The 144,179-nt window shown below is 40.2% G+C and overlaps 4 protein-coding genes across 12 annotated transcripts in view; 3 read left to right on the plus strand and 1 right to left on the minus strand.

Annotated features, from left to right (window-relative positions):
* The window catches only part of LOC109636748 (CUB and sushi domain-containing protein 1-like), a 380,253-nt gene extending 343,663 nt beyond the window's left edge, over positions 1-36,590 (plus strand). Inside the window, exons 59-75 of one of the 2 annotated variants that reach the window (XM_069528917.1) lie at positions 1-133; positions 2,800-2,985; positions 6,956-7,132; positions 7,601-7,786; positions 11,742-11,915; positions 12,026-12,092; positions 12,518-12,624; positions 13,871-13,944; positions 14,819-14,930; positions 15,093-15,272; positions 15,704-15,766; positions 16,717-16,878; positions 18,587-18,699; positions 22,520-22,607; positions 22,906-23,032; positions 24,699-24,761; positions 29,014-36,590. The exon at positions 1-133 is cut by the window's left edge and continues 44 nt beyond it. In XM_069528917.1, the coding sequence (XP_069385018.1) occupies positions 1-133; positions 2,800-2,985; positions 6,956-7,132; positions 7,601-7,786; positions 11,742-11,915; positions 12,026-12,092; positions 12,518-12,624; positions 13,871-13,944; positions 14,819-14,930; positions 15,093-15,272; positions 15,704-15,766; positions 16,717-16,878; positions 18,587-18,699; positions 22,520-22,607; positions 22,906-23,032; positions 24,699-24,761; positions 29,014-29,173 (2,172 nt within the window). In that variant the 3' untranslated portion in view covers positions 29,174-36,590. The remainder of the gene's footprint in view (positions 134-2,799; positions 2,986-6,955; positions 7,133-7,600; positions 7,787-11,741; positions 11,916-12,025; positions 12,093-12,517; positions 12,625-13,870; positions 13,945-14,818; positions 14,931-15,092; positions 15,273-15,703; positions 15,767-16,716; positions 16,879-18,586; positions 18,700-22,519; positions 22,608-22,905; positions 23,033-24,698; positions 24,762-29,013) is intronic. The other variant, XM_069528922.1, reaches the window with a different exon arrangement.
* A 22,811-nt stretch (positions 36,591-59,401) lies between these two features.
* On the minus strand, positions 59,402-88,319 carry myom2b (myomesin 2b). Of its 2 annotated transcripts, XM_020098947.2 has the most exons (39): positions 88,144-88,319; positions 85,472-85,575; positions 83,144-83,201; positions 82,902-83,056; positions 82,579-82,665; positions 79,688-79,776; positions 79,460-79,510; positions 79,138-79,302; positions 78,584-78,745; positions 78,283-78,424; positions 77,605-77,804; positions 77,075-77,128; positions 76,847-76,974; positions 76,229-76,412; positions 75,950-76,124; positions 75,715-75,836; positions 75,370-75,557; positions 75,158-75,284; positions 74,785-74,963; positions 73,688-73,802; positions 73,190-73,352; positions 73,000-73,106; positions 72,136-72,180; positions 71,586-71,722; positions 71,266-71,410; positions 70,855-70,917; positions 70,071-70,138; positions 69,455-69,568; positions 68,828-68,915; positions 68,028-68,066; positions 67,140-67,245; positions 66,268-66,334; positions 65,820-65,916; positions 65,209-65,245; positions 63,740-63,762; positions 63,190-63,245; positions 63,012-63,101; positions 60,862-60,987; positions 59,402-59,944 (listed from the first exon to the last, which is right to left on the minus strand). In XM_020098947.2, the coding sequence occupies exons 2-39, from the start codon at positions 85,552-85,554 to the stop codon at positions 59,735-59,737; spliced, it is 4,245 nt and encodes a 1,414-aa protein (XP_019954506.2). In that variant the 5' UTR covers positions 85,555-85,575; positions 88,144-88,319; the 3' UTR covers positions 59,402-59,734. The 2 variants fall into 2 exon arrangements, with proteins under 2 accessions (XP_019954506.2, XP_019954507.2); XM_020098948.2 differs by lacking the exon at positions 85,472-85,575 and having other exon boundaries at positions 88,144-88,260.
* Positions 88,320-90,192: 1,873 nt separating this feature from the next.
* rnaset2 (ribonuclease T2) lies at positions 90,193-96,726 on the plus strand. 7 transcript variants are annotated; one of them, XM_069522719.1, is made up of 11 exons: positions 90,306-90,501; positions 90,685-90,820; positions 91,410-91,487; positions 91,651-91,705; positions 93,244-93,293; positions 93,982-94,039; positions 94,329-94,393; positions 94,595-94,708; positions 94,835-94,880; positions 95,045-95,119; positions 95,207-96,726. In XM_069522719.1, the coding sequence occupies exons 2-11, from the start codon at positions 90,813-90,815 to the stop codon at positions 95,375-95,377; spliced, it is 720 nt and encodes a 239-aa protein (XP_069378820.1). In that variant the 5' UTR covers positions 90,306-90,501; positions 90,685-90,812; the 3' UTR covers positions 95,378-96,726. The 7 variants fall into 7 exon arrangements, with proteins under 7 accessions (XP_019954184.1, XP_069378820.1, XP_069378840.1 ...); XM_069522729.1 differs by lacking the exon at positions 90,685-90,820 and having other exon boundaries at positions 90,320-90,401; positions 90,437-90,501; XM_020098625.2 differs by lacking the exon at positions 90,685-90,820 and having other exon boundaries at positions 90,193-90,501.
* A 1,102-nt stretch (positions 96,727-97,828) lies between these two features.
* On the plus strand, positions 97,829-115,454 carry rps6ka2 (ribosomal protein S6 kinase, polypeptide 2). The gene is made up of 22 exons (XM_020098651.2): positions 97,829-98,520; positions 101,655-101,771; positions 102,396-102,477; positions 103,652-103,732; positions 104,321-104,400; positions 104,806-104,912; positions 104,991-105,028; positions 105,125-105,267; positions 106,650-106,720; positions 107,078-107,166; positions 107,846-107,910; positions 110,204-110,306; positions 110,469-110,614; positions 110,824-110,946; positions 111,472-111,561; positions 111,716-111,874; positions 112,077-112,238; positions 112,340-112,416; positions 112,643-112,760; positions 112,884-112,940; positions 113,030-113,110; positions 113,666-115,454. Exons 1-22 carry the CDS (start codon positions 98,416-98,418, stop codon positions 113,813-113,815), a joined length of 2,244 nt encoding a protein of 747 aa, XP_019954210.1. The 5' UTR covers positions 97,829-98,415; the 3' UTR covers positions 113,816-115,454.
* The last annotated feature ends 28,725 nt before the right edge of the window (positions 115,455-144,179 follow it).

Raw genomic sequence — 144,179 nt, forward strand, 5'->3', positions numbered from 1 at the left:
TCTGGAACTCACAGTTGGACGTATAGTTCAGTGCTGCACTACTCCTGTCTGCCTGAAGGGGTGCTGGTGGGCAACGCTACTCGCCACTGTCAGGAAGACGGCACGTGGAGTGGAGCGCCACCGTACTGCACAGGTAATGGCTCACTGGTTCATGAAGCAGCATGTCTGGTGGTCTTTAGCTTCATACATGCTCTTCAGTGCTTTTTTATCTGATGTAGATGTTAACAACAAATAAATCATACTCATATGTACTTTATATCTCAAACCACTCCCACAGAAACTATTTTAGAGAAGCTAACTGAGGCCACACAAATAAAAATACATATAAAAACTAGAACTGGCACACAGAACGGCTTATACTTTTGCCAAAGCCCAACAGTCCCCTTAAATTCAATCAAGCTGAAGCAAAATTGCACACACTCATCACTTCTCTGGGAAAATTATGATATTTAGCAAAAAAATCTACAGCGTTCATGGATGGGAACCATTTAAACTCATGGATAAAGTAGAATGTCACTCAGCGGAGTGTATACATGAAACTCCTGGATGACCTGTATCGCCCCCTGATCTGGAATCGCACCAAACTTTGATGGGTTCGTCCTTGACCCATACACATCCTCCCACCATGTTTCATGGTAATCTAGCCTCTAGTGTTTGTGTAATCTTGTTTACAAACATCAGCCTTGGTGGAGGTCAATTTTAATATTCAAAATTATAACTTCAGTAAAATTGAAAAAAAAAACATTGCTCAACATAAAAACTATGAGGATAGAGTGAACTGAAGACTGTAATCTGTGTTTTTAATGAGAAAGGGATAACATTGGTTCAGCTGTCAAAGGAAAGTTTCATCCCATCTGGAATGACAAGTTTATTCATTTCAGAACAAAGATGTATTCTGTGTGTTCTTGGGCCATCATAATATACTGTATAATGTCACCTGTAGCCTGTACTGAGCTGAATGACATGAAATTGCATGGAACTATAATTTACCCTTTTTGCTCTCAACCTGGTGCCTTTAGAATTTAGATTGCAGAATTTCATTTTTCATAATGCTAGACTTGCATTTCTTTGAAAGTGTTTTCACTTTGTAGGTCAGTGGATTTAATGTACAATCAGTAGATAACAGCAGTCCTTTACTGGGAACTAAGCCACTGCATTAATGTATCCACATATGGGCCTTTGTATTGGGACTAGACACACATCACATACCAGAAGACACTGTTTTGTAATTTAATGATTCCAAAAGTTAGTTTACTTGTTTAGTAGGTGACTGTAAGCAAGTGGGTTATATATTTATAATTTGATATACTAGAATTACTGACGTTCTAGCATACTAATAACTGTTGTAGCAACCCAATGACTGTATAGCCCACAGACTGTATATAAAGATGGACCCCACCTTCTCCCACTATCCAGAAATGAAATCAAAATATCTTGGATATGAACACCTCCATCTTGTGCTTTTGGAACCAGAGTCTGAGCAGTAATTCTCCGGGGACGGAACAATGGTCACCAGGTTCCCTCAAAACACCAGTTGCGAGTCAGTTTCAGCTCTTAGTTCACCTCATTGTTATAGTGTGAGATGAACTACCTCAAATGACAGAAACTAAAAACTTATTTGACATGTATTTTCTCTTTTAAGTTTGACCACTTCCCATCTACTAACATGGAGGGGGCTTGGTTTATGACCTATATTGCAGTCAAGATGCTTTGTCTTTACTTTTTTGGGAGCTGTCATGCCGTCATCTTTATATACAGTCTATGTTACAGCATTTTACGTCCTTACTCCACAAAAAATATTTTCTGTCCCACTTACAAAAGACATTAAAAAAAAAAATTCAACTTCCTTCCTTTCAACAAATGGCTGGTAATTAGCTTGCTACTTGCTGGATCAGTGTATTAAATGTGTGTAACACTATTAGAGCAATTGAATTTTTTAGGGTACAGACAAATGGACATGATTGTATGTTACTAGTCCAACCTGAGTCAATACTGTGAATAGCCCAGATTGAGCTGCATGTATAAGAACCAGAGAGTTGGAAGAATCCTGGTTTACTTCTCAGTTTGTAAGTGCTGCGCTACAGTAGGCTTACACATATCCCACAACACCACAACCGATCATTTCCAAACTCAGCATCAACTGTCTCTACAGCTGAAATGCAATTAGCTTACTCTGCTGGCCTCAAAACAGAACACTCAGCGGGGCAGAATCCATCCTGCAGCTGAAGACCTCATTGAGATGCAAGACACTGTACCCTGTTAAACTCACAAATCCCCACCGATGGAATTTAAGCTGCTCAAATTGTGACACGCTCAGTGCGTTTAATGCTAGAACAAGTACAGTTTTACAAAGTTTGTGTGCATGTATGTCTGTGTGTCACTGTATAGGAAAAACTGAGTAGGCAAAATATTTGTGCGTTCACTGTTACAGAGGTTACCAGACGATGACATGAAAAGCATCACAAATGCTTTGTTGTGTATGTTGTTGACCTGGAGCTTGAATGCAGGAGTATATTTTTAGCATGCTGCCCTCAGTGAGAGGCCACCTTCTGACCCTTTGTTTTACCATATAGCTAAATAAAATCACTACAACCTATTAGGATGATAACAGACACCATTTGAATGCAGTTGTTTTTTTACATTAACTATATTGAGTGTATTTAGCTTTGCAGTGCATGTGTGTTTGTATGTGTCTATCCCAGGAGTTCATGACTGCGTGGGTTGCCTCAGTGGTGTGCATGTGTGCGGCTGTAGTTGTGTATCCTGTACATAAACATTATGCCTCTTTTATCACTGTAGGTGTGAGTCCAGGAATCTGTGGAGACCCAGGGGTCCCTCCCCACGGTGCCCGCCTGGGAGGGGAAGAATTTAAAACCAAGAGCTTGCTGCGTTTCAGCTGTGAGGCAGGATACAGTCTGACTGGCTCAGCTGAGAGGACCTGCCTGCACAATGGCACCTGGAGTGGCACGCAGCCTGTCTGTCAAGGTGAGGAAGTGTGGCAACAATGTTTCATATTAAAATATCAATTTTAATATGAAAAAACACTCATTAGAAACCTTTACTGACACTCACTCTTCAAACAGCCACACCAGCCTTTTCTTTATTTTTTATAGAGACTAGTGAAGTGCCCGTTCTCCCTGTTTGGAACCAGCTGTTAACTTGGCCTGTCTTAATGCTCATTAGTGAGTCGTCCTCAAACAGTTCTACAATATAATGTCACTTTTGTATTGGGGGTCTGTGTGTGTGTGTGTGTGCTGGACATTGTGTGCAGAGCTTTATAAAAACAGCCTCTGGTGCAGAGTGAAGCTTGAAGATTTTGTGTTCATCCTATCTGGTTTATCTGCAAAGGAGATTTTGTGGTAAATATTTTGTAAAAAAAAACTGTTGTTTGGTTTTTATATAAGTTTGAATGATTAAATAAAATGATGTTTTTATTTCACATATTAGATATCAGCATTTTCAGACGTTTGTTAAGCAAGCGACACAATCTTTAGGCCCCAGTTCACACCTTTTTCAAATTAAAGCTCTGTAATTCAGCTTGATAGAAAGCATGACAGCAACAAAACAAACATTGTGCACATTGCTAAAGAGGAAGTGATTCTATGAATGTGGCTGCTGTGACGAGATCAGCACTCCAGACACCGTGGATGTCTGTGTCAGATATGGTGAAATAAACCTAATCAGATTTCCCAAAATGATGTGGCAGGACAGATATTATTGGCCGCAGGCTGCCAGTTGCAAACTGCTGCTGTAGTTTATCCGAGGATGTAGAAGAAGACATGTCTGACTATCATTTTTATTTATATTAAAGGTACCACGCATCCAGATCGTTCCACATACAGTCATTTTCAGTTCCATCATAGCACTTGATTATTTATTATTTAATATCAAAGCAGTGACTTTCTCTTGGAGTTAAAATAGATATCAATAGGCTGTTATTCACTGTATTGTATTTATATGCACCATTTATTTAAAAGGCTGTTGCCTCCCCTATACAAGGGACATGCATGTGACAATAGCATAAACTGAATTGTCTGTTTAGAAAACATTAGCGTTTTGATAGCAAGCTACCTCTGTCTCCTCTGAGATTTACCTTTGGGTCCCAACCCAGATTCTATAGAACACTGTTGTAAAAGTAAACATAGCTGTAAAAGGAAGAGGTGCAGACTTTGTATAAACAGACAGTGTATTTGTGGCATATAGACTTAATTATTCACTCTTTTATGTGAAAATAAATCAGCTCAGGCTCCAAAGTTGAACAGCTTAATCTTTTCTTTGGAGAATACAGTAGCATCAAGCTACTTGGCATGCTAGTGACAGTAAGCAAATAATCCATTCCTAAATATAGCTTAAAGCACATTACACACATCGCACCCTGTACATTGTACATTACAAATATTGAGTAAGTGAAGCTTACACATTCCATATACATTAATAGGGATGAATATAATTCATAACATGAAAAGTTATATGTATGGTGAATTGCCTTGTATGTAAAATTTTATTCTAAACAACAATATGATTTGACAGTCTTTAGCTTGATCGCTGTGGCAAACAAATGCAGCACAACATCAAATAAAAAAAATATTGTAGCTGTACTTTACATGGAGATTTGATATGTAGACTGACCTCTAACTGAAGTGTTATTCAAAGAATTCAGTGTGTGTTTGTGTGTGTGTGTGTAGTTGTGCAGTCTGAAGTACTGAAGTGTGTCACTCCTGACAGACTGAGCTGGATCTTCCACAGCACAGTGGCAATAAAGTGGCTCCTATACAACAGCAGTTTTCAGAGACACGTTTTAAACCCATGAGGGTTTAGGGGAAATTAAAGTGGGTCCCCAAATCCTAAGCCGCTGCCTGTGCGCTGCCTGCTCCCTATCGCCAGCTATGTAAGGTGGGCTGAATAAAACACTGCTGACATCAACTCCATTGTTCTTTGATGCACAATCTAGCTTCAGTTAGATGGATAGACTGTTCTTGCAGTAAGTTTAGTGGATAGTGGGAGGAAGAGTGAGTCATGCAGTTTCCATGTACTCTGCTGTAATATTGTGTGGACGTGACCCAAAACATCACTAGTATACTAAATATAGAGCACTGCAAAGATCAAATGCCAAACTGACTTAAATGAGAAAAATACGCAGTGGATAATCATGCTAATAAATATATTTGGCTGATAAATTGCAGCTTCTGTTTGGCATATTTCATACCAGCATACCATATAATTTGTTCAACAATTTTATATTTAAAATCTAATTCCAATCTTAAAGACGTTGTTACTTGTTGTTATTTGTTTTTTAAATCCTCTGGATTGTTATTAGAAATCCATAATGTACTTTTTTTTTTGCCATACCAGCTATCAATATTTTCAGACTTTATCTTGATTTGGAATAAAACTCTTTACAGAGGCAACTCTCTCCCAAATCTGCAAGACACCCAACTCTAAAGCGAGATGCAGTTGAACAAACGTTGTGGACAGTGTGTGGTTGAGACAGTCTCAACAGTTAAGCAGTGACTTTTACTTTTATTTTGAGTCATGGTTTCCTGACATGCACTGAATCAATAACATCAAAACCCACTCTATTAGTCTTAGACACCCGAGCATGTGCACATAAAACACACACATACACAAACAGAACACACACACACTGTGTTTGTGTTGGTGCGCCAGTGTCTGTTTGTGTCACGCTAATTATTTATGTTGGTCTTCAGTTGTTTTTCATTAAGCTAATAGTGGTTTAAAGCTGATTCAGAAAGGATGAGGCATCTATCACCGGGACACAAACACAAAGAAATCCATAAACAACAAAATACAACTACATAGTCAAACACAAACTGATGCTCACACCATCTATATACTACACACACACACACACACACACACACACACACACAAAGCTTTGCGTGATGTGCTCCACCTACTCATCCCGTCTTGGACAGAGCTTTTAAAGGCTATAACTAATGAATCCCATCAATAGGTGTTTGATTGTTAAAGGCCATCAGCTGTCATGATCTTATTAGTGAGATGTGCTGTGGTTAGTTGTCAATTCTTGTTGGTTCTGTTAATGTGCTGCGTCAGCAAACTTCCAGACTGATGAATCATTGCTTCAGACCACAGCCACAGTCTGTGCCCTTCCTCATCCTTGCGTCCTCTCTGTCAGTTTTGTCTTACAATCTACCAGAGCAGCAGGGGCTTGAAACCAAAGAAATCCTAGGATGGATAAAGATCGAAGACTTAGACTGGTTAAGAAAAATGTTTCGCTGTGAGAACCATGCATCGTGTGGGCTTTAGTGCAAAGCCTGCTGAGGCAGCTGTGAGACCTCAGTGTGTCCTAAAGGATGTTGCAATATCCTGCATGCAGCTGTTCTCAAATTATAAATGTGTGTTCTCGGAGCTCTCATTGCTGAGACTTTGTTTTCCCGAAGATGGCTTCAGAAGGACATTGTCCACAGGCACTGACTGATAATTAGCTTCACAACCCTGCTGCATGACCAACGCTTCATCTTACATATATTTGTTTTTTTCATTCCAAAGCTGTTGGGAGTCACACCACGATGATCTTATGCAAAACACTGTCACATATCTACTCACATCATCGTGTCTTGTTTTTTAATAAGAGGCAGAACCTTGTCCTTGGAGCATTTTAAGCCTTGGTGCTTGGCTCAGTGGCACTTAAAGCGGTTGCTGCAGATGTATTACCAGCCTCCTGCCAGCTCCTTGCAGAATACTGTACATCTGCCATTCAGTCGGGGCTGGGAATCAGTCCAACAACCTTTAGTTATTAATCAGCCTCACTACCTCAGGGATATATTTTATGTGATTTCCAGCTGACTCTAGTGATAATCTCATTATTGCAGCCCACAGCTGATCAGCCTTGAGTGACAGCAAGACATTATTGTTCACACTGATATCATCAGTATCATTAATCACCGCTGTTTAATATTTCCTCGATCCTCAGCTGTATCCTGTGGTAACCCTGGCACGCCAGCACACGGCAGGATTGTCTTCAGCGACGGCATCACCTTTGGCAGCTCAGTGGCTTATGCATGCTGGGAAGGCTTCAAAACATCAGGTCTGACCACCAGACACTGCACAACAAATGGGACGTGGACAGGACAACCACCAGACTGCACTGGTAGGATTGAATAATATTGCTATATTACTGTTTTATTATCAGGTCAAACTAGCACTGCGCAATTGCAAATAATGTCAGTGTTGGTGCAACTACAGGTTTTTTTTAAGACAAGGACACAATATTAGCATTAATTCTGCATGGACTACAGCAGTGTGCTACTGTGCAGATACAGAACTTTACAAGGTTGTTGTGTTGTGGTTTAACTGAGTCAGACAGGGGTCTGGGGGTAAAACATAAAAAGACCGTGGGAGTTAGACGAAGTGAAGTGGTGATGTGCTTCAGGGGAAGTTAAGGAAGGCTTCTTTTAGAAAGTTGAGTAGGAGGGCAAGGTAAAGGGGCAAGCAGAGTCCAAAAATGTTACTGCCCTGATGCATTACTACACCACTGCAGGCTTCATCTGACAGATATATACTGCACATACTCTATTCATGATGTGCCCTATAAAATGTCTCCCTCACCTCCTTTTAGTGATCAGTTGCGGAGACCCTGGGCCAGTGGCCAATGGGATCTATCTCGGAAGAGAGTTTACCTTCAACCACACTGTGACCTACCGCTGTAACCCTGGACACCTGATGGAACCGCCTGGATCTGGACGCAGTGTTCTACGCTGCACCAAAGATGGAACCTGGAACCAAACCAAACCCAGCTGCAAAGGTGACAAGAACGACAACTCATAATAACTGCTCCCAAAGTAAAACAAGACGAGGACAGCAACTTTTGTACAAAAATATAATCGGCATCTAGGGATCTGCAGGATAGTGTGTCGGAATATGGCAGCTTGCAGGTAAATCATTTTCAACCAAGGCTAGAGTTTTTGAAGCCAAGACCAGAGTTTATTTAAAAAATATGAATAAATAAAACATTAGTACCTTAAAAACTAACAATTAGCATAAATATCATCAATCAACAAAATAAGGAGTCATGGAAATGTAAAAACTACATCCTATAAAACTTAAAATGTACTGAAATATAGAATAATTTAAGAGTGTGGTGTAGGAAAGCATGTATAATGAGCATTTCATTAAGTTGTGAGAATTCAGATTGGCACCCCCGTACCAATCTATGATTAATCTTTATGTATAAATGTATCCTTAGTGACTAAACCTGAATAGCAAGTAGATATACCAACATTAGGTTACATTCTACACTGCAGTTGAACACTATTTAGAACATTAGCTTGAAGTGAAAAACAAATCAAGTCTAAAATAATCTATAAACAATGTGAGTATTTTTACAGATCTTTATAAATCAAGTACAACAGTATTTCAGTGCAAGCTGGCAGACTGAAATAACAGATTGGGACTTTAACAGTATGTTAAAAAGAGGCCAAAGAAAGATTAACATTGCTCTTAACAATAGCAGACAGTTAAATTGGGGTTTATTTGTTGAAGCCTCTCAGTTTTTTACAAACAAAGGGGAAAATAAAAAAGAATCTATTAAAATAAAATGGGACAGCGTTTTACAGCAGCCCATATGTAGAGTTCGGACTATGATACTCAACAACAGTAAAAGGGAATGTTTCCTGAGATCCTCCCTGCCGCTTCTTCCCACAAACAGAAAATCTCCTGCTGGCTGCTGCAGTTGCAGAGGCTTTGAACTGAGATAAGAAAAAAACTGAGAAAGCAGGCGGAGAGGCTACTGAGAGGGAACTAGAGAGAGATGCAGACGGAGGGGAAAACTGAGGAGTAAAAGAAACTGTAGGTCAAAGAAAATGAGACTGGGCCGGGAAATAGAAATGTGAAAATTAGAGGGGACAAAAAAAAAAGTGAAAGAGAGGCAGAGATACAGGTGAGAAAATTCCTCCATCGTTTATGTTTCTCTCTTTCCCTTATGGTCTTTTCCTCTCTGCCCTCCTTCGCTTCTCTCGTTCCTCATCTCTTTTGGTTCTGCTGTTTTGTTTATCTCCCCCATTTTCATCCCCTTTAATTTCAACCACTTCAAACAATCCACAAGTCGTCATTTGATCCTGTTGTGGAACAACAACTTCTTCACACACACACACACACACACACACAGAAGCATATTCAATGAGGAGTTAACATTAACTCCACAACACAAGACACAGATTACTGCAGAGATTAAGAAAATGGGAGGTGAAGAGAAAGTGTGTAAATGTAAAGAGGGAAAAGAGAGAATGTGATGAGCTAAATACAGAAACAACAAAGAAGTAAGAGAGAGGAAACGAGTGATGGGAGAAACAAAGAGAGGCAAATCAATACCTGTCCCTAAACCTGTAAACACACAGTGAGGAAAGGGATTAAGCCCATAAAATGTGTTGACTGGCTGAATTGCACCAAGAGAGAGATATGCCTAAAAGATGGAGGGAGGGGGAGGCAGCAATGGTGTGAAAGGGAGACTGAGAGAGGAAAGGTTGAGATATAAAAGAGGACTGGAGCTGGGACAGAAGGATGGGGAAAAAGGTATAGGGAGGAAGTAAGAGAAGAAGGTCTGGAGGGAGAGAGAAGTGGAAGCAGAGGAAGGAGGCAGGGGACTGGAGTGTAGGAAAGAGCAGAGGGTGGAGACGTGAGAGGAAAGAACAAAGGGCAGGGGAAAGGGAAAAGAGTCAATGATCGCTGTGACAGAAGAGAAGAGGAGCAGTGGTAGAAAGCAGATGCGAGTTACTCCTGCAGACTAATATGAAGCCAAACCGGTGTATTAACAACAAAGCAAAGACACAAATAGAAAGAAAAGTTCAGAAACCTTCAATTACACACACAGGTGTTCAGAGGGGCATCAGAGACCTGCAGGTCTGAAATATGAAACTTCTGAAGTCAATAAAAAAAAAAAGAAAACATTTGATTCTATTTTAAGACAGCTGGAGTTTAATGCCTGACTACAAAGCAGTTTTTATAAAGGAGAAAACACTCATTCAATTACTAATTTTAATCCCCATCAGCTGCTGGCTAACCACCAGCTATTATTCCTGGAGTCACACAACAAATATGATGAATGGCACAATTTAAGAAACTGGGATTTGGCATTGACTTGTGAGTAGGTGTGTGGATTTCTGGCTTCTTCATGTATGAATCAGAATTAGTCAAGTTATTAGTTTGCCACATGCACACACGGTTGCCTGGAAACTGCACGTTTATAAAAAAGGTTGTTTTTTTTATAGTTGAAAAAAATATTTTTAGGAACTGCACTTTCTGCAAAAGATGAACCACAGTGCAACAGAGGCAGTGAGGACAGAGGAAACCAAAATAAGAGAAATGATTAGCAGACTAAATCAAGTATTAGAGGGATTTTTACTGCACTCTGCACATACATTTATCATTTTTGACCCTGTTAATTTCAGCATGTGTTTTATTGCTGCTTCAACTGTACATACAGCATGTATTGTTTGTGTGTGTGTGTGTGTGTGTGTATGTGTGCGTGTGCACTGCATATCATCATAGCAGAGTGAATGGTGCATGAAACCATCTGTCTCGTGGTAAGATGAGAATTACACTGACTTTATTAGATGTTTGAAACCATGCAGATGGTTATCATTATCTTAGGGACTTGGGCACACACACTCAAGCATGCACAGATGTTCATGCACATACAACATGTATGGACACACAAGTGCACACAGACGAATGTACAAAATGTTGTTTTGTAAAATATTAAAAACATGCTGTTGATTTTTTATATATAACAGATGTACTTTTAAAGCTATCTAATCAATTTGAACATTGGTTATGTTTACTAGCATCTATAAAAGCTTAAGGTTTGTGTGCGATCGTTAGCGGTACATAAACAGCAAGCCCACTAATTGAGTGTCGGTATAAGTGTGTATTTGTTCTTTAAATCCCATTGGAGAACAGCATTTCATAACAAGACAGCTGATGGAAAAGTTATCATGTGGATAATATTGTCAGCATCTAATTTAGCCAGCTGAAGGGAAACACCATCACAGATTAGTCCCAACAACCAGAGTGGAAGCAGAAATGGCACCACACGCAACACTCAACTCCAAATGTCCTTTCAGAAACTCTCCGTCCATATGGTGACCGAGCTTGGTCTTTTGGTTTAGCAACTTGAATGTGGTGACCTCAGTCATGTGTTGTTTTAAGACAGTTAATGTCCATATGGTGATCACAGCTGTCTGCTGCTTTTGCTGTTCTTTGTTTTCCCTCGATGTCACACCTCCATCTGTAGCCATCTTGTCATATAACCTGCATTGACCTTGAATATGGAAGAATCTGATTATAATGCTATTCTTATTCAAGTCATTCTGATTCTGGCTTTTCATAAGAAACTTATTGTTTCATTCGTTGATTCACATCTTCGTCATCTTGGGTCAGCACATCCTCTGAAGACATATGACTGCTTTTCTGCTTAAACTGCTTTTCACTGTAAATGTTTACAGTGTTACTTTATAATGTTACGATGGTCATTCAAACACATGGTGCAGCCAATAGCATTTAGCATAGCAATAGCATACTATATATGAAAAGATATCCAAAGCAAGACAGAAAACATGAACAGTCTTAAGAGTTTTAGAAAGTTGGATTAAGGAAAACAAACCTGGCACCACGCACACACACACACAAACACACACACATGTTTTTGTCGTCTCTTGAACTATGTTAATAGTAATCACATTACATTTATATGTGTGTTCCAGTGATCCAGTGTGGACCACCTCCTCAAATGCATCATGGGAAAGTGGAGGGGACGGACCACTCCTGGGGATCAAGTGTGAGCTACAGTTGTTTCCATGGCTACCAACTGTCCACTCCCGCTGTGTTAACCTGTGAAGGGAATGGGACATGGACAGGAGACAAACCACAGTGTCTGCGTAAGTTAGCTGTAAAATTCTGTCTAATTTAAACTGAGGCACATCACTGCTGTCGTAATTCTAACAGTAACCAAGCGAGAGTGTTGACCGTCTTTGATGTGTCTTTCAAGCTGTCCTGTGTGGAGACCCTGGCTCTCCCGGAGGAGGATTCAGAGAAGGAAACCTCTTCTCATACCGGTAATATATTAATAACTGACAGTCACTTGACAGCTACTGGCCACACCTTCATTACGGTGCTAATGATAACTATTTGCTAAATTCTTTCTATAATTAAAATACATTGTATGCGTCATCTGAAACATGTTTAATGGAGAGGAGGAGGTATGTCTGATCCAGCAAGGTCACCAGACTTTGCCTCCTTCAGTTTTTAAAAGGGGATTAGACACTTTTTGGCTTCTGTGTCTATATGTCAGTTTGAAATACTGCAAGGACAAAAGAGATTTTTGTCCGCGACCCAAAAAAAGGGCTCAGATTAGGATGTTCAGACATTTATCACACTCTACACTGTCCTATTACAGAGGTTTTGAATAAATCAAACTGTCTCTGAAATAATTTGTTCATCACTTGTATGTGTGTGATTGAATCTTTGTTTTCCTCCACAGGTCAGATGTCAGGTTCTACTGCCATGCCCCGTACATGCTGGTAGGCTCTGCCTCCAGAGCCTGTCAGGCTGATGGGATATGGAGTGGCCAACAACCGGCCTGTATAGGTAATTAAAATAATGTGAACCCTCAACTACATCGAGAGAGAACGTGCTTTTGAAAGTGAAGCGGTTTTACTGCCATGATGGTGTGGCCCCAAAATGTACACATGAATGCAAGGGAGGAACTAACCAAAGGATTAGAATGTCTCTATATATCAAACCACTAGATATATTAAGCACTCATAACATACTGAGCACGACAAAGTTATTAATAAAAAATTTTACAACCTCCATTAAGACAGGCTCATATTTTCCTGTGTGGAGCGCAGAAGCTTTAATGTAGACATAATCCACGTAATAACTCGACCTAAATATGTCAGTTCCAAAATATGTCAGCTAAACACTGCTAGTAACATGCCATATACATTTCTTGTGGGTTTATCATGTTCATTATTTCTGGGGCTTTTAGTTGTCATGGTGACTTTAAGTTTGAGATGTTTTATTGTTATCAAAGCTCTTCACATTCTTTTTCAAACTTCTATATATTTAGGAATCAACATCACCAGCATTAAGAGGATGCTCATGTAAATCTTTGAAATGTCACCTATTATTTTGTTTCCATAATGGATCTGATATTTTATGTATTGCAAAAGAAAACATCCCATCAACAAGCCATGAATACAATGATTAGAAAACAGATTATAGGTAAACCAATTGTAGATTTTACCCATATGCATATGCTGGCATTAGTATTCCTGTGCAGATGGAGCTGGAGATGTTATCTAATCAGTCACTGACACGTGTAGATTTGATATCAGCATTTTAATTCTAAAAGACGTTATCTCGGAAATCAGGCCTTTCATGTATGAAGCAAAACTGAGGTTTTTATGGTAACACTTGAGAAAACACGAAGTTGAGAACTCACAAGGTAAAAGATGACTGTGTAATAGCTGAAGAATAAGGCAGCCTTGTGGCCACACAATAGCCATTTATGTCAAGTTCCTCTGCTAAAAATAACTCAACTATGTCAAACAATACAAGACTGTACTGTACTGACAATATGCTCTGACCAGCACTGCAGTGCAGTACTTCTAACTTTTCTGTGTAAGTTGTTGCTGGGTGATGCAACTGGCCAGACTCAGACCCAAGTACACAAAATATGATTTGTCACACTACTGAGGCTCTGAATATTTTTCCATGACTGAATACTAGCTGCACTACACAAATGGAAGTCGAATTATTTAATTAACAATTAATTGTTTGTGTGTGTGTGTGTGTGTGTGTGTGTGTGTGTGTGTGTGTGTGTGTGTAGACCCAGCCTTCAACAGCTGTCGTGACCCAGGAACTCCAGCCTACGGTATCCCGGTCATGGCCCAGGGCTTTCAGGTGAGAAACACATGGGTTTACTGTAAAACTACTGCATCATCCTTAAAAGTACAAAATATTTAAATCTAGCTCATTACAACTAACTCACTTAGTTAGTCAAAAAAGACCTTTGTGACAATAGCCTACAAAATACCTGACTTATTTAGTTTGTGGAAACCTGTTTCTGAACTATTTCTTTAAGACATTATATTTCATTGGTAATTATTTTAGAAATGTCTTGTCATTGCCCTTCAAAATATCAAATAATTAATAACTTACTAATTTAGTTCATTGATTTAGAGATGAATACATTGATTATATGATCATTATATGAAATGCTTCATCCCTATTTCTGTAACCATTGTTGTCCTCCATAAGCGTGTGCCAAGCAAAGTACAAAAGGAGATGATGAATTGATGTTAGCAGGATGACTAAATGCATAAATATTAATATCCATGTGAGTTACAATAGGCCTAAGGTTTCAAAATTCAATCAAACATCAACATGAAGGTCAAAAGTAAAGGCCAGGTGAGACGTGAAGCTCAGATTGTTAAGGTTAGACTTTACGAGTGACAGGCAGTATTTTCCTTTGTCTTAGGGACTGGGCTATGTGTAGCACAAATAAAAACCTGTTGATTGAACATACTGGCCATCAAATCCTTAATGGGATTTGAGCAGGCATAATTGGACTTCATCCACATGTCATGTTTCCACTGACATCGCTACAAAGAGAGGAAGGGGTTACGAGCATGTTTAGAAAAACAGTCACAGCATGTGTGTTATTTATTCTGACAATAATCGTTCCTTTATTCAGCTGCGCCATTTTGTTGTGTGTGGCAGGTCTTAAGGCTATGTTGTTAACAATGAATAAAGACATTTTTGTGTGTGAATGTAGGTTGGCAGTAAGATTTCATTCAAGTGCCGCAAAAACTACCACATCCTTGGTTCCACCACAAGAACGTGCCTAGAAAATCTAACGTGGAGTGGAACTCAACCAGAGTGCATAGGTAAGAAAACACTATGTCTAGTTTCACTGTGTACAACCAATATTTGCCCAATATATAGTATTATATTATATTATATACCACTTAAATTTTTACTTTGAATTTATTTGACTTTATGCTAAAACATTATCAGTGTTGAATTACTTTACTTTCTCTTCCCATAAGCCCATTCCTGCAGACAGCCAGAGACTCCCACTAATGTAGATGTTCGCTCAATGGACCTGCCTACTTTGGGGTATACTCTGATCTACACCTGTCAAGATGGTTTCTATCTGGCCGGGGGATCAGAGCACAGAACCTGCAAAAGTGATGGGAGATGGTCGGGCAAGCCCCCGCTCTGTAAAGGTATTCAGCTCCTTTGTCAAAGGTTCCGACCCTAACTGTAAAACGATCTGATGTTGAGCTTCCAATCTAAACTGGATGTGATAATCCCATATGGTTTAAGATTATAGAGATTATCTCTCTGATATGATTGCTATACTTTCATGAATCAGCCTCAGGCACACCATGGAATCTGAGATGGTGTTGTTTTTTTATTCTCATGGTAGAAAGCTGATGGCTGTGAATACTGTGATGTATGACAACGCAACAATAAGTTTTATAGGAGGAGACTTTCTATCTTGTTTTAGAAATTGACAAATACTTTTCTAGGCCTTGTCTCAGTCCTGTCACATGATGAATCAGTCATCTATTCCAACCCCTGTATCTGTACCAAATATCATCAATACAGCCTTAGCTGTCAAGTGAGTTTAACCAAATGTTGTTCTGCATTTCAGTTGGAGTCAAAGTCAATCCCATAGGCAGAGGAGAGTCAGATGTCCAAAAGAACAAGATTCGTGGTATGTAGAATAAACAGTTACAACATACACACACATACACTAACACTGTAAAGGTAATACTAAATAATAAAGAAACAAGAATGTACACCATTACTAAAACTCAGAATAGGTGTGTGGAAAAACCAACATGCTTTTACCAACAAAGAGTCCCACAGGAAAACTTTCTCTGCTCAGGTTCTTATCTTTGTGAAATCCCAGTTTGTTATGGTAATGTACTGGAGGCTAATCGTATTATGGATGACAGTGAAAGCCATGCTCAAGCTATTTGACCAATCTGAATATTTAAACTATGTTTGTACAAGAATTACTTTAAAGTGTTAAATTGTTTTTTTAAATTTAATAACATTAAAATGGTAATTTGTCAAAATGAGATTTACTCCTTTGAATTAAACATATTTTCTTGCATTTACCTTATTTATCTAAGATAATCAGAGTTCTAGATTCTACTGAGTGAACACAATTATTCAGTTGAGTCAGACTAACTTGTTTTACTCAAACTGCTAAAACGCAGAAAGAAGAAATTAATTTCAGGCTGGTTTGTGTCGATTACGTGAGTCTTCTCTCCAGACAAGTAGTTTTGTTTCAGATCTTACTATCTTACTGTCAATTCTCCTGTGAACAGAGCACAGGTAGGCCCTCATTCACTTTAATAAATCAGTAAAAACGCTCCGTGTGCAATACCATTTAATACCTTGTAAGTTTGAAGTAGGATCTAATAATCAATATGCATTTAGAGGGAGCCAGTAGAGAGAGGAACACACACTAGAGAAAAAGAAAAATGTTGTGCTGTTTTCTGCAGTAGTTAGCTGCTGAGTGTTGTGACACAGGGGCATAATCTTAATCCAGACCCTTGTATGACTATCATCCCAGTTTTGACATGAAGCTGGGAAAAGTTTCCTGACATCAGTTATTTGCTGCAGTTGATTTTATTTTCCCCTCCTCACTTCCAGTTCCAGTGGACGTGTTCTCACCCAACTCTGAGTGGAGCGGTTTCTACGAGTATCTTGGGAAGAGACAGGCCACCACTCTGACAGTTACTGGCTTCAACACTACCAGTGGCAGAGTTAATGTCACGTTACTGGAGACCAGCGGAGTGTCAATCAGACTGTCAGGTAAAAACAAGGAAAACACCAATTATTGTTCGGAGTCAGTCTAATTCATTTTACTCTGAATAACTGTAACATGCCTATTATCCTGTTGTGTAAATTATACTTTACATTTTTCAGTGACCCAGATCAAGATGAGGTGTAGAAAATACTTTATTTAATATGTTACTAAAATAATAAATAGAATAAAAACTGTAAGAAAGTGTTGTAACACCATCTTTGTTTTCAGTGAGTTAAAAAGAGCAATCACATCCAAGCGGGTTAAGCTTGACAGACTTTAAATGATATGTAAATAAAAGTGTGAAGCACTGCTGTAGGTGTCAATACACAGGTTAATAAGGATCCTGCTTTCATTCATACTCATCAGAATGCCATCACTGATAGGAAATTTGCACAATTCCCCATATTGAACATATTGAAACATACAAGCTTTCATAGATGTTTACAGTCTGTAAGGCAGTAAAATGGGTTTTGCAAGAGCTGTAGATTATAAAGAGAAAGGAAACAGGTCATTAATATCTTTAAAACATGCAGGTGCAGTGGTGGGATTTATTAAATTATTAGAGTAATGTAACTTTCCTTTGCAGCACCCCAATGCTCATCCTGTCTTGACTATTGCTTATGGAAATGACTGGCAGGTTATAGCAGGGACAAATAAAAAAAGACTATGACTCTTTCACTGACACTCATGTATGTTTGACATTTCACAATGACACTTCTCATCAGCTTGAGCCTGGGGTTACAGGTAGGAGACGAGGGTTGACTGACGTCTGAATTAATTTAATTTTAAATCTGTGATATTTATTTTTACATGGACTTGTCATATAGAACAGCAAGGGTTCTATGTTAGTTAACCAAGTAGTGACGTGTAGCTGAAGGGCAAATCCCTTTTTCCCTAGTAGTGTCAGGTGGTTGTTGAAGGAAATAGAGTATAATTCAAAATGTCAAGGTATCTCTGTTTTTCTCTGTCTGTCTGTCTGTTTTTTTGTTTGTCAGTCTCATATGTTACTTTAACGTCAGTGTTTTTTTTTCTTTTTCCTGCCATCACAATGTAGAAGTTAAAGAGATAGTTCACCCAAAAATGAAAATTCACTCATTATCTATTCACCACTATGCCTATGGAGGGGTGGGGGAAGTGTTTGAGTCCACAAAACACTTTTTGAGTTTCAGGGGTAAACATCATTGGAGCCAAATCCAATACAATTGAAGTAAATGGTGACCAATTCTTCAAGTGTAAATTAAACAACAGAAAAAAACATAAACTGCTTCCATACTGCTCCTGTGGTGTCAAACAAGTGTCCGTAAGCCCAGACATTCAAATTCGTCTTGAAAAAAGGTCATCTACACCATTTATTTTACCTAAATGTCGTCTGTGATCCACGCTGGAGGGCAGCTCCAGAGGAGGAGGACAGAGGACATTTAGGCTAAGAACATGGTGTAAATGACTTTGTTTCAAGTCGAATTTGAATGTCTGGAGGCGTTTTAGAGAAGAAAAGAGTTGGTCACCATTTCATTTTATTGTATTGGATTTAACTGCAACTGTGTTTACGCTTGAAACTCAAAAAGAGTTTTGTGGAATCAAACATTTCACCCACCCCTCCATCGACATAGTGGTGAGTAGACAATGACTGAACTTTCCTTTTTCGGTGAACTATCCCTTTAATATGTTGTCCCTGATACTGTACCAGGCACTGACCTTTCTGTTTCTATCTAGGCACCTATAAGTCAGAGGAAAACCAGCTGCTGTTGAAAGTCTACCAGGTGAAGGGGCCCACAGAGCATTACTACAGCAAGTTTAAAAATGACAACTGGGCGATGGATGGATACGTAAGACAAACCTCCTCTTATTTTTTACATCAATCAAGTGAACAGAGGTTTTACTCATCTCATCATTAATCAGTATTAATGTGTATATTTCTGGGAAACAGATAAATGATCATAATGAATTACCCTTCCCTCCTCTGTATTAATGATGTAATACTGTCTCTAGCACATTTCTCAACCTGCGTCCACTAGACACTGCTTGGGCTCCAGAGAGGTGTGTTGACATTCCAGAGAAATCTTCAGTGACATTATTCAAAACAGATTTACAAACACAATGAAATCTAATTAGCATCATTTCAGAAAGGATTAATGTGGCCTACCAAAAAGCATTAGTTTCCATCACCTTAAAGGTGGAGTAAGCAGTTATCTAGAAAAACTGTTTATATTCGAACTCAACAAAACAAGTTCTGAAGCCCTGCCTCCCGAATTCATGCATGTGCACTGCCATGACAGCCACACACCCGTGGAACCAAGAGTCACATGGTTTGGGACGTGGAGGTGGACACTCTCGCATACATAAAACATAACAAACCTTATGATGATGTAAGATTGCATTAAACAAAAGAAACAAACAAAACAAACCCGCTATCCAGAAAATTAAAGAGTTAGAACCAGCCCAAGTTAGTTGATCACTATATCAGCCTTCATGCAATGTGCGTGGTAAAAAGGGAAAATTCGGGAGGCACGTATTTAAACAAAAAAATCCAACATTTTGTGTGTACACAGTTCACCTGCCACAAACAACACGAGCACAGCCAGGACATCAGGGTTAAAGTGTCTGCAACGATCTGGATTCATGATCCGACACCATCGATTAATAACTGAATTAATGTGATCGTCAGTTTGTGCTTGAAGAGCAAAAGAGACGAGCACACACACACACACACGTTTATACTTCTATCTTAGTGAGGACTCTTATTGACATTATACATTCCCTAGCCCCTTACCTTAACCATCCATACTAAATGCCTAACCCTTATCCTAACCCTGACCTAAACCTAATTCTAAACCTAAACCTAAAACCAAGTCTTAACCTTAAAACAGCCCATGGAAAAAGTGAGGAATGGTCAAAATGTCCTCACTTTCCCAAAGATGTCCTCACTCCGTAGGGTCTATGCTTAAAATGCTTCTGACAAACAGGAACACACACACACAGAGAGAGACACACAGGAGAGAAGTTCTTCCCGCAGATGATCACACAACATGGTGTTCACGTTTAACTTCCTTGTTGCAGAAGAAGTGACGCCCCGCTGATCCAGGAACATTAATATCACTTCAACAGGTCATTCTAACGATCAGGGGGAAAAAAAATGTTGGTGACTTTTAACAATGTTGCATCAGGTCAGTTTTCACATCTGCTTTGTGATAATATTGACTCTTACTCAGTGAAATCCTGCTCCTCCTCCTCAAAAGACTCTCTCACCCTGAGCCTTGGCTAGCAGCTCAGCAGGACCCGTCAAACTCTGTGTCTGAATCTTTAAAGTCTTTTTCATTGCTGGTCTCTTCGAAGTAAGTGCTGTACACTGCTTCAATTCCCTGGCTTATTGTTTGAAGCATAACTTCAAAAACTTGGTTAAGATGGCCAAAAAATATCATCAGGATGTGAGTTTCAGTGAGTCATGATGGATTTCAGAGGTTCTGCATCTTAAAAACAATGGTATCATAAAAAAACCTGCATACTCATTAGTATTTACACACAATTGTTGCACTGTGTTTTAAAGGAAATTACATGGACGGCATCCAGTCTCAATGGAATAAATTATAAATGTGTTCAAACAGTCAAATTATAATATTGTTTCTGTGTGGAGAAAGAAAGACAAAGAAAAAACATAGATAGAAAGTTCGTTTCCTGTGATGTTCCATGGAACAGATAGTAGACTTTTCAACTTGTTCGAGGTGATATTTGAAGATGGGACTTCTATACATCATTTCTACCACTAGGGAAGAGATTGAAAAAATTCTGATACTGTTTGACTTGTCCACGGAGAGGACCAGAGCAGGAGGCATGGAGGAACCAAGTGGGCAGACTGTAAAGGATGGAAGCAGGAAGCGATGTATAGAAGAGCAATGATGGAGGAAAGAAGGAATGAGACGCAGACGGCCAATCTTTCATGTTGCCAGTGACAGAAAGAGTGAAGGAGGAGAAGAGTCGGCCGATAATGCCCTGTCTGTGTGGCTCCCGAAAAACAATCTTTTCACTGTTAGAAGATGAAATTTCAATTGTCGATTTGTGGTTAAAACATCGCTGCTTCAATCTCGAGAACAAGATATGGTGGAAGGGGGAGAAGACAGAGGAGATGCCAAAGTGCAGGTGGAGGGGGGGTGCTGTTGATGAGGGGAGAGAACAATGTGAAACCTGCTGCTCAAAGGTGCACAGCACAATCAAAATGGTTTTCCCTTCAACTGCGGACTCTCAAAGATATAATATGCAACAATTCTTCATTGAAATGTCTAAAAACAAATAAACCTATGATATATGTTTTGTTTACTTCAATTATCCAAAATGTTTCCAACAATGTTCAATTATTCAAGGTCACAGAAGTTGAATTTTGGATGACTCTTTGACCGCTTTATCCATGGCTTTGTCTCTGCACTTCAGTGACAAACAATGTATGAGGAAGGAAAAACAAACTGCGAGCCAGTTAGTCAGTTTTTCCCATAATGGGTCACGATTATTCATTGTTGTTTGCTGCGTAACATGAATAGGTAAAGTACATTACCTCATGCGTAAACATGATCTGTGCCCGAGTCACCTCAGGTAGACTTTTATCGGCAATTGAGATGAAAACAACTCCCATCATCCAATGCTGCTTCACAAAATCATCATGTATTATACGTTTAAACCAGAACACAGAAGCAGAGTCAGAGGAACATTTTCAAAGATTTACTGTAAAACTTAAAACTAATACTGAATGTAATGACAGAATGAATGATCACAGAGTCCAACAAGCTGGTGAGCAGCTCTCCAGAATCCAGGTCCAAAGTTCACAGAAGTTATTCAGTGTCAAAGGCTGGCAGGAGTCCAAGGCAGAGGAACGGTAATGAGAGCTGGCTGAGCGTGGCAGGAGCAGGAGTCAGGTAGATGATCCTCAGCATGGACAAAAACACAGAGATTAATATTCAGGCACGGGGCAGGTAGATGGGCAGGTAACAGAAGTTTAAAAAAAAAGGTTTTCAGAAAAGTAGGAGAAGCCAAGCGAACGACGATCAGAGTCTTGATATACAGCAGAAGGTTTTGGCATAGATCAGGAGATGAGACACGTGCAGGGATGAATCGGTGGGCAAGAAGGAATCCACACGCCACAGACTGAGAGGACCTAACCAAGGACAGGCCTGCAGCAGCAACAGGAAAACAAGAATTCCATAATCCTACCAGTAAAATCCTAAAAGTAATAATTGTCCAAATGAATACATTTAGTGTGACATTTTGTTAAGTGTAAATAAAACCAAGCAACACATTGCTTTACAGAAAAACAACATTTGCTGGCTAAGAAGTGAACTTACTTCTTGCTAAGAACTTAGTTCCTTTAAATCTTAAGGATGACAACATTAAGCTGATTACTGTTCGCTTCATGTTGTCATCCATCTGTAGTCATCTCTACAGGAAGGTAATTACACATTCACCTGTCGGTTCTTAAAATGTTTTCACCCTCTAACCACACCTGTCTCATATTTCCTCTTTTTGATCCGTAAGCCACTTTTTGACACTTTGATTAAAATTCTGCACTGTTGTTGGAGAAATAAAATATACTCTCAGACACAGAGACAGTTTCTCCCACTGTCAGTGCTCATACTCAACTGTAGTGTATGTTTTGTTGTTCAGGTTACCGCAGAATCAGACCAGAAGACATTTGTTTACCAGGGGCATATTCACAGTAAAGACTTTGGCAAGTTCCATCTGACGAGGCAAGGTAGGTCTGTCAGTAACATCTGCATCAATGTCAACCACAACAAACAATGCACACTTTATATTCCGGTTAAACACACTAAATTATGGACATGCTAAAATAATCTGTCATTCATGGATATACTGAAATGGTTTGGTCAGTGTAGCGTAAAATACATTCCATTTCAGACTCACATAAACAACAGAGCTGACGTATACAGAATGAATGAATGCAGTAAGCATTTATTACACGTGCACAATAGGGTTTTTATATTTGTTTATTCATGCATGTGTTGGGTTGGTTTTTTTGTCTGCATCCCCAGGTCCGGTAACCATGGCAATGGACCCATCCAACCCTTACACAAACAGCAGCTCTGTGGCAGCAGCCATCTTAGTTCCTTTCTTTGCCCTCATCCTGTCGGGATTTGCCTTCTACCTCTACAAGCACAGGTAAGCTATATGCTCAACGTAAACCCACCTACAACAGAGCAGAATACAAAACAGCCAGTTTGCCTTCTAGCTTTGTCTGCAAGAAAAAAAAAACATGATGCGCTCAGCCAAAAGTAATATCAAAGCAAACAAGGTATCGCTAAAAATATAGTAATTACTTTATGAAAATAATATTGTTATTATAAATCATAAACCCCAGTTTGACTACATGATGAATATAATGTCCTCCTTGGGTTATTTGCTGATGTGCTGTTAGTGAATTTCAGTGCATTGAAGGGATTTCTTTATTCAATTAGTTTATACATTTCTCCACACACTCTAAGTCATTTAAAATAAGTTTGAATTATTGGTGGAATTATATGATGATCTGTAAATGTTAGAGGTAATGGTTGGAGCTTTTACTCTGAGGGGCTGACACCAAAAGGGGAGCCTGTAGTTATCAAGCTTCTCAAAGTAAGATATAAATTCAAACCCTTTTTTCAGTGACATATTCATATTGACAAATACCGAGGTACATGGCTGTAGATTTATTTCTTATGGTGACCAGAGATGCAGACGCAGCCCTAGGGCCTGCATGAAGTAGGAAGGATAAATTATCAGCAGGTGGAGTTGCATTGCATCTCCCAACTACGACGCCCAGGCAGTTTCTTTATGGGCCTGGAATCCAGGCCAGTTCAGTTACATTACAGGAAACCATCCAGATACAGACCAACCAATCCAATATGCAGCAGTCTTTGTATGAATATGCAGCACTCGTTCATGCTTAAATGGATGGTTATGTCCTGTAAAGATCACATTTACATGACAAAAACCTACTGTGAAGAATCACCCATTTATCTTACCTTTACAATTCTTCCTTATTGACAATAACAATTCTATTCAATAACAAATCTATACTTGAGATGTGCATAAGACGAAAATTCATTATAACAGATATTCTACTCCATACTCTGCCTTTTCCAAACTCCAAGCATCATCATGTCACTCCCCTGTTTCAAACTCAGTTGAGAAGATGGAACTAAAACAGAATGGGAAATACAATGACGAGTGAAAGGTTTATTTTTAGAAGGACAGGCGGGTTTACAGAAATGTGTTAATTATAGTTCGAAAGTACAAACACAGCCTGGAGGTTTAATCTGATTGACCTTTTTATTTGATTATTGCCCCTAGAAAGTTTACAATAGACTTCAAAAGCCGTGTGATGTGAGATAGTTCCGTACTTTATTGAGGGTAAAATGTCATCATTGATTTTTCATGTTTAAGATTCTTTATCTAAAGTATGATCTGAATTTTGCACTTCATCACTCAAAGTTTTACAAAGTCATCGTGCTTTTCTAACAATAATCATTATTCCATGTTAATCTGTTAACTTGTCATTTATGGTAGATTTTTGCTACAGCATTGTTTCTACAGAGTCTTTGTGTTTTAACCAGTCAGTAATAGATACTAATTTGTTACTAACTGTGAATGCTAGGATTATGACTTCTATGTGCAGGACCATGAATACTAGTACACAAGAAATTTAGCATATGTGCAAATATTTTATATGAGGAGGAGAGTAGACTTGTAGCTCTGTCTGTACTTTACACTTTGTTAATAGCCTGCTTAGCAGTTAGCAGTGTGCAAATGCTAGTAGATGTATATTAAAGCTGATGGTTGTATGCAGGACATTGTCTGCTGACACAGATGACAATGAAAGACCAAAAGACACCTGGGGGCCTGGCGGCAGGTAAGACTGACACTTGTCATTCACCTGGTTTCCGATGGCAACCAGACCTCCGCCCGCCGCCACATCCTCCGTCAAACTTTTCATCTCTTCTTTTTAATTTGTTTTGCTCATGCTGTTTAGTAAGGCTGCACAATTTAACAAAGTCATTTCTGAACTGAACTGAAACTTATATCACTATATCAACTTTTAAAGGATTCATATTTCACTAAAAGCAACTGTGGGGTGACATTTATACTGAGGACAAAAAGATAAGCTTGTAATTTTAGTTTTATTTTAAAGGCAGTGCAGCCCTACTGTGTTAAAACAGCATTCATTAAAACTAGACGGAGGACTGTTATTATTTCGTCTCTGAGCTCATTGTCATCTCTCTGTCAGCATGATGCCATCAAGAACAAATATTGACCTGCTTTAAACTGGCCTAATCAAAGCCAGTGATATGTTTACCTCTGTTTGCTGCCGCTTCTCATTATTATTTCCAACTGTTTTCTATAACCACAATATTAGTTGCATCTTGACTTAACAGCAGGTGTTTGATAAACCTAGTTTTGCTAATGCAACATAATGCCAGTGGAAAGAGATTTATTTCTAATTATTGCTTTATTATGTGAGATACTGAAAGTAATGTATGAGTGTGTGCGCTGCAGTGTCTTCCTATTTTGGCCTATTTGTCTGTACAGTCTCTATAATACTGTCAAAGTAATTATGTGTGCTGTTTCTCACTCTACCAATAAAACTAAACTATTGCACCTACAGCCACAAACAGAAACTAGTGCAGCCATTTGAACTACTGCCACGCAGCGAGGTCTGTGTAGTGGGGTTGGTGCAGTTTTGTAAAGTAATGGGTTGAGCATGTAGGGTAGGCTTAGTGGCTCCCCAGGGTTGGATTTCCACTATTTCGTATACACACACATATACACATACACACATACACACACGTCTTAATGAGGTCAGAGTCAAACAGCGTTTCAGCTGCAGCACTCTTCCCTACTAATAGTTCCACAGGGTTTGGGAGTAAGTGATTATATCTAACTGGATTATAAAGCCTGATTATCCAGAAATGTAATCTGCAGCAAACAGACAAATCAGGACGGGAGCAGTCCCAATTCATCATGTTTCTGTTTGAACCTGTGTGGCATGTTTCTTAAGATCCTTAGTCAGGCAACAATTTCTTTTGAACTATAACTATCGAAAAGCATTTGAAGGATGATGGCAGTTTGCATGCACGCAGAGACATGAGAGCAGCAGATGGGCACTGGGCAGCTGAATCACTGAAGCAGACAGTTGTTATGGTTCATGTCCTCTCGCCTGCCACAAATTTCATAGCAATTTGAAAAAAAAAAAAAGATTTTCTCTTTTTTTTTCTAAGCAGAAACCTGCTCTTTGAAAGTTTGCACATTGATCTCAAGGGGAAGTTGTCATCAGTATGTCTGATAAGACAAGTAACAGGACATACATGGTATTTTAAGTGAGCAATGATAAATATAGCTAATACTCATTTTCTAATATATGCTTTTACAGTTATGTACAGATTTCTCTTGCCATCCAGTAGTTCTTGATGCTCCACACCTATCATTTTCCCCCTGGGTTTTAATAATCAGTGAGGTTGAAAAGGACTTGTAAATGCCACTTATAACATATTATGTGTTTTGCCTCATTTGGAAATGTTTTAAAATTGTTCCACTTATGACCAAAAACATCATAATTTCACATTGACCTCAAATAAATCTTTTAATTTTGCAATCATCCAAAAAAAATCTCTGAAAGGTTCAGGTTTTTGAGACACAGGCTCCATAACAACCTCACAGACACACATGAAACCAACACGAGCATCCCAACAGAGTCATGTTTCCCCTGACAAATGCAATGTAATATTCCCTGGCTATTTGGCTCTCTTTTGATTCACTAACTCCTGGGAAAAGTATCTGTATCTGTTGAAGCTGACTTCTTTCATCGGTCACTGATTCATTAGAACTCTTTGCTGTTTGTGCTTGGATGGTACCATACAGCCGGTGGGCATCAGTGAGCGCTGTGAGACTCTAACGTACACTTTATGTAATGAAAGACCTACAGCTGCATAGAGCTACAGATTTCTGTGTCTCACTCGGAACAGCACTACAAGCGACAGAGGCAATTACACTTATCACTCTTTAGAAAGTCAGCAGGAGCAAGATGAAATATATATGTGTGAGGGTGCAAGGAGTAGAGGTGGCAAATGGATGAGTTTAAATACCATGGGCTAACTATTCAAAGTGATAGGGAGTGCGTAAGAGAGGTGAAGAGGAGAGTGGAGGCAGGGTGGAGATGAGTGTCAGGAGTGATTTACGACGGAAGGATGCCTGTGAGGATAAAAGGGACAGTTTACAAGTTAGTAATAAGACCAGATATGGCCCCGTTCACACCTGTGATTATCATCAGTAGTGTGATCACACGTGGTCCGCTCTAGGTACAGAACACAGCCAAGACGTATTTGAGATACAACACATTCAGAAGTGGTGTAGGATGCATTTGGCCACATTCTGCTAGCTGTATGAAAGCAAATTAGTCCTGACATCCTCTGACCCCCACATTTTCACAATAAACTGAAAATGTATTTATATCCAGTGATACATTGATCTATTTATTTGATTGGGTGGCAATGTGGAACAGTGGTTAGCACTGTCTTTCTGTGTGGAGTTTGAATGGGTTTTCTCCGAGCACCAAGAACACGCAGATTGGGATTAGGTGAGTTAGAGACTCCAAATTGCCCTTAGTTGTGATAGTGAGCATGAATGGTTGCTTGTCTGTGTACTTTGGCCCTGTGATGGACTGTTGACCTGACCATGGTAAGTCTCACCTCTCACACTATGTCAGGTGAGGTGGCTCAACCCACCCCACCCCCCCTCTGGATAAACGGTATAGATAATGGATGGGTGGACTTCATTGTAGAGCTGCACACAGCACTTATTTGCTCGGCCCCTCCTGGCCCCTTGAAAACAGACGGGCCTGTCACAGTCAAGCCGTTTTCAAACAGGGCCTGTGGGTATAATCCGGAGTGCCACGGAGTTTACCCAGAGTTTGCCTTTCGAACGTGCACAACACAGCGGGAGGTGTGTGTCGGCTCTTATCAACACAAACTCTCTTGAAATCTTGGTCGCTGTCTTCTGTGTGTGTTACCGCTTTTTCAACGGTTGTTTTCTTTTGTTTTTGAAAATTTTTGCTGTTAGCAGCCCCATGAACGGGATACCCTGTTGTGTTCTCACATGGACTTCTCCTGGATTTCTATAGACATTATACTAGGAGGCTAGGCGGAGAAAGGCCGTACACACCATGGCACGTCTCTCTCGGACATTTGCGTTCACACATGCACCTCCTCATACGTAGGAACTGCAGAGTCCAGTGCTTGTCTGAAAGCAGCTTCAGAGTGACTAGAGATCATTATTTCGTCTTTGCAAACAGAACACATGTAGAATACATGTTTTTGCATTTGGAGAAGGGAAGTGAGATCCGCTCCCAGGTGACTACTTGAAACACATGTTGAGATGCATTCTAATACCATGTGTTAACTGAGCTGTTGGCTTGTGATCAGATCACATGAACAGAGCCTGTGCGTCAAAGTTTGAATTTTTTGGCACTGACATTAAAACAGGAGGTGGTGCTGGAGGGGGCAGAGTCAGAGATGTTGAGCATTGTGTTGGGAGTGACAAACATGGACAGGACTAGAAATGAATATATTAAAGGAATGGTTCACATGGGATGGTTTGGAGACAAAGCAAGAGAAGTGAGATTGAGATTGTTTTGACAAGGAGAGATGGTGGGTATATTGGGGGAAGAAAGCTAAAGCTGGAGCTGCCAGGCGAAGGGATAAGAGCAGGGCCATGGAGGAGGTTTATAGATGTGGTGAGAGGAGACATGCAAGTAGTTAGCGTGACAGAGGAAGATGCAGAGGGCAGGAAGAGATAGAAACAGAAGATTTGCAGTGGCAACCTCTAATGGGAGCAGCCAAAAGAAGAAAACTCAATGCAGGTTTAATAGTATGCTATACTTAGTGTCACTGCAAGATAAGCGTGACTAACCTTGTCATTTTTTTCAGTGTCCTCGCTGACACTTCATGCATATTTTATATTAAAACATCAGCATATTTGGGCACTTTAACCTTGATTGCCTGAAACAAGTGTGAGTTGAACTTGTGATTTTGTGTTTCTGATGCATGTGCACTTTTTTGTTAAAACCCATACTCCATCCTTAACGCAGTTTTCTGTCCTTTTCTTTTCAGGACACGTCCCAAGGTCCAGTTCAATGGCTATGTCGGCCATGAGAGCTCCAATGGTCAGGCGTCATTTGAGAACCCGATGTATGACACCAACATGAAGCCCACTGAGGCTAAGGCGGTTCGATTCGATACCACACTCAACACAGTCTGCACTGTGGTATAGTCCGGCAAACCTGCCACTCAACAGTGGTTTAGTCCAACCTGTTGCAGTCTGCGGTGTGGTTTAACCAAACAAACAAGAAAGAGCAAACACATGTTTTGGACACGTCACCGTGAGCAGTCTGTGTTGTAGCATGCTGGTCCTCTGTCGGCATAATCTGCACAGTAATGCAGCTCTGCTCCTGCTCCTGAACAATGGTATCATCCACTTCTCCCTGTAGTCCGAAAGAGCTAAACAAGTTGGAACCAACAAATGAGGGAGTAGACAATGACGCCATCGAGTTAGATGAAGTCTGTTGTTCAGGAGATCAAAACTGGGACCAGAATTCTTCTTTAAGCACTGTTGCAGTTCAAACATCAAGAAATATGGTACGATTAGTACAACTTCCTCCATTAGCGACAACCTAATTGAACAGGACTTATTCAGCGAGTGACTGCTTAAGTTTGACCCAACCTCCTTATGGAAAGGGCTTTGTACGCCTCTCAAATCCCCTCCCTGCAACCTCAGCAGTGGTGTACCCCAACCTAACCCCATACCCCAATGCCAAATTTGCACAGTGGTATAGGCTTACTAACTCCTCCTGCTGTAGGCCAGACATGAGTTTGACCACTTTCAGGCTTTACCCTCAGGGGAAGCACACAGACTATTCCACCTCTCAGCTCCCTCCAGACATTGAATAGTAATTGGACAATTTCTATATGTCAACACAAAAACCATCACTGGTGCTGGACCAAATCCTCCCACTGGACTTCCATCACTCTAGACTTGACAGGACTGGACTCTGATGTAACGACAGCTCACACAGTCTGTTTTGGTGGAATCTGACATTAATGGCACAGGCTGCTGTAAAGCTGACAACCAAACACAGTCAATGCAGTGACAAGTTCAAACTGATCAATTCCTTTCAAAAACATGATCCTCATGTCCAGCACTGGATACTAGCCTTTAATCAGTACTGCGAGTGGTGGACTAGTGCTGAATGGGTTGAAATAACAGTTGCAGATAAGTTTGTTTTAGCCTACTTGTGGAACTGAATGGGTTCAACATAGGAGGACAATCACAGAGGACTGCAAGTTAAGTTGTTTCAATATCATTTTTTAATGTGTTCCTGTGATTGTACCTTCTGCCACTTGCTGTATTGCCTTTTATGAAAGTGTCTATTTACAGTATTTGGCAACAGTAAGGCCAAACATACCGAATCAAGCATTCGCAAATGTTGTTTTGTCCAGGTTTAGTACTAGTATGTTACAAACAAGATTTATATGAGGTTTGAATATTCTGAATATTCTACAGAGGTACTACACACTTAAAATTAGTCAAATACACAATATTCGACACTAGCACCAGATAGACCGTGCTGAACCTGAATACCTGACATTTGAGCTGCCCGACTGGTGGACACAATGGACTGGTTTCCAGTGGCCTGTCCAACACAATCAGAGTCAGATGCCTGATTCTTGTTCTTGGCCTGGATTCTCTGGAAGCTTGGAGGCAATAAGCTGTCAAGATATTCGACCGCTGCATTCAGCAACATCCAGGAAATTATTTGTCTTCTTGAAACTCTGGTCGGGATGATCAGTCAAGTGATTTTTTTTTTTCTGCAGTTTATTCTCCAGCCACAACATCAACAGATGGACACACAGACTGGTTGACCGACAGAAATTAGACAGACGGACACAGACAAATGGACAGACAGGCACATTTGTCAATTGTGCTGGGGAAAAAAAGAGACAAGGACAGGTTACTATGGAAACGGAGACAGATAGTTGTCTCCTGTTGTCTCTTCTGGCATTTTTCTTCAGTGAAGATATTGATGAACAGACTCTTGTTCAAAAACCCAGTGGCCCCATGGGACTTCCCAAACTATTGCTGCTGGGGACCCCAAAATATAAACTTTATATCAACTCTTAAACTGCACAAATTTTGCACTAGTGTGTTTTTCTGACTGGGTTATTAAAACAAACTAAGAATTTTGGGGTCTGAAATGGGTTTGAAAAATGAGTCATTCAAAAAAAGTAAATTTTATTCAAAAACTTCTATCTTTAAAAAGATGATAAAATGTCTAAATACAGGGTTACAGAGTGTTTGTATATACACATTTATATTTCAGAATCCCTGTTAGCAGAAGGTGTGACTACATGCTATAACGTTGTTTATTTCATTGCCATGACAACACGCTAGCCAAACCCAATAGTTTGGATCAGTTTACCTGTGGACCTCCGAGCTTCTAGTGTCACGTACTGGCAACACACTCCTGCCATTTATAGAGCAGTGACTGTTTCTGAAAGCTTCTACTGAATCCTGTTACTATGATATGTGGAAGAAATATCTGGAAAGCCTCACATCCATAATATGCAGTATGGTCCCACTGTGATACTATGGTACCACGCTGCTAGTTTCATTTTCAGGTATTATACCCCATCATTTTCTGATGTTCGTCTTACACACTTTAAGATAAAACAGTAACTTAATAGAAACAAATTTTTCTCAGTGAGCATCTTGTAGCAGCAGACAGTTCAAGTTTTCAGAAACATGATGTGACTGTTTCTCTACGTCTCTTTAAAAAGATGTGTTGCAGTGTTCCTCACCACTCACATTGTCATGCATCATCTGTTCACACACCCGATGTACACAATCATATTTCAACACACCTTTTTAAAGAGCACATGGCGCACGTGTGATCTGTTTGAGATCTGTTGCGTTAGAGCAGAGGACAGAGAGATACAGTCCTAAGACAACATGCACAATTATTGTTGTCGAAACGTGTCGGCCCTTCCCAACACTGAACCCCTCCATTGTTTGAGAAATACCTCGTGTGCAGACAGTAAGTTACAAACTGCTTATCAATGCTGGAACCTCACTGCAACAAATACACAAGCTTAGCGAGGGCGACCTCTTTGTGCTTATTTCCTGGTAATTTCAGTCAAAACTTTGCGCTAACACCCATAAATCTGCAGGATCCAAGATCCCTCTAAGATATTTTTATTTTTTGAAAGATGCTGCACTTGGTTTAGATCACAGATGTAACTGCTTTCAGTGTGTGTCTTTCACTCAGCGCATCACATTCTGACATTAGGTTTTTACAAAAACAGTGTTTTATTTAACCGTCATGATTTTATTGTTCAACTGAATTTTTCTTTATTGTTTTCAGTCATTCAACCTGTCCATCATGTACAATAAATCACAAATTCATTCATTCACACATTCTGTATCAAATGGTGAGTAGAACGTATGATGTCAGATAAGGGAAATCTACTACTGATATGTTTTAACTCATGAAACGCATAATTACAGTGTTATACTCAAGGCCAAGACTCAATTCAGATCAGAGAGTGGATTTTTTTGAATACTCAAATACTGAAAAAGCATTTGGCATGAGAAAGTTGTCGCATCGACCAATTTTGAAAGAATTAATTAACAGTTGTTGTTTCTATTTAAATTTTAATTGAAAACGACTCTACCCCGGCCCTGACTGCTGCAAATTAAATGTCCCGAAACAATGTGATGATGTTTGGAAGAATGTCAACAGGATATTCTTGGTATTATAACATCCATTGTCAGTCTGGGGTCAAACAGCCACAGACACAAACAGCAGTGTGAGACACAGACAGTAGAAATATGCAGATGTGTGTAGTAGCTAATTTACTGGTGAAAGTAAAAGACTGACAAGACAGAAGAGTCACATTTAAAATCTCTTCACAGGAATAAACAAGACATCTGTAAACAACAGTCGAGCGTCTGCTCATAAGCTTGTGCGCTTCCTCTCTTTTTATTGCTGGAGTGCACCCAGTGCCTTCATTTTAATTGATTTAATTAATTCAGTGAAGATTTCCTGGAGTCCTGGAGTCGAGAGTGCATAATGGAGCCTGAAAATTAGAGGCTGCATGGTTTCCAAAAAGCATAATAAAAGGTCTAATTTTTAACACGTAATGACACAGATCTGATCACCCACCGTGCCCAGAGAAAGAGAATTTAGACTCCTATAAATAATGGCGTGTAAAGATCAGAGAGGTGCGGCTGAGGTTCGATTTCAGATCTCACAGAAACTCAGCCAAATATAAAGCAAATATTTGTGCAGATCCTTTAAGGTTATGGTGTACAGGCCTTAATAACATCTGAAGCTTACAGCAGAGCTCTAAAATTATGACAGTGTTTCTGAAAGCCCACAAGGATGCCAGATGAGCTCAGTTTATGACTGCCAGCACCGAACCCCTTCATTTTAAGAGAGATTGACTTTCCCCCCAGTAGCCTTTCAATGTTTCTCTCAGTAACCAGCTGTGCAGAGGCAGATGTTTCTTTCAGGAGCTGTTTTCACTCACAGCTTTTCTAACATGAAGGGTGTGGTTTCATTATGTCAGCCTTAAGCTATTCCTGAGCCGTTCAAACAGGGATAGTGTCCCTGTCAGTTGAATTTACTTTATATTTAGACAAAGGTTTAATGGCCTGTTTGTGGAACATGTGTTGATTAAGCTCTCTAGGTAAAATTATTTATTTACATTGCTTTTTTTGTAGTATTCTATCTATTATTATGTGGATTCATGGTGGACGTGCAGATGAAGTTCAGCACAGATGGAAGTACAAACCAAATGAAATGTATATGAATATATGTCATTATATAAAGATATTTATATTCAATATATAAGAACTTCTATTTTTCAATTTTTTGAAATATACGGCATCATAAAAACAGATCCAGAATCACCTGAAAGGAAGACAGATGATTATGATTATCAATAAATAAGCAATAGATAGAAGTAGTTTTAAGAATCTTGAGACTGAGTGAAGATTGTGGTTTGGAATTCTATCGTCCAGCCGTGAGCTCTGATTAAGATCATTTCAATCAGACAACTCATGTTTGAAATGTTTATTTCAGCAGCAGAACATAGTTAGAGTTTTCTAGGCTCCAGAAAAGATTACATTCATGTAAATTGGGAGTTAAGAGCAAATATCTTTAAAACAAAGGACACTTCCTGGTGTAATGAGATAATTACTCCGTTCATTTCCATTGGAAAACTTGGCAAATACAACTGGGCAGCTGTAGCTACATACAAGCCTCTACTTTACTCTCTCACTCAACTTTCTAAAAGTGCAGTATGTGTTTTAACTAAACATGACACATCCCTGATCTGAAGATGTCCTGAAAGTTTGGACGTCTTCTTCCCTCAAACCCTCAAAGTTTTCAAACGTGTCCTTCATTTGACATCGTCAGCATTTCTCAATTAAAAAGCAACAGCTGGCTGGAGGTAAAAAAAAAATAATCAAATGAAACTACCCACTAAATTTTAAAATGTCAAGGTTGTTTCTTCTTCTTCAGCTGAGACTTTTCACAGTTTGCGGAAAAAAGTTCCACATTTCTCTCGTTTTCTTTATAGTGGTATTGTCAGCAGTCTTCATTGAATCAAAGGAGCCTGGGTTTGCTGTGAGCTTGAAAAAAAAAACAGGCTTAAATTTTAAATGTTACATTTTGCCTTTGCACACCGTGTCACATGGTACAGGCGAGTTACTCGATTACCTCTCGATGTAATCTAAATCACATCAAGATGGGCTCTGACGCATGCAGGGAGGACTGCAGAGGGATGCTGCTGAACTTTTCCAGTTTCAGTGTAGCGTGGATAGGAATCAAGTAATCCATGTGTTCAAATGTGGCTCTGTTGCCATATCGACCTGTAGATGGATTTTTATCTGTGCAGGAATTTTATTGCGAGATAGAAATCAGACCTTTCTGTTTTTTGTCTGGGTGTGTGTCTGACACACACACACACACACACACACACAAACACACACACACACACACACACACAAACACACAAACACACACACACACAAACAAACACAAACACTACATACTATATCTGGGCTGCTTAGGTTTCACTTTTCAGTGTAATCTAATTAAAATATGAAGAACTGCAGTTGGTTTGCCCTTGACAGGCCAGCACCTTCTCCTCCACAGTTTGGATAGGACAAACTTCTCATGCCTCACGTTCAGAATTGGAGCTTTGAGGAAAATCTGCACCCTGGTGATTTAACTGCAGCCCTGCTTCACTTATCAGTACGAAAAGGATGAATCATTTTCTCTTCAGTACATGAACGGAGTAGATTGCGATATTACATATTCCTGTTATATCCACACGTTACAAGGAGAGGATGCAGCAACATATATAGAAATGCAGTAAACTGCTGATTGTTGCTTGTGAATGTCTAGTGAAAAATATTGTTTTGTTTTTCCGAATGGCCACTAGATACATTGGAAAATGGAGAAGTCATCATTAAAAGTTCTTGTTTTAACCATCACATTCATTGTCATTATCATCACTGTCAGCCTCCTCCTCCTCCTCATCATCATCATCATCATGTGCTGCTGAACTTGAAGTAGGTGCAAAAGAGAAATTTTTTTTGTACAGAAATCTATTTTTTATGGAGAATTTGTAAAAAAAAAAAAGAGAAAGAAACTTATTATTAAACATGCTGTACTTTTTATGATTAATGATGTAGGTACAACAAAATCTTGTTCATTAAAGTCAATGTTTTTACTGTTACACACCATGTAAATCTACAGTTCAAACTGAGTATCAAATATCCAAATGTCATATGATCTCTTTTGTCTGATATGGCTGCTTTTACACAGGAACTTCAAACCTTTGGGGAATCTGAAATAAATCTTCTGACATTTATCTCTGGGTCACACTTGTAAAACGAATTAGCTCTAAACAATCTAAACGCATCAGTTTTATAAAATGATGTGACACTACTGCCCAGTTTCACTTTTTAAAAATCAGCATTCATTGGAAAACTGTGGTATATAATTTGATCATACAAAGAACGGTAAGAGTTATATGTGCTTTGGTGATCCCTCATAATAAAATGTTGTATAATGACTTATACAGACACAGATGATGAGTGTCATGTTATCAAAGAGAGTCATGGTGGGTTCTAAAACCACACTTCCTTTTAAAAACAGTGTTCTTGTGTAACAGCAGCTCTGTGAGACTGATCCTAATGTCTGGAACTGGGAGAGACATGACTTCCACAGGCACAGAAGATTTTGGATGACTTGACCCCTTTACGGCCCAAAGTATAACCTCGTGTCTAAACAAGGAGGAATCTGCTTCTCCCTGTTCAGACATTGTGGGTTTAGAATGGAAAATAAAGTTTAAAAGTAAATCCATACTCTCGCAGCAGCTTTGGCAAATCGGCCGCCATTTAGGAGGCCTCTGTGTCACTCAGTAAAATAAGACTGGTACTCAAGTTTTGAAGTAAAGGATGGAAAATGACACTTTTCTGTCCAGTGAGAGAGAAACAACATGGAGTGTTATAAAGGGTTCAACAACAGATACTGTATGTGAATGCAGCCTCACAGTCTGCTGCTAATGAGACTCAGTCTATCTATTTTGAAGACATTATTTGAGAATAAAGTTTTTATACAATACTTCTCGTCTTTTGTACAATTATTGTTGTTTCGTCGATTGTTTTCCTAATATATGAATCCAACGCATTGCAATGCCAAGCTCACACTACACGACCTGCTGCCTTGTGATCATGATTCTTCCAGTTGTGAGTTCACACGACACGACTGACTGGCGATAGGGGGTCACACTCTACATGATCTCTCACCGGGAGAAACCCTCGACTCATATGTATAGCTACATCTTCCTGCACTCTGATTGGCTGTAGTTTTCACAGATTCGTCCAGATATTTAGCCTGCTAGACATCTAGTCATAGTAGGTGAGGTGTTGATGAGCCTATCAAATTGTGTCTTTGAGGAGTCGACACCTAGCAAATCACAACTGCAAATCAAAACTAGATTTGGCTCCAGTTGGGGTCATTTGTCAGCAAGTTCCAAATGGAGCGTGAACTAGGCATAAGACTTTGGTTTAAATCTGAATTTCCCTGTGGAACTTTATTGAGTTTGCATGTTTTCTTAAGCCTCCTCCAGGTGCATCAGTTTCCCTACAGTCCAAAGATCTACTTAGTTGAGTTTTTTATTTTTTTTAATTTAGGTCTATTAGCTCTAACAGACTGATAGACCCCCCCCCCCCCCCCCCCCCACAGTAAAGTATGCTTCTCACTGAAATCATGTTGGGATATGTTTGGATGGTTGGTTGGTTGGTTTGATGAATGGATGAATGGTTGGTTGGTTTGATGGATGGATGAATGGATGAATGGTTGGTTGGTTTGATGGATGGATGAATGGTTGGTTGGTTTGATGGATGGATGAATGGATGAATGGTTGGTTTGATGGATGGATGAATGGGTGGTTGGTTGGTTGGTTGGTTGGTTGGTTGGTTTGATGGATGGATGGTTGGTTGGTTGGTTTGATGGATGGATGGATGGTTGGTTTGATGGATGGATGGATGAATGGTTGGTTGGTTGGTTGGTTGGTTGGTTTGATGGATGGATGAATGGTTGGTTGGTTGGTTGGTTGGTTGGTTGGTTGGTTGGTTGGTTTGATGGATGGATGAATGGTTGGTTGGTTTGATGGATGGATGGATGAATGGTTGGTTGGTTGGTTGGTTGGTTGGTTTGATGGATGGATGGTTGGTTGGTTTGATGGATGGATGGATGGTTGGTTGGTTTGATGGATGGATGGATGAATGGTTGGTTGGTTGGTTGGTTGGTTGGTACGTACACTAGACACCAGATGAACTAATTGCTTATTTGTGAATGTAAACCCTGTGCAGGCTCATCTCTTCATTGTGGATGATCTTAACTTTGACATTAATAAGTTAAAGACTCTTTTGTTTGCCTCTGTGTTGTGTGTAAAGTAGTGAGAATAATCTGCCGTGATTTATCCTCTTACTGATAGCAAACAACAGGATGGTCTATTACCATTTATTTACTGTAGGGACTGGAGTGGATTATGTCACTTACCACATTGCAATGAGTAATGGCTGCCGGTGCTTCGCAGCTTTATGCTGTTTAATAAGAAATGTTTTGCTGGACTGTCATCCTCCAACAACTGCTGCTATACCATTGTGTTATTCTACAAAAACAAACGGGCCGTTATAGATGTTCACCAACCATTCTGTTTTTAAATCAGAGCATTTTTATGGCCGGCCCATCCCAAAGGGCAGAATGATGAAACTGATTCAGCACCCAACAATATGTAATACGGTTTACAGGAGAATTCAGAATTAAACACAAAGACTTAAACCAGACACTGAATGACAGAGGGGAGGCATGGTGTAATAAATGAAATGTAAATTATCTGAAGTACAATAGAGTAAAACAGAGACGAGCAGCTGGAGCAGTGAAATAAACATTAGCTCTGATGACCACTGAAAAGAGGCCAGTCGATGTTGTCTTTGAATTCTACAGCGTCTTCAACCTCACTGATCCATCCAGTGAATGTGTCATTGTACCTAACTTTTTTGTGGACTGTCGCAGTTGCCCCATAAGATTCCATTGCTGTGTTGCTGCTGCTACCAGAGGGTCGTTTCTGAAAGGTTGTGTGAGTACTATTCATTTTCACACATTTTTAAACACAGGGCCCAGGTTAAAAAATACGAGAATTTCCCTTTAACTTTCTTTGTCCTCTTGATCCATATTTGTGAACTTGGGGAGATAATAGAATATTTGACTTCATTTTAATTCACATTAAAGTCATCATAAGTTTGTTTCTTGTCCCTACTGATTAACAAACACAGAGAACCTAAGAAGACAGTTTATTAAAGGTGATATAGTTAATCTTCATTTTCATTTGTTGTAAATTCTGATCCACTATCGACACATGATTCAGTCTTCCATTTTGTGATTGAGTTGAAAAACTGCAAGATCCTCTGGCATTGTCCTAAACAACAAGAAATAAACAGAGATGCAGTGATAATGGTAATGGAGTCCAACACGACCCAATAAGAAACCCATCAGTTTAACATGTACAGGTTGGTCAGTTGATTTCAGTAAATCAAATACCAGATCACACTTATTTTAGTTATTATAACATAAGGGAGCTAATAATCACCATTGAACAAGGCTTTGATCTACAGTCAGACCATCACTGTCTGATACCACCACTCTGTGTTGTATACTTCATATATATATAAAGAACAATATCAAAATATAAATCATCCACTAATGAAGAAAGAGCTGATAGGATCGGCTAATTAACATGAGGCATCTCTCAGGACAGTACACAGACATGTGACCACTTTGTTGGCCACTTCAGAACATTCCTAGAAATAATTCGACAACATTATCAGAGAGAGAAATCATTTCATCAGAAAAGACATGAAACGGTATCATAAATAAATCACTGTCATCCTAACATCATCAAATATTTGTTCACATGATACAGCAACAGTTGATGCTTTACATCATTGCAGGCGATTGAAGGCAATCTGTGTTTCTGTGCAGCCTAATTGAACTTTTAAGTTGTCTTATTCCATTAATATTTAAGTGGTGCATGTGTGTGTGTGTGTGTGTGTGTGTGTGTGTGTGTGTGTGTGTGTGTGTGTGTGAGAGAGAGAGAGAGATAGTGTGACAGATGGTCTTCACTGATGCTTTATTAAACGTATCTGATAACTCTGTTGGAACAGAATGAAAGAGTGAGGGAGATGGTTTTTAACATGCTCACATTTCCACATGCATGATTGCACACACATCCCTGCCTCTCTCTCTCTCTCTCTCTTACACACACACACACACACAGAGACATTTCATTTCACAGGATCATTAACACTTCTGCATTTCATATCAGGCAGTGATATTGTTAATTTAGCCTGGTTCATATTGTGGTTCCAACTTTCGCCTGAGGTTATTTTTTGTTATTACTGTTCTGCGATTTACGTCATTACTGATAGTGTACATAATATTAGAACTGTAGGTAAGTCATGTAAGTCAATTGAGACAAAGAAGTAGGATTAAAAAAGAGGAGAGACAGTGACATGAGACTCTCACATAAACTCACACTGCCATGATGATGATGAGTCAGATGGCAGATGATTTTTCTAATATCTCAGTCATTATCATCTCAATCATCTCTCATTTACTCTGTTATTCCCAATCTTCAGATCATCGGAAGTTTCTTCAATCGTGTTATCTTTTTTTAAGCAGTTCCCTCTGCTGCTATCCTTAAATTACAGTATATTGTGTCAGTACGTGTATAGTTCATAATGTCATTTTCAGGTATTACACTTCAAGTTGAACATAGTAGAACCTCAGCTACGGCACACTCATAATGCCCCCTCCAAAAAAAAGATGTAATATAATTAAATATGCGCTCATGTTGCAGAAAGCCTTGATTTTCCACAGTAACATGTAGATGATATTGTTATTTCATAATCAGGACATTCTCAGATATTGATGGTGTCATTCAGTCTGTTTTCTGCCTCATATCCAGCACTAGTACAGGATAGACTGCATTTACTGTCATCATGCTGCCCCACTCACATTGCTGTTGATCAGTGACGGAGAAGGCCACACCTCGACCTCTGTGTGTGCCTGTTTGTGTTTTCATGTTTCCCCCTTCAGATTTCAAATCTCCTTTAACTGCGTTGGACTCTGCTCAGTTATCATCATAATGCAGACGCTGCAATCTTCAGTCACCACGCAGAACAAACTCTTTGTTTGTCAGTGTGTGAATCTGGAGGAGGGGGAGTTGAACGGGAGGTCAGATTCCGCTTATCAGTTTTGTGGGAGCTGCGCCGATTTGTCTCGACAACTATTCTAATTTCCATCATCACTACTTCCACAAAGTGGAAAATAATATTTCCTCCTATTCTTAGAGTTGAGAGCAGTTGATATAAATACAGACAGTACATGGATTTTTCATGTATCATTTTTACCAACTGCTTTACCATTAGATAAACTATTATTAACATTATACCAAGTTTATTTATGGGGCACATTCAAAAACAGCAAATCCTGATGCACAAAAAAATGTAATGAAAATGAAAATCGACAGGTATATAGATGTAATAGACACTGAATTCAGAAATGCTGATTGAGGGACAAGACTTGACAGTGAAGGCTAAACTTTTCCGCACACCTGACAAACTGAAGCAGAACTGCCAACTTTTAGAGCAGAGTCAGCTTTCTGTACTGTTATTCATCAATAGCACAATGTTCCACAAATCAAACCTGAGCCCACATTTGTCTCAGAGGCTCAAAGGTTGAAAGATAGATAGTCTGGTTTTTATTTATGTCCCATAGGATGCGTCAATTTGTCTTCTACTCTTGTCACCCAACGTGGGACAAATCCAAGTGGCAGCAAACCATGACGACACTTTTGAACGTGTGATTTGAAGCCTTGAGTTTTGCATGTTGGCCAATGACACTGCACAACTACCTACATGTGCAACTTGCACTCATTGGACGTTATAAGCCAGTATCCACCCCCCCAATGCATACTGTGCTCTATCTTTATTTTAGTCTAAATGGGACCATAATTCAAATCATTTACTTGTTTTTGCTGTATTGACGAAGACTTGGAACTTGTGATTGAGAACATAAACTCAAGAAGTCAAGAGCGATGTGGGGTCATTGTCATAATGGACTTCTTTCCACATGTTAACAACTAAGTAGTAGAGTCGCCTAAAGCTGGTCATTTCAGAGAATAGTAGTTTCGGGCACTTCTGTGAATCTCCGTCCATTTTCACATGCAGTCTATGGACAAAACCACAAGTTGTGATCCATGAAATTCATATTCCCTCATGTTTATCTGATCAGGCCATTATCAGGCTGATATCATGTCATGGCTTAAAGTGACTAGAAAACTGTATAAACAAGCGTGAGCCAGTGTGCAGCTCATTATCTGGGAAGGAGCGCCTGCATCTGTCTCCCGATAGCATCGCAGATTAGAGCCTTCGCTGCTCTGGATTAGTCTTTGGCAGACAGTGGTGGATTTAACAGGAGAACTTTGTCACCACATGGTCTTGCTGTCACAGAATTTCCTTATTATTGGTTTCAGTGGAGAGTTTTAGAATTGCATCTAGATGCTGTTTCAGGGGCCTTTTCATGTTGCCAAAAAACATCTTGGGGAAACACTGAAATGCTATTATGTTCTTATTGTGTTGGCCAATTGCCTAAACTGGGAAATGGCGATGGATTTTGGCATCATTGCCGGGATTTGGGCATTATTATCGTTTTGGCTCTGTCCACGGTTGGCAGCACGAGTGAATCATTTTCCATCATTCCTGCTTTCTCAGCCTGTATCTTTGTGTTGACGTGTTGTGTGTCTGTGACATGGAATGGAGATTCAGGATTCCTGTTGTGCAAACACGTCCTGAATCTCCTCTCATCATCTACTCTGCTCGGCTCCATCTACTCATCCTGTGTTTTTCTTCACGAGCCTTTGCTCCTCACTGCTCTCGTCCTCTCTCTTTGTAGTGTAGGGCGGTCTGCGATGGTGGATGTTCAAAATGACAGCTTGTTAGGGGAACACACGCACACAGGGAGCTAACAAATTGTGCCGTGCTATCAAAAGCTCAAATGACGTGGATGCTGTGTGTGTGTGTGTGTGTGTGTGTGTGTGTGTGTGTGTGTGTGTGTGTGTGTGTGTGTGTGTGTGTGTGTGTGTGTGTCTTAAGCTACCTTTGGGGACAAATTTCATACTAAAGACCAACTGGGCCACTAACACACCTCGGCCAGGTGGGCAGGACATTAGTGGTTGCCAGCTCTAATAAGTAACTTTGGATTTGAGCTTTCTGTGTAAAATCAATTCCAACCGTCCAGAAACGTTGGTGTGTGTGTGTGTGTGTGTGTGTGCATGCATGCACTATGTGGGTGTCAGGTGTTATATTCAGGAATCTGTAGAGGTTATTATGACCTACACACACACAGGTGTTAGATCAGGAGTTTTGTGATAGTGTGGCTGTAATAGAATCTGAAGAGACAGAGACATACAGAGATTTGTCAGTGTACGTCCTTTCCTCTCACCACACCAGCAGCTTCATTCTCTGCTGCTTTATCAAACACCTCTATCCCTGGAATTACACCAAAGTCTGGTCTTTTAAAAAAAAACGTATCCCTTCTATGGCCTGTACCTTTTTTCCCGTTCTTTCATTTCAGTCTTCAGTCCTGCATCTAACATCCATTAGTATGGTAGCACCCTTTGCCTGAGCACACAGCACGGCCTTATTCCTTTACTATCCAAAACTTTTTCGTAAAACTTTTTGTCTCCCAAAGGAGAAGCTGTTCACTACGTAGAAAGAACAGGTTGTGATTGTTGAGCCAGTTATTAATGATTTGGACACAATGACTGATTGGACAATTGGATGGAATCTGTTCCAGTCTGGCTCAGATGATGTTTGCAGTTGGAAGATAAATCGTACATTGTGTGCTGTTGCAGGATTCTGATAATTTCCCATTTGATTTAGCTGAAATGTACAACTGAAATTAGTTATGTGTGACATATTGTGTGAGCAGGGGAAACAACTCAACTCACTGAAAATAGCAAACAAATGGCAGACTCATACTTTATGAAGCAGGTAGAGCTGCATGATTAATCCTATTTTCCTTCGTCTGTTATTTGCTCGGTCTGTTGCAGCACCTGACATTTTGGAGTTTAAAATGCAGAAACACAAAAGAGTTCTATTTTATTGTAGTGGAGATATAAAGGTTTTATTGAATACAATAATAAATAACATGGATACTTTTTATTTTCTCAGTTTTCTTACAATTTCTTGTTTATAATAATGTTAATGTAAAAATCCAGCTCTTGTAAGAGTTCATAGAGAATGTTCTATTCAGTAAATGTTTGTTTTCATGTTTTATTTATTCTGACAGATGGAGCAAACAGGTTTAAAGGAGGGAGGATTGTAGTGGGAGCTCTGTGGTGTCAGGTGGGACTGTTGTGGCACTGGCAAATGGTTTACATGGCTCAAGGGTCAGGTAGAAGGGCCACTTAGCAGAATTCTATTCAGGGCCCCAGGGAGCTCAGGACTGGCTCTGCATGGGGAATCGAAGTGCAAATTCAATGAAAACTGGAAAAGATTTCATGGCATGTCTGAAACTCTTACCAGTGTTTCCATGCTGTGGAATCCCACATGCAGAGACAAATGCAAAACTGCCAAATCCACCAACAGATGCCAGGCATTTCCAACTTCTATTCTACCTACAAACAAACATTCAGGTGTCACCTACACTGAAAGCAGAGGTATTGTTGTGCCTAGACAGATGATGTTGTAGGAGACTTATTTCTGCAAAATGTTCCTGGAATCCAGATTTGTACTTTTGAAAGCAGCTCTTTGTTACTCTTACATTTGATTCTGTCTTGCAATTTAAAAAGTTTTAAATGTAATTTGTTTTAAGCTGCAGGAAGCGTGTCTATCAAGTTTGAATCAGTGCAGCTGATTATCATATTAACAAATACAGCTCAACATGTTCCTGACAAAATGCAAATTATAATCCGTGCTGATTCCTAAATGCATAACATGTATATGGATGTTATGGATGATATTCATGGATGATAAGAACAATAAACTACATATATAATGTCTTTGGACAACAAATTGGCATTTGTGCACAGAATTACAGCATCAATGTGTCAGAGACACAACACACTAAGCAATATGTAAAATCTAAGATCAAAAATATATAAAATACAAAGAATAAAAATATAAAAACTACATAATATACACATAGTACTACTACTTATACATAGTTTCATAGGACTTGTAACCATCCATTTGCTGTTCTATCAAAAATATTGAGAACAGATATTTGAGCTGCGAGAAGTTGAAGCAACCAGCTTTCTACCTCCTCCAGCGGAGTGTGCAGTGTAGCAGAGCAGAAACTGAGACTCATGGCTGCATGAGCAGCTGCCGAAATCCATCTTCAAGCTCAGCAAATATTTTCAATTCAGTTCGCCAGTACAGCAGGGAAAATATTCTGACAGACAGTAGGAGGCGAGAGAGAGAGACAGATTAGAAGGGTTTGGGAAGAGCAGAAAGAGGTTGCGTGAACTGAAAAAGAAGGAGATGAAGCATGTTTGGCTCTTGGTGCTCGAGTAAATAAAGCAGCTTCCCTCACCTGGCATTCACACACACACACGAGCAGGAGAAACACCATCTCTGTACTTACTGTATCTACCTCCACAGTATTATGTAAGTGCTCCACATGCCTTTGATTGGGAACTAGGACACAAGAAACAGTCAGAATTTCCCCACACAAACCCAAAATTCATACAACCCACAAAACCTTTATACCGTTTAAATGAGTGTGGGTGTGAGAATTTTAAATCATATCGGTAATGTATATGTTTTGGTCATTTCATTTTCTGTAAAGCCTGACAGCAAAGGACATTGTTCACATTATAACGCTTGTTTTCTGATGTTGATATACTGTTTACCATGATAAATCAAAGGTACATACAATTTGATATAATGCTAATCAAATAAATGCTCAGAGGGATTTACTGCATAATATATAAAGTTGATGATATGGAAAAAATGTCATCATTTTGTCTGTGTATACATATAATGATACATATTATATATATATTAAAGTCAATTTATAAAGATATTTACAGATAAAATAACCAGTCTGAAACATTTCCTATTTTGAGCTTCTACAGCAGACAGCAGAACACATACTTCAGCCAAGGCCAAGCAATCCTACACATGACTGTCTCCTTCTTATAGTAGAACAACAGAAAAGACAGTGGTCTGATAACCTGGATGGATTATGTGTTAAAAACCTTGGTAAAGAAAGTGAAATAAAAATCCTGCATTTGTTCCTCAATCCAGATTTGCACCAAATTGTAATGGATTCTTCTCAGTCCAGGTCTCAGTTTTGTGGTCTTTGCGTAATCCCGGTAACAAATAAACCAACAAACAGACACAGACGAAACACACCCTCCTTGGTGAAGGTAATAACGGACAGATCAAGATCCTGCATCACGTGAATGCAACAGCTCGATCAATTCAAAATCCATTTGTAGGAGACATTCTCCTCATTGATATGCAGCACAGACCACAGTATATATATATTAATGGATGTTACCATGTTGTAAATGAGATGGTTGAGACGGTGCATTATGTCACTAGATACTGATTTACCTTCAACTACACGAGACAAAACTTTTCAGACAAAAATGTCTCTAACTAATTTTGTAAGTTTTTAACTAAGCCATGCAGAACTAATTCTGTTGCAGGATAATTTGATGAGTTAATATCATCATGATATGTTTCTGCTAAAAAACTGATGAGAGAATACTTTACTGAATTATTACCCAGACCTTCTCTTTACACTGCCTCATGCTGCCAAAACGCAACCACTGCACCCTTTTCAAATATTGTAAATGGATTTAGCATTAAAACATGGAAGCGCTCCCTGCTTCTATATCTGTTGCCTATACTGTTGCACATCCTCACTTTGTTTGTCATTGTTTGATTTTATAATATTTCTACCTTATCCTCTGTGAACAATGCAAAATCCTCTCACTGCTCCTTGAAAGGAGCCACGTGATGCGGGTGCACTTTCTATGCCTGCTCAGTCAAATGCTTTGATTATGTAAAGGACCAGTGAGTATGTTTGTCTTGAGGTTGACATGTATTAACAGAGTCCAGGCCCTGCTGTGTACAATTTTATTGCAGATTGTTTATGTTTTCCACTCTGTCTGTGTATGAAAGCAAAGGCATGGGTGGCTGCAAGCACGTGTGTGTGTGTGTGTGTGTGTGTGTGTGTGTGTGTGTGAGAGAGAGAGAGCGTGCAGAGGAGCTGTGGTCGTCTTGATAATGATTGGCCATGACAGGGGAAGTGTAAGGAGCAACAACCTGCTATTACACACACACACGCACACATATGTACATATATCCATGGCTTTAATAAATGATGTAGAAACATAGGAGATGCAAATGATCCCATAAAGGGCACCATGGGTCAGTGGATGATTTGATGAGTATAAAATAATGTGCCTCATATGATATGGCTCTCACATGCATCACATCACAACCCAATTAAATGCATATGGCGGAACAGGGACCACCAACTTGATCAACACACAAAGTGAGAGAATGTCTATGATGAGAACAGTGTTCGAGCCCTCCACTAAATTTACAGATTGTATATATTTTATGTGGTTTTTTCCTTTCATTTGTCACAAATCCATCAGGTTTTCCTCAGCATCCTAACATCTCTCATATCGATTCATTTAGGGAGTAGAGTTGCTTTCAGCCCAAACAACAGTCATTATTATGAATAGTTGCAAAATATTTTATTTCATAAAATATCTGCAGATATGCCCTTTGTTTATAAAATATGTTCTGCACTATAGTTTTTATTTTTTATTGATCATGTGCTGGACGTTATGTACAGTCTAAGGTGCAGAGTGAAGTAAGAAAACTTTGTTCATCCTACCTGGTTTATCTGGAAGGAATATTTTACAGTCTGTTTTTGTGTGAAAAAATTAAACAGAATTTTTATTCATAACAGCTCACATGTGTGACTCATGTAATTTCAAAATTGAGCAATCGACCAAATCTTCAGATGCAAGTTCATAACTTTTCAAAATAAAAGCTCTGTTATCCAGCTCAATTTAAATCATTGCAGCAACAAAGCTGATGTTGTGCTTTCATTTTGAAGTCAAATTGCTATCCCCCTTTATCAGCACCCGATAGATAGTGTTGGCCGCAGTCTACCATTACTGACCAGGGCTGTAGTTTATAGGAGGACGTAGAAAAAAGACATGTTCAACCCAGTCCACAGACTGAAAGCACACTGCTCCGCCCCCAATGACTGCTACAGAGCACTTTTTACCTATTTATTCAAATTTTATAAATCCAGTGTATCAAGCTTTGAAATCGCAAATTCAACATTGCACTTCCACGGGCCCTGAACAAATTACATGCCAAGTGTGAAGCTGATAAGATAAAGGGTTTGTGATATATACATTTCACAAACAGACAGAAAGACGTTTGTGGAATTATTAAGTAAATTGACTTGAAAAGAAAACCCACACACAGTCCACACCCTGAATTGCTTTATTAACACAATGTTGGGTTGTCAGACCTATGTGGTAACTATTTAAAAAACCTTTTAGAGAAACAGGGCATGTAACTTCAGCCTACTGAAATTGACCAACCAAATGAATGAGTCTTATAATCAGAACAAAGGTAGTAAAACATCAGTACAGCTAATGCACAAAACTTCAAATTGGTGACAAACAGATGAGTACAATTGATCTGAAGAATGGTACAATGAAATCATGAGTTCATTTTGCAATGGTGGAATTGCCCAGGAAACAGTGTGTCACTGAGAGGAGGAATTATCTTCTCATGGGACTGAAAAATAAGAATTCAGAGTACTATCCAACATCAACTTTTATCACAGACAGCAGAAGTAAAGTTTGCCTACTTTTGCCGTTGGACACAAAGTTGTTGTTTCAGCACTGGCTTCACTCGCAGCTCTCCCAGTGAGGTGACGCTCCCCGGGATGCAGCAGTTGCTGAGCAGTGAGGGTCAGACAGCAGGGTTTCTCAGCTGATCTGGAAATCTCACTGCATGGTTGACTGAGCAGAGTTTTAGGGCTGACGATGATTCCTGCAAGCAGGCAGAAGTTGGTAGGCAGTACAGCCTTTACTGGATTCTCGGCTTGGCACTCAAGTGAGGCAGAGGCAGGATCAGACGCAAGTGGAGCAACAGCCTCGTCTGACTTCTTATTCAAGACTCACTCTGCAGTTGCAAGACACCACATGGGAAAATTGAAAAAAAATACGGAATGGTAAGACACTATCTCACTACTGAGGGACAGAAATCGTTGGCCACACACAGTCACAGCAAACTGTATTTTGAGTTCATTTCTATATGAGTTGTTTGGGAATTGATTCCAATAAATGGCACATTGTTACCTCGGCCAATAGGGCTATGTTTTCACTTTGTCTGTTAGTAAGCAGCATTATGCAAAAACAACTGGAGGTATTACCATAGACCTTTGTGAAAGGATGTGATATGGAGCTGCAAATAGTGCTGCACACAGCTATGCAATGCAGTAATGGAATAAAAGCACAAAGACAGAGATTCTGTATTTTATAATGAGATGTATGGGAAAACTTATGAAACTCCTGTTGGCAAGGAGTGTAACTGCAAGGCAAAAGAGTTTTCATTGAAGTAACATTTTGAGAGTAGAGTTGTTGTATTTTTTCTGTTTATTTATTTCAGTTTCAAGTTCATTTCATTTGTAGAACATTCAGTTTATTTTCTGTCGCCTTTATATGGGATGCTCAAATGTAGAAAATGACGGAGACAAAACTTCTGATGAGGAATAAACCTGTATTCCACATGTGAAACGTGTAAATATTCTACTTTGCTGCTTCGACATGAAAGTTGGTGTTTAAGTTTTCTGTTTATTGTGGAATAATATCTTCTAAAACTGTTTTAATATGTTGTTCAGCATTCAAATGAATACCGAAATTCATGAGTGAAGTGCTGCTGTGTAGATTTCTGATGACATCATGATGTAAACTCAGCTCTCCCAACTCTGACCTTACTTTCCAGTCCCCCTGTGGATAAGCCAAAAGATAATATTCTTTTATTCATATCCATAAATATCTTTTTATTGATTTTTCAGAAAACTTACTACTACTATTATCCTTTCTGCTCACTCTTAAAAATATGTGTCTTAAAATTTACAATCAATTTCAGAAAGTGTCAAGGAGATCAAAAAAGAAAGCAAATAGATCACCAGGGCAATAAAAGATTAAAATTAAAGCTGGGATGGATGTGTTGCCTGCTTGGCAGCAGTTCAGAAGGTGGGAGAGTGTTTTTCTCTTTAAAGTCTGAGCAAGGATTTCTGAGTTAATTTAAAACCACACAGCAGACTGGAGCAAAGGTTCAAAGTGTTACTGGGATACCTTCTGACCTGGTTCTGCACTGGTAAACTCGGGTGAAGCTAAGATAAGGTTTCGATGGACAAAATATGGGGGAAGAGCTCAGCTGCAACAGGTGAAAAAGTTCAAAGTAAATAATTTTCTTTAATATTATGAGAAAAAGGCAGATCTGAGAGTGAGGACACGACCCGAAGGCTTTTATCTCGAATGTTGTAACTTTTAAGTCATTTCTTGTTTTTTATTTGATGATTCAGAGCCGTGCAAGATTAAAGAGATGAAATGAGAGAGCAAATGACTTTGACCACTAGGTCGACTGCAAAGAATAGAAGTTTACCTCCACCGGCTGCTTTATGAGCTGCATCATACATAATACACCTACATACTACTGACAGCGGCTGTGTCACAGGTTTGATTCTTTCTCATTAGACTTTCTTTAATCCTCAGGAGACCTCGTGGGGAGAAGTCCGCTCCTCTAATTGTAAGGTCAGAGCCACGACCGCTGCACTCTCATGTCCATGCATGCATATTAAAACGCTGCACAGCAATAATAGCTCCCTGCTGAAGTTAAACGGCTCACTTCACTTTACCAAAGGCTGGATGTGACCCGAGGGATTTTTGACCTCACATACTGTCCTTACTAAACAAGGAGGCAACTTTACAATTAAGTTAGCTTACTGTAGGCTTATACAGCTTCAGAGCAGCCGAGAGATATTAATGATGTAAACCAGTTTTAATAAGAACTACTACAATAAATCAGATTAATTAGATAAATTAATTGCTAAAAATATGCAAGTACATATTTACAGATTTGTAGTGTTGAATATGAAAAAAAAAAAAGCTCTAGCGCAATTCTCGTTTTCTTTTCTGGAATGATTTGATTTCACGGTTCAATTTGTTCTGTTTTTAAGCTTCTGTTCTGTTTTATCTTAAAAACCTTGAGCTGCATTTCATGCTGTGAAAAGGGCCATATGCATTAAATGTATAATTATTATTGTTATTATTCACACCAGTTGCATTGACATCACTACTCTTCCTGGCCTGCTGTGATCACCAACTGGTTCCCTCTGCCTCCCTCTTCTCTCTGGCATATTGTATATGAGTGCATGTGCTGTGTTGCATTGCACCGCGCTGCACAAGAATCCTGTGTGACAGTCCTGACTCACTGCAGAAAAGCACAGGAGTCAGTCAATTCAATGCATTTGTTTAGCACCATATAACAACATACATTATATCAAAGAACTTTGGGGGGGGGGGGGGGGGGGTTATTATAATAATCTACTTTTTATTGGCTCCACTTCCTATCTGCAGAAACATAATCATGTTACCGAGGTGGACATGCAAACCCGTTCTCTGTGTGTGTGTGATTATTTCTTTTGTAGCACACAAACACTAAACATTGCATGACTATGCTAACAATGCTCACCGTGCATATTAGCTATGAGTCGCCACTGAAGGTGTGTTGCACTTGGGAATGTCCGCAGCATGGAGACCACTAGACTGAAAGGAGAGCCAAAGAGCGGATGGGACAGATCCATGCAACCCGTCTACACAGCAGCTGGCAGCTATCTCTCAGTCTGAACAGAAAGGCAAACTCATCCACTGCAAATGTGAAACGATACCTCTTTTTAGTCAGGTTTACCTGTTTGAAAAAAACTGCAGTGGTGCTGATTTTAGTGTAAAAAGTGAACAATTGGAGATTGGTGTGTGTGTGTGTGTGTGTGTGTGTGTGTGTGTGTGTGTGTGTGTGTGTGTGTGTGTGTGTGTGGCAGTGGTCTGTCCAAAAAGCAGCTGACTTCATGAAATCCTAAAGAAACCTATTTCTTAATGAGGCCTTTCAGATGACACCAAGGTTGAGCCGTTCCTGGCTCTGGTTTGGACTTCCTCTCTTTTTTCCCCTGGCACATATGCTGTGAGATACACTGTGAGATATATAGTAACACTGTGACAAGGTTCCAGGTTCAGTAAGACTCTGCTGAATCTGCTTCACTGTCGGTCTACTATGCTGCTGTTTTTTAATGTAGTAAAAAAACTGCACATCATGCCTATAAGAAAAGTAGAGTAATAGCACAGCTACACAATTCTACAACCACATATAGGATCAATGATTTAAGACAAGTCCACTTTATTCTGTCTTAATCCTCTCCATACTTGCCTCTTGTACATGTATGGTCATGTAAAATACATGTTGTTTCTTCCGTTTCATGGAGTAGGACAGTTAGATTAACTTAAAGAAAAACGGATTATCCATTTATAATGTATTACCACTTGATAAGCTTGGGATGAGACTGTTCTCTTACAAAAAAGAACCAGATTAGTCATTTGAAGGTTCAGTGTGTAGAATTTTGTGATATCGAGTGTTGAAATTGCGAAATTGCATGTTGCAGCTGAACACCCCTCACCTCACCCTCTTCTTCCAAACATGAAAAAGAAACTGTGGTAGCTTCAGTTGTCATAAAAACTCTGGTCTGGACTAATGTAAAAAACATGGCAGCCTCCGTAGAGAGGGTCCCCTCGATGTAAAAATAATGTATTAAAATATAAAGAGCCTTTTCTGGTATAAAGAAAACTACAATTCATACAATTTAGATGAAATGAACTAGTGAAAACATCATGAGGATTATTCTACATAATATTTCTGCCACTAGATTCCTTTCTGACACACTGGACCTTTAAGAAAAGCCATTTGACCCTCCCAGTAAACAGGCGTGTACCAGTGGCAGGCACATGAAGCTTCATTGACATGGTACCACTGTTTTAAACATGGTACCACTGTTTTAAACATGGTACCACTGTTTTAAACATGGTACCAGTGTTTTAAACATGGTAGTTGAACAGTTGTATTGTTTCAAGTGGGAAATTTGTCTCTGGTGTGTCAGGCCTGTGTTTTGTCCATCCTCTTCGTAACATTGTTTTTATTGCTCTGTATATTAATGTCACCAAACTTCCTCCATTGCTCCTGTCACTAGTGGTCACCTAACAATAAAGCCTAGCTATTGGTCTTAATAAGCTGCTACTACTTAGTCTCAAAAACCTCCTCGTTCATTTTCCTCCTGTAGCATGACAAGCCATATCTCCCACCTACTATAAGTAGTTGCAGATACATTAAAATGAACCAGGTGCAGAGCATTTGAAATGTTTGCACGAAATCAATGTATAACTATAATCTCATTTCAGTAGAGTGTAAAGCTCCACCAAGGCCCCACAGTCCCCTTATGAAACCACATTTAAATTCACTAGATCCGGATTAGACACTCATAAATATCCGTCCCCCAAACAAGCCTGATTATTTTCATCCAGATTCCAGAGTTATTCTCAGAGAAATGAAGGCAAATGTTGAATAACGTAATCTATCTATCTATCTATCTATCATCATAACAAAGTGCAAAGGTAAAGAAATTGAATTAAAGATCCTGGATCTGTCCCCTGATTCCGATCCACACCTAAATTGAATGGGTTCTTTCCTGAACCATACCACATCTTTCACAAAGGAAGTTTTGGCATAAAACAGACGAGTTACTCACATCATGTGCATTTTAAAAACAATGACTTCGGTTGATGGACTTGTTTAAAGGGCTACTGGGCAGTAGAAGGTAAAGTTATCATTCTTGGGCCTTCTTACTTTTATATTGTTCAAATGATGACGATGATGATGGTGATGTCAAAAATGATAAAGCACAATAAGGACAAGAGTATTTGAGCAAGAAAAGAAAGATGTGTAGAAGTAGCTGAGATAAGACTGCAGAAATATTTTAGTGTCTGACACCAAGAAGAGAATGCTCGTCACTCCTTTGGCTTCTCTCTTGGCTTGGCAGTTTTTGAGGCAGTGCGAAAAGGTTGAATTTGAAGTGGCTGATTAGAATATAGCTTTCCTCCTCAGATTCTTCTCCTCTGCCTAAGAAGGTGCCGACACCTGTTTGCTGTGCCGTGACAGTTTCACGCAGAAAGTCAAAAAGAACATGTGATGTGCGGGACAGACAGGTGAAGACAAGTCGTTCTGCTGCCATCACATAATAATCTCAGCGAGACAGCTGGCCCACACATATCAAGAGGGAGAAAAAATGAAAATTGCCAGCAGAATCACAGCTTCCTTTGTCTGTGTGACTGCGACATGTTGACGTGCATCAGGGACTGTGCTGTTTCCAATCAGCTCCAAATTCATCTGCATGCAGTTTGTGAGGGAATAAGACACGTTATTGTGAGACTGCGCATAATAACGCAACCTGCAACACAGATATACACCAGGATAAACATAGTATTTATGTTTTAATGATACTTTGCTAAAGTGTGCTGTCCATCTCTTTGATTTCTCATGTGTCTCTGTGCAGCTGCAACCTCTTGTCTTTTGTCTCTCGTCCTACTAAAGTCACTGTATGGGCTTCTACTTGTTGGTACGTCACCAGTGACACCTCTGGGGTGTTAATTGTGTTTCGCATGTGCAGAAAGAGAGAAAGAAAGAGAGAAATGAGTGAGCGAGTGAGTGAAAAAGAGAAAGAGAGGGGCGGGAGACTTGCAGATTGTCAGTGTCTGGCTGTCTGGGTGGGTGTGCCTGTGAGGCTGCAAAATCATTTAAATTGGGGGAAAGGAATGCAGGAATGCTCGGTGGTGATTCTGATCGGAGCCAAATTTCTCTGTCAGAAAAGTCCCCAACCAGCCGCTGTGCAATTTCACAGTGATTGGAGAAGGAGTGGGGGGAAGAAAAAAAAAGGAGAGAGTGAGGCAGGAGAGACTGAAAAAGAGAGGAAAATAGAGGAAGAGAGAGGGCTAGACATGAATAGAGAGTAGAGGGAGAGGAGTTAGAGGGAGATAGAGGCAGAGAGAAGAAGAGTATGGTAATACTGAGTTCATTTTTGTTGGCAATTCAGTGGCGGGGGGGGGGGGAAGAACACTGCTGTCAGATGAGTTTCCCTTCTTTAAAAAAAAAAATCACCTTTTCAGGAAAAAGCACCTGAAGTTAAAATCACTCGTCAGTCTCATTGTCTCCATTCAGACGACCCTGAAAACAGGTTTAACAAATTGTTATTCATTTTCTTACTTTCAGGGAGGGCAGGGTGACACATGCTCAGACAGATGATGAGTCGAATTCATTTATGTGAACAGTTTGGACGCTTCGGTCGAACTATACCTTCATGTCGAAAATGTTACAAGAATTGGAAAAGCCACACAGGCGGATATGCGGGCGAGAGCTCACGTGTACTTTTTGGGTTTTTCTACAAAACAATGAGTCACTGCTCCTTCCAACATGGCTCTACCAAGAGCAAAGCACATCCTTGTGGTTCTTTTAGTCTGGAAGATGATTTATTACATGGTGGTGACACAAACAATGCGTCTGGATTTAATGTGTGTGAGGGCCCCACTGTATCCCAGCAGAGTGGCATTAGGGCTACTGAGTGGAATGGCAAGTAGGCGCACTGTCCTTGGACCAGAGATCCAGGGTGTAAGTCCCTGTGTTGTCAAGCATTTGTTCCGGTGAAGCCTCCAACACTGAGTCACCAGACACAGGATCCAGGGAGCTGCCGTGGAGCTGAGCTACCTGACGTCCTTGCACAGACAGTATGTGTCCCTGCAAAGCCCTGCTTAATATCAGTGGAGATATACCAAAGGTGAACGTCTTGCCTTCTTGTTAGGATGAGTCATTTTCCACTCAAGGCAGGCAGTGGGCTTTGAACATGATGGGGATAAAACACATATATTTGTGTCAAATTATGTGCCTGAGGAAAATCATCTGAAAGATGGTCGTATTAATATGCACAGTATGAACTAGGATGGCACTCAGTACAACGCATGCCTCCACTAAAGCCCAACAGCCACATCAAATTACATGCACTTAGATATCAGTTCCCTAAATATGTCTGATCATTTCTATCAAGATTCATTAATTGTTTCTATAGAAAATATTTTTTTGAAGTGCCCTATCTCACAATGTTAAAGACAGAGGAAAAACATTCTTGGACCAGCCCCCTGATCTGGATCCTCACCTAAATTTAATTGGTTCTTCTTTCGACCACGCCCCATTCTCCCACAAACCAACAGCAAAAAAAAAACAACCAGCAAATTAAAATGGCACTCAGGGTCTCAGTCTCCTTATGAAGATTTAAATTTAAATTCACTAGATCTGGATTTTGATTTTTAATATCATTCCCCTCAACATGTCTGACTTTTTTCATCGAGATTATTCCTCGGTAAAACTGTGAAAATGTTGAGAAGTGCCCTGTCTTGCAATGTTGAAGAAAGTGAAAGTTCTGTGTTAATTCGTCCAGTAGTTTATGTTTCATCTTGCTTAGTAACAAACAAACCAACCAACCAATGGACAGGGGTGAAAACATTGCATGCTTGATACGACTTAAACTTATAATGTTCCTGAAGAAAATCATCCAAAGACTATCAGTTGTATCAATATGAATCTAATCTGCTCACAAATCATGGAAATATGTTGATAGTCAAACCTCAAAGAGCAACTCACCTGCCTTATCTTTCCAAATCTGTTCTGATTTTAGGTTTAATCAACCCATCTCCCTCACGTTTCGCTTCTCGCTTTCTACTCCTCTCCCCCTCTTTCCCTCCTTCCTCCTCCTTCTCACCCTTCTTCCTCTCTCTTGTCGCTCCCCTCCAGGTTTTCTGCATCTCTGACTTACTCCTGACCGTCCTCGCCTCTCTTTGGTTGCTGTTCTCCTGCATTACAGCAGAATAAAGTCGTGATCATCTTCAAATAACCTGCTTCTTGTTTCTCTCCTCCCTCCTCGCTCCTTTATGAGTTCCTCTCACCCCTCGTTACTCCTTCCGTTGTTCCTCACATTCCTTCTCCTCTCATATTCCCCTGTGTTCGTCTCTCCTCTGTCGTCAATATCACTATCATAATAATTATCGTCATTTACACCCACAATGCACAGCACAATTGCAAATTGCAATTTAAAAAAAGGGTGTGTGTGTGCGGCTTGCAATATGTGTGCGTGTGATTGTTCTGTGTGTGCTCAGTATATTTGAAATGTGGTTGTGTGTCAGTGCACACCCACAAAATGTCTCTGCTCCTAGTTTATCTCATTGTTTAAACAGCACTGCTTTAATTAGGACAGGCCTGTCTATCTGTGTGTGTGTGTGTGTGTGTGTGTGAGAGAGAGAGAGAGGGAGAGAGAGCAAGTGCAAGTGCTACAAGAGCCTAAAAGTGAGTAACACCGTCTCTCTGTGTGTGTGTGTGTGTGTGTGTGTGTGTGTGTGTGTGTGTGTGTGTGTGTGTGTGTGCGTGTGTGTGTTACCATAGTGCCCCCATGTGGAAAAATGTGGAAAAGCATATATTCTCTCGTCTTGTTTCTCTCAACACACTCACAGACACACTCACACACTCCAATGACATGGTGTTATATTTAGAAACACAATTTCATGCTATCAGCACTGGCTAGCTATTTCATTTAGATAGCAGCCGTCTATATGTGTGTGTATGTGTGTATATGTACGTGTGTGTGAGTACACGCTTATGCTTCTGTGTGTGGTCGTGTGTCTGTATGTATGCATCTGTTTGTGTGTCTGCGGGGGCACAGGCTATCGGTGTGTTTCACAGAGACAAGCCCTATACCCAAGTTTGTTGGAATCGAAAGTTTGTCGTCATGGTAACATTTGGATTCTCGGTAATTATGTTGATTAAAAATGTGAAAATTAATTAAAAAGTCAGGAAAATGATCTCACAGCAGATGATCAGCGAAACATCAAAATGATTCAGATCTCTGTGTCTCCTCCTCTCTCTCCCACTCCACCACTCTCCTTCTCATCCACTTCAGAGGTCCTCGAACACCACGCAGCGCTGAATCATCTACATTCATCTCTCGCACCCCCCCCCCCATGTTTATGTCCAGTTAGAATTTGTCTATGTGTCAATAAAGTGGCCGAGTACAATAGCCATGTCACCACTAAAAAAGCCATGACACAAATGCAAAAGCCACAACACAACAGTAAAAACCACAACATAAGTATAATGTGGATTTTGCATTTGTGTTGTGACTTTTACGTTTGTGTTTTGTGTGCTCTTGTGAGACATCTCGGCCACTGTATAAGACACACAACACAACCTAACACAAGCACATAGAGAAACTGTTCCCCTCTCCCTCACTCAACTCATTCCCAACTTGTTAACAAGCATGACAACACTCATCTCAAGCTGCCAGAGCCGACACATCAGCAGCAGAAGTGACACGAAACAAAAGCGACTTCACAGTCTTTCTCTCTTTCTCTCTCTCTCGTCCAGTCTCTCCTTTACTCTGGTTCTCTCATGCTCACGATCCCTCTCTTGTTCGCCATCTCTCTTTCTCCCAGACAGACAGAGTGAACAAACAGGCTCAGCAAATTATAATCTCTTTCTTTTATTAGCGACAGCAAACACAGAAACAATGAAGTTACCCTGCTACCCTCCCTCGCCCCTCTCTGTCTGCTGCTCTCCTCTCATCAGCTTTAATGAACCACAAATCTCATCAGCCATCTTTTCATCAATGCTGCCATCACTACTTCCTGCTCAACTCTTTAAACCTGACTCCTGACCTGGTCTTTTGTTTCTGCTGTCGGCTGCCGACCAGGAGGACTGTACATTATTAATATTTGGCTGTAAGGTAGAATAAAGATTTTCCATATATATATATATTTTAATTTCCTAATCGTCAGAGTCAGAGCAGTGAGGTAGAGACAGTCTTCAGCGGCAGAAGTGTTGGTGTGACAGACCTGCTTCACGACTCTGTGCTTCACTGCCGGCTGATCTTCAGCTTGTTCAGAATCTCTCCATGGTGATGCCAAGGAGATCGCAGCATTATATATTTGCAGCAGTTTATATTTCTGAAGAGGTGGCAGCATAAAGACAGCTTTGTACAGCCTGAGATTTTCCTCCTTGTACCTATGCATAACATGTTCTTTGTGAAAGCAGATGGAAACAGTTTGAGCATTCATCCATCATGTTGGGTGTGGTGTTGTCATACTAAACCTCTATTTTGTATTTTTGTGCATCATCATGCTTAGAGATTTTTGGAAACATGTGAAGGAAGTCCTTCATGAATAAAACATGTGTCCTGACTGTGATACCAAGCCAAACCAATGATCATATGCAGAGCCATGCCTCCCTATAGGCAGCTCCGGCCCACCTCTCTCCACAGGAGCACGACGTGGCTTGGCCCTGTCTTCAAAGTGTGAGTGTGTGTGTGTGTTTGTGTTTGTGTGGTGTGTGTATGGTGGGGAAATTAAGAAATTCTGCCAAGGGTTTCTTGAAGACAGAGTTAAAGATGCAGGAATCAATGAAAAATAAGAATTTCATTATCATTTTCTGCAGGGCACTGATACGGGCACGACAAAGCTATCGTGTGTCCTGTAACTCTGACGTTCACTCAGTATTCTGTGCAGACAGCTTCACAGTGGTGATAAACATATACTATACATAAAGTCTAAGTGAATTTATTAAAAAGTGGATTTTTAAAACATTCAAAACATTTGTACACAAAGCTGTCTGTGAAAACTAGGACTTTATTTGTTCTGTTTGGTTAACATTCACCATGTCAATTTAAAACACATTTCATTCTTTTTCCAGCAATTGTTTTATTCAAATTTCAGTTATTCAAGTTTCATTTCAGTTACTTTTCGGTTAAGTTAAACTCAGACTTACAATACTCATCACATAGTATTGCAGTTATTATTTGACCTGTCGGGGTTTTCTTGACCCTCCGTTTCATTAAATTATTTTAATATTTGTCTGAAGGACAGCACCAGCTTCTATGTGTGGTCTATGTGTGTGAATATGTGAGTATATTTATTCCTCTTATATCACTTTTATGCTTTTCTACTTCCTCCTGGTGGGGGTGGGGCTCTTCGCACCTTTTCCTGGTGCTGGCTTGGGAGGGGTGGGGCTCGGAGTGGCAGGGGCAGTGCTTGGAGCCGGCTGGCTCTTCGGCTGAGGGATCTCAATGGGGAGCTTGGGGGGGATGATTGTTTTAGGGGTCAGAGTTGGTTTCGCCTCAGGGATTTTCTCTCCATGGCGGTACACACTCACCTGGAGAAAGAAAGTAGGACATTGGGTCAACAGCACGGAAACATTTCCCATCCGCACATTTTCTACACTGTATATATTTATGATGGTAAAATAAACTAGACTTAGCACCCTGCCCTGCCTCCGCCAACTGCAGTGAAGTCTCATCACTGTGACCTTTGACCTCCAACCACTGGAATCTAATCAGTTCATCTTTAGATTAAAAAGACAATTGGTCACAATTTGAGGAAATTCCCAAAAGGCAGATTTGAGAAATCACATTCAAGAGGATTTGTGAGGTCACAGTGACCTTGACCTTTGACCTTAAAATTCTAATTAAGTTATTTTTAAATCCAAGTGAATGTTTTTGCCAAATAACATGAATTTTCTCTGGAAATTCCTGATATATCATGTTCACAAGGGCATCAGGACCTTGACCTTTGACCTCCATAATCTAATCAGTTCTTCTTTTAGTCAAAGTGAATGTTAGTTGAAACTTTGAAGAAATTCTCTATCGTCGTTCTTGATTGATCATGTTCACAAAAATGTAACGTATGGATGAAGAAACTTCAAAACATAATGCCTCCGGCCACTGGCTGTCATGCAGGAATAAAAGAGACCTACAAATGTTGTTGTTTGCAGGATGTCTTATTTCATTTGACAACATAATAACATTTCATTTTGAGTCTCAAAGAAGGAATATCACGGATCAGGACCGTGCAGTAGTTTCAATGTTAATACTGTGAAATCGGGTTCTGAGAAAAGTCACAAGGTCAAATATCAGCTCTGTTACAGCTCCTGACAACAACGATCTGTGATCACGAAAATATCTCACTGTCAGGTCGTGATGAAAAGCCCAGATTTGTGCCACAGATGGTCTGAAACATTTCACAGCTTTATGAAAATCCAGTCATTTGCAGTAACACAGCAGTGACACTCACCACTATATCCACAGATTCCCCTCCGTATTTATTCTGGACAATCATGGTGTATCTGCCAGAACCCTCCATGGAAACACCTTTGATCGTCAGACTGGCAAACTTGCCCTGGTCCAGGGAGACCACATACTGAAACAGAAAATCAAAGGTTGAAATAAAAGATGGAAAAAGGCAGCAGAGGGATTTTAGCATGATTTAACATTTACAAAATGCCTGCCACTTCAAGTTTTATTTAAAAATGGATTTGAATTTGATTCAGTGCTGCAGTAGGAGCTTTGATTGGCACCTCACTTTAGCAGAAGTTGAGCACTGCTCACTCTGGGCTTGGTGGACACGAGGACTATTGATTTGTTCCAGTCTGTACTCTGTTCAGAGCCCTGTTAGCTCAATCAGAATCTTGTGGTATTAAATGACAATAAAAACATGTTCCCTCGCTTCTTCTTGAAGCCAAAAAGACAAAACTGTTTGAGATTAAAGTGTCCAGAGTTGGACGACACATGTATCATCATTTTTCAGACACCTGAGAGAAGATAGGGACCTCGTTTTCTGACTGATGAGCCCGGCTCTCATATAACTGCCCACTCATTTGCAAGGTCTGGATATTACTACAGTTAAATGGAGTGGTGCTTGTAGCAGACTAATTACATCTATTAAGAGAAACACCTTTCATTTTGAGAAAAGTACTGCTGGTCTAAATAATGTAGTCCACTTGTGCAACATAAGCAGTTTGATTCTAACAAAAATGTCAAATGATGCTGTTTAAAAAACCACAATATTCCGTCATATAATTTGTTGGAAGTAACAATGGTATTCATAGCACCTCTGCTGTTTACTCTCTCCTCCAGGTCACCTCTATTTAAACCTGTCAAGCTTTACAGTCACACTCATTTCTATTCAGAGTATCAGCGCATTAGTCTCTCAGTCTGTATTTATTCCTGTTTGGTTTTTTTTGTCTGTTAATATCTTCAGTAGCCACTGTGCTCACTCTGCAGGGGAGAGACAGGGGAGAGACACACCTGAGGTTTGGCAAACACATCACTGATGTCAGTTCTTGTTTTAGACAGATTATTAACAGGTGAGGGAATGAATAAAGACTTGAGTGTAAATTCCTCCTGGACCGGGGGTTTCTCAAGCTCAAATCTTCAAAGCTGAGAGGAGCCGCAGGATGCTGATGCTGTTGAAAGAGCCTCCACTGACAGGGGACAGACTGTAGACTTATACTGGTTGGCAAGTAGGTCAATGAGTTATGAGAGGCAGAAGTGATACCGATCCAGGAGCGCGCTGCTGATAACACTGTCCTCAAGAATGGAGATCCTTTCAGAAGTGGGACTCGAACTGGTGCTGAAGTCTCATCCAAAAGCAAGTAGAGTGTGTTTTACTTCATAATGGTCAACTCAGCAGCACAGAGAGGACACGGAGGCCTTTAGCTCTAGCGGGAGTTATAGGGCTGCAGCGGTGCAATCAGGGAAACAGTGTATCATTCAGGGTGTCCCCCAATACGTCCTGAATTCTTCAAAGATCCTTCCTTTCCTTTAGTTTCTATCATTAGTTTGGATGTAATGTTTAAGAGTTTCTTTTTCTTTCAAGAAAAGATATCAAAGCCGTTAGCTTATTGTATCATGGCTGTATATTGAATTTTAACAATAATTGTTCTACTCAATATGATATTTGATTATGTTAATCCGAATTTTATTATTTTATATTATATTCCTGTACCTCAGTAGTATAGATATTGGTCGGGTTGGATATTTTATTATATTCTATTATAGTGATTTATACAAAGTGATATATATTGGAAAAGTATATATATATATTCTAAAACACAGTGAAAGCCATTAGAGGTTACACAGCAGAATCCAGTTCACATGCACTGTGGGTGTGGAAATTCCACAGTGTCTCTTGACAAGTTAATAGGATCATACTATTGCAATTGTGTGTGATTAATAAGGTAATTAATCATGAGCGAGGGAGGCGGAGCTGAGTTTCTGAGGAGGTTAAACAGCTCAAAGACTCAGCAGTAGAGTGTGACAGGTAAAAACCAATGAATGCAGCAAGTTACAGTTTAATTACGTGCATGCTTCAGTGAGCGTTAAAAACAAGATTAGAGAAATACACTGATCCCCGTCATCCCCCACAATAAGAGAGGTATTCACCTGATCATCAGGTTCAACCTCTGCTCCGTTCTTCAACCATGACACCTGCGGCTTGGGGTCCCCACACACTGTGCAGGTTAAACTCAGGGTCTGTGTAGAGAAGAGATACAAAAACTTCATACACAAACCTACACATTTGCAGACAGAGATGAAAACCACGCTCACTGTCACACATTACCTTCTTTTCCATAATGGTGACCACATCAGGCAGTCCTCCCACAACCTTCCCACGATCTGAAACAAAACATTAATATCATCAGTATCACTGATTGATTGTTACTCTGCAATGATGATGGTGTCAGGGCCCTAATAAGATTAATCATCAAATTAGCTTTTGTTTATGGTTCAAAGGATTACACAACTATTGCTGGATGAATTACTATGAAACAGTGAAAGTTAATGTTAATTAATGTACGATAACAAATACTCTTTCAAATATTTCAGAAAAATGACTAAATAAAAAGATTTAAATTTGCTTCATGTGAGCAGTTTGCAGAAAACTTTGTAGCCTACCTGGTATATGAACCTTATCACAATATGCAAAATGGTGATTAAGTGGTCAATTAAGTGGAAGTATGCGCCCTTCAAGTGTCCTTCATGTCGGATATAACACGGCACAGGTGATCTATGTTTTTAAAAACTGCAGGATAATGTGATGGGGATCATTTTTATCAGCACTTCTTTGAAATTAGTATTGGGAAAAATAAAAAAATAAAGCATGCACTCACTCTTTTCAGCATAGGCTTCTGCCCTGAAACACAAAGAAAAGAAAAAATCTTTTTTTTCTTGAGAGCTAAGCATATACATCAGCAAGACCAGTAAAATCTACTGTTCACTATGAAATTAGCCCGTAATGATGACCCTCTATTCCAACAGGAGTTAGGATGATGTGTATGATGATGACAACACACATTATATCGTCTCCATCTCTGGGTCAGTAGCTGTGGTCAGATGGTTTGCCACAAGTTATATCTGGGTTTGGAGCCAAACCACATTATGCTGTCGTTCACTGAGGCACTTTGAGAATCTTCTCATGAGAAAAATGATATTGCTTTGTAATAACTGGGCAAGGCTGTCGGAGCAGCGTGGGAGGAGCAGAGGTCAGCCGCAGGACCAGATGGCTGGGGGGGGGCGAGGCTCTCTGCTCTCCTCTCTGCATGTTGATGCTCAATCAAAAGGGCAACGTGATGTCACCCGCTTCAACGTGTTTGTAAATTCTTGTGCTTTAAATGTCTTTCTTTGAATTCTAATTAGAAAAGGGATTTGGGAGATTTTCACTCAGCGTGCAGGGTTTAGTATTTTGAGTTTCAATGGATTTTTGTTCTAAATGGTTCTAAAAACTATTTAGGGAGTGGGGGTTTCATTTTAGCCCAAGTAGTTGAAGGCCCTTGAAAGATCACTGCTACATAACTGCAGCTCCTTTTTTTAGCATCAATTCGTATCTCAAATGATAATAGCGGGATCTGTTCAGACAGCAACGTTTATGGACTCATGTTCAAATATTTGATTTGTAAATGGAGAAGAGAAATCTTTACTTAAGCTGACCATTCCATCTCGTACAGAAATGTACTTAAAAACCTAATCTAATATCTAAGTGAGTGTTTCAGCAGAACATTGTAAAAGAAGTAGATCAGTGTGCAAACATGTGAGTAGTTGGCATCTACGTGAGACTCTGACCTTGTCACTTCCCACAGGTATTTAGATGGCTTTAGCAACCTTAGATTAACAGCCTACAGATCCTTTATATTGATCATGTCGGTGTCAGTTTTGTGTGTAGAGGCTCAACTCATCTGAAATAATCTGAAGGCTTTACACCGTCCATTCTCTCTTATGGGACCTAGAAATGCTTAAGAAGATGCTATATTATTACATTCAAATTAAATGAAAACTAGTCGGTCAAATTATAAAATGTGTTTATGATTAACTTTGTGCTTTACATTTTTTGAAAGGAGGATGAAGAATATGATTATCAGCTCATAAACAGGAAGTATCATGGCATATCAATACACATTTCATAACCCTAACTCAATTTCTGGACATTTGCCGGAGTTGTCTGAAAAGGCTCATGCTACCAGATGCCAAACTTGCAGTGATCAAGCAGGGTAAGTTGAAATGTGACGAATATTCATCACTCGCAGGGGAAGAATATAAACATCAAGACGAATATAGAGGCAAAGAGCCGAGAGTGTATTCTTACTTGAGTCTCTGGAACTCAGCAAAGGCCTTTTCATATACTGTAAAGACAAAAACACAACTTTATTTCATGATGTTGACAGTATAATTATTTCCTTAGAGTGATTCTCTGGACCCTGGTTTAAAATGTGGCTCTAAACATGTGTTACTCGTTCCTTCGTGCAGCCAAGCTGAGTTTATTGTAAATGTGAATTTACTTCTACTGGAATAGCTTCAGAATTTGAGGAGCGAAGTAATGCAACTGGAAAGCAGTTAGGAGCGTTAGGAGATCACGGTTTGAGTTTCTTTGGAGGTTTTTTTTTTTCAAATCAAACACTACTGGATTCCATTATAACCAAAATGACTTTAAGCTGACCAAAGGTCATTGTGAAGGAGCACATTTTTTAGAAACCAGTTTTTCGAGTGTGCAAGGATGAGTGTCTGAAATCAAGAAATAGATTTTTGTTTGGAGCATCTCTCCCTCCACGCCTCAAACCACAGATTGGATCCAAGCGCTCCATAAAAACAAGCCACTGTGTTGTCTCTAACCTTTTTTTTACGGTGCCGTCGTAAAAACAGTGAGTGACACACAAAAGAACAAAATGAGAAAAGTGAGGGAGATAAAAAGTTACTGACCATCACCGCTGAGGTCCAGTTTGCGTTTATGTGAGGTTTCAGGGTTGGTGATCACGATGGAGTAAATTCCTTTATCTCTTACCTCCGGCTCGATCAGCTGCGATCAAATCAGCACATCACTCGATTAACATGTGATCAACAAACCAATCGACTAATCAGTTGTTTATCTCTACTTCTGTATCCAGCAAGTTACAATTATAAAGCTATGTAACAAAAAGTTTTAAAAAGTGCCTGATGAAATTCATTATGTATAATGGTTTTTAAAATGTATGTTTGCATTCATTACTCCTTCTGACCATTATCTGTTTAAGTCCTCTCAATGTTGCCATAGTTTCACCTCTTCTGAGGACATTTTAAGCAACAGTTACACCACCCGAGGGGCTTGACTGTCAAAAAATCAGCCGTGTATGAATCACCTAACTCAGCGCTGTACAGGAGACAATAATACCTCCATTGTTGCCATAGCAGGGGTTCCTCCAATCACATGCTTGTCACTGCGGGAGAGTTTAGTCTCACTGCGGAGAAGAGAGGAGGAGAGAAGTTAGTGTGCATGGGTGTGTAGTCTTTGACTGGGTGAGGTCATGGAAAATCATGTTTACATGGCTGCCTAGTGTTACACCAATAGGATACCAAATTCTCTCTCCTGCTATCTGTCGCTCCTGCTGTCTTGCACGTGCACACTCACACACTCACACAGAAAAGGCTGCGGTGAGGTTAAAAATCAAATCTCCATAATTTTTTGTTCTTTGAGTAATTTAATAACAGAAAAGCCGCTACCCTGTGTCACTGTTTCTCTCTATTCCCCTTCATTCTTTTTTCTTCTTCCTCTTCTGTCTTTCCATGCTTCTCTCATTCAGTGTCCCCTCCCTCCACACTTTATAACCTCTTGGGCATGACAAAGTGACTTTAAGTGCAGGAAAAAAAACTTGCTGCTTTATAGAAGATGATGGGTGGGGGGGGGGGATTGGGGGGGGGGGGGGGGGGGTGATTCTTGTCACAAAGCAGGGCAATTTTACTGAAATAAGCAGGATAATGAAAAACTTGCCAAAAGCCATCACAAGTTTTATTATGTGTGGCTTATTGTTTTTACAGCTCCCAGCGGTTTAACTTGAGAGAAAAACAAAATCATATGTTTGTAGTCAGCATGTTTAAGAGGAACTTTCGTATTCCTCCTAAAGCCGCCGCCATGACTGCTAACACTGGAGCTCTTGTTATTCTTATTTATTTCCTCTGTGTTCTCACACCAGTGGCTCTCGATGTCATGTTAGTGGTGACAGTAGTGGTGTTATTTGTATTAGTGCTAGAAATTCAACATCTTACCCATTAAGCCAAGTGATGTTCATCTCTGAGGTGTAATACTTCATGTGACACTGAAGCTGAATGCCTGTTGCTGTGCAGTGAATCACCAGCTCTGCTGCACTGGCTCCTGGAGGAGGTGACGAAGGTGACAGAGGTTGTGGGAGACATATTTGGAATTAGATTCCTACTGGATGTAGCAATTCATCAAATAAAAGCAAACATCCTTTTTCAGTCATTTGTAGTCCCGATTTTGAGAATTCACTTTTTTATGTAATCCTGTTTGTATTCACAGTTTTTACTAACTCTTATTTTTGAAAGCTGCTCTATCTTAAAAATGGAGTTACACACTTCACTACGTCTGTGTGGGACTTTACTCGCTGCACATTACAAGTGTAAAATTGTGTCATCCACCTGGTCACATCACCATGGTTTCCCATTATCACAGTAATGAACCCTCCTCTCCTTTGCTGCCACTGCTGTAACAGTGGAGCTGTCAAGTGACTGTCTCTTAAAATAGGAGTAAGATGCTCCTCCACACTGTCACTGTGACAGAGCAGTGGAATTTTAAAGTGATTTCACCACACGATGGTATGATGGCCAAATGCTTCCAGCACGACAACTTCTGCCACATGCTGATAAGTGTGTGTGTCTGTCTGTGAGTAGCAGGGGGGGGGGTTTAAACAGAAGAGTATCAGCCTGGTGATGGATCCTCTGAATCCGTCAGTGCCGGGCTGTGATTGTGTCGTGTTGAATTTAGATCATTTGCACTTGATCCCTTCAGTGGGCAGAGGATGATGATGGTGATGTTAAGTACTGTTTTTAATATGGATATCTGTTAGTTAGATTATTTGCATATGGGTATTCATATCTGTGTGTGTGTGTGTGTGTGTGTGTGTGTGTGATACATACCTGCCAGTTGGCTGATCTTATTTATGGCATCGTCAAAGACTAGAAGAGAGGGAGACAGTGAGGGGGGTCAGGAGAAGAGCCAGGAGAATGAAAGTCCCAATACTGCCCTCTAGTGGCTTCTTTTAAAGCTCAGCATGGTAACTGTGTATATACATTTACATGCAGTACTTTATACAAATCTGGGTGTCTCTTCCTCCATTGGTGCAGATTTAAACTATCACTATTTCCTTTAATTAAACAATTAAATGAATATGTCTATTCTTTGCACCTCACTTTAAAACACTACAGGAAGCTGTATCCGTTCACTAAACTCCCTTCAAGGGCTGATTAAACACCGGCACACTTCTAATACCGTGTGGATTAGAAATACTGAAAAGCAATGTAATGCTCAGTCCTGCCGTCAAAATAAGTACAAGCTTAAAGGATGGCAGTGGAGCAGCTTATGTCGACTCCACACAAACTTTTGCAGGAAAATTAAAAAGGATTTTCTCAGGAATAAATACAGCCAGCAGGTCAACAAGCCTTCACATAGCAAGAACTGTGTTTATGCCGTCGTCAGAGAAACAAGGTTGGGGTTAGAGGGTTAAAAACTCATTAGTTTGTCATGTACAGATACACGATATAAATTTGCATCCTGTCTCCCACTTTTTAATTGTTAGTGTAAGCTCTTTTTCGGTCGTTCACTTTTAACAGGCCATTATGCTGAGCGTTATTGTTTATTCTTGCTCAGTTAGACGATCAGACCAGTGGCCAGTCAGCAAGTGATTACTCCCCTAATTTATCAGGCAAGATGTGTTTACCTTTTCCGGCGATGTCAATTTGACTCATATCTTTTCCTCTGTCATCACTGATGGTGGCCTTATAAACTCCCGCTGTCTTCAATGAAAACTGGAGAAACAAAACAGGAAATACATAAGACAGTGTGAGGAACTATGGGGAATAAAGTGCTCTGAATGTGAGCACATTATGCGGCTGACTTCTTTCTTTTCTTCTATTTAAAAAAAGTGCCCCTGTTTTTGGATCCTCAGAGAAATACTAAAAATGTGTAACTATCACTGAAGAAACTAGAATGGCACTCAGTAAAGCACAAACCTCTGCCAAGGCCCAACAGTCTCCTTAAATTCAATCAAGCTGCACCAAATTTCACACACTCATAGACATCAGTTTTCTTAATGTGCCTTATTCTTTTCATCAAGGTCTATGAATTATTTCCTTGGGAAACAAAATGTTGAAAAACGCCACAAACTCTCACAAACAAGCAGATAGGGGTGAAAATATAACCCCACCGGCAGAGGTAAAACTTGCATTGCCTTGACTTGATATACCCTCTACACAACACCACATTACTCCCTGATATATACATGCACATGTAGAAACATTACCAACACTGGTTTATGAGCATTCAGAGGATCAGTGGCACCAATTACCAGTTTAATTGGCAGTTTGCAGACTCCTGATCCGAGGTCAGGCTTCACATCAGGGATGATCTCTGTGTCTTCTCTGTACCAGTGGAACTCGGATTCCTTCTTCAAATTAGCGACCTGCAATGAAAAACGTAATCAAATATCATTTTAAAACATTCATGTAATTATCATTAACAAGGTTTTAGTTTCTTTTATAGCCGATATAAAGCAGATCATAAAATCCCAACAACACAGAGTCAGTATCAGACGCACCCAACCCCAAAACTGCATGTTTGCTTTACTTCCATTAATCAGTGTTTACAAGACACTCGTCTGTCCTGAGTCTCCGACGCTTCATGTACCTCAACTAGTCACTGACACCAACGACTAAAGGACAACATGCACTTATTTGGACTAAACGGTACCTCATTAAAATTTCTGCTAACTCTATACACACTAACAAAGCAATGACAAAAGTGACTATAATTCTGGTTGTTTGCAATGTGGACCTCATTATTACAGAGCTTTGTCAAATCCTGCACTCGGCCTCCATGGAGCAGCCAATCAGCCATTCACAAGTCAGCCTCCCTTCTGTTTAGAGTGTAAATGTTCAATCATTATCGACGTTGCATGTGTTTACCTTGCACACCAAAGTGACAGAGCAGTCGTCTCCAACCTGAAGTGACAGGAACTCACTGAAGTGGGGACCTGTGTTGGATTAAGGCAGGAGAGAAACACCCAGGGGATGGAAAGTTATTTAAATAAATGACTTGTGGGCCTCGATTGTTTGAGCTCTATTAATTAGCCAGTGGGTAATTCTTGCTTACTGTGCCTGAGTACATTTCTCATGTACGTATCTTGACTTTATTTAAGTATATTCAGGTATTTCTTTCTTAACTACATTTTTACAAAGCCCTAATTTTTTACATTATTTTTCACATTTTCAAAAGTAATCAATAATCAGTGGGGCACTGATCCAATCAGAGCAGGCAGGTAACATTAGACCCCGTCTCCTGCAGCAGTGAAGAAACACCACTGGGCAAACTTAGACATAATGATGTAGTAGACTGTAGCATTAAGAAATAACAGCAAGTACTTTTACTTTGATAGTAATACTTCACTTGAGTAGATTTTTGTCTATTTATTTTTACTTTTACTGAAGTGAAATGTTTGAGTTCTTCCTTCACCTTTGTAATGACCTCATGTCTGAGTATGGTTTCAAAATAAAAAAAATGCTAAATGCCTTCTATACTGAACAAATGGCTTCATTTTGAATTTTCAGTTTCCAATTGCCTCTTTTGAAGAAACGTTGGTCCGCGTTGCTCTTGTGTACTCACTGATTAGATGAGTTATTTCCCAAACAACAAAGAAGACAGAGTTAAAACCCATCCAAGCTTAAAAGAGAGTGATGTTTTGCTTCTTACCTTCCTTGACTCGGATGTACTCCCTCCTCTGGTACTCAGCCTCAGCCAATGCTGCCTTGAAAGCTGTGTGCACATACAAACACACATAAACAGAGAATAATTAAAAATATCAAAGTGGTGCCAGTAGTTGCTGGATTTATTTGCTGGATTACCAAGACTAAGGGCCTCATGCGTGAGGGTAGAATCATAATTCATTACATAAAGCATCTTTTGAAGCGTAACTGTGCACAGTAACAGTGTCCTTCATACACACACACACACACACACACACACATCTTCATAAACATATATATATGTGGGTCTCTATAGACAAACTACAGCAGCAGCTACAGAGAAAAAACATACTTGTCACAGTTACATTTCTGGTGTACACATTGTGTGACCAGTTTAAAATGTCCTGGCGTTTCGTACCATCTCCAATCAGAACCAGTGAGCTCTGTCCTTTGCCACCACCATCTGTGATCTGGCAGGTGAATGTGCCCTCATTCTCCTCAGTGAAATGATCCATGATGAACTCGATGACACCTGTAGAGACGTCATGACCCATCTTGTTGGGCTGCGAGACAAATATTTCTTTGTCAAATTTAAGGACAGATATTGAGAAAATAGCTTCAATTTTTCAACATAATCTAAATCACCAGACAGACAGAACATTTGGTCAACTTGAACCCAGAAAATAGTTTTTTCATGTCTCCCTATGTCCATTTTTTAAAAACTAAAGCGGATCTTACATCAGCTCCAGACAGTTCCTTGTTGTTTGCAAAGAATTTGTATGTGACATTGGAAGAAATCTCTTCAGCTTGCAGCCAGAATCTCATTCTTCCTCTCTCCAAAATCTTATATGTCAGCTCTGACTTCAGTGGGATGACTAGAGGAGGGAAGAGGAGTGAAGTCATTATTAGTGAGTAGAGGAGAGGAGAGGAGAGAAAAAAGGAGCGCAGAAGAAAGGAGAGTAGAGAAGTCAGTTGGAAGGCAAAAGACGGGAGAGGTGAATGGTGGTTAGGCAGGTGATGCAAAAGCAGGTAAGACTTTTTGGGATGAAATGGAAAGAGAAATGTACGCCTAAAAGAAGAATGAAATGTGAAAGGTTCAAAGCAAGTCAGAACAAAGCGAAATGAATCCATGAAAGATAGAAACAGAGAAAGAGAGTGGGTAAGACAGATTAAAGACGCAGCCGAGAAAACATGTAAGAGACGAGAAATCACAATGGACAAAGAGAAAGAGATTACGAGAGATTGAAAGTGTTTTGTTTGTTTGAAAGTGTTGGCCAAAGGTACCTACTTGGGTGTCTGATATCATAGCTCAGTGCCAGCATCTTTGCCAACTCTGAAATGAGAAGAAACAACTTGTCCAGGTGATAATGCTGTGGGAACATATTTACACTCATGCATACAAGTCATTTATCACAGACTTTGAAGGGGTTCTTCAAGTACAGAGTCTGGAGTTGGAGAAGTCATTACAGTAATTGTGTTTAATAGGCGGAGGCAGATAAATGCACAAACACTTAAAATGCCTGGAACTAGACCCATAGGCCTGCTGTGAAACTCTAACAAACTGCATTCAGCGCTGAGATATTTAATAATTGCAGTCTCCGCTATTACCCGTGATACAAGTGAAATACATAATACATAATACATTCAGATGAAAGCCTTATTATGAGTTGTGCTGAAGAAAAAAACAACAATTCAAGGCCAAATGGGAAACAATCAGTGTAAGGCACAATAAATAACAGATGCTGTGAAACTTTCTGTCTGAAAAATGTGGTTTTAAAACACACATATGGCCGCAAGCTCAAAAAGCAATGTGAGCAATGTGCTCGACTGGTTTTCATCAGATGTGTAACGTAAGTGTTTGTTGCCTTGTTGCAATTGTGATCGTTTTTAAGCTTTATGCTTTCATCCGGACTTCCTCCTGCACAATGCCTTATTCTTTAAGCATTTTTCTTTGGACTTTTGTTTAAGTCTGTACTTCAGATGTCCTCGTCTAACCAGTTTTAACTGTGTTCTCCCAATACATGTAAGTTAATGTGATGTGAATGTAGAGAAGAAATAAAATAATATCATATTACAATTTGTCAAGAAGAATAAATAATTGTCTACATTTTGAAAACTGGGCCAGACTTATAGAGTGATAGGTACATTTTACCTTCAGCAGAGATTGCATAGCTGGATGACACTCCCTCTGTGTTGGTGACAGAAACAGAATATGTTCCAAAGTCTTCTTTGTCTGCGTTCTTGAAGATCAGCCTAGAACTACGATACAGTACACAAGAGAGACAGATGTTAGATGTTTCAAAAAGCAGGTTGTGTGTGTGTGTGTGTGTGTGTGATCTCACTTGCTGCCTTCAGTCTTAATCACCACTCCTTTGGAGAAATCTGTTATTTCTTTATAATCTTTTTTCCAGACAAACTGAGAGCCCTCGTTCATTTGGCAGGACGCGAAGGACAGAACGATGTCACCGGACTTCTCGTCCACCACACAGGAAACCTCCTGAGAACCTTTAATGCAAAAGACAATCACACACACAACAATAATGTGATCATTTTAAAACTGCAATCATTTTATCCTAAAAAAAACTAGCACACAGCATAAAAGTATAATATTTTAAAAAATGAATCTGTACATAATATACACCTTTCACTACAGAAGAATATAGGTTTTGTACAAAGAGGTATTTCAGTAAAGTGCAGTGGTACAGGATATACAGGATGTGGTTTTTAGAACTATTGATTATATTTGATCATGTTTGTAATCTCCCCTTCATTTAAAAACAGTACATTACAAAGCACAGCCATGCTGCAGCACTTTACAATACAACTTTGTGATAAGTTACCTTCCACGGCCTTGGCGGTCACAGGATCAGAGGTCATTGAAGCCATGCCCGCTCCTGCATCATTGACTGCACGCACCCTCACCACATAGCTGCTGCCCTCCTCCAAGCCTGTTACCTAGGAAACAAGCAGGAGAGCAAAAGAGCCATGATTGTCGGCCTGGATGTGTTAATCATCAATCTCTGTAAATCTGCCAGGTTCAGTAACTGTGACTCTGCATCAGTAGGTTTGTCCACAACATCAGAAACTGTTGCTGGAAAATAATCGAATTTCTTATTTGGCAGATGAAACAATGACAGAATATATAATTTGGGTTAAATTTAGTGCTAGCAGCTAATGTTTAAAATAAATGTACATTTTATCATTATTTATCACCAATATTATTTTTACTATTGGTATTAAATGACTTAATATAATCCACTCATACTTAATCTGTACTGTAACTCATGATTTATCAGACCACTGACTAAATTACTGAAAAAATGAATAGATTATATAACTTAAATTATTAGGTTAAATGTATTATTGCTGACTGAGTTATCTTTGTGCTGCTATTTTTCATTATTATTTACTTTTTTTTAGTACTTAACTCAGTAGTTGCTCCTTTTATCCACTAGATGTCAGCATATCACAATTTAATGTCAGCATATTACTACCTTTTCCAGTAGACACAATAAAATACTATATTTGTCCAGAAGGTTGAAATTCAGACAACAACAGTGTCATCGTCAGGAGCCAAAAGCAAGCTTAAGAGGACATAGTGATATTATTAACATCGTACATGAGGTATCAGGTACAAAGTACAATAGTTAATTTATACTTGACCATTTGTTTTAGCAGTGCTGTGCATGAAACACCGGCATCCAATTCCGCCACAATAATATTACAAAATAATAGTTATTCATCAAGTTTAATAAAGTTGTATATTGTTTATTGTTATTCTATCTTTTTTTGTGCACAAAGTATTGTATTTTTATGCCATTCAAGAAGCTTTTTACATTTTGTGACTAAGGTCTGATGAAGGAACACAGAAAACAAAAATTACTAGAAGTTTAAAAAGAAAACCTTCACCTTTAGGAGCCTTTAGAGGTTTTCTTACCTTAAGGAAGCGGTGATTGACAGATGTCTTGTTGGCTGTGACCCAGTCAGAAGAGCCCTTCTTAGCATACTCAACATGATAGCCTGTGATTGGTCCAGAACCAGAATACACAGGCTTTTGCCACTCAACCACCAAAGAGTTGCCTCTTACTTCACAGAAAGCCAGGTCATAGGCAGGACCTAAAGAGAGAACACGTTTACATTTGTGTTTTAGTTTACGTTGACTGACCTTGTTGATTCTCCTCCATCTAACTCTCAAAGCTATTTGGTCGATATGAGCGTGACTTCTTTAAACTTGACCCTATGTTTATTCTCCATGTTTCAGATTGATCAGTGATGTTGATCAAGTTGGTCTGAAGAAGACGTTTACTGACCAGGCTCAGGGGTCGTCCAGGCCTCACAGGTGAAGTCAGCTGAATGCTGGGAAGCCGCTCCAAGGCCGGCCAGGTTGGCTGCATACACCTGGAACTGATAGACTGCTCCCTTGGTCAGGCCCTCCACCTGTACATAACATGATACCATGGTTATTAAGATGAAATAGATTGGAGTAAAGTTGTTTAAGGTACGTTTACAGACACTGTTGTACCTTATACAGTCTTTCTGTGAGTGGTGGGATGTGAACCTCCCTCCACATGGTTGTTCCACTGCGTTTTTTGTCCACGTAATAATCCTTGATCTTTGCCCCTCCAGAGTGCAGAGGCTTCTTCCAGTTCAGAACCATTGAGTTTCCGTCACAGTTCAGCAGAGCAATGTCGTAAGGAGCAGAAGGGGTGGCTGAAACGGCATTGCTGAATTGTAATATTTATAATAACAGTGCAATAATACTACTTCACTTTCATCAAAAGAATTGTCATCATCCAACTAGGTTATAGAAAGCAGATACTGATCATTATCACTGTCATCATTAAAAATAAAATGTGTCAGTACTGACTGAGAGCAGCCTTGACTGTCAGAGGAGCAGACTCCTGGGATTCATCGCTGAGACCCAGCTCATTGATCGCCTGGACACGGAACACGTATGTTTCTCCTTTGGTCAGACCACTTACCACAAACCTGAATGAACAATAAAAACAGGATTTGGTGTCTTTTATTATATGCCAAATCCAACAACCAAAGAAAGACACATTTCACAAAAAAGTGTGGGATTTTTGGGGTTGAAAACACACTTGGTGTTCTTGTGAGGCTTGTGATTGGCTGAGGTCCAGTCTTTGGAACCATTAACACACTGGTCGATGTAGTAGCCAATGAGATTGTTGGGTTCCTTTGGAGGAGCCCACTGGATGAGGACAGAGGTGTCTGTCTCTCTTGTAGAAATCACCTGACCAGGAGCTGATGGCACACCTGAGAAAAAAAACATTTTTTAGATAAATATTTGAAACCTGGACTTGATGCACACTTGTAGAATAATCTACAGTCTGTGACACTAAAATGAAACATAAACAGACCTTTGAGCTCCAGGGTCTCGATCCGGCCTGTCGGCTGTGATGGCTCACTGGTTCCATAGATATTGGCCGACAAAACTCTGAACTTATATTGTTTCCCCTCTGCCAGGTCAAAGACGGCATAACGTGGGGATCTAATAGGGACCTGAGTGTTTACACGCTGCCATGCATCACTGTCTGCCAGGCTCTGTGTGGACACGAGAGAGACAGACGACAGAGTAAGTGTGTCTGCTTCGTTAACACACATAATGACACGTTGTACTGTATTAAACTGGTTTAACTGCAGATCTTAAAGCTGTTTGGAAATAGTGTCACAAATTCACACGAGTGAGTCTTTTCCAAAGTATATACATGTATATATCATAATATATACATAATATATATATATATTATTATCACATCTGTTACACATGGAATTACATATCCTTATTTTGTCAAAAGAGTAGTTTGCTTGATATCAGCTTTATAAATAGAATTTCTTCGTGAACGTCGTTTTGTGTTGTTTCACACAGCATTGATACAGCATTGTCCTGCTCTAGAGTACAATGCATTAAACACAAATTTAAACCTAAACCCATGAGAGGCACTTTTAGAATGTACAGTGTAGTATTCAATTCCTACCTTTTCCATATAGTACCACATTGGAGCCTTGCTGTAATATGCAGGAGCTTTCCAGCTCAGAACAACATACGTCCTGTCGGTTTCTGAGGCACAAATTCCTGATGGAGCACCGGGAGGCTTTCCCTCAGCTAAACACCAACACACACAGATTATATGTAATTTCCAACTATAGATTTTATCTCAGGAATAATTTTAGATGAGTGTTGATTTTAACTTAAAAAAACCCACCTTCAACTTCATCATGGTAAGACACGAAATCCCGTTTTCCTCCAATCTTTTTGGCTACAGGATGATAAAAGAGGTGATCATCAATCTGCCTCAATTAGATTCTGAAGGTACTTCACTTTGGGTTAATATAGAAATTTAGATAAATTGCATTCCTATTCAGTTGTGCTTGAATCCTATAAAGCAGTGAAGCAAAATTATCAGAATCATCAGATTTCCATTTCAAATTAACCCTGAAACAGAATATGTGAATGACCTGAATTTGAAATTAATAAAATGTATACTGTTCATGTTAACAATATAGATATTATGGGATGATATTGATGAAGTAGCTCTACGATAAACCTTTTTTGAATAAAGTTGATTAAAGTGAATCATTCATCACAGACATTTTTAATACATAAATGTCAAGGTTCATTACTTTACATTCATTCAAACATCCTGAAATGACTCTGACATTTGGCTTCTCACTTCAAATGATTTATCATAAAAGGCAAAGATGACATTTCATTATATAATCCAGTGAAACCCACCGTGGAGCCTCTCAAACTCAGTGGGGTCCAGAGCAGCGATGGGATCAGACATGCGGGATGGTTTGCTTATTCCTTGGGAGTTGACAGCTCTGACTCGGAAGTAGTAGGCGTGTCCTTCAAAGAGCCCAGACACTGGATATTTACAGATCTTAATGGGGTGATCATTGCATTGAGTCCAGTTTTCAGTGCCAACCTCACATCTACAAAATAAAAAATAAGTAAAAAAAAGAGGAGATGAGTTCAGGAGAGAAGAAAGTATTTTCCAAAGAATAGCACAATATTTTGACAGGTATGTCAAATATATTGTGACATAATGTCACTGGTCAACTGCAGATATTTAATTAATGAAAAGTATAATGAAAAGTAGTGGAGGTTAATTTTGCAGAAGATATTTTTAAAACGTTCTTTTACAAAATTTGTGGCAACTCTGATAATGATTACAGCAAATAATGTGACAGTGCAAGCATCATGTAGACAATTCAATAAGTACATTTTTATCTTAGCTGTAAAATACATTTGCATTATGGCAAAAATGGCAAGATTATCTGTCCACTGAGACAGTAACCCCTTCATTAGCACAGATAGTCAAGCAAACTCTATGTGATGACTTACAGTAATCAGTTTGTCGTTATGTTGATCAGTTTATTTATTTATGGTGTTTATGTCAGTAACTCCTACTTGTCCACAAAGTATCCCAGGATTGGACCCTCTGTGGTGGTATTAGGTGGCTTCCATGACACAATGACATAGTCTCTATTAGCATCGTGGATCTTGATGTCCATGGGAGCACCGGGTGCCCCAGGGACTGGGGGAGGACCATCTACACAGGATGGGACAGGGGGACATTGTTTTAATAATGGTTTTGTAAATGAGTTCTGTGAAAAGAGGCAGAAAATACATTGACAAGGTTCAAATGGAGCCATTAGTCCTCAACATAATCAACTTCTCTTGGACTGCCGAGCCATCTAGCACCGCTCACCTGCAACAGATACAAAAGCGCTGTGTTCTGCGGTGCCTCCTTTAGTGACCATACGCAGTGTGTAGAGTCCTTCATCGTCTTTGAACAGGTTAGGAAGAGTCAAGGTGGTGTGTCCTCTGCCAGTGTCAATCTTCACCCATTTAGAGTCAGTCAGACGAGTTTCTAGAAACCAGACGGGATTCTGAATTCAGTGTCTTACAAATTACAAATTTACACACAAGGTTGTATATAGTCATTTGAATATTAAAGATGAATTCATAACAATTTGCCATTATTCCACATGGCACTTTTAACTAAGGTCTACAGACTCCCACACGGCAAATTAAGCTATACTCAGAAACTGTGGTTATATCACCAGAATCTATTACAACTTTCAGTGTAATTAATTTGCAGTAAAAATTAGAGGCTGTAAAAACGTTCCCATTTGTCCATAGCTGTGCCTCAGGCCGCATGTCGACAAGACTGGGTGGTGTAGTCTCAGTGGAAGCCGGCATATATTATTAGCAATTACGGTGCAATTACTCTGTCATAATATATTACTTTATAACAATTACCATCTCTATACCACTGTGCCTCAGGCTGCAGGTTGGCCAGGTTGGGGTTCAGGGTCATGGAAGCAGACAGAGTGGCAGATCCTCCCTCAGCACTAAACACAGGCCCAAACTTTTCCAGGAAAGTAATGTGGATTTTAGTATAGTGGATCTCGGGAAGCAGGGAAGCTGCGGGACAAGGAACAGGAAAAACAGGATAACAGAGCAATGGGAACAGGGTCGGTTCAGAGTGTGTTGCTTTGAATGACATTTCATAGCCTAAAGTAGTGGCACTGATCTTGTTATTGCTGGATATAATGGGGATGAAGTCAATTATGATGTTTACCTGTGAAAGGCAACCAAGCATATGGACATGTCTCTTCCTCATCCTTGAGTCCTACATGATTAAAACACAAACACCAAAAGTTACACAGTATAAATAGATGAGACGTTTACATTCAGGTGGTGCTGGTGGTAAACTGTAAGATTTAAATTATATTTATAGGTCAGAGAATAGTCTCTCCTATTCAACAGTGTTTAACTAAGTAGTGTGACTTGATGATAAAGGGTTTACTCTTGACGATGATGGAGGCCTGAGTAGAGGCCTGTCCATGGAGGTTACAAGCAACAGCAGTGTACTGGGCTGTATCATCAGTGCAGCATCTGTAAAAGAAAGCACAATTTAAGGTTTTCAGGTCAGTACACCTATACGGATTATGCTATACTATAATAGACTGTGTAGGACATGGAAAATGCCCACATACCAGATGTAGTGAGCATCTATAAGTATTAGTTCTGACATCACTACCTGTAACCTGCTGATGTAATGCCAGTTTGGATTTGCTTTTACAAATATATGAAACTAATTTACCAAATGAGCAATAATTTGCCACATGAATGCATTATCCTGCCCGGGATAGCAGCAGTTGAGAGAACAGAGCCTCTATTCACACACACAGGAAAACCTGCAGTATTGCTGGGTTCAGTAGTCTGGGGATGGGATCTGTTTTGACTGGCAGCATATGTTTGGTTTGGTCCTACATGACCTGTTCTACACAGATAGGTTAATGCAAGACTTGGCATCAGACATACTGTATTTCCTTCAGTTATAACCAGTCAAGTTTGCATGACTTTTTCACAAATAGCCTAAAAATAAATGAAATGTACTCCAACAGACATGCCACGAGTTTCAGGTTGTAGTGCATCAGAGTCAGACGGTAGATGAAGATGTTAGTTTAAGGTATCTTCAAGCGTTTCTGTAGCCATGGTGACACCACACCAGCAAATCTTTGCAAGGGTCCCATACAGAGGCTCTTTCATCAGACATTTTCTAATGACTTGGACACTTGGATATGCAAGGAACCATGCAGCAGACATTAGTTTTCAATACAATGCCCCCTACAGTTTGAGAGAACATTGATTTGCCACAACAAGAAATCTACTTAGAGTATAAAAGCTTATTTTTCATTCTGCACAAGAAGATCATGTCAAAGCTATGAAGCACATACAGTCAGAGTTCATTGCTTTGTGTCTTAAAGTGAAAGAAAAAGTTGTCATTAAAGCGCAATATGCCCTGATTGTATTTAAGTCATGTGTCTACTGAAGTGGTGCTATCTATTGCTGAAATCTGACTCTGGACTATAGATCAAAACCTATTGATGACAGGACTGCCACTACTGTAATACCTTGTGTCAAGCACAAACCAGTGTACAGGTAATAGACATAAAAGGGCTGCTACAGAAATCCTTGTATTCCACAGATCTGTCATTTGAAAAAGCTCAACCCCCTGAGCTGAAACTCTTCTGCTTCTTTCTCTCTTCATCCTTCAGCCTTTTCATCTTTCTACCTCTGCCTGATGCTCCTCTCACCTATTCCCCACAAGCTTGTATTAAAACAGTATTATCTACAGTGAGCATTGGCTTTGACATTATTACTGTAACGAAAGTGATTGCAGTGAGTTGCATCAGGGAGCTGAGGGAGTGCAGCAAAAATAATCTTATTTTCAACCATAATAACATTCACTAAATACTTCATATACACACATCTGTGTGTCCGGTGTGTGTGTGTGTGTGTGTGTGTGTGTGTGTGTGTGTGTGTGTGTGTGTGTGTGTGCACATGTGCGTGCGTGTGTGTGTGGTTGTGCAGGAATGTCATGGTGTAAAGATCCAAGACAGGCTGGGGGTAAGGGATCTCTCTCACTGTCATGAGTGTAGCCTAAAGAATTTATCCCTTAACATCTTCCAGTCCATTTGAGAAGCTTGAATACATTTCCAGCATTTAATAGTGGCTATTGTTTTAACCCTTCAGTCATTTTATCACTTAAAACATAAAGAATTCTTTGTTTGTACAGCAGTCATATTCAAAATGATCTCCAGGCTCATGAAGCTCAGGAGACTTAATCTAAAATCATTAAGAGAGAATGCAGTGAGTTGTCGTTGTGGGTTGAACTGTGAGTAACAGACAGAAGTAGCAAGAGGAGACTGGATCCACTGAGAGTGTGACGACTGAAAGAATCCTGGAGTATCATGTGGCACCGAGGTCAGCACTTGAACAGCTGAGCTTCCTAAGACTGGAGGGAGAGCGGGATATGTTCTTGTCCCATATACAGCATGTAATCGCACAGCCCACCCTCACAGTCAGCTGACTCTGTCATTATTACTATAGTTGGAATTTATGTTCAGAGGCTGATGGATTTGACAGGAGAGATTTTCAGATGGTTCCTGTCATAGTCAGCCACTAACCCAAGTGGGAATAGAATTATGAATAAGTCAAATCATTCATGAAATGAGTAAATTGATTGTATTAGTCAAAAAGCAGATGCAAAATTTTCATCATAGATTGTAAAGATGGACGACATGACTGCTCCCAAAGGTGAAGCCAAAACATCTCAATCACCCCCTGTTGGCTGGCTGCAGTGTGAGTCATAAACCCTGCCCCCTCCATGTAAGTGCATGGGACATGGATCAAACTAAAAAGTCAAAGTACATGTGAGATACATTCTTCTCAAAGATGGTTTCTGTAATTGTAGGTAGTGTTTGTCACACTGGTTCAAGTGCTCATTTGTGTGCTCAGTTTCTGGACAGTAGTAGAAAGTGGAGATGTGCAGTCCATCTTTATATATAGTCTATGATTTTCATACAATTGCACTACTAGTCCTGAAGATTCTCGCAAAATATATTTTATCTTTAAAGCCTAAGAGACATTAAATATGTTACAATTTGATTGAACTTCCTTTAAATTACTTAGACAACTGCACTGTTTACATCAGCTTGATGTGTTTTGACTTCTCTCTTTTATCGGGACCTTCCAAGTGACAGACAAAGATGCTGATGTTTAATTCACACAGTGGATCAAAGTCAAGGTCAAACTTCAAACAGAAGATCCTGGAATTCACATGATGCAGCTCAGTGGCAGCCGTCATCATAAACTCACACTCAAAACAGTATGTGTTTGAACTTATTGTACCTCATGATCTCCAGAGAATGGATTCCACCTTTAGTTTCTACCAGGTACCTTCCAGAGGAGATGTCCAGGGTCACACCATCTTTATACCTATAGTGGAAGATTACAGCAATGAAACATGTGGAGCCCTAACAAATAACTCTATCATTACTATTGAGATCAATAATATAGAAATTGTAGAAATGAAAAAACACAGTAAACACACTTAGTTCATGAAATACTGCAAAATTGTGCAACTGTTATGTTGGGAGAAATGTAACCCAAAAAACAATATTTTTTATAGACTATTGAATCACAAGGCAAAACGTTATTTATTGTTGATTTACCATTTTACAACAGGCATGGGGAAGCCCTCCACAGTGCAGAAGAGTTGGACTGAAGTCTTTTCAAACACAGTGTGGGACCTGAGTCTGACCAGGAAATGTGGTCCCCTGATCATGGGCTCCTCGCGAACATATTTGCTGGCCATCTTTGTCCTCACCTAGAAAGATAAACAAGAACACTCATTTATACAATCATCATTTGTCATTTATGCAAATATGGACAGTGTGAGTTCATAGATTCTTACCACTTCCTGGATGCGAGCTTGTTTTTTGTGCTCATATCTGTCCTCCATTGCCACAGAGCTAAAGATAAAGAATCCATTTGTTAATGTTCATAGTTAATGTACAGAGTTTTTAATAGGCTGAGAATTGAGTAAAGTGGGTCAATTCTTTAAAATATGTGATATGAGTTTGTTAGTATTGTAAGACTCTGTAGCAGTAATCAAATAATATTTAAGGTGTGGTATTAGCCTCATATTAATTAAATAGCACTGGTTTTAATCAAATAAAAATGCCTCGTGCATGTGGACAGCTTTTAAACTGGTGTCTGCTGGCCCAAATAAGAAGTTCTAGCAAACTAAAACCACACACTTTTAAATGAGTTAAAAAATGAAAAATTACAATCCTTGTTCTAGGAACAGAGATACATCTAGAGAGCTCCTCAGGTCTGACATTGGATGACGTGCAGGGACCACCCTTGACAGATTACAAGTCTATCACAGGGTTGATATCCAGAGACAAACAACTATTTACTCTCTCATTCACACAACTAATGCCGATTTAGTTTCACTAATAAACCTTCCTTCATGTCTTTGGACTGTGGGAGGAAACAGGAGTACCCAGAACAAACTGTCAAAGGCACAAGGAGAGCATGCAAACACGTTCACACACAGAACCATCTTGCTTTGGGGCAAAGTGGTAACCACGTTACCCCTGTGCTGCCCCACTGACTGAATTAAGATGACAAATATCTTTTTTTTATCTGCCACACATGCTTTCAACATCTGCCATGATGTTAACAAGACGAGAGGTTGTGTAGGATACTATATGTGGCAGGAAAGTTAAGCCTCCCTGACGGAGCCGTAAGAGCTCAATGCACGATCCGCCCAAATTGATGAAAGAAGAGACATGAACTCAGGGAAAAATTTAAATGTGGGCTCGTGTGGTTGACATCAGAAAACCTTGAGCACCACAATGTACGTTTTTTCGATTGCCTTTGTAAGAACCTCCAGGACAAAAATGGACATCTTCCATTGGGAGAGCCATTTCTGTTGGTTGAAAGATAATCACAATGCCCACCAGCTCTGATCTTTTCATCACTGTTGTCTTTAAGACATTCAGGCTAGAAGTCATTTCACAACAGCCTACTGACATTTGACTGGAGTGCCCTGCAGTCCAGACAGTTAGAGGAAATGTTGGCAGAAGCTGTGGTGAGACCAGAGCTGGAAGGACAATCCTGCATGTTGAGGGACATTCCTGACCATAAGTAATTGTCAAAGTTCTTGTTTTGCAGTGGAAGCTTGGTTGGATGGACAGCTTTTTACAGCACCTGTGGGATTTGTAAGGATTCATCCTAATTGGAGAAACAGTGGGCTGCTATACAGAGAACAGTGGGAAAAAAACAGACTGCCAATTTCATCACCAAGGAAAGAGTGTATTTCAAGCAAAATAAAAAGAAATCTTGTGTGTTAGCACTTTAGTCATTGTTTAATGGACATTGCACAAACACACTTACTTGAAGTTGAAATAAAAGATAAGAAATTGGAAAGGAAATACGCTCTATACGAGCAGGGGCGGTGCCATGGGGAAAAAAGAATCAATCACATGTTGTAAGTCAGAAAGATCAGACTTGTGTAGGGGTTAGCTGATTATTCAAACAAATCAAAGAGAAACATGAATAGCAGCAAGAGTGAGATGTTTGAAGTGTTAAGTGTGGACATTTATCAGAGAAGCCAGAATACCTGTTGGCATTCCTCTTAAATGTCACACACAAAAACAAACACATAAGCACTCCACATAGTGTTAGTAAAATATGTTTGTTTCTCCTATGGTGTCGGAGAATTACTGTCAGCCATCCCAAGAGAAAAATCCAAAAGATATTAACATTTTTACACAATACAGCTTTCCAGAGAGGCCTGTGTTAAATCTGGTGAAGTTAATCCCACTTAGATAAACTTGAATCATCATTAGCATCAGTTTGAGACTTTAGCTGCTTGAAAGTTTGGATAGCCTCTCTTAGAAATGAGAAAAATCCCAAATTAAAATGTTGACTTTAAAATTAGCCATGATGTGAACTTTGAAGATGAACTTGGGATGTCCCTTGTTAAAAAATATTTCCATGTTTAGGGGTTATCTTGGGTCTAATTGGGTTAGCATCTCAACCCTGGCTGGGTTTTTAAGCAAGGTTGTTTTTGTTACGGTTACTCTGACATGGCTGGATTTGCAGGTTTAGCGATGACAAAGGTTACCACTGTTACAATTCTACAATTAGTAATAATATTAGAACTATTAAAGTGCTGCATTAGCTTGATGCTTTAGTTATAACTGCAGTAGAATCAGCGTCTATCCTGTACCTGCTGTATTCTTTAACCACATAGCTGCTCTGTTTGTGGTGATACTCATGGTTGTAGCTCCCACGTTTGCTCCACACTGACATGATGACGCTCTACCCACTGACCTGTTGGACCAGCAAAACACACAAATACACACAAATACTGATATGGTAACAAAGTACAGTATATTCTCTTGTTTGCAGGCAACAGTGACACCAACACACACAACACAAAGGTTGTCAAGATTATGGAGTCAAACTTAAAGAAGGAAAAGGATGGTTAATTATGTCGAGGACCATCTGGGGCAACTGGCAGTAAAATGTTGTCTTTCTCTGTGTCGACATGTTTTGCAACAGTGTGGTGGCAATAAAGAGCTGCCTCGTCCCCTACAAAAAGAAAGGCCCTCCTGGAATTTAGACAAGGAAAGCTGCCACACACACAAACACACACACACACACATATACACACACAGGAGTCTTACTGGCAGCAACGACAAGGTGACACTGTTGATTTAAAGATGCCACCAACACAGATACACATGAACACACACATGTTGCACATAAAGACATGGATGTATGCTATTGTTGGACCAGTGACGTGTATCAACAAGAACTGACAGTACAGCTGCACCAGAGACTGTCCTTCACATTGACAGCTCTAAATTCAACAGCAGCAGTTACGGCTTGTTTATCAAACTGTGCTGCAAATATTGTGATTTTCCACTTTTAAGACAAGCGAGTCAAACAACCCCAAATTAAAAGAGAAGTTATTTAGCGTGAGCTCTGTGAAAGTGCTGTGTAGCTTCCTTTTTTAAAATCTGCACAAGCAGCCGATTTTACCACAGAAAAAAAGAAATGAAGAGAAAGAAAGAAAGTGAAACAAACAAGCACGTGAACACTGAACAGTTATTACATTATATGTGTCATCAAAGACAATCAGCCATCTCCCCGCTGTTTAAAGTTGCCAAATAAAAACATTGAATAATTTTGAAAAAAGGATATCTTTGAAGAGTCTCACTCACCATTTCAGAAATTACATCCATTTTTAAAGTTTTAGATAAACTGTGTACATATGTATCATAAAAGCTCTAACGTTTGTAACACAGCATACCATAGTTTCCCCTGTATTCTATACCACCAAGGTCATCTTTCTTTTTTCACCACTGAAGCATTTGATAACAATAATGTGTATTTACACTCTGCCCTCTTCTTTACACTAAATGGTTAAGTCTTTATTTAGTGAAGTTAATTTAAATGTCTTTTACTTTCAGGAGATCACAGCATTTACTTCCCAAACAATTTGTGCTGATTCTCATCACTGGGTGTCTGAAATAAACATACAGACACCTAAGCAAGAGCAAACGTTTGCCTTACATCATGCACGCACAGTGGAACATAATTGCCTTACATCACCCAAGTCTTCAGAGACTAGAAATAAGGTCACATGAAACATGAAGCCCAAACCTTACCCTGGGAGCTGCTGCAACATGTTGAAGTCACCTCCACATCTCTGAAACACTCACCCAAGCTTCGGGGTCACTGTGCCCACTGCCAAAGCCATGTTTAACTCCCATCTAACAGTCAATCAAACAGCCAGTCAAGAAGATAGATGACACCATCATGCCCTAATCCCAGACCTTTAACCTCTAACCCTAAAGTCAATGATTGTTAAATTCCTGGTTGAATCATGAGGTTGAGCAATGGAAGAGTTTATGCTTTTATATTTTTATGTTCATCCTCTTCCACACGTATAATAGTTTCCATTGAAAACAGCAGCATATGAATAATTTTAGGAAATTAGTTGAACAACAAAGGAACAAAATGCTTAACACTGAAAGATCAAAACAACACACAACACACATAAAGATGTCCTTCCAAAAATAATAAACATTAAACTGATCTGCAATCAGGCAAGTGGTCACTGTGAACAAGTGATGTTTTATCCCCAACTTTCCTACACCTGCTTTTCAGTAGCAGACCTCTGCCTCTGACAGTCTGGCCAGTACTGTAAATATCTGCAAATGACACCTGAGCTTCACTCTCTGTAACCGTCAACCTAAAATTCTCAACCATAACTGTGCAAACCAATGAACATCTGCAGGATAATCATGAACAGTTGCTATGCAGATTACTTGTATTGAAAAGGTGATACAGATGAATAATAATGTTTCATTTCATGTGAAAATGTTGTGATGAAACATTTGTCAGTGAACAAGCACAATGTCAAGTTTAAATGAGGTCAATATGCAAAAAAAAAGTCCCAGAGCCAAGCACCAGCAATTTGTCCAATGAAGCACCAGTCCCAAGTGTCCCTAATAAATTTGACTGTCTTGTCAGCGTCCGTTCTAACCAATTAGAGTGTTACTATTATAAACACACTTAGACCTGCTATCTTTCTCATGTGTCACAGACAAGATGATTAAGATCATTATCCTCAAAATACTGATCAATTATTTTACCCCAACTGCACATCCTTCTTAATTCACAACTCATATGTTTTAACACTTTAACTATTATCAGCTATGGTTAGGGGCCATACAACATCCTGTAGTCATGTCCTAATCTGCTCTCTGTACCTCCATTCCACTGATCCCCCCTGCCACACTTGGGTTTGAAACAAAAGTAGGAGAAAAAGCAGAGGATACTGAAGCGATAGAAAAGGAAAACAGAGTTAAAAGGAATAATTTTTCTTACCCCTTGAGATTTCCTTTGCACTGACTTCGGATGACAGCCTGAATCCACAGGGAGTCAGCCTAAACCAAGTACCAGGCCAACAAAACCACCACCCGTCTCCAGCAGACCCCCACCTACTGTTCACTGAGGCCTTAAAAGGAGAGAGAGCTGCCTATATATAACCAGTATCCCTCAAGACGCTGGGCTGCTAGAACATATGAACTTTTTAAACAAACGGCAGCTTTTTGACATATTGTCATACAACCGATGCTAAAAAAAAATTGTTAGTAAAGTATAACAGCTGATCAATGCACAGAATGCAACCATGGGGATGCTATGGGAGGGGGGGCAACACATTTTGAAGCAGCATTTTTAGTTTCAAATATAGTGTGCGTTCTCAAATACAAGTTTAACAGTGCTGGTTAAATGAATTTCTCCCACGTCAAAATGACATAGTTACTGAGTAGTTCAGACTCTGTTGTGTGGTTCTGGAGGATGTGTTATGCGGTGCTGTTGAACTGTATTGCTTCATGCTATGAGGTGTTTCTGTTATAAACTCTTCTCCGCATAACACAACACAATTCAGCAGCCCAACACAGATGCAGCATACAGCTGTTTCAATTATACATTCAGATCTAGCTGCACTTTGGACAGAAGTGAAGACCGTCTCCAAGATCTTTCTCCATCTGCATTCAGAAGCGTCTTGAGACACTGTGTCGCATGCTGATCTTTGGCCAGAGCCTATTTATAAGACTAGCTACGGTTACAGCCTGACTATTCCTGACACAGTGGAGGAGCTGTGAAAAGCATTTTACATCTGATGAGAAATCATACGATGGGAAAACATGGAGTTAAATTTGAGAGTGTCAGGGCGAGACACTGGTGACCACTGTGTGATGTGTGAGTGGCGCAGACTGAAAAGAATGAAAGAAAGAGGCAGAAGACAAGAAGGGAACATAGAAAAATAATCTCTCACAATCATACACCCAGTCCATTAAGTCTGGATGGAACATGTATATGGGAGGTGGAGGGTGGCTTGTGTTTATAGTTAATGGCCTTTTTTTGCTGTCTCATTCAGATGAGCAGCACCTTTTACAGAACATAAATAATAATCAAGGCAAATCCCACAGAGGCAGACTTTTCTATGGTTAGGTCAAACAGCCTGGATTTTTGAACTTGCTTACAAAACTTACAAAATGCACTAGCAAATTATAAGTAACATCAAATTGCAAACACAAATACATGTCAAATACAAAGTGTATTAACAGGATGCAGTAAGCATTATGTTAGAGGGATTTTTATCTATGACTGTTAAAAGGATTGATGTCTGTCTGTGGTTGCAAAGAGCCCTCTGTTGGTCATATGTTAGAACATTCATCACTGTCACCAAAGCCCAGTGATAATTCAGAACATTATGTTGCTGGCAGGTATTAAAATGATGGTAAACTTGAACTACAGAGCAAAAAGAAAGCAAACAACAACAATAATATCATCATCATGATCATAATAACTATGATAATAATAATAATAATAATTTTATTCATATTGATAGATAATCTCAGATCATAGGCTACTTCCTCCAGAAAGCTTTTCTCTATTTTATCTGATTTGTTTATTTTAATTATTTTATCTGTACGGCAAGAGTAATTCTAGCAGAGGATGTTTTTTTAATTATTTTTATTTTTATCTAAAGTGTTTATTTTTTTCATTTTTTTTTCATTTATTTTTGCCCTTATATCGATTTTTTGTCTTGTTTATTGTAAGGCAATCTGAAACTGTGCTGTATAAATTAAGCCTATTATTATTGTTGTTGTTGTTTTGTCTGTATATTTAGTAGTATTAGTAGTATTGTTATTACTGTTATTATTATTATTATTATTATTATTATTATTATTATTCATCAGAGCCCCAGTTTGCCACACATCTGTTTCTGTCAGATGGGAGTTGTACTTTGTTCCAGGAGTTCTTTCTGTGATCATGTGCTGGAATCATAATTAAAGCTCGCTGAGAAAGGGGCGTTCGCTCACTGCTACATTAGAAACTCTTGTGTGAAAACACCGCCCTCAGACCACAGACTGTGTGTACGTGAGCAGCCGGTGCGACCCGGACGGTAAATCAAACGTACCAGCCATGTCTACCACGTGACGCGTACGGTCCTGATTGGCTGAGCAGAGTGGCCGGTAGTGAAGCGGCTGTGGGACGTAAACATTCAGTGTGTGTGTGTGTGTAGTCCTGAGTAATGAGCTAACTGAGCTAACTGAACAAACTAACTGTTCTAACTGTTCTAACTGAGCTAACTAACTGAGCTAACTAGCTGAGCTAACTAGCTGAGCTAAGTGAAACCACTACCAACCTGTGTAGCAGCATATTCAGAGCAAGGTGAGTCCAGTCTAAACTCTAGCTTTGTTCTGAGGTCAGGGTCAGTCAGCGGTAGTTCTGTGGGCTAATGTTTAACGATATCACGTCCAGTCTTTACGTTAAGTACTTTAGCTTTAGATTAAGCTAACGTTGACTACTTGTGCCTGACCACTGAGTGTGTCGTTGTGTCCTCCTGTTTATCAGCTTCAGGTTATCTTCATGTGTCAGACAGTTCTTTAAGCTGTCTTTACCTGCACCACCAACACGCAGCTTCTACTGATTCACAGAAACCTTGTCTCTAATCTCTACTGTCAACTGTGCTGCAGAGACATATGTATTTGTAAGTACTTGTGTACTTGTGTTGCCACAGACTGTATTCTCTCATGACAGAGGGACCCACGCACTGCGTTAATAACAGTTGTGTGTGTAGGTCATTAAAGTGCAGCACTGCAGACTTCTCCTCCATGAGAGGTGGTTATTTTTAAAGTGGCCCAGTCAACACTCACAGACCCGAGGTTTCCATGCATCTTGTTGATTGATTGTGTTTGTGAGGGACAGATTGCTGATTTATTTTTGTTGCCCAGTGAATTGGTCACATGAAGTCTTCTTCCCCTCCTCACTTCCTCCCATTTAAGCCACTACCTGTTTTTGTCTTCGTGACATCCATCGCGTGCGGCCCATTTTTAGTAGACAAGTCAAACTTTGACTATCCCGCAGCACGTGATTTCTTTGAAAATCATCACTGCAGAAATCGGCTTATTTGATGATACACACATGTTCCTACACACAGTGGGAAGTAAGTGTTCCCCTGATGCTTCACTGTGGTATAAGGGGGATGTTTGTATAAAGTCTGGGTTATTCTCATGTTCACTACTGAGTTCTGGTAAAAAGCAGCTGACAAGTGTTATGTTATTTGTTATATGTTTTAGGTCAGACATGAAGCTCGGGCCACCTCTTCTGCTCTGCCTGGCAGCAGCACTGTCTTCTGCCTTTGTGATTTCACCCCCGTAAGTACAGCAAAATGATGGATGTGTTTGTTTTAAATGAACTGTAGATAGTCTGATGTGACCTGCTATTTTATTAAATTGACATAGAGCTGTAAATAGATGTTTTCATTATCATGCAATCACAGTCAAACAGGACTGAGACATGAATGTGCGTGTATTTCAGACACATGTGGACCAAACTGATACTGACCCACCACTGGCCCAACACCTTCTGTGTTGTAAGTGTGAAAGTATTTGCCTTTATTCTATGAATTCATCTTTTCATGTCAACCTTTTTTGAAAGAAACAATCTGCCTTTTCATAGAACACAGTGTGAAATGTCACATGATAGTTTATTATTTAAGTGAATTAAAGACAGTCTTTTGTCTCATGTTAATTTTATTATTCAGTTTGTAGCTGTCACTATCATAAGTCTTTCATTAGGGGAATCTTTAGTGAATTGTTCAGCATTCTTAATTCATCCATAACCTTATCTCTAAGCTTTACCAGGATGTATGCCTTCATCTGTTGGTTAGGTCCATGTTGACTATAAACCCTACCCTTCACCAAAACATGTTAACTATGAAAAAAACATTTTAAAAAGAAAAGTATGTTTTTGGTACTTTATTGTTTCTAAACCATTTTGAATAGGTTTAGATCAGGAATTGGTGTATTATATGTTGTGATAAATTGAGAGCAATTTACATCAATCTCTATTTTTCCAGCCATTAAGATTAATTATTAATGACACGGTAACCTTCCTAAGACTTTTACATTAGATAGGAATGTTTTTCCATATATCGTATCACTCTTCAACTTTTAATTATTAAATATCATGTGATGTCTGAGTCATGAGACTATTTGTGTGTCAGCAGTCTTGTTTGTTCAGACAACATTGCAGAGTATGCAGTTTTAACTGTCATGGCAAATGATCTACATCTCTTATTTTGAGCTTTTGAAAACACTTTTTTTAAGAGTTGTTTTGTTGTTCATCTTAATTAACAGTCTGCAGTTCAAATCTGTGGGTGCCTTGTGGCTTTGTATTACATGCATGTTTGTGTCAGTAAAACAGGTTTGCTGCCTGTTTGGTTCGGGTCTCTTTTTGCTCATTATTTTATTTGCAACATTTTCAGTCAAAGTTACTATCATGGCATTTTAGGGAGGAAGTCATTTAGTCTATTCTCTGTCTGATGACTCAACTTAAAAGGTTTAGATGTAGATCCTTAACTGTAAAACCACAAAACCGCAGCACTTGAGGATCATGTGACATGACTCCATGTGAAATGTTTTTTTAGGTTGTTGGTAATATAAATGCAATTTACAGGACATACTGGAACTTCAAAGTGATTGTTCATTTTATCAGTCGTGAAGACAATGTTTTAAGTACAAACCGCAAAACTTTCAGTTACAACTTTCAAAATGTCAGAGTGTTGCTATTTCTGTTTCCCTTTGGGTTTTTTGGCAGACTTTTCTTAAGTCTGCCAAAAAACCCATGGGCTTGCTTAATTGACAATTTTCATTGTATTTCATGATATTTTTTAGACAAAATAATTACTTCTTTATCCAAGAATAATAAAAGGAATCAATATTATAAATAATCATCACCCTAACAGTTACTCTCCAAAAGATTTTTGTATTTCAGTCCAATGAAACATGAGATGAGATGAAATGGGAGACAGCCACCCGAGTATAAGATAAAACTGATTACAAGTAATATGATTAAGTGTCAGGTTTATGTATTCAGATTGACTAAGAGTATTCATTTGGTCAATTTCAGATGGAACATTGTCATTCCAACATCAGCTACTGGGCAATACATGGACTCTGGTAAGTGTATGTGTTTCTGTGTGTGTGTGTCATAGGCTAATCTTGGGAAAAATTTCAGATTACAGACCAGGTAATTCCAGACAGTTTGCCCAATTTGAGACAAGATCAGTGTCTCCAATTGGGAATAAGTTGATTTTTGGGTCAGTGGTTAATGTTAATGTAATTAACTTGTGGTTGATGAACTACCTCAAGTCAAGTTACCTTTACGTTTAAAATTAGTATGAGGGCCAAACGTATTGTGGGACTTGGGGCAGCAAAAGAGAAAGAGCAGTCACCTTGGGTTGTAAAGTGTGAGAGTGGGACTGAAAGCTCTCCTCTGAGCCAAATATGGAATCAGGAGACCAGAAACATGTCGGAGTGAGACAAGTCTGTGTTAACTGCGCAACTACCTGCTTGGTGTTATTACCTTGAAGAAGTGGTTATGACTAAATTAACTATTGGAAAACTTTTGTAAAAAATAAACATGTTAAAAAATATCTAATATTAGAACAAAATCCATTAACTTTGAAAAACTGCTAGAGGGATATATGCTGTGTATGCCATTCGTGACTAGACTTTTTAGGAAAGTGCATGGATCAAGTGCATGGAGTTAATGTTACTGAAATGTTAAACGTAGCAGAACTGTCTTTTGAATTAATTATTGCTGCTTTCATTGTTTACAGTGATATACTCTGAATCTGTTTTACAGGCCAGATAAAGGGACTTTTTGCAACTCATCATGGCAGTTCAACTCTTCTCTAATAGAGGTATAACATTAGTCACACAGTTTGTATTTGTAATTAATCATGTATTTTATCCACTGTAGATCTGTAATCGTTTTGAATTTGGAGTAGGAACATAAACAAACCTTTTTACATCAAGATGGAGCTATTGGACAGAGAGAAGAAGTATAAAGCTCACAATAACAAAAGTAAAAGTTCTGTCAATCTAAAGCACACAAAAGCAAGATGTATATTCTGGAATAAACTGGATGTAGAAGATAAAATACATCCATTGATGGATAAAACAAATCTGTTGTTTTGTTTGTGTTTTAAGGACCTGCTTCCTGACATGGAGAAAAGTTGGCCTAACTTGCTTAAACCCTTAACTACTTTCTTCTGGTAATGTTTGAGTTAATCCTTCTATGTTACAGTCTCTCCATTCATTACACTTTTAGTTGGGTGTGTTCTAGTTTAATATACAATGGTAGTGTACTACTACCACATCAGAGTTATCTCACATTTCTTTAGTTTTCCTGTCTGAAATGTGTTTATCATATTAGTAAAAATCATTGCCACTTGTTTGTCCGTCTGTTTCAACAGGAATCAAGAGTGGCGCAAACACGGTACATGTGCAGCAAAAGCAGAGTCTCTGAGCAGTCAACATAAATACTTCAGCAAGGCTCTGGAGCTATACCACAAATTGGATTTGAATGGGTACGGATCATCTTCATGTGCGCATACACACCACCAACCATTGTCACATGTTCTAGTTATCAGTATTGTCTTCATGTTCCTGCACATATTTACCAGCATCTCAAATCTGTATTTCTGTTATTGTAGCATCCTGAGGAAGTTTAACATCACTCCTTCCGAAAAATACTACGCAGTAGGTCAATTTATATTTTAAACATCAAATTAAAGTCTAATAAAACCTCATATATATGTTACATCATGGTTAATTTGTTGCATTTAAGTGCCTCATAATAATAATATGAAAGCTACAGTTTCTCATTTCCCTCTTCCCTCTGTTACTAATGTGTCTATTTGTAGTTTTCACAAATTGAAGGAGTCATAGAAAACTTCTACGGCGTTAAACCTAAGATCCAGTGCATCCCCCCATCAAAGGTACAATGACCTAATATCATTTACATGGGTCAATTGTTGTCTGGCAGTCTGATGGATAGTTAAATGTTGTCTTTTTGTTTTAAACAGAATGCCGATGCCCAGATTTTGGGGCAGATTGAGATCTGTTTCAATCCTGACTTCACCCTCCTGGACTGTGAAAAACACGGATACTGGGACAATCACCTGGCTGTTGACAAGGCATCCGAGTTCCATGTGTGCGACCATAATATACCAGTTTACTACCCACCTCTTTCATAAGACGCAGACAATGTGCAAACTGAAACACAGCAACTGACTACACTCATTGAAACAAATGCATTCTTTTGTTTACCAGTCATTTGTACAGTAAAATTAAGATGCATGCACATGCTAACCATAACTTTATTTTCCTCAGACTTTACAATGAACATCATTGGTTTATTGACCTTTCATGTCTTAAGTAGCCTTAGACAATTAGTGTAAACTGAAAACATCTTTTAACTTCACAGAAATGCTGTCTGAAACAAGTACTTGGGAAAAAAATCACATTCATTGCATCGTCGCACCTTTACCACATTTAATGCATTATTCTTTTTTTAATCCATCTCGAACTAGGACACACAGACAACACTCCACTACGACGTAGTGCCTTAATGGAATTATGTCCCTTCCTGACCCTTAGTAGTAGATGAGTCCTAAAATGTCTAAGGTGTTTTTCAGGACACAGCAGGAGAGAGTATTAAGTCTAGGTCGAGGCAGGTGAGCAGACTGGCAGAGTAAGTGCTCTATCTCTTGTGGTGTTGGCAAATGAGTGCAGCCTGGGTGTTTTTCTTATGTGCAGATTTGTCTGTGTAATGAGTGTGTAGACAAAGCACAGTGCATACCTTTGTTTGCTTATGTGCCATCTTTCAATTGTCATTCACCATATTCCTGGGTTGAATGAATTTTAATTATTAAAAAATCCTTAGCACTATGATGATTAAAATCAACCATTGCATCAAAATAGATTGTGTTATCTATCGCCGCATCTCAACACAATTAATATGGGCTTGTATTTTTTCAGATTTTTCATTGCTTTTGGGGATAGGTTCATTTCAATACCCACACTGCTGCTTAACTATGAGAGGTAGCTGTCCTCTAATGTTTGCCAAGTACATAAGCCATTATTCGAAGTCGTGCTGTAGGCCTGGTTATGTCTGTGCTACTGGAGGACTGATAACATGGAGGACACAGTAACATGATTGAAAACAATAGAAAGTATTAATCGTATATATGGGGGTGTAGAATAAATGCCTATTTTTTTTAGGACACATCTCAAATACAACACATCACAATAGATATTGCACAAATTCATTATGCACCATGTTTGATACATGGACAAATAAAACCTGTTTTCTCAAGGATGTAGCAACTGTTTTTATAAACAATGTTTAGACACGCACAGATTTTTACTTTGACTTTTCTCTGTTGGTGCTGTTTATATTGGTCTCTTTTTTGTGCAAAGATGAATTGATTAATTTAGGTTGAAATACGATTATAACTGTTGGGGACAAATTATGTTGTGTGAAATTTATCAAATTCATATTTGTGCATTTTTTATGTCAATAAAGCATTTGGTATCAAGACAAGCTGCCCTGTATTCATCAGTCAGAGATTATGTAATATGCGTTATTTATAAAGTGGATCTATTTGCATTTATGTGATTGAAAATTGAAAATTATAAATAGAGCTTGGTAAATTAAATATAGAGGGACCATCTGCCATATGACGGCTATCATGTCTCACCTATGTCTGTTTACGTAAATTGTACAGTATTATCTTAGTCTGTCTTTCTGTTCATATCTACTATTACTACGTCTATGTGTATATGAATATTAATGTTGTGATCCCCTTACAGAGCCTTAATCCCACAGGGACAAAGACACCAGCCCATAATCCTGAATCTCCTCCCACAACGCAGCTCCAGCAGATTGACTAAACACATCTGATTATTACAGTGCGAAAATGCCCTGAAACTATGTGCCAGCTATATTCTTAATGTTGTCCAAATCCTGTCAAACACAGGAAAGCACCAGTGTGAGCTCTGGGTTTAGTTCCAACTTTGAGGATCACGGTTAAAGCAATTGAGCAATTTGAAACCATAATTTAGCAAAAAAGGAAAAATATGTCAAGCTCAGGTCAACTGCGGATGCTTGACCCTGCAGTCCTGATTTAACCTGATTTCATCCAATAAACCCCCATCTCTTCCGCTTCACTTGGGCTCTACCTTCACTCCCCCCCCCTCTCTCTGGCTCTATGATTATGTAACACTGCAGCTCTGCAAAGCTGCTGATGTGACAGATCCAAGTACCTACACACACCCAGTGATCAGTGGCTGCTGTCCTGCAGCTTCTGCCACCATTATTGATGTGTAGCATTGATTGCTGTCCTCAATATTCCATTGGACTCTTATGTAATGTCACTGGAGCTGAGCCACAGTGTTTGTCATCTATGATTTCATGCCTGTCTGTCCTTTTTATCCAGCGTGTGTGTGCGTGTTGTTGTCATTGGATGTCACGCAGGAGCAAAAAAGGAGAAGGGACAGAGGCAGACAGGGAGAGGTAGTCGCACCATGTGACCTCGCCAGCTGTTGCTGTATGCTAGTGAGAGAGAGAGAGAGGTGAGGGGCAGGAACGGGGGGAGGGGGGTGCGAGGGAGGGGTTCTGGATCTCGCCTGTGCACAATGTGACTGGTGACAATCCCTTGTTCTGCAGAGGGAGGGAGAGAGAGCGAGGAGGCAGCAGGGAACACACACACACACACACACAGGGGCAGGGATGTGAAGAGTGTGCTCATGCACGCACACACACACACACACACACACCTCCTGATTCAGCGGAACAGATTTATTCGTCACCTCTCCCTGCAGCAGACTCACGAGGCGCGCGCCTGCTGCAAAACACCAGGCAATCCCCACACAAACCCCGCAGCCCGCACCTGCCCCGGCCCTCCTCATCCCACCACCACCACCCGTCTGTCTGAGTGGATTAACGGCTCTGGTGCAACCCTGACTGCGGCTCACACAGACGGAGGAGCTGGAGGAGCTGGAGGAGCTGGAGACGCACCGGGAGTGATGGGAGAGCCGAAAAGCGACGACTGCACTGAGGATGCGCCAATTGAGGAGCTGCGGGACAAATAGATAGAGAAACAGCCAGAGCTCTTTCTTTCTGCATCTCTGATAAAACAGAAACCTACAGCTCCTTCCATCCCTGCTGCAGGGACATGTTCATCACTATGGGATAGATGCAAACAAACAAAAAGAAGTTCTGCCCGTTGCCATGGATACCAGCACGCGAAAATTCACAGTGCGGAGATGGTTCTCCATCTACCTGAAGAACAAGGCGGCGAGGAGCAAGAACAACACCGGCTTCTGTCAGCTGGAGGTAAGCGAGTTCACGCAGGGAGGGAGGGTCACATGCACGGCTGCACCATGCATGAGAATGTAGCTGTGAAGTCATGGGAAGACAGCAGCAGTCTCTTAATGGGTGTGAGGGTGTGAGGGGAGACTGTGCGCACATGGGAGTGGGTGCGCGTAGTTTAGATTGTTGAGGACCTGGAGTCACTGCAGCGTCATTACAGCTGTTGCTCTGCGTGTCTGTCAGGAATACAGAAAACAGAGGAGGCAGAGAGACACTGTGTTTTCATACAGGGAGAGGGGGGGAGAGGGGGGTTATGGAAATGCAGTCAGACAGAAACACTAACAAGCAGTGAGGCAGGCAGGTTGACAGATGAGTGGATTCAGACAGATTGATTCAGTGCATGGCAGCAGTGGGGGTCTATTTATAGCCCAAACAAACGGTGAGGAGAGGAGGACAGAGATGTGCAGTCTGTGTTTGCAGCACATCCACCTTGTATGTCTGGGATATAAATAGAAAAGAAACTCCCCTCCTCTCTTCTCTGTTGTGACCAAGTGCTGCTGACGATGATTCAGCTTGACAGGCTATCTACCTGTGTGTGTGAGTGAGTGGGTGCTTGTTTTCCTCACCAGCAAATGTCTGTCTGCTTACGTTTGTTTATCTGTTTGGTCGACTCTCCGTCTCCGTCTGTGAGGAGATGTTTTGATGCTCTGTGCGTGGATGCTCTCTTTTCACGGGGAGAGTTCAGGGTCAGCTTCATATCAGCCTCCCTGATGTTGACGGAGCTGAAATCGAGGCCTTGAACCTGTTTCTTTCAGGTTGATGGATGTCACTCCTGCTGCCATGTTTAAAGAATAAAGTGGGGGATTAATCTTTGAAAGCAGATGTCTACTCCACTGTCTGTGGGCTGAATCTCACACCTCATGCCACTTAGCAATGCTGCTGAGAAATTTCAGCACACTATCATATACTGCAGTGCTCAATTCAAAGAGCTACATCGACTAGTAACTCCAACCTGATGGGATCACACCAGCCATCACACCCAAGAGTCCTCGGAAGTTGTTATATACTCAGTACATTATATACTCAGTTCATTATATACTCAGTACATTATATACTCAGTTCATTATATACTCAGCACATCTGCACACTTGTAAGGTCTATGACATCTTGCACAGTTGTGGCGTTCACAAATAAACATCTGTCACATTACTCAATATACCTCTGTGGTATTTCTACGATAGATGTTAATGGCAAATGGTATCTACATAGAGCTTTTCTCATCTTGTTAACCAGGTCAGGCCCTTCACAGTGTTTCCCTTCACACAGTAGTTCAAGTTTCAAGTGGAATTTGTCATATGCCAGTTAACACAGGGTCAACAGTACAACGAAAGGTGTTGGACAAGAAGAAACCGGTCAGCTCAGCAGAGCAATAGTTAAATTAAAATAAAAGCAAGGTAGAAAGAGCTTACTAGAACTTGCTGGCACAGCGTCAATTTGGGGTTCAGTGTCTTGCCCATTACCCCTCGTCTGGTTAGTGGACGACCCGCTCTCCTCTTCCTGCGCCAGGATATTTGACCATGATCACAGCCATACTGTCAGGGCTGGTAAACATTGTGTTGGAAAGTTCAAACCCAACTTGACATGCTCAGTTTTTAGAACGTGTTCCTCTCATTTTAACTCTTCTCAATAATAAACTTTAAACGTTGTGTGTTACCTTATTTAAATCATGTAAACACTACGAACTGATGCAGGTCCACATAATCAAGCCTCAAACTAGAAGTGTAGTGAAACACTGATGTGAAAAGTGAGTTGAAGCCAAGTTTAAAAATGATAACAGAAAATTCTTTGGCATCCCCGATGTTGCAATCTAGGGTGTGGATCTGCAGTTACCGTCATGTCAGCATATTGATATTCCTTCAGCTTTGTTTCCTCCCTTTTGCATGAACTAAGAAATTGCCATCAGAGAATCTACAAACTCGTTATTTCTTTTGAGAAATTCAAACTAATTCATACAGAAACTTTTGTAAACAGTTAAATAAAAGTCTCCCCTGCTGGCAGAGTTTGTTCTTGTAAACAAAATAAGTGAGAGAACCATACTTTGCTTTGTTGCATGTTTTTGTTGAGGGTAAACAGGAAAACAAATGAACTGTGCTATTAACACAGTGTCAACGCTGATGACAGAAATAGAAGAAAAGAACTTCAAACTTATTTTGGATTTCACACTGAAGACTGACACTCAGTCTTAGAAATGACTCACAAAGGAGGAATAGATCTCATTCTATGATCAGAAGAGGTTTCTGTACACCTGCTTTTTAAAATCATAATGTATCTTAGGAACATGAAGAACAACAGGAAACACTGATTCACTGCTCACAGGAAAAATAACTATGTTCCCATGAGCAGCTCAACAAACAAATGAAACCAGATGTATCACATACGACAAATGCATTAACCCTAATGTAGTGCAATTGTTTACTATTTCACAACCATGCCACACTGCACATGTGGAAGTTTTAACTAAGTGCCTCCTCTCTGGGGAAAAACCTCATGGGAGGAAGAACCACAAAAATCTCATAACAATGCTGTTGAAGTGAGAGATTGCATTAAAGCTCATGGAAGCTATTAGAACAAAATCTAATTTAAATGACTGTCTGTCAGTGATTACTAACTCCCGTAAGTATTTCATACTCGATTGAAAGTGGGAGCAAAGCTCTTATCGTTGAAAAGACAGTTACAGTAGATCGTCACACTGACCAGTCTGAGCGATGCCGCAGGTTGGATCATTCGCCTCACCGAGCGAACTGAATGGACTGAAGAAAGGAAGCGTTCACATATGCATCGCTGCCACTGACCTCAGAGCACACCTACAGAAATAACATAATGTGTGTGTGTGTGTGTGTGTGTGTGTGTGTGTGTGTGTGTGTGTGAGTGTGTGACATAACAGGCTACTTTATTATTGTCTTTGTTTAATCTGCATAACTCTTTGATTGACAGTGGAAACCAATGTGTTCAGATGCACATTTTATTTAATTTCTCCATCACCTTGTTTAAGCCTGGAGTTTTTTCCATGTCTGAATTTTTTCTCTGTTCTATCTTGTTGTTGTGGCCCTTCTGTCTTAATGAATTGAAATATAACATCCATTGTCTTTTCCCTACAGGATGACAGCATACTGAAAGAGATTGACATCAGCCACCATGTTAAGGAGGGCTGTGAGAAAGCAGACCCTTCTCAGTTCCAGCTGCTCAAAGTGCTGGGGCAGGGCTCCTATGGAAAGGTACAGCATACAGGCTGAGACCTACATGCCTCAAAGCACATCTCATCACAATGCCATGCAGGACGGGGATCTGACTGAGGGTCAGGAGATCAGTGCTGACACCACGGGCCTGACAATAACACTCACTGCTACCTGCAGGCTTTCCCTTTGAGGTTTAATATAGTGTTGACTTGGGCGATACAGCCAAATAATACATAGAGATAAAAATGTTTATGTCAGTCGATATCCATAATTATCACGACAAATGTGAGATAATTTCCTTTTTTAGGTTTAAAGACTGATTCTTGTTCCTGAGTGAAGTTTGTGGTTTTAAAGCAAAACATTTTCCAAATCTGAGGCAGATGTTGTGTCATAAATACAAATACATATAAAGTGATATATGATTATTAATGTTGCGCTAGTATTAACACATTTGGATTCTCTGTTTAGATGTGACTAACAGTTTCATCATGGTTTCTTCTATAAACAACACTTCTAATGCTAATATACAACAAAACTGAGTTTTCATTTTCAACTCATGCTTGTTGTTAAATGTTATAACAGCGTTTTAAAAGATAGAAAACTGTTTCAAAATCTTCTGAGTCAGAAAACGTGATGATGTCAGTGATGGTGATGATTTCTCAGGTGTTTCTGGTGAGAAAAATCCGAGGAGTGGACAGAGGACAGCTGTATGCCATGAAGGTCCTGAAGAAAGCCACGCTGAAAGGTACAAATGAAAACATTAAGCTGCAAACACACTGACATGTCGGTGATTTATAGGAAATATAGAAAACTCAATAAAAGCAGAATCCAGAGAGAATATTTTTCTTGTGAAGTTTATGCGTCCTATGCCAGGTTAAAGAAAAGTACTTAATAGCACTTTTATTCATATGTTTGTAGCATCCAAAAACATTTACTGAATTACTGAATCTCGTCCTAAATGTGTCACACTGCAGTAACAGCCTTGTTCTTTATCTGAACGGACATTTGTTAGGAGTTATGTTATTCTCACAGTGACCTACATTCGGGGGGGATTTTAGGTAAAAGAGGTTCAGACAGGAACACTTGATTTAACCATTTATTGCACAAATGTGAATAATGTGAATGTGAATTTGGAGTGGATGGCTCCATTCCCTGGATTAGCCACGCAGCTAAGATTAAACAGGGAACACATGTAGACCCCACCCCCACCCCACCCAGTGGGCGTATCAGGCAAGATACTTGTACTATTTGTTCAGGATGAATACCAGTTACCACAGCCATGGTCAGACTCAGCCCTTAAAGGTGGAGGCTGGGGCGGTGGAGGCAAGTGGCCGGCAGCAGAGCATGAGTGGCAGTGTTGCTGAGCAGAGATCAGTGAGGAGGAGGTGGTTTTTAATGGCCCCTTTGTCGAGAGAACAGGCTGTGATTGGTGAGTGACTGACGAGCTCCCATGAACCCATCTGTAGCTGACAGCTTATGACAGCTGAGCACAGGACTCCGTGTCCTGCATCATTTAGTTTGTACTTTTGATTCAGATAAACTGGTTTGTGTTGAATGAGATTATTATAAACAAGGAGGTCCTTTAAAATCAGGTTGATTTAGTGTCTTTGAAGAAGCTTTAATCTTCTTAACCTGCGGCCCCCAGAATTTAAATAGTTATGGTCTCCTCCTGTCAAGGAGACAGATGCTGCAATAACACTGTTATGGTAGTGTTCACTGAATAGACTAGAATAGACCCTGGAACGCTGGGATGGCTCTAATTCCATTTCCACGTGTTCAATTAACTAAATGCAGTTTCATCCTAAATAAAACATACACACGGTATTAGAGGCTCGTCACATTTTATCCGCATTTAGACAGAAGGAACTGAATGTAACGGTATTAATCAGATTGCACTTTGCCCACTGTGTCCTGTTTAGTTCGGGATCGTGTGCGGTCTAAGATGGAGAGAGACATTCTGGCGGAAGTGAACCATCCATTTATAGTTAAACTGCACTATGGTGAGTCTGACTGACAGATGGGTTGCTGTTTTGAATTTCGCTCTCTCTAAGAAGTTACAGAATGACATTTCAAATGTTAAAGAATAATTATTATTAGATTATTCCAATCAGAGGGAGCTTTGTATTCAAATGTGCATGTCCGATTTCTTAAGGAATTCTAGAGATGAATCAAAAACTGTTTCAAATAAGGAGGACGATTAAAACACAATTAATTCAAAACAATGGAATTGCCTTCTCGATATGGGTTGCAACCAATTAGGAATGTAAAACAGTTTCACAGTAGGACAAATATACATTAAAACAAAACCCTAAGCAGCTTCAGATGATTGTCCAAGGTGTTTTGATGAATGAAACATTCTGAATGTAAAACTTCTCCACATAAGAGTTGGAAGTAAGGTGTTGACTGATCAAACAGTACAGATGTTATCAAGACATTTTGCTTCACATTCACATCAGATATCTGTGGAAACCTGATGCCACAGATCATAACCAGAGCACAGAAACATGGATTGGATGAAAATGAAAAAAGAGAATGTAATGAGGTGAACTTTGTGTGTGCGTGTGTGTGTGTGCGTGTGTGTGCGTCAGCCTTCCAGACAGAAGGGAAGCTCTATCTGATCCTGGACTTCCTGCGAGGAGGAGACCTTTTCACTCGTCTGTCAAAGGAGGTAGGTGTGGACTGATTTGGCTCCTTCTATCTTCCACCGTCTCCAGAGACAGAAGAAAAACGTACATGCTTTTATTTTCAAGGTCTGTCATTCATATTATATATCACACTAATGCAGAATCAATAGGAGTGAATATACCTGCCATCACTCTCCTTGTCAACGCTGTTTTGTTTTGACCGTCACCTCCATCACTTTGATGCATTAGTCTGTCAGCAAACACAAGACCCCACAAGTGACAAGCAATTGTTTTCTATTAAAGCTTTCCCAACCTCTGTCATATTTGATGCTTATTGCTGCCTTTTAAACATTTTTGAATATTTTGCTGATGTCTTCCCCCTGATTGTTTGATATTTCGTGTCTTTTTCGTCATTTACCAGTTCTCATCCACATCTCGACTTGTTCCAGGTCATGTTTACAGAAGAGGATGTGAAGTTCTACCTTGCAGAGTTGGCCCTGGCCTTGGACCATCTACACAGTCTGGGCATCATCTACAGGGACCTCAAACCTGAGAAGTACGTTAGGCTCCCAATAGTCCATTTATTTATTTTACAAAATTATTTTAATATTGTAATATTAATTTCACCCAACAGTATTCTGCTGGATGAAGAAGGACATATTAAGATAACAGGTCAGTGCATCTAACCACAAACGATCTCTTTATTTTTTCTGTTATTGTGCTCTGTGTTTTTTCATGACATAGTTCTGTCTTCTCTCCATCGCTCAGACTTTGGATTGAGTAAGGAAGCCATCGACCACGATAAAAGAGCTTATTCCTTCTGTGGAACAATAGAGTACATGGCTCCAGAGGTTGTAAACAGGAGGGGACACACACAAAGTGCTGACTGGTGGTCCTTTGGGGTGCTCATGGTAAGAATTGAAATATTGACTTTCATGTTTTGGGTGCTTTAGTGTATATCTATGCCTGTTATTAAAAACACCAGACGTATAATATCATAGTATACTTATGAGACAAGGACTCAGCCCTTAGATCAATGTGCCAGTGTACTCATTTTCTTAATTTTGACTTTCTTCTGGCAGTAAATGTACTTAATTATCCTATGTGGCAGACAGGTCCCATCACTTTCAGTTATCATGCATCTGCTTGATTCGGCTTGTTTTGTTAGACTGGTGGCTTATTTCACTCATAATGAAAAGGAGATTAACATTCACTGACAGCTGGCAGTTACATCAGGGCACCAGGGAAAGGTGTCACCCACTATCTGCCCTCTGCAAGTATTTGGAATTTAGAAAATTCAAAAAACCAAAACAAAACAAATCCACACTGAAACATGTCTGAATTCTGCTGCTGAACTACACAGGAGTTTGAAAACGTAATAGTTGAAGGAACACATGTATAAATTAAAACAGTATTTATGGAAAAATCCATAACTACGATTTCTTTTTATTCGAAACACTGTACTGTAATTGTGAGACAGGCAGTACTGTTAAATGTTTAAAACTGTAAATATTTATTATATGATAAGCTCATACAATAGAGCACACATTTCTTTTTTTTTTACATTTTATTTACGGAATTTTTACTTTACAATAAAGAATAATAAACATGACCAGGTAAAAAACAAAAAAGAACAGATAACAAACAATAAACAAACTTCCAGATCTCCAAAAAATACAAAAGACGATCAGTCCATATTGTCCGAAAAGTCCAGAAGTGGGTCAAGGGCTAGAAACACTGTCCATGTGATCAAAACTGGGTGTGGTCGAGGAAGGTCCAAAGAGAAGACTGGAGAACCCACAGTCCCGGCAGATCAGGATCAGTGCAGTTCAGTAATGAGCAGTAAACAGTGTAATACAATTAATATTGTAATTAATTTTTTAGACTGACACCTCTCTCTGTGAATATGCTCGATGGAGGGTCCCCAGATCTTAAGAAGCTTAAAGTGACAGAGTGAATTTCTTTGAGGTATAAACATGAAACCATTTCATTATGCCATTTATTAAAGCAAGGAGAAGAATCATATTTCCTCTCCCTCAGAATAATATTTAACTATTATCATACCGAACAGGGAGGGCTTGCTTTAAGACTCTCAGGAATTAACTGTCTGCTGTAAATGTCACTGTATCGAAAGATGTCATCCCAAAAACTCCTAAGCTTGGGGCCAAACTCATTTTAAATCAAATATTAAGGCAAAGCTTTAACAGTTCAATGAATGAAACATCGAGTATAAAGGTTTGTCTCACTCCTCCCAGCTGACGTGTTCTGATCTTTGTTATCATCTGTTTTCCAGTTTGAGATGTTGACAGGATCGTTACCATTCCAAGGAAAAGATCGAAAGGAAACAATGGCGTTCATATTGAAGTAAGACTAAATAACTATTGTTATTCTTAAAGCCCTTAATTTAACCCCTAATAAAGTGTCTGGATACAGATTTTTAAATTAAATACATTTTAAAGCTTTAAATTGTTGAACATATGTGTAAGATATATTTTTGATGTGTTATGGGTTCATTAGTGTTTTGTTCTTAGCGCCTGAGAGAAGTAACAGTGGTTTTCCTTATACACAGCAAGAACTTGAAATTATTGCATTTTGCTTGTATATTCTGATCGGCTCCTTCTTTTCCACTGCAGCTTCTTTTCTATGTTATATATCATGTCTCACACGATTAATAGTTCATACTGTGAGTACATTAACCTGTGGTTTGTTTTGTGTTCACAGGGCGAAGCTGGGAATGCCACAGTTCCTCAGTCCTGAGGTGCAGAGTTTATTAAGAGCACTCTTCAAGAGGAACCCTGCTAATCGACTAGGTAGTGTATACGGACACGGTTGTTACATGGAGGGATGCAGTAAATGTAATAGAGACAGTGAGTAACTCATGAAGAAAAACAGGTTAATATGAAACAACTTGTCACTTAAAGGTTCAGTGTGTAAGATTTAGGTGAAAGGGATCTATTGGCAGAAATGTAGAATAATCCTCATGTTTTCACTAGTTTGTTTCATCTAAATTATATGAACTGTGAAAAGGCCCTTTATATTGAAATACTTTATATTTACATCGAAGGGACCCTCTCTACGGAGGCCACCATGTTTTTTACATTAGTCAAGACTGGACACACTAAAACCTTATGAGTTTTAATGACAACTGAAGCTACCACAGGTTATTATTCATGTTTGGAAGGAAAGGGTGAGGTGAGGGGTGTTCAGCTGCAACATGCAACTTCAACACTAGATTCTACACACTGTACCTCTAACCAACAGAAAAGCTAAAGCTATGGTTGGTATTTCACAGCTGCCAGACATCCCATATGAAATTATACCATTTGTGTCCAAGCAGCCAAATCATTACAATGGTCCGTTAGAAATACAAAATGATTCACTGTATTCATTCTCCCTGTTTGTCGATTTAGTTTGTAATAAATGGGTGTTTTTGCCAAACAGATGTACGATGAACAATGACACCATTCTCTCCATCTGTGTGACTGATAGGTGCGGGACCAGATGGGGTGGAAGAAATAAAAAGACATCGCTTCTTTGCGTCAATAGACTGGAATGTAAGTAGAATAGTCAAGATGATTCTTCATTCTACTGCATTTGAAGCCGTCTATAGCCCTATGTTTTTACAGTGATACTGTTAACTTGTATTATACAACCGGCACTATACACATGCTGTATACACTTTACAGAACAATTCATAATCTTTTGGCATAAGTGAAACAAAGTTTGCTTGTTTTCACCGGTTGCCACAGTGAGAACATGTAAAAGTTCCGGAAAAAACTGCTCACAACTGCTCTCTGGACGCTGTGGTTGTCTCATGACATCGAAATCCTGCAGCTGTTCTTCCACTTCCTCTAAAGATGCAGACAATCGTGAATCATTAAACATCCTCATAGTCAAAGTTTTTGTTTAGTGTTAAAATCCCAAACTTCCCTTTGTTGGTGTCTTACCCAACTTGAGTGTAACTAATCCTCTTATCTATAATAACCTTACTCAGGCAGAAAATGTATTAATGTGCAAATGCTCTGGCTCCAATCGTTGCCCCTTGATATCGTCATTTAACCTTGACATCCACCCGACGTGTGCTGCTTAAAGAGGATCATTCTTCCAGCTGTGAGCTTCTATTTAAGAAGCCTGTCCAACATCACAGAATCCTGCTCTGGTGTTACATGTCAGCGACATTCATGCTGCAGAGGCCTTACACCGCAGACCCCTGACAAGAGCAGCTGAAAGCAACTCAGCAACATTTCATTAGTGAAGAGCGGAGCACTTATGTGTCTACTGTATACAGGACGATTACAGGGTTTTATTAACATAATTTTCTACAGTATGTGCTGTGCAGTGTGAGTGTGAATGTGACCTTGTATTAATAGTAACCATATTCCCTGCGTATGTATCTATAGTGTAGATACATGTAGATTCTAGACTAAGCAAAAAATAACTTAAAGGTACAGTGTGTAGAATTTAGTAATATCTAGTGTTGAAGTTGCATGTTGCAGCTGAACACCCCTCACCTCACCCTCTCCTTCCAAACATGAAAAAGAAACTGTGGTAGCTTCAGTTGTCATAAAAACTCAAAAGGTGTTTAGTTTGTCCAGTCTGGACTAATGTTAAAAACATGGCAGCCTCCGTAGAGAGAGTCCCCTCGATGTAAATATAAAGTATTTAAATATAAAGGGCCTTTTCTGGGGTAAAGAAAACTACAATTCATAATATTTAGATGAAACGAACTAGAGAAAACATCATGAGGATTATTCTACATTATATTTCTGCCAATAGTTCCCTTTCACCTAAATCTTACACACTGGGATAAAATACATTGTGGTCAAACTGTTGAACATTTTTATCGGAGATGTTCGGAGGGTCTGTGATTTATCCACTGTTGTGAGAAGTGATGCTCTCATCTCTGACAAAATCCACCATTATCTGCTTCACACGCTCACTAATCTCTGCCCTCGCCACTGGCTCGCACATTAGTCCTCACCATTACTTTTACTACCTACTCGCCTCCTGCCAAACCCAACGTTTTCCTATTTACAGATGGTGTCGCTGGCTTGATGTGACAAGCTATCAGTAAGAGGCTTACGTTCCCTCCACACTATGCTAATTAAGTCACTGTGCAGCATCAGGCCCAATGAGTCCTCTCTGCATCGACATCGTCGCCGTGTTCATCGGAATCTTTGTCGACTTTTTCCTAAATCTTTTTTTGTACGTTTCATTTTGAGGAATTTCTTTCGTAAAACAGATGAAAGTGATAAACAGAGGATGTCAATTAGAAGTGGAATAGTTAATGTCAGTGTGTGGTAGATTCACCATAAATAAAGCTTTAAGCAATCTTTGTCCCCAGTGATGCTCTCCTCTGTTGCAGCTATTCAATGTTATCTGACATTACAAAGGTGACACCTGTAGGCCATACTTAGTATTACACTTACTCCAAGAAAAAAAAAAAGATCTGAATTCTCGTCTCGTACATTAAGGACAGAGTAATGTTTTCATTCGGCATCACATTAAATTATCTAAAATAATATAGATTTACTTTTTCATCATTGTCTATGAAATGAGGGCTATTCATCATCCAAACAGGCCAAACATTACTTTCTTGCCTAGTTTATATTCACATTCTTTATTTCCTTCACTTCAGTTCAGATTAAATTTCATTTCTATTATTGCACCATCTCATGAAGATTTTTGATCAGGCTGTGTGACTGTTGCGGAACACAAGTCTTATAATCCAGTGACATTAGAAACATCTACTTAATGCTTCAAGTTTAGTCTGTATGACTCTGTTCACGATACGTTCACACTATGTTGTCTTGTACATTTTCTCCATCTGTTGTTGTTTTTCTGTAGAAGTTGTACAAGAAAGAAATGAGGCCTCCTTTCAAACCAACTGTCGGGAGACCTGAAGATACTTTTCATTTTGACCCTGAGTTCACCTCCAGAACACCAACTGGTAACCAACACACACACACACACTCACACACTCACACACACACTTATTTTGTAGATATTGATAGGTATACATACCATACATACAATGCATAGATTAAATGAAATCAGAAAATTGTAGAAAACTACTACTAATATTTGTATCTTTGTGTGTTTGCATATCCAGATTCTCCAGGCATCCCTCCCAGTGCGAACACACACCAGCTCTTTCGTGGATTCAGCTTTGTTGCAACGACTCAAAATCAGGAGGCCAGTGTTGCTCCAGTGGCGACTTCTCGTCAGGAGGTGAACAACATGGACCCCATAGCACAGGTATTGTGTCTTATAAAAAACAGCTCATGACTCTACAGCTGAATAAATAATGACACATACATTTAATACATTCATTGAGTAAATCAGTGACACATTAACAGACTGTATAATTAAGAGACTGCTGTTTTAATGGCTGACCGTCTAAACAAAGCATTTACTCACACACTTCATAACTCTGTGTTCTCTGCGTTGACTTCGGTTCCCCGCAGCATCTCCGTGGTGACGTAGCATTCAGTGATATTTACGAGCTGAAGGAAGAGGTCGGACAGACTGCGACCTCTGTCTGCAGAAGGTGTCTGCACAGAGTTACTGCTGTGGAGTATTCAGTGAAGGTACTGGACACTAAAACTCTTACAAAGTGTGCAGATGTTCTCTTAACTTTTCAGTGCTGGGTTAAACAGTGAATGCAGTACTTCAGTGTAGAGCTCTTTATGTGGACGATGGCAATAAAAATAAAAAGGCGCTGACAAACATCTACTTTAACCACACAATAAAACACCATAAAAGAGCTGCCTGGTTGCATTGAGTTAAAAATACAAAATACTTCATATATTTAAAAATACTAAAATGAATAAAGACATTATACATGATAATAACTAATTATAAACAGGGCTATTTTTCTTCACATATGAAAAGTTGACTGGAGATTTGTGGTTTTCTCTTTGGGCAACAAAGATCACATGTAATTTGTAAAGAATTTAATTGAATTTATAGCAAAAACACAAAATTAATATTAACTCTTCATATTCTGGATGAGTGAACCACGGGAAGAGTTTCATTATCCTGACCATGTCTGTTCAGAGATTTAGACGATGTTGTTTTTCACAATGTGTCCTGTTTGTCTCTCTTTTTTCCAGATAATTGAAAGAGCGAGGAAAGATCCATCAGAAGAGATTGAGATTCTGTTGAGATACGGACAGCATCCAAATATTATCACCCTGAAGGACGTAAGTGTAACACAGCCACACCTCACAACTGTATGTTGTCATGTTACAATGAACATTCATTAGAAACTGGAGATCTTTGTTTACCACATCATGAGATAACAGATATCTTTTCCTTCAGCATTTTAATGAGGTGTGGGCGCATTTCCCCCTGTAGGTGTTTGATGATGGTCAGAGTGTTTTCCTGGTCCAGGATTTACTGAGAGGCAAAGAGCTGCTGGACAGAGTTCTGACGGTGCCAAATTTCACAGAGAGAGATGCATCAGACATCGTCTGCACGCTGGCCAAGACTGTGGAGTATTTACACTCACTGGGGGTGAGACGGAGACACAGAGGAAAAAAAGATATTTGTTGGAACTCTAAACACAGGACTTCATGATGTTGTTATACTGACTCGCAAAATACTTAATGTCTCTGCTTGAGTTATAAATTCAGTGGCAGTAAAAGCACTGTGTTGCACTGTGAAAGTCATCTTATGTTCATATGCATTTGTCTGTGTACGTCTCTCCCTTTTCTAGGTTGTGCATCGAGACCTGAAGCCCAGTAACATCCGCTACCTTGACGACAGCGGACGTGCAGAATGCATCAGAATTTGTGATTTTGGATTTGCCAAACAGCTCAGAGCTGAAAATGGCTTGTTGATGACGCCGTGTTACACAGCTACGTTCATGGCTCCTGAGGTATATCGGTCATCTTAATCATGTGTCTACAGTTATAAATCAAAAATACTATTTTTTATCAGAGGACCTGATCTCACTATGGAATGTTCATGTGTGTGCAGGTTCTGAGGAAACAGGGTTATGATGCAGCCTGTGACATCTGGAGTCTGGGGATCCTGCTTTACACCATGATAGCTGGGTCAGTTTAAAGTTTAATACCCCCCCCACTGTAAAACATGTATGTTTTCAATCAACTCTGCTGTGGAGGTTATTTCTAACTATCGTCAGTACAGTGGGTTTTATTTTTATTATGTCAGAGGTGGCACATTTTAGAAAGTTTTCTATACATCTGACTTATTCTCTGTTGTTCTTATTCACCAAACTTTTGTGTTGCACTCTGTAATTTTTATATTCATATTGTTCAGGTTCAGCCCGTTTGCCAGCAGCCCTGAGGACACAGCAGAGGAAATTCTGGCTCAAATCGGCAGCGGGAAAGTCACTATCACAGGAGGGAACTGGGACCTGGTGTCAGATGCTGCCAAGGTGATAGTAGCACATTTTGGAGGGGGGGATGTATGGATATAAAACGGTTCTATTGCTGATGTTACGGTTTAAATCTACTAATACAACCTGTGTGTGTCTCCGTACTGTGTGTGTGTGTGATAGGACATTGTGATTAAGATGCTCCATGTGGATCCTCACCAGCGCCTGACAGCTCCCCAGGTACTACATGTATTATATAATATGACTTATTATGTGTGTATTGTTGGGCTACTTCTTATACTAATCATCCTCACTGTGCTGATTTTCAGGTTCTCCGTCACCCCTGGGTTGTAGAGAGAGACCAGCTCTCTGACAGAGCTCTCACCAGACAAGATGCACTCACCGTCAAGGTCAGACCATTTTGACATATTTGTGTGTGTGTGTAAATTACCATCAGGACGGATGTTCTATCTCTGTATTAATACCATATTAATACAAAGATAAATATCAGTGTAAATCTAAATCTTTGCAACTGAAAATATAACACTAACATTAAATTGAAACACAAATCAGTAATGCCACTATTTAAACTGCCGACAGGAGCTTAACTTCACATTTGTTAAAAATGAATGTGAAGCATAAAGATGAGTGCTACCTGAGAATTAAATACTTTCATATCCCTTAAATATATTCAAATATATTCATATATTAAAACCTTGAAAGCAGAGCTTGAGCTTTGAAACTGTTTTTAAATATACCATCTGTACCCCATATTATTGAGTTTGTATCTGTATCTATTATTTTGAAATGTCTGCATCTCATAAATATAATCACTTTGATGCATGCATATGTTTCTTTAAGTGTCCATTAGGTGGAGCTGTTTGGTAGTTATTGGTTGGTTGACTACAATGCAGTCATTTCGTCCAGTCAACGTGATATACTTTCTGTTTATTGTGTTCCACCAGGGGGCGCTGTCGGCCACCTACTCTGCTCTGAAACGCTGCGCTCCCACTCCCGTCCTGGAGCCGGTTCAGGCCTCCAGCCTGGCCCAGAGGAGAGGGATGAGGAAACTGGGGAGTCCGGAAGTTAGTTCAGACCCTAAAGAGAAGGAGTAACTCCAAAGATATGAACTGAAGGCCCCAAAAAAGAAAGAAAATCTACTCTTATTTTGAAAAGCACAAACCTTGTGACAACATGCTCTAGGCCTATAACCTGAATGTAGCTGATCAGAGAAGCGAGTTACCAGAGACAGGGTGGCAGGTTTTTAAATAAACCTTAGGAGCTAAACCTAACTTACTAGCACTGGCATTACGATTTGTTCACTTTAGTTCACATTATTTCAAATGTAAATTTGAAATCTTTAAATGACCAGTGATTTGTATCTTATATTTAAGGCAAATGCTCATATTTACCTATTTTTATTCAAACATGTCAGAATATAACTAACGCTATAGTGCAATATATACAGATGCACTGTTACCTGCCTTGATCCACAGAAGCTGATGCAGCTGGAACAATGTCCACCACAAACAGTTTTCTATGCCACACAGCAACATGCCAAGTAGTCACTTTACGTTAGTTTCCATATTCAGCACATACGTGTACGTCATGAACAGATAAAACATTAACGCCATCTTCCATCATCATGACTCTCTTCTTAAATCTGCAGTTATGCATGTTACAGGCGTTAATATCCTACCAAAGGGAGTTGTAACGATACCATTGAAGTCTTACTGTTCATAATAAGCGTAATAATTTCACTGTATGTGTTGTCGTCTTCCATTAATGCAGCCTTTGCCTCTTCTTAAAAAATATAATGTTTAATGTGTCACTGCTGCACTTCAGTCCAGGTGGAACAGTCACGTATTGCCGTGTTAACGCTTAGTTTGTCGTGCGTTTTCATAACATATTCGAGACGTCATTTGGCTTCAGTGTAGTCATAAATCTGAAGAGCAGACTCGTAACTCACAGCAAAACTCTACAGCCGGAGCTACATTGTATCATTTCAGTGAGATAGTTCATCATTCTGTGTGTGTGTGCGCTCAGCAGCCAGTTGGCTTCTGTGTGCTGTTAGTGTCTGAAAGCCAAAACGTTGGAGAACCACTGTGTCAGAGGTCAGCATAAGCTGTCTATTGCTGCTGCCCCCGATTGTATCTAATGAGCTGTACAATCACAAATACGAGGTAAGACTGAGTGGCGCGTTTTGCAGACGTGAGTAGCGCACCTGTGTGTTGGTACAGTAGCAGTGTTGTACAGTTTACTAGTAGGAATCTAGATTACGCCACCCCACAGTTAATATGCATACTTACTGGTCAGAGGCAAAACAATATATATTGTGTGTAACCAATAAGCACTGTAGTGACAATACAGCATTTCTGTACATATAATATTTCCTGATAGACAAACTGTATGTGTTGTGTTGCACTGCTCAACTGTGTGAGGTGGAGCTGGGACTGATGCAACTATGAGTATATGCAGATAAGACTGGAGAGGTAAAGCTGTAAATACTGTACTGTTTCATTCTTTTAAGAGGTCGGGATTGTGTAAATATACTGTGCAGCACAAGCATCAGCAAACACTAACACTGTACATATTGTGTTTGCAGATATATTAATGGTACATGCAGCGTTATACTGTGATGTGCATCCATTGTTCAGAGTGTACATACTGTCTATACCCGGCCAATCAATTCAATAATTGGCTGGAATGCCAAAGTTTTACAAATAAAGGAAAAGGACAGAAACGACAATCAAATGAATTGAAGTGTTTTTAATCATGTATGTTATTACTTACACACGTGTGCAAGTGTGTGTGTGTGTGTGTGTGTGTGTGTGTGTGTGTGCGTGCGCAGAAGAGATGTACAAACATGAATCAGGATGTTTGACTCATGCCTCTGATAATCGAACAATATCAGCAGGTTTCTTCTGTCACCCAACATTTCTCATATAAAGGTTTGGGTTTGAATAAGTAAACAATAAATGCTATTTAAATTCATATTCTTTATGTTGCAGTACTGTTGCATTAATTAATATATTTCTTCATGTTTCAATTTAAGCCATTATCCAGTAAAACAAAGCAATTACACAATCGCTTAATTTTGTTTCATATTTCTGAAACTATAAAACAAAAACTGAGCCATAAGAAGGAACAGTTTGATGCTTGAATAAGCAGTAAATGATAAAGCAGAGCTGACATGTGGGACTTACAGTATCTGTGTTGTCTCTGTAAATCTTTCCGCAAGAATAAATTAAGTATTAAATATATATATATATATATATATATACGTAATTATAATAAGTTAAAATAACCCATGAACATGGAGCTTTCTGTTGAGATATTTTTATCCCAAATGGTTTTTATTTATTTATAATTCTAAAAGGGAATGTCCTAATTAACTTGTTTAATTTATAATTTTATGTGTAGGGTTCAACATTTTGTTTCTTCATTTAAAAAAGCATATAACAAATCAGAAGTAATGCTATGATGCAAATAATTAAGTTAATGAGTGAAAGCATAATTCTAAGACAACCACAAATAAAAATATATATAACAATTACTTTCTTTAACTTACAATAAAATTGTAATCAACTGTCATTTGTGCTTTAAAAATATATCCCAAGAAACAACATGAAACACACTTTGGGATCAGATTGTGTGTGAGAAATCTAGCAACTAACAAAATGTGACAAATTATTATATTATCTTGTCATTGTTATTTTACATTCAGCAAACTGGGTCACAGCTAAACTTTTGTGTTTCCTAAAATCAATAGATAACTTTGTCAGAGGTGGAGAAAAACATTTCACCTGGAACATTAAAGAACAGGTTAGCAGAGGTCGCCATTCTTTCCCTCTTCGGACTCGTTCTGACTCCTTTGAGCTGCTTCCAGATACAAATGACAAATGGTCATATTGAGCTTTTCTAGTCTGGATGATCACGCAAAGCTCCTTTTAGTTCTGCCATACACTCATTCTCACACTCATTCACACAGTGCATCTATGTGCAGCACTTTGTCCATCACACATCACCCACACACTGCTGTCAGGGGCAATTTGGGGTTCAGCATCTTGCCCAAGGACACTTCAGGCAGACCAGGAGTGGTGGCAAGTGGACGACCCGCTCTACCTCCTGTTAATGTTAGAAATATGATACTTCGTCCTCATTTTCTCACACCTAAGTATTTTTAATTATTAATTTTTTGATCATAATGTTTTATTTGGTTGAAGGTGAGTTACTGTATCTAACCTTTCTCTCTGTCCATGATCTTGTAGCAGCCGGCATTTGTTGGAGCCACTAGATGGCAACCAATCACAGCCTTTTCTCTCCCCGTCTCTCTCCATTTTCTTTGCAGAAGTTCTCCCTTTAGATCCATAATCTCTGAAAAAAAAGAAGAAGAGCGAGAAAAAAAAACTCTTTAATTTATATCAACCGCCGCGCTCACACTCTGTTCCATAAAAGCTTTTAGCAGGTGCTGAGCTGATGTGTCAGGTGGGTGTGGCCGGCTCATCAGGCCTGACATTTAAGTGCAGTAGTGCTCTGAGCAAAAGGGATTGTAGGATATGAGTAGATACAGATGACAAGCCCCCCTGCGAAGATGATTGCAGTGGAGTGACAAGAGGAGAGCAAACAACAGATCGAGGAAGGAGAACATGTCAGGAGGGGACACATGAAAGGCAAAAGAAAGAGAGGAGAGCAGCTTCCAGAAACAATAACTCAACCCAACAATTACAGCTTCGTCAGAATTTAGATTATCTTTCATAAAAGGGAAAACTTTGATATTTAGTATTTTCTACTTTTTTCTCATTACAACTTGTTTCTTCAAGTTAAAATTGATTCTAGCTTCAACAAATAACTTTACCAACGCTGCATGTGACACTAAACAACCAAAGTGACAACGAGCAAAACATTGAGTTATTACCTCAGGGTGTTGATTTGACCTCTGACCTTCCTGTAGAGAAAAGTCACTAAGATTTATTTCATTTAGCAAAGTGATCTAATGCAGGTAAATACAAGAGCTGCTTCAAAACTGATGCACAACATGTCAAACACTGAGAAACAGGTCACGTAAATATGTAAACATGCAACATTTATAATATGCAGTGGGTAAATGTATGGACATATGTGCATGCACCCTCACACTAACTTCATTTTATCTATACTCATTTTATTCTTTTCTTTATACTTTTTTTTAGTAGTTTTTTAGTTTTTTGCACAATCCTTTTTATTAATCAAAAAATACATAAATATCATCAGGCTGTTAAAAGTATATAGATTGCAGCTATTTTGTTTCTAGATTTTAAATCCACAATTTTGTCACACAAATGTTGTTGTTAAAGTTGATTGTTGGAGCCAAGTGATAAATTAGATGATTTGCGCAGGAAGCAGAGCCATCTAGTGGAGGCGTATTTCCTGCTGAGGGAAATTATATAAACCTTCTCATCTCGCATTGAGTGTGGATGACACAGATCACTGATATATGTCTCATCATTTTGTTGTAAAGAGGACGACGGATACATCAAACAAAAGCACCTCATTTAATGGATGTTAAATGTTGAATTCAAATTACAGCAGTTTGTATTGTGAAGCTGTATCTGTTTGTCCTCTAAAGATTCCCCATACAATAGAGGCTCTGAAGACAAGCGACATACACCCTCTTGACAAGGACGGAGATCCCACCACCTATGGCACTGGGTGTACGAGACACACACACACACACAAGCACAGACACACACAAACCCTCGGACACCCTGTGGCACTGCAGCCAGACCTGCCACTCGGACGTTCACCGAATCAGACGGACAAATCTCTAACAGACGGCTCCTGACACAGAGATTATCACCGTGACAGGAGAAGTGTGTGCAGCTGTGGGTGGTGGAGTTTACAGCAGGGGGCGAGGGGGGGGGGGGGGGGGTGATGGGGGTGAGTGGTTGGTTGGTTGGGGGGGTGAACTATTTGTACATTCAACCATTCTGCTCTTATCTCCCACTGCAGACGGCTCAGAGTCAGTAAAGTTACTTCAGCCTGATATACCTGTGTTTGTACTGACTGTCCATCAGTGTGTGTGTTTGTGTGTGTGTGTGTGTGTGTGCCAACTGTCTTTCTCATTGTCATCATCATCCTTCAACTTCAGATTTGTGAATCTGGAAAGTTCGACCTCAATAATTAACAATCACAACATATTTAACCTAGAACCCGACACAGATTCAGTCTGACTGCATCAGGGTGCCGAGCGACTGCTGTGGATGAGATGGCCGATGGGACGCAGTTTGATATTTCCTGCCACAGTTTTGAACTAAGTACAAATTGCCACAATAACGGCGACATAATCATGTAATCCAAACACAAATACACTCACGAGTCGAAGGTGCCAGTGGAGGATAAGTGAAGCTCCGCAGAAAGTCAATTAATCTTTTCAGCAGTTCCCCCCCTTCCCTCCGCCCTGCTTAAAAGCTTCATTTACCTCCTATGGAGAAGAGATAGAAACACCATTAGTGAGATGATGGCAGGACTGGAAAGGGGGAAAGGAGAATCTCACAGTTGGATGAGCTGAAACAGTATAGGCCGCCATCTCCTCAAAAAGTGTGTGTGTGTGTGTACAGGGGCGAAAAGGCGAGAGCATCTTCTGCGTGGATGAGCTCAATTAGGTTCTATCTTGATTATCAAAGGTAGTGGTGTACGCAACTTTTAAGACGGAAGTGTGCCTCGAATCCCGGGGATGGCGGAGGGTGGGCCGACCCCGCAGAGTGAAGCAAGAGTTGGGCAGACAGTGGTGGAGATGTGGCCGAGAGGCTTTCTGCTGCATTAGGGGGGATGAGACCCCGACCATTATTTTCCATATCTAAGTTGATGTCTGTGTGGGTCTGTACGTGTGTGTGTGTGTGTGTGTGTGTGTGTGTGTGTGTGTGTGTGTGTGTGTGTGTGTGTGTGTGTGTGTGTTTGTCGCATGGGACCCCAGCTGGATACATGATATTCATGTGTGTTTACGTGCACACGTTTGGGTGTGTGAAATGCCAGTGAGCATATAGGTTCTGCTTCACTGAGCTCGGCTGGAGCACAATTGGGGTTCTTCCTGTGCGAAAGAGGTCAAAACACAAACACACACACACACACACACACACACACACACACAGACACACAGATACAAACACAAACAAGGAAGTTTGGCTGAATACACATGACTCCGATAATCAAACAGTATGTAAATGAGCAAGTTTCTTCATCTATGCCGAAAGGAACAATTCCCAAATGAATGTCCATTATTAGAATGAGTCACACTGTGGATGCTTGTGAAATTCACATCACTTATTTTACATTATTGTTGCTTTGGTTTGTATATTTCTTGACATTTAAAATTCAAGCCACCTGCAGTTTTAAAATTACAGGAGCAATATACACAACCCCCCCCCCCCCCAGGCTCATCTTAATCACTGTGTAGTTCTGATCTCAGGGCAGCAGGGTTTATCATGGGGTAATAAAGTTGCTGTTAGAAGAAGGTCAAGTTGAAGTGGTAGACAGAGAGAGGACAGCAACCCCCGGGGCTGAGGACATGAGGGCGAAACTGTAGGCAGGAGGCCCAGTCTCCATCTTCTTAATTACAAGGAGCTTCCAGGCGTCGGCCCTGAGGACTGATACAAGCCAATAACATGCATGTCATTCAATATGTTCACTATTACATGCTCCGTGCAGCACAGACTCCTTCAGGGGATAACAGGCTCGGGGCTGCCTCAAAAGGCAAACTCATCACTTAGGAGGCTGCAAACAGTACCGATGACCACATGCTTTGCTTTATGTGCCTATAGCTAAGCCATGAGACTGTGTGTGTGACTCCATGTGTCTGTGAGCCAGTTTGCGCTCGTCTAGTGTGTATAAACAAATGTTTTGTCCCAGTTAACTAGGTCCCAGTCGGACTAAACCTATTTGGCATTGGTCCGCTGATGCTGGTGTGTATGTGCTTGGATTGCAGGCAGCAGTACACGTATATAAATATACGCAGGCAAGTGTGCGAATGTGGCAGCCAGGGGGATAGCATGCTGCCGCTGCTGACACTGGGCCTGTCTGCCTGGTGTGCCCCTTTCTGCACCAGTAAAGCTGGCACTGCCTCCTGCCTCTGCCCAGCAGAGTCGCAGTGCGCCAGCTGGGCGCTACCAGGAGAGGCCCTGCAGAGAGAGGACGCAGGTCAGCCGTGACAGAGGGACAGACAGAGAGAGAGAGAAGAGAGTTGTGGAGTGTCAAGGTTCAGACAAACACACCCGGAGAGACGAGTTATGAATTTAGAGGGAAGAGAGAGGGCATGAAGGTGAGAAAAGAAAGAAATATCCTGGAAATGGAGAGAAACCCCCATGACAGTTCTGATTTTTACATCATCATAATGTACTGTCTCTAGGACCACTTCGTTTTTCTCTGGTTATTTGTGACATTGCACCCTGTCTACTACTACAGCTAATGTTTGACAGCTAAGATGTGCTGTACTGCAAACGTGGTAACAAAAGTAAATCCCTGAGGATTTACAACAGCGAAACATGTAAGCTAAACATATCTATCCCTGCCGAGGTAATTCCAAACATCCATGTTATTATTTGTTGCTACTCACATACTTTCCCTGTACTGTCAGTTACAGTTTTAGGATCACGAAAGCCCAGATTCCACTGCATTATTATTAATAAACATTTTGGCATTTTTAAATTGGCTGGAAGTCACGATTCTATTGTTAAGCTCACAAATAAAAGCAAACTGTTTCTTACTATAGTTCCCTCATTCATATTAAAAAAATCAACTTCATCATTTTTTTGTATTCCAGTAACTTTTTAACATTATTGTAATCCAAAAAATGTCAAAATATCTAATCCTCTGAGTTTGTTGAATTATTGAATTCAATTTAAAAACTTGTCATGACTGTAAGTGTACATACAGACTGTAAATGATGAGACTTCTCCTTGGTAAAAACCTCTTGTGCAGTGTGAAAATAAATTCTCCATTTCTATTAATCAATTAGACTCATTTCATGTCACCTCTTCTGTTTGCGTATTTGCCGTCTCCTGGCTGCCACTCAGCAGGGTGGAACAAATGAAGAGTTGTCCTTTCAACAGCTTGTGTAAACTACTACTCACAAAGATATCAAGATTTATTTTTATCATGAGAGCTGGTATTTTCAAATCATTACAAAAAAAACAGAGAGTTAAGTACAAGACATAAGCTTGTTTGATGAAACACCTCGAGAGGAGCTGTTTTTCTTGGTTTGCTAACCCATGTGTAAATAACACTTTCTGCAATGTACAGTGATTAGGGGAATTAGAGACCTGCTCAAGGATATCACAGTGTGTGCTCCACCAGGACGTTACGCTGCAGTGTACAATGTCAGACATCGACACTGGGCTGTGCGACTTCTCCTTCACACGATGAAACACGGCTCCTCTGAGGCACACGGATATAAGCAGTCTTTTAATCCATATATGGAAAATACCCAAACATTTACACAACAAACTTGGAGTCATATCCAAAATCTAACCTGCTTTTATTCCACTTTTGTAAGAAAAACCAGATGAATGTCCGAAACATCTGAACCACTTCTTAGTTATTTCAATAGACTGTTTACTGTGTAGTGTCTGCTTTAATCATGTGATTGCCCACAGCTAATGTTCACTGAGAGACACACAGTGAAATGAAATGAGGAAATTACAGATTAATCTGATTATATGTCCACGTTAACTTAGATAAAGTGTCTGGTTGTGGTTGGAGTGAAGTTTATTTGACCTGAAAAGTGTTTGCATTAGTGAACCACATTGAGTTAGAAGATGTTTTCTAAACTTTTAAAGTTGCACTCACACATTTTTAGCTAATTTCCTTTATATATGTGCCTCTTTTTGTTTTATTCAACATTTACTTGCAGGCTAAATTGAGGTTTTTGAAACTCACAGAAGCTGATCCCTCTGCCACACAGACTTCACTCTACATCCAACAGGCACAGTTCAAGGGTCAAGTGATGAAAAGACTTAAATGTGAAAGAAGACGTGGTAAAGTTGGCAGCTAACTATCAAAGGAGGAGGAAAAAAGAAACTGAGGAGGAGAAAGTGCAGCTTAATGACCATAAACTGGATTTAGACACTATAGCACTCCATTCCCCGTGAGTCAATTTGCAAACTAATGAGTTTAAAGAGGTGACAAACAACAGCACAGTCATGTCAAAGGTCTCCAACCCTTTCACTTGAGCCTTAATCTGGGAGATTAGGACTAAAAAGAGCAAAGATCCTGCTGAGGTCCTGAATAACGCAGCATTAAGAAGATGTGCGAGCAGGACAGTGACGTACAATGACGACTGCCATGTTTTCTGGTGTCATTTGCTTTCTATGCTGACTCGAGGACCAAAATATTTCTGTGAAATAAGTGATTTTGAAGATGTTGGTGTCTCAGCCAAAATCAGTGAGTTAAGACAGTGATTCTCAAATGGGGGTCCGTGGACCCCTGGGGATTCTTGGCACACTGGCAAGAGGTCCGTGAAAAAGTTTTCAGATTCATCCATTAAAATTATCATGACATCATATGAGTGCTCTGTGTTGGCATAGTGAAAATAATGTGAATACATAGCTAATATCTTTCTAAGACATTTCTATTGGGTTGTTCTTTCACAAGATAGAAATCTTGTCCTCGGCTGAGATTGGGACCTCTGTGATAAAAGAGGAAAAAGTGACGACAAGTAGAGGCATGATAGAAAAGTTAGATTTGACACTAGATCTACAGGACATATATGTAACATGGCTGAGGCTGGTCCCTCACACCTCTCCCATCATATCTCCATGTCATCCTGCAGCTGAAAGAACGACTAGCCACGGCGTCATCCCTCAAGAACCAGAATCAATGGAGAAGTCATTACATCAGTGAGAGCAAAGGCCCTGAAACACCCTCACCTCCTCTCTCCTTCCACTCCCACCCTGCCTGGCCCACCACAGACTCCCTACCCCAGCCCTCGCCTTCTCCAAAGCGGCCTCCCTCTACCGTCCCCCCCTTCTCTATGGGCCCTGGGTCCTCTGGCTGGGGCAGGCTGGCACAGCTGTGCCGGGAGCCGTGCTGTCACAGGCGGTTAGGGTGACAGCCACTCACACTTCATAATGTCCCTCTCACAGGTCACCGAACGACAAGCTGGGTCACCTCGCTCCAGCAGGCAGCCCCAGGGGAAGCAGAGTCCCCCCCCCCAACACAGCCACCACCACCCCCCATCCCTCCCTCACCCACCACCTTTCCATCAAAACCACCCCCCCCCACCCTCCACCCTATTGCCTAGGAGAATAGAGAGACGGGAGAGGGCAGGTGGAGGGAAGAACTGCTCCATCCCGCTGCTGGACCGAAGCTCTCCATGAGACTACACGCCAGGGTCACGGTTAGGGGTGGGCACGCCACTGCTCGCGCCTCGTGCATAGAAGGATGCTGGACGTTAGTCCCAGGGTCGGTATGAGCTGCCCAGAGTGTAATTCTAGACTTCACAGGAGTATGATGATGCAGTGCTGCTGTTGACACTGCAGATCTTTAGGAAAAGGAGAAGACCGCAACAGCATAGTCGTCTGACGCTCATGTCATGATGCAGCTACATTAAAACTAATTAAATCAAATAGATTGCAAAAAGGATTATTGTATTTTTACATGAACCACAACGTCTTGAAACTATTTTTTTAATTTCTTGTCCTCCTCCATGTGGGTGAACTGGTTTAGTATGAAGTGGGTAATGGCCATAGGAGAGCACCATATGCTCCTGACGTCTGCCATCCAACTGTCATTAATGTGCATTACCTCTGCACTCAACCTCATTGTGAAGTCTCATCTGATAGCAATACCAGGCTGACCAGACAACATTAAGAGCCACATTAACAGGCTCACACTGGCAGTATTTTTCATTTCTTTGCCATTTTTAACAAATGCATAACTTTTAGGTCATTACAGTTAAATCTGTCTATGTACTATATTTGAATATGTCACTTGAATTGAGCTGTTGGGCCTAATTATTCTTATAATATCTGTACTGTTATAAAATTGAAATTAAACTCAATGAAACTAGAAACAATGTCAAATATGAGAATGCACAGACATGCATTACAACTGCATGGAAAACCAGAACCCAGCAGCTATATGCAAAGTGCTGTTTGCGAAAAAATGTTTTCCTTCTTTCCGCACTAGCAACAGCGAAGTAAAGCGTGTGAATTCAGGGGCCAGATAAGCTAATTGGATGCAATGCCTGTAGATAGCTTCAGCTGTGAGTGAGAGGCCTCATACCTAATTCCCATTATTCAAACAGTCACACCCTGAGAGCGGTTAATTCACTGAAGGTGCGCACACACCCATTGAACAATGTGTAGCAATTAATTTCGCTCTCCCTCCCACATCTGGCGCTTCGGTGTGACCCCGCCACTGCTGCGCCGAGCCGCTCGGGCTGGGCAAGCCTCTGCAATTTCACACGTAGAGGACCCCAATGAAACGTGAAAAGAATACGTGGCATTGTTAAATTGCATTAAAGAGTTTAAAACAGTGGATCTGTGCACCCCCCACCCCGCTGCCGACCCCCCCTCCCCGTTTGAGAGAAGACAAAGCAGTAAACGCACTCAAATGTTCAGTGACGAGATGTGACATGATGTAATACGCACCGAGGATGCATTTTCACAAAGGGGGAAAATTTCATCATGAGGTCTGACACGATCCCGATAAACACCTCAGGAAAGAGAGAAGGAACTTGAAGCCACAACAGGAGTCACGCTAGAGGGACACCCAGAGGGACACCAAGAGGGACACCCAGGCCTTTCTGGATCATGCACCAATATGTCCCTATTTGTTTTAAACTAAATGTACTTACTTGGTAATCAACAGAAAATGAATCAAGAAATCTACCAAATAAAACTTAACGTAAACCCATTTTGACTGAGTGCTTGCTACGTTACTGTGTTTTATATGTTTCGAAATTAAAAACATTTTGGGTATTCTAAATTATTTGGAGACGTTAAAAGTGTTCTGTGGAGTCTCTGACCATCAGTGGTACTACAGAGAAATGCTTTTCTATTTTCATAGAACTCTTGTGCTCTGCAGTTTTCTGGATTCGTCAGTGTTGTGGGTTTCAACAAATAAGATAAAAAGTGTTTCAGGAATAACTTACCTAACCTACCTTTAACTAGAATTAACACATTGTGCTTATATGCCTCCTCCAAGTCTTATATAATATGTGTAGCAGGAGTAACCAAGACAGTGCATAATGCTTGAAATATGAATCTTGCTGTAAAGTTCAATTCAATCCCCACAGTTTTAAAGTAGACACAGAGATTAGTGTCGCAGAGTCTGAAATATTTTCCCAATCTCCTCCTCTGCTCCTGAGTTCTAGACAAACTTTGACCTTTTGGACATAAAGTGTCTCATTTTATCCTGTAAGACATTTGTGTGAAGTTTTTCATTTTTATTATATGAATTTCTAAGTTATGTCCAAAAACCGTTTCATGGGTTAACAGTGACCTTTGACCTTTGACCAGATTCTAACTAGTTTATTCTTACGTGAACATTTGTGCAACATTTGCTGAAATTCTCTCTTTTCTCAGGCATTGCTAAGATGGTGATTCCACAAGAATGTGAAGGACAAAATTATTTATGTAATAAAAGTTGTTTTTTTTCAAAAAGAAAGACCATTTCTGTCATCACATTTGTTTGATCCAAAAACGACATTAAATTATGAAAAATAATAGAGGTAAATATAACTTTTGTTTGATCACAATGAAAACTCAACTGCACTTTTGACTTGGGGTCTGGAATTAGACTTTTCACTACTTTAGGACATTTTAGATTAACTATTTAAATGTTTATATGAACAATAAGAATGATCATGAGAAGTGAATATTGGAAACCACACCTACATTGTAAATAAAACAGTCTAGTGTTTGTGTAGATCGAGGACAGGCACCTTGAGGATTCTGAAGGAAACAGATAGCTCATGTGTAGATTTTGAACAACTGCATTTGTTTTTTTTATATTTACTGCTTTACCTCTGCTCTGAACACACCATCTCCTCCTCGACTCCCCCACTGCACAACCTCTGTGTGCCACTGTGCCCGTCACCCTGCTCCAGGGCGCCAGAGATATTTCAAACATATCTGGGAAATCAATCTTACAGCAAACTGAAGGAAAACATCGAATGTCATTGAGCAATAAGTATGAAGCCTGTCAGAGGTGGAGCTGAGAGCCGGGCCTGCGGCAAGTTAGGCCTGCCAGTGTCCCAGTGAGAGGCCTTGTCAGCTGGGCCCCCCCGCTTCCTCTCTATCTGTCTCTCTCTCACATACACACACACACACACACACACACACACACACACACACACACACACACACACAGTTATGCTGTTATAGCATTTTCAGCTCACACCACTTCCAGCACCTCTGTTTACTCACTCTTTGGGATGTACAGTAACAATATGTGTGTTGGGAACAATTTTCATATTTTAATTTCGTTTTTTTAAAGGATTAATTATTGAAAATAAACTAACCCTTTAAAAAGCAAAAACACACAGAACGTTTACAGGGTCAATGTCAAAACAGACAGACAAATGATGGTGAAAGGACATAGATCCGTTCAATATTTCAGTTAGGCCTGCAATTAACTATTCTTTTCATTATGAATGCATTCATTCTCTTCTAGGTTAATTAACACTATGAAACCAGAAAACCAGTTTGTTTTCTTTAAAAATGTTTTTCAACTTTCAAGACAATGAAAAATGTTAATGTTCCAGTTTTGAATTATTATTCTTGTTAATAAAATAATGTTTATTCATATGATAATCATCACGCTCCAAACAAATGATTTTCTGAAAACTGTAATTGACTAATAAAAGTATATTTTTGGGACATTGGAGCATAGATTTGAGATGAGATGGAATTTTTTTGTCTTCATAAATACAGACATCTACAATATTTGAACAGCTACTGTGGTACAAAAACACAACTAACACTGTGATGCAGATTTCCGCCATATTGCTGAACCCTTGATAAAACTCGCTGTCCTCTGGTTCATGGTTCATTGTTATCCTTTACATCTAGGAGAGGGACACGGGCAGTTAGAGAAGGACAGAGATAGAAAACATGAGACAGGAAGATGGATTTCAGCAGGCAGGAGGGGGAAAGGGCAGGAGAAAGGGAGAGGCCAGGCCCAGACAGACAAGTGAAGGGAAGCAGAAGTTGATGAAACAAGATGTCACCATTGATGGGTCATTACACCCAAGTAAGCATGGGACACTAGCTGAGCTTACACTGACCCCCCCAACTCTGTTTTCTCTCTTTTTGTGTGAGAAGGATCTCAGAAAACATGCTATTGCCTTCTCACTATTACTTTTGAGGCTTTCTGTCGATTATCCTCACGGTACAACAAACCACCGCAGTACAGTGTCGCGGCTCCTCTAATTGGCCCTCTTATATCCACACACACGTGTTTACATCTCCAGGTCAATTGAATTAGGTCCTATAATGAGCCTTGGTGCTGAATATGTGACGCCGCTGAGCACATCGGGCCATAAACTGGCACAAATCAGGTGAATCCAGTTAACAGTGTTTACACTTTACAGCACATGCATCCAGTATTTGTCTCACAGTCCCGTGCTGCACACATCCTGTTGCTCATTATCATGACTCCGAGTCTGCATGAAGATCAGGGCAGCGGCATCCATGACGCCACATCAACGGGTCAAAAAGCGACACTAATCTACAAACCTCTAGTGTGAGAGTTTAATAGTAAAGCTCACCCATTATTGGTTTTAAAGCTTACTCATTATTTGTTGACACACACAATGTTCATATCACACAGCCACTGACCGCGTCCCAGAGACGGTCCAATTAGGACTCGGAGAGGAAGGACGAAGATGAGATGTTAATGTGTGGAAGAACTTCCCAGAAAAGTGTCTGGAGTCGAGTGTGTGAAGGTGGAATGAGAGATGTGGCAGTGATAATGAAATGTTTGTTTCTATAGATGAACCGCAAAGCCTGGATAAGTGCCTGAATTTGAATATGACAGAGGAGGATAAAGATTTGATGGTCCTTAGGCTGTTCAGTGGCAGGGAACAGAGAGGTCATCGTTTAAGATGCAGCGCTGGAACAGATCGAGCCACTCGACTGCGAAATGTTTTATGTGCGTTCACTGTCCTGCATCAGTTGGATATATAACATTCTTATAGCACCGTATACACCGAATATTAATCAAATTTACCAACATAAGAGTTCAGTATAATTTTGATTTACTTTACTTTGCAATCAGCTGGTGCGTTCTAATATGTCAAGAATGTGTCAGTTTTAAATATAAATATGTTTTTTACATTGTGCATGAACGAGTATTATGTTAACAAAATAAAACCATGAGTGCATGGAAACTTTCCAACCCAAAACCTCTTCACCTCTCGCCTCACCGTCTCAATCAATCACATTAAAAATGCCTAACTGATCAGTCAGTATCAGAGAAGAGTTTCTGATTTTCACACATGAAGAGGGGAGCGGCCCAGAGGGACCTCACATCCTCCATGTGTGCATTTAGACTAGTGAGTGGAACTAAAACCTGGCCCGCAAACCAACGCGCCCTGGCTCCGTGGGGACACACATGAGCGACAATAACAACCAAATTAACCGTGCACATGCAGGCGTTGGCGTGTTGAGCTGATATCGGTGAGCCGTGGGCTGCAGTCGGAGGCCCCGGGTCCACTCTGGCCCACTGATCCGAGGGACTACGACGAGCAATCGCGCAGCCAGGATTCTGTACTGTGAAATTAGACTGGGGTGTGAAAGTGGAAAAACCAAACAAGCATGAGGTTGAAGCACAGTATCGCTCTCACTCTTGTTCGCCATTCACGCACCTCAGCGCTGCCAAACACGATCAGAAATGTCTTGGTTTCTCTGTCGTGACTAATGTGCCATCTTTGGTATAATGTGGGGAAATTCTCCTTTGTTTCTAACCTGAATTATGAAGTCATGCACATATGAGCCAAGATAAACAGTAAAACATTTCCAACTTTTTGGATATTTTCTGTTACTTCAAGACAACAAAGGTCAAGAGAGAGTAGATTATGAAATAGCAAACAACCTCCTGCAGTGCTGCTGTAAGTTTATGTGTGTTTAAGTGTATTATTTTTAAGTGTATTTCTCTTTAGTACATTGTGTAATTTTTACATTTACTGTCACAAATTACAACAGAACATGTTCAGCTGTATTTTCTCTTTTTTCTGTCCGTCTGAAATTCTGTTTTGAAACACAAGCTGCTGCCTTCACGCTCACAGCTCTAATAGTAACACTCCATCCATACACGTGTATAAACACACACACACACACACACACACACACACACACAAACACACATACACTCCTCGCCAATGAAATATAGTAGGAACCTCTTTTCTCTCTTCTCTTCTGTGCTCTACACAAGTTTCTTGTGTAGAGCACAGAGATCACTATATGATTACAATAACTTAGAATTTGTACATGCACACACATACATGTCACAAAGGTCACGAAAGCCAGTTTAAAAGAACGAACAATTCAATAAATGATTTTATCTTTTTCAAATCAAAACACACTATGAATAGCAAATAGCACACACACACACACACACACACACACACAGACTAACATCTGTCCCTGTTACCTGAACCTTTGGGGCCTTTGCTGTCTTGGAGACGTCTGAGGAGGGAAAGTCCGATTCTAGTGTCCATGGCCACACACACACACACACACACACACACACACACACAGAGCAGCTGAAACAGTCAACAATGGGCTGGCAGAGAGCTGGTCTACAGCACCCTCACCACACCAGACCTAGTTATACTCGGCCTGTTTGAGGTACACTGATTACTGATATTACGCACACACACACACACACACACGCTACCTTCACTGCAGGGTATGTGTAAACTCACCATGCAGAAGCAGGTCGCTGCATTAAACACAAGCATATGCTAGCAAGGAGTCTTACTATGATCTTGCACATAGCACTCCACTAGACTGGGCTTCAGCACGCTACACTAGTCTGTGTTTCACTGCAGTACATTGGGCAGAGCGGGCTAACGCTAGCTGAAGCACCACCGCGGTGTAACAAGTGCAGGGGCCTCGCTAGCAGATGCTAGGCTAGGCTAAAGCACATCAAGGCCTCCTGCAGTCATTGGTGTGAGAGCCCATTTTCACAGTTCACACCCGACCTGCTAATGGCTCATCATTCATTCACGCTGGCTGTTGATTGTGCAGGCAGGGGGTTGGCCAATCGTACAGTTCGCTAATGTACCGTACATAGTGAGGATAATCGGTTAGAGCAATAAGCATGCTAATGTTCTGTTGGCCATGAAAACTGAGGTCTGGTAATCTGGGAATACTTCAGAGCAGGATCATGGACCGAGTTGCGCTTTGGGTGGGAGCTGCAGGTTAATGGACATTACGATGTGAAGTTCTCTAAACTTTACATTTCAGTCAAATCTAGGGAAGTGAACACTTCAATATCCCAATGATAAATAGACCTTCCTGTTGTTTCCACTCTTTAGAAAGTGTCGAGGAGAGACACTTCTCTAACCTACATACAGCACATGTTGAAAATACACTTTGAGAATCTGCAGATTTGACATTTTTTCATATTCAAAAAAGGTCAAACTTGTTCCTGTAAAACAACAATGAAGATAAAACTGCATAGTTTTATTATATCACTCCAGGTACTGTAATACACTGTATATTAGGTATATACATAAGCTATTTATTGTCTAAAACACTGTTGTGGACTGAATATTTTTACTCTCTGATCAGGAGAAAATCAGAAATCAGAAATTTGTGACACACACTTATTTTAACACTTTTGTTATTTAAATAAATAAATAAAAATAACTTTTAACAAAAGTTTGTCTGATAACTGGTTAAAGCCATTTAGCTAAATGTAATGTAATTCTGCTCTCCTATTAAAAAACCTCAGAGGACAGAGACAGTAGAAAGAGAGCCCTTAATTTCAACCAGTACACCTGATCTTCTGATTCTCAATAGAAAAATCAACATGTGGTGAAAACTGGCAGACTCTGGGCTCTCTATGGGACGTGCTTACGCTCCTCAATCAGGCCCAAATTACACTCTTCACATGCAACACACAGATTACACAGATTATTTCTTGTTTCTTCGAAAACAGTTTTTGTCTCTTATTAATTATTTTAATTATATCATAAACTAAAATTAATTTGTGTCATCATCACTGCTATTATGTTTTTTCAAAAATAATTTAATTTGCTGTCGTAGAGAGATGCATCTTTTTGAACCTGTCAAAGATCTTTATTCATGCAAATGAGTTTCTCGTTGAGAAAAACCCTTCTAAAGCAAACGGTTTTAAAGTCCTTGTTAATGTGACAGACACTCAAGATAATCTGTATCAGTTAGTAAACTGATGATGTCACTAATTAGTGAACAGAGGAAGTAAGACTGAAGGAAGAACCCTCCCAAATAAAACTATTAATGCTGCTTGCCTCAGGCTAACAGTAAAAGCACATTTCACTTTGTGTAATTAGTAGTCAGTAATGTGTCAGTATATACAATGAAATGCTGCACACAGTCGACATAGTTCCCTCGCTCTCACTCTATTTAGAAATTCTAATTGACGTTCAGTCTGTATCAGTTTAGTATTTTCTGTGTCATTAAAGAGCTGTGAGCCGTGCTAATGCGAAACATGTTGCATCTGCCTCGCTCACAGGTTTTTCACAGGGCATTAGGAGAACCTTGCAGAATCAGTCTCTGAGATCACGCCGTGTTTTCTGTGTGACTTCACATCCCTACCCCGTGGAGGAGTTCGACTGCACTCCCCCTGTCCATCTGCATATCCCTGCTCATCCCGGAGAGTCCAGTTCTGCCAAACATGACAAACTTCCTCAACTAGATTGGATTATAGCACGAGAGGGAGCGTGCGGCCGCGGACTCCAAATCCTCTCCAGGCTAAAAAAGAGAGTGATAAAGTTAGTGCCAAGGAAGCATAATTAATGCTCTTAATTGGGCCTTTCCTTACAGTGGCGACTGATAGTCCACCCATGGCCAGCCATGGCTCCAGGGCCACTGCCATGCGCTGTTAATGACGTGTGTCCTGTGCTTGTCTGATCTCATACAGTTGTTGGCCTTTTCTAACAGGAACGCGTCTCAGACAGTGTTCAGCTGTGGTCGTACGATGAGATAACTCACAAACATCAGGCGACAGAGGAGAAACTCTTTGCTTTTGCTTTGATGAAACGTGTTTCTCAAGCAGGTGCCGTTCCACCTCGACCCCTTCATGTTTTAAGATGATCTATTCCTGCTGCTGGATGATGAAGTGAGAGCCGTAACAAGCCTTTGTCCACTACAAGATGGATTTAACCTCCCGTCGCCCCCAGAGGTCTTACTTACAAGTGCTGTCCTCCTCCCTGTGACCCCAGGCTTAGTGACACTGGATGGGCAACAGGGTGTAAATCCATTGCTCTTTCAGACCCCTGACACAGCCAAGTCGGGTGTGACACAAAAGCCTTTTTGGTGGAGAAAACGTACAGTATATTTGCTTGTGCTGAGAGAGTCCATGAACAAAGAGCTGCAAAGATTTGTTTGGATTTTTAAATCAATTTCACTCAAGACATCATGGTTGCTGATTCCAGCTATAGACCAAAGTTGTCCAACCGCACTCTACATCATGTTTCCTGTGCCATGCAGTCAATTATCCAAAAAAAGCAAAGACTTATAATCTCACCCCAAAAAAATCTATCAATAATAATCAAATATTAAAATAAATAAAACTGTTTATATAAAATAAATCAGATATCAAGCTTTCAATATTTAATGATATGAATCTGGAAAATACTGTAACTTCAGAATTGTAAAACATAAGAATACAGTCGATTTGTATAAATAAAGTTAGAAAATCTGCTCTTAGGAAGTCAAAAGGAAGAGTAAAAGATTTTAAGTTAAGGTAAAAAGAAATATTTGACTTAATAAAGACCTGACTGCTTTGGGGAACATCTCACCAGCAGGGGTCAGTGGTGCACTACTATCAAAAGGCTTCCTTCACCAGCTGAGAGTTTCATCTCACAAACTGGCTGCACCAAGGTTTTAAAAAAGGCTGCACTAATTATTGAATATTATTTTTGTTCTGAATTAATCAATCATTTCCCCCAAATCCTGCATATTTGTCTGTCTTCTGTACACAGTGGACAGTGGCACTGTATTAGGTCTGAAGAAAATGTACAAAATAAATTGTTAAAAAAAAACAACAATTATTTTCATGCTTACAGCTTCTATTAAAATTGTGGATGAGGGTCAACAGCTCAGGGATGACCTTGGAGTGGAAAGCCTTTATTTTTAAAAATTATAATGAACTTAGGTCAGAAAAAGATGCTGAGACATCGCTGATGCACAAAGTCAGAGACAGACCTTGTTTTTAATTTAATTTAATCATCATTTATAATAATTCTCGTCAGTGAGTTCAGATATCTCATGATCTTTAAATCCATTTTTCTAATTATATGCAATTAGAGTATATGTCAGACTTTTATTTTTTTTGTGTTGGACTGTCATTGTTTATAATGCTGCTTTTTTTTAAAAAGACAATTAGAATAAATAACAACAAATAGATGAAAAATGGGGTCAGGAAGGGTGACTTTAAATAATCCCCTCATCTTGAAGAAAGTAAATAAAGGCTTCAAACTTCATTTGCACATAAATCTGTGTGCGGTTGTGCCATGTTTCTTGTTTTCCATGGTCAGAGGGATGCGGTGGCAGCTTAGTGTCCAACATGGGGAGAGACTGACACACTTTCTCTCTGTGTTTTCACCCCCAGGCTGAGAGCTAATTAAGGAGGGACTCTGGTTTTATTTACTGTCAGCTCTTGGCCCCTGGGTGTGTGTGTTTGTGTGTATGTGAGGGAGTGAGGGAGTGAGAGAGAGAGAGAGAGAGAGAGAGAGGCTTATTTCACTCTATCATTGAGGCCGTTCTCAGTCACACCAGTTTAGCTGGGCTTTGCCATTTTACCCTCATTCAGCCAGCGGCACTATGTAATGCTGACCGTTATCCATTAGCTTCTCTTAAAGGAGGGTATGTCCACAGCGGTGCAGGGAGGTGCTGCACACAGGCCAGTGCTGCGGGGGAGAAACATCATTATTATCCTCAATATGATACAGATATCACCGATGTACCAAATATGTGATGTGGAGATTTACTGAAGCATCAGAGCCGAATCTGATAATGACATTGTCTTACATCAAAATACATATGATCTTCCAAATGTTTCAGTTGCTTTTATACAACACACACTTTAATTGGCACCAAAACTAAAGAGCTGATTCTCGTTGACTGTATCACATTAATTATAGTTTTATCATAATTGATAATTTGATGATTCATGTTGTTTTTAGCATGTTCTACATATTCTACATTCAGATTCATATTAAAATGACTCATAGGGGGTTGAAGCAGTGTGCATGATACAATGGTGCCCAACAGTGCAACAAGTGCAAACACTCACATTAAATGTAACCATTAGCCCATCAACTTTGAAAACAAAATGAACTTATTACAAAATACAAAAAAAAACTAAAATATGTCTTCTGCTTTTTGCTTCTTCCAGAGTTAGATATAAGGATACCTTTTTTTCACAGTCAGCTAGAGAAGTGGGAACGTGTCTCTGTTATCTGTGCTTCCTTCCTCAAGCCAATAAAATAATTGATCTTAATGAAGAAAGACACATTTCTTCATTGAACAATGTGTGTAAGCTCCGTGTCTCACCTCTCAAAGTCGAGCCTGATCTACGTACAAGTTCGAATTTGTGACATCACAACAATTGGAAGCCAGTTGTGGTCTGTAATGCATTATTTGAACAAAATCAGATGGTTGTCAATCCAAAGTTATCGAGTCTGATATTCTTAAAGGAGCACATGCTAATCTCTTGGGCCTTGCTTAAAGCACTAACAATAAATACCCACTGTCTGTGTTGACTGTACACGGTCATGTGTAGTTAAGCTGACAGTGGACATCCTCCCAACATCGGCTGATGTTGATCAAACAGAACCTGCAGTCCCCCACTGGCCCCAAGCTGATTCAAACAGTACCGCAGCAGGACTCTCCTTACAGGGTTCCACTGCAGCTCCATTTGTTGGTGACAGCGCTGCAGCAGAGGTGACACACCACAGTGTCAGGGGCAGCCCCCCCTCCACCCACTCCACCACCATCCACTCACCCAGCGGTGGTGCCCCAGTGCGCCTTGTACCTCGCCCACGTCAGTCAATAACCCACAGGCGGCCACACACACACACACACACACACACACACTCACACACACACACACACACACACACACACACACACTCATCGACAACCTGGAACTGCAGAGGGGAATGACAGGGAGGGAGAGTAAGTGAAAGGAAGGATGTGATAGATGGATGGAGGAAGTGTTTGACCGGTATCTGAACAGCGAGCACAACGTGGAGCACTCTCATTATGTGCTCTTGTGTCTGACAGCGACGGTGCTGTAGCTGTTATAGGGAGTTGATGACCCAAGTGACCCGGAAAGCAAGGCGTGGCCCACACAGCTGTGGTCACCGTGGTGATCTCACACAGTGTAATTAATGCACACAATCAGAGGTGTCTGTGTGTGTGTGTGTGTGTGTGTGTGTGTGTGTGTGTGTGTGTGTGTGTGTGTGTGTGTGTGTGTGTGAGCACGCATGGAGGGGCTCGCCTGCTTATTACAACCAAACAGTGAGTTACATTCTGACAACAGAGAGCTCTGGGTAATTTCCCATCATGCCTCATCAGGAACAGCGGGGAGCCAAGAGCCTCGCCACATCAGCTCACACTCGGACCTGGGTAGAAAATTACCATCATTAAACAGCAATGTGCGAGAGAGAGAAAGAGCGAGCCAAAAAAAGAGAGAAAGCCCCTGATAGACAATGGGATAGACGGAGACGGGCAGGATGGAAGACGCTCGGTTCGTATGAAAAATAAATCAGATGAAAGAAAAGAGGTTGGTGGAATCATGAGGCCGCATTGATCGAGGAAAACTTGGGCTCTCAGTGTCTGTGGTCCTCAAATGACAAATCTATAAAACAATTCCACTTGGACATAAAAAGAAACAGAACAGAGCTGAGCCAGTTTTCTTTCTCCTTCTGTGTCTCTGTCCCTCTCATTAGTGAGTAGCCGTGATTGTATTGGATTGAACAGTGACTCTGTATCGATCTGGGCAACCCTCTGAGGACTAATGTCATCAGTGCCCTCTGCCTGTGCAGGCTGAGAGGCAGGTGGCCGAGGGCGAGATCAGCAGTGAGACAGGTGGGGGAATAAGAAAGCGAGCATTAATGTGTTTCACACACATATATATTCCTATTTACAGTTTCTACATGGTATTTTATTTAGTGAAGATGCACTAGAACGTGACTGATTTTGTACTCTCCTGCTTATTTCTCAGCTCTCACAATATGATGGATAGAGGAATCAGCGGTGAAGCTCTGATTTGAATCCAAATCTTACTCAAGTCCGCTTAAAACAACAGTGACAGATGTTTGAGTAGAATCCAAGAGGAGATCCTCAAATAGTATAACATATACCACTTTAATACATCCATAAAATCACAGCCACACTATGAGCTGAGACAAGTTTCGGTTGTTCTCGGAGGAACACAATTTTTCCTGACAGTCCTGAAGTCCCGCAGCTCTTCGGGCCGTCTCGACAGCCCTACGAGGCCCGCGCCTCTTCTTAACTCCTTCTGTCTTCCTGTCTTTTTCTGAGCCCAGTGCTGAAAGTGTTTACCCTCCCATCCTCTGCCATTACCCTCAGTGTCCCTGCACATATGTCTGCAGCTTCCTGTTATGCACCTTGACTCCCTCCCCCCCCCCTTTACAATCCCATTGTGCTCTTTTATTTTCTCCTCTCTCTCTCCGCTCTGTGGTTGAAAACCGCTGAAAAAAACAGCATCACTCGATCACTTGAGTGAGTGTTCACCTAGGTGCTCTGCTGGCAAGAGATGAGATGAAGGAAGAGATGAAAAAAACAAACGAGTTGGAAAATAAACAGAGAGGAGAGAGAGAGACCCAGGAGGAGAGACGGACATATGCAGAACAGAATTATGTTTTGTCGAGGCACATTTGTACTGAACCCAGGACCCCCAGCACTTCAATTACACATACTGTATCTTTAGTATACCCACACACACACACACACAAACACACACATTCCCCATGTAAAGGCCTACACAGATGCGCTCTTGGTGAGGAGGAGAGAGAGAGAGTCTTTGCATGGATGACCCAGTTGGGCTTGTGCCAGTTCTGGAAGAGCCTGAAGCCAAAGTGGACACACACACACACACACACACACACACACACACACACACATACACGCACACACACACCATCTGGTCCCGTGCCTTTTAATAACTGAAACAAGGCACAAGATGTAGGCAGCATGGTGCATGGTTTCCCATCAGCCTGGCAGCAAGAGAGCAGTAAGTAACAATAGCAACAATAGCCCTGAGAACAGTAAATACACAGAGCATTACAGGTGTAGATGGAAACACGGCAGTGGACGAGGCCTTCGTTTGCAGAAAACTGGAGCGTTAGTTTGAGGAGGGGGCGGGTGGGCGGGCGAGGCTCTCTGGGTTTCGACACACAGGAAGTTCAGAAGATGCAGCCATATCCAGCATGAATTCTCTCTCTTCCTTTGCTCTCTCCCCCTTTCTTTTCTTCCTCCCTGTCTTTCTTTCTCCCCTGCTGCGTACAGGAGTCAGTCTGACTTTTGATCCTGACATCTGCGTCTTGCAGGAATGTTTGTGTGCTCTCTCTGCCCTCTGATGTAGCTCCAGGAACTAATGGAATGTGAAAGAGACAGACGGGCTTCTCGTCTGAAAAACACTGCCCTCTCTCCATACACGTGTGTGTGTGTGTGTGTGGTGTGTGTGTGTGTGTGTGTGTGTTGAGAGGGCATTCTTGCTCTCACACATATCTACTGTCTGCTTCAATCCAGCCTTTTCCGTAGCAGCATCCCCGAAATAATACAAAACGAAATGGAAAAAAAGGGGGGAGACAGGGAGGAGGAAAGCAGATGATAAACGAGTTGAACACCTCAATCCATGTTTTGTTTTTTTCACATGGCAATATGGAGAGTGGTTTTAGATCAGCTAACCTTTGAGCCGTAGTGTACGGGTTAATCCCACAACTCCTTTCACTTTCTCTCCCTCTCTCTCCCTCATTCTGCGGGGAGAGTCTGAAGGTCTAAAAGGGTGTTTACAATTCACTAATCTGACTTCAAAACCAGCTTAACTCTGGAAGACATCAAAGGTGCGCGCGTGATGGCCCCACTGATCCCAGTGAGGGGGGGATGTATGATAGACTGGAAACCTAGTGAGAGGGGGTGGGGGGTGCACAAGGAACAAGAGGAAACTTGATATTTCTGAGATCTTGTGATGACTGTCTCACTTGATCCAAAAAAACACACCTCCAGACTTATGATAGGGCTTATAATTAAAAAAAAAAAAAAAAATCATGAGGCCGATTGGTTCTGGATCAATCGAGGAAATAAAATAATCAATCGGATGACATGGTCTTCATTAAAAAATGTTTGTGACTCACCTTCTAAACTGGAGCCTTTAAATTGTTTGTATCAGTAATGAGTGCATCCATGTGGGTTTATCGCTCATGATGAAAGGGCAGCTAAAATATTAGCCTCTGCTTTTTTTTTTCCTCCCACAAACATATTAATTAAGAATTGATAGCCGGATTTTCATATACAGTATCCAGGAAGTGGACGGGCGAGCGTCTTTGTCCTGGTGAGGCTGACTAATGATGAACCGCTCATTTAAATAAGACTTGCATGAACATCCGCACAGGAGAAAAGGCAGGCAAGGTAAAATAAGCCGGTAATAAATGAACACTGCGGAGATACAACTGGCATTAATTGTCATCCAAAGGTCACGGTTCATTAAATTACCATTAAAGAGTTTGGCAAAATATATTTGGTGCTCACTGAGCTATGCTGGCTTTGTGAAGTAAAATGTATAAATAACTGTAATAACTGTAGCTGTGTTTCTAAGACCTATTAATATCAGATTGGAGAGGAGAAGTCTATTCTGTGGGGACATTATCAAGGGATTCGCACTATTAACAGATGTATTTTTCCTCCTCTTTGAACACGTAGAAATAATGCAAATTATAATAAATTGTCATGTAATGAATAGTCGGGGCCCAAAATGAGGGCAGTATGATTTGATGGAGATGAACTGATCGCAGCTCCTATTAGTTATTCAGTATGTGTGCCCAATGCATCTCAATGCAAAGTTCTTTTGTGATTTCAAGTTTGTCCCACATTTCTATTGAGCTACCAGGGACAGACATGGGAAACTGCCCCCGAGCAAACATCTGCTCGCACATGTACACATATGTATAAACATGCACAGGCTGACATAAATGCCCACGCTGGACCCGTCAGAGGCCAAACACTTAGACAGGGGAAAAAAATGGAAAAAGAATGCAAAAAACAAGTGTGTGGTAGACGCACATTTGTTTAAGAATAGGAGGTAAAGAAGGAGAGAGTGTGTGGTGTGTGTGTGTGTGTGTGTGTGTGTGTGTGCGTGTGCGTGTGTGTGTGCTGGAGAGAGGCAGAGCAACACGAGACAGAGAGAGACTCGGGTGGACAGACACTGATTCCCCCAGGTGCATGTTGGGTAAGTCTTCAATAATCTGGAGTGACAAGGAACAGAAGGAGCCGATTTCTCCTCATGTCATATCCTCTTTCTCTTCTCGCTTCCTGCCTCTTGTCAACAGGACTTTAAACTGGTGTTTGTTAAATTGGATGTCAGGGTCAACAGAGGACTTTGTTACATCGAATGCTTGTCTGCTTGTGTGCATGTGTTAGCCTGCATGAGCATGCATGTGTGTGGGTCTGTGTGTGTATCTGATACCATCATTTAAATGTGATAACATGTTGTCTCTTGGCATTAGAGGGCCTGGGATTTCCTTAAACCATCAACTTGCTGACTTCCAAAAATTATTGTCAAAATCTAACAACACATACGATTCAATCCCAGATGCCGCCATCGCACTGATTCACCGAGCCCACAGCCGCGGCACAGTCCCGACTGTATCTGATGGCAAAGCCCCGGAGCCTCTGCCGTTCAGCCATGACACTGTAGCAGGTCCGCCGTGCCTTTCCAGGATGCCTCCGATGAGTAGCAAGCCCCTGGACATCTCTGCTAATCACTCATCCCTAAACAAGCACTTTCTAAATGACCTTAGAGAAAGAAACAAGAGACAGACAAACCGTGCCGCCAAACAAGGCCCCCAGGCCTCTAACCAATTTAAATCCCAATTAGATTTTTTCAGATAGTCTCAGGAGTAGGGTCTGCGTCCGTGTAAGCTTGTGTATATGTCTGCGTGCATGTGTGTGGATCGTCAGCCGACCAGCTCTTCAGTATAAACAACAAAGGTCATTCTCTGTCTGAGTCTGTGTATGTTATTGTTCCGATTAGTGTGTGTGATTTTGTTTTGACTATTATTGTTACAATGGTGGAAGTCGCTGACCTTTGACTGTAAAATATCGAGGATCACATCATTGTCATTGTCAGAGGATTTTCAAAATTTGTTATCATGCAATAGAAAAGTCAATATCAATAATAAAAAAGATGTCCTGGTTGTAAAGACATCTGAAATGATGGGTCAGAGGTCATGCGCACATACACATACACACACACACACACACACACACACACACACACACACACACACACACACACACATTAAACGTCTGTATTGTTTGCTATTAGATATTACCTGAATACAAAAGATATACAGAATCCACAGTGGCACCACACTCGCTGTGATACTCAGGTTTGCATGAAATTAAAAAAAGGTAAAAGAAGCAAACTGGTCCTAGATTTTCTTTCCGTCCATGCTCCCTCACTTTCATTCTACCTCCTGAAACATTTCAGAGTCTGCAGCTCCCATCACAGGGAAACTGCTTTCAGTTTATTTCAGGACCTCATCAATTTAACACACAGAATAAAAGAATGAAGTGAGAAATATAGAAAACTTCAAAACACAACCTGTATACGTTCTACAGAAGCTTGGACTCGTCCATATGGTATTTCTCTTGCATTAAAACATACATCATGCATGCACTGATGAAAGCAAATTTCTGCACCAAAGATAGCAACGCTTTACGTTTTCATGTTGTTTACGGTAACAGCTGCTAGAAAAAAAAATCCATTGGCCGATTAATGCCTTTAGAGACATAAACAAAAGTGTGGGAAGATACACTCGCAAACACACACCAGATGGCCACTCCCCCACCTCACCTCTTACATCAGGGCCCTCGTGGCAACAGGTCAAAACAGGTCCCACCTGAACGGGGCATTTGTGGTTCACAGGTGAGCCCCTCTCTCTTCCTCTGCTTCGTCTTTTCTTTATAGTCGTGTCCCGTGTCCCCGTCTCTCTCAGAGCAAATGGGAGCAGGTCAACATGTGCTGGTTTACTTCTGCGGGCCAGATGGGATTCGGTGGACGACCCACCTGATGTAACCTTCATGCAGTCACAGATTCTTTTTCCCCGACCACAAGCAGAGAGGTGAACACACGTACACCAACACACACACACGCATGAATAAGACTTCTCACTCATTGATTAAGCAGTATTAATACTGTGAAGAAGAAGTCCATCACATATTCAGTAGAGTTCTGACCTTTGTCATCAACTGTATCTCACTGAAGGAGGTTTCAGAAACATGCACTCTGGCCTCATTCCTCTCCACGCCTCTAGGTGGCAGTATTGTCATTTCAACCTCTTTCAACCAGTCAGTTTGCTTCAGCTTTCATAACTCCACAGAAAAATCTCAACTCCTCATCCACAGTAAAACACCACGACTGCCACTAAAAGCTGATCATCTGCCTTGCACTCTCTTTCAAGGCTGTGCAAAATATTCTGCTCTAAATAAAATATTCTAACCTGCCGAAGTTGCCGCACGGCCAACATAAAAGCTCATGTTGTTGTCATTTGTTCAGAAAACTCTAGAACACAACTGGACACTGACATACAGCAGCAGCTTTTCTTTTTAATAATGTGGCTGAGGGTTAGAGAGGTCGTCCTCTAACCGGTAGGCAGTTCGATCCCAGTCTACCCCACGAAGTGTCCTTGGGCAAGATACTGAACTCAGAATTGCCCCACATAGAAAAAGTGCTGCCCATAGATGCACTGTATGAATGTGTAAAGCGCTTTGAATGTTCATCAAGTCTAGAAAAACGTAAGAAATAAAGACCATTCACCATTTGTAGAAATGGATTACCAAACGATTTGTTTGAATAAAAACAGAATCTGACCCTCAGTAAAACATAAAACTACTTTTCAGTTGTTGAAGAGGACAGAGCAGTTACTGTATAAGGTGAAGTCATCACGGTGCTGAGGGCAGTAAAAGCAGCATCATCACAACCATGAAGTCATCTACATTGGGGTATTTTTGTCCGGCTTTAGCCCCGTGTATCCGCAGCTCTCTCTCTCTCTCTCTCTCTCTCTCGTGTTGAATGGAGCAAGGTGTTTTGGTCTGGGGTTGGTGGGAGCTTTGCGTGCAGAGCAGCGCTCGCTCTGACACTGAGAGTCAGCGAGAAAGGGAGGCAATAACAGCCGCATGAGCAACACACAATTAGACTCATTATTGTATCCTGGAGATGAGAGGAGTGCAACGTGGGCACTCCCCCACTGTGGCTTGGCACCCTTTGGAGACAGTGAATCATGTACACATGTACATATTTCCCACAACAATACAACAGAAGCTCTTCAAACAGCCTGCACCCATTCATACTCTGCTCTTCATTCAGCCAAGTGCACACTTTACATTTGTCATTGGCAAATGGCATTTATAAGTATCTGTCCAACTCACCTATTCACACAGACACATGGTTTCCTAAAACTGCTGGTTTCCATCCTGCATCAGTCCTGAGGTTTAATTCTCCAAAAACATTTTTTTTCCGTGAATACATGCGGCCTGTTGATGGTGTAGTGCATACAAAGAAACTGCTGCTTAAACTAACAGTCACTTTTAATAGTGAAGTATTTATACACACAGGCTACAAGACACCTCCTTGTGCCCTTGTTTTTCCCTCCTTCCTTGGCTGCAGGACCGTGGGTGCACCTGGACTCCCCCAGCAGAGTGTGGCTCTGACAGCTAACACACTGCACTATGTCACGGTGTGCACTGATTGTCTTATCTGCCCATTTATCACAGTTGAATTGGAACCAGCCTTGCCTGAAACCTGCTTTCAGACTTCATTCGGGTGACTTGGGATGCATGATGCTGCAATTGTTGAGCTCTCAGAAATGGGGGTTCAATTGCAAATGTATTCAGGGGTTATTTCAACATAGCGAGATCCCCCCACGTGTTGCATGACTGTATTTCACTGGCCTGAGATAATAATGACAATTAGCCTGCCAGGAAGGCATGATGGGGAAGTGCTGTTCTAAATATTAGCTCACATGCACAGTGGCTTGTA

The sequence above is a fragment of the Paralichthys olivaceus genome, chromosome 1, assembly GCF_024713975.1.
Source record: "Paralichthys olivaceus isolate ysfri-2021 chromosome 1, ASM2471397v2, whole genome shotgun sequence".
Taxonomy (NCBI): Eukaryota; Metazoa; Chordata; class Actinopteri; order Pleuronectiformes; family Paralichthyidae; genus Paralichthys; species Paralichthys olivaceus.

Coding starts and splice junctions, on each gene's coding strand:
- myom2b (XM_020098947.2), bottom strand. CDS start 85,554: ATGTCAGTGTGGAGCAAACGTGGGAGCTACAACCATGAGTATCACCAC. Junction 77,805..78,282: donor CTGGGATACTTTGTGGACAA/GTAGGAGTTACT, acceptor TTTATTTTGTAG/ATGTGAGGTTGGCACTGAAA. Junction 70,139..70,854: donor GTACATCCGAGTCAAGGAAG/GTAAGAAGCAAA, acceptor AATCCAACACAG/GTCCCCACTTCAGTGAGTTC.
- rps6ka2 (XM_020098651.2), top strand. CDS start 98,416: ATGGATACCAGCACGCGAAAATTCACAGTGCGGAGATGGTTCTCCATC. Junction 104,401..104,805: donor TCACTCGTCTGTCAAAGGAG/GTAGGTGTGGAC, acceptor GACTTGTTCCAG/GTCATGTTTACAGAAGAGGA. Junction 112,761..112,883: donor TGGTGTCAGATGCTGCCAAG/GTGATAGTAGCA, acceptor TGTGTGTGATAG/GACATTGTGATTAAGATGCT.
- rnaset2 (XM_069522719.1), top strand. Junction 94,394..94,594: donor CCCTTAACTACTTTCTTCTG/GTAATGTTTGAG, acceptor CTGTTTCAACAG/GAATCAAGAGTGGCGCAAAC. Junction 95,120..95,206: donor AGTGCATCCCCCCATCAAAG/GTACAATGACCT, acceptor TGTTTTAAACAG/AATGCCGATGCCCAGATTTT.